Genomic DNA, 144,179 nt, shown 5'->3' with positions numbered 1-144,179 from the left:
CTGCAGCTTCATCACTAGCATCTACAACTAATGAAAATGTTTTTTCAAAGTCAGGGGATCTGAGCACAGGTTGACTACATAGTATAGTTTTCAATTTATCAAAGGCCTCTTGACAAGGCTCTCTCCAAACAAACTTTTCATTTTTCTTCAAGAGGTTAGTTAATGGAAGAGCAATGTTCGCAAAATTCTTACAAAATTTCCGGTAATATCCTAACATACCCAAGAATCTTCTGAGAGTTTTCTTATCAGTTGGAGTGAGTACTTCTAAAATTGCCTGAACTTTTGCCTAAACAGGAGCTAATTTTCCTTGACCCACAACATAACCAAGGTAGGTCACCATAGCATGATCAATTTCACTTCTAGCTAAGTTAATAGTTAAGTTAGCTTTTGAAAGTCTTTCAAATAGTTTCTCCACCACAGTAATATGTCTTTTCCAAGTATTATTTTCTGTAACTAAATCATCAATATAGGCATCTGTATGTTTTAACCCATGAATCACACTATTAATCATCCACTGGAAAGTACCTGGTGCATTCTTCATCCCAAATGGAAGAACATTATATTCATATAACCCTGATGAGGTTACAAATGCAGAAATTTCTCTACCTCTATCTGTCAATGGAACACACCAATAACCTTTTAACAAATCAATCTTTGTTAGGAACTTTGCTTGTCCAACTTTATCCACACTATCATCTACCCTAGGGGTTGGATATGCATCAGTTTTTGTCACAGCATTCACCTTCTTGTAATCTGTACAAAACCGAATACTATTGTCTGGCTTAGGCACCATAACACACCGTGAACTCCAATTTGAATTAGAAGGTCTAATCATATTGTTCTCTAACTTATACTTAATTTCTTGTTCAGAAAGTTCACATGTTTCCTTGTTCATCCGATATGGATGTTGTTTTGTTGGCTTTGTATTTCCAACATCTACATCATGCAAAACTACGGTGGTTCTCCTAGGAACGTCTGGAAATAAATCCCTATATTTAAAAATTAACTGTTTCATCTGCTCTCTCTGCTCTGGCTGTAAATGAGCTAATTTCTCATCAATATTTTCCAGAATTGTGGAGTTTGGCAATCTGGCAGAAATAATGTTGGGTTTAAAATTAGTTTCAAATGAATCATCCATTAAGTTTCCAGTGGGATCAAGCGCATTATTATTGACCACAACAGTCATAGTAGCAGTCTGTATCTCATAATATGGTTTTATCATATTTATATGACACAGCTGTGTTGCCTTTCTTCGATTCGGGGTTTTTATCACGTAATCCACATCACTTTAGATTTAATCTCATAAGGACAATGAAATTTAGCTTGTAATGGGTTCATTTTCACCAGGAAAAGAACCAACACCTTACCTCCAGGCTTAAATGACCTCATTCTAGCTTCCCTATCATACCAAATCTTCATTTTCTCCTGAGCCGATTTTAAATTTTCCTTGGCTAAGCTACAAGCTTTATGTAATCTTTCCTTGAATTTTAAAACATAATCTAGCAAATTAGTGTGTACCTCTTTATTAGTCCACTGTTCTTTCAACAAGGCCAAAGGTCCTCGAACTCTATGCCCAGATACAAGTTCAAAAGGACTAAAACCTAATGATTCCTGCACTGGCTCCCGTACTGCAAAAAGTAATAAATGTACACCTTCATCCCAGTCCTTTTCATTTTCCACACAATACGTCTTAATCATAGCTTTAAGGGTAGAATGGATTCTCTCCAAGGCTCCTTCGATTCTGAATGATATGCAGATGAGGTAATCTTTTTTGCTCCCAGTTTATAAATTATCTGCTGAAACAATCCAGACATAAAATTATTACCTTGATCAGATTGTATTTCCTTAGGCAACCCAAAAGAAGTAAAGAATTTCATAAGAGCCTTCATCACAGTTTTGGCTGTTAAATTCCTAAGAAGTATTGCCTCTGGAAACCTAGATACTGTGCACACAATGGTCAGCAAATATTGATGTCCAGTTTTAGTTTTGGCAATGGGCCTACACAATCTACAATAATTTTGGAAAATGGCTACCAAATGCTGGAATCGGTTGCAGTGGTGCCACTGGAGTAACTTGATTAGGTTTACCCAGAAATTTGACAAGTATGACACGTCCTGCAAAATGTCGCCACATCTTTTCTTAAACTAGGCCAGTAAAAATGTTTAAAAAACCTTGTTCATAGTTTTCATTCTACCTTGATGGCCACCCAGAGGCATACTATGAGCCATAGTTAATATCTCATTTCGATAAACTTTAGGAACAACTACCTGGTGAGTAACTTCCCATTCATCACTTGCAGGATTTGTAGGTGACCTCAACGTCTTCATTAATACTCCCTTTTCAAAATAATATCCTACTGGCACCTCCTCAACTTCACTATCTGGAAGAGATTGTTCCTTTAATTTGACTATCTCAGGATCTCTACCCTGCTCTGCTGTTATCTCCTTCCGAGATAAAGACAATCTTCATGGTCAGATTTACTACAATAATCTTGAGCAAGTAATGAAAGTAAGAAGTTTCTGACACATCCTCAAAATTCAAATCCCAAGTTGAACAGTCATGGGTAACAGACCCATCCTGCACATCAGTCTTTTTAGCCATAGCTCAGGTTACAACACAGGAAGAATCTGTGTTAGAATCCCTCTGTGGTTCCTCAGAAATACGCTTTATTGTCAAATGCACTTCATGAAAAACTTGTCCATCTGCTAAGTCATTCCCTAACAATAGAGAAACATCATTCATGGGTAAACTGGGTTGTAGTCCTATTTTAACAGGCCCTGTAACTAACCCTGACCTTAAATTTACTCTATGCAATTTTACCGGCATAAGAGCACTCCCAACTCCTCTTATATAATTTACCTCACAAATGTCGGATTCATCACTAAACATTAGAACACTGTATAATATATGTGATTGAGAAGCTCCGGTATCTCTAAGGATTCTTATTGGCACTGGAGTGGATCCCTCTTTCAAGGATACAAATCTATGGGTTATAAAATGTTCATATCCCCTCTAAACTTGGTCAGACTCTGACAAAACTTCATTCACATTTATCAAACTCTGTGGATTTACAGGTGTTTGAAAATGCTGCACACAAGCATCTGGGACTGCTTCCTTCTCTTTCTTTTTCAATTGAAAACAGTTAGCTATTACATGTCCAGGTTTCTTACAATAATTACAAATAGGACCAAAATGTCTTTCCTTCACATGTTTCCCTTCATCCTTGCCTTTCTCACTAACTTCATATTTAATTTCTGGTTTACCTTGACTCTCTGTGCTATTTTTCTTTTTAAAAGTTCTACCTGAAGAAAATTTACTCTTATGAATTAAAGCTTACTCATCAGCTAATTTAGCAGACTCCTGCAATGTAGCAGTGTTCCTTTCGTTTAAGTATGTCCTTACTTCAACAGGAATGCTCCTTTTAAATTCCTCCAGTAAAATCAACTCTTTTAATTTATTATACTCCCCACTCTCATTTTTAGAGGAAACCCATCTCTCAAAACACACAGATTTCTCGTAGGCAAATTCCCATAAGTTTTTTCCACAGATTTCTTCAAATTTCTGAATCGTTCTCTATAAGCTTCTGGAACCAGTTTATACGCTTTCAATATATGCTGCTTCACAATATCATAATCAAGTGCTTGCTCAGCAGTTAAAGCTGTATAAACTTGTTGTGCCTCGCCTCTAATTACACTTTGTAACATCACTGGCTATCTATCTTTTGGTCACCCTAAACTCAGAGCAACAATTTCAAAATGTTGGAAATATTTGTCCACTTCTGTTTCATTAAATGGAGAAGCCAAAATAACCTCTCGACTAGCTACAAACTGTTTCCTAGAACCAGAGGATTTATTCTCAGACTTTAATTTCTCCATCTCTAGATCAAATTTCCGCTGTTTCTCTGCTTCTCTTTCTTCAAATTCCCTTTTCCTATGGGCTTCTCTAGCCTCAAGTTCTTTATGTTTATTTTCAGCTTCTAACCGACTTTTTTTCCAAATCAGCTTCTAATTACTTTAACTTTATTTGTTCAATATGTAGCTGCATCTCTAGATTACTCAATGGAAACGTATCTAACACTTCTTCATCAAAAACACCCAATTCTTTATAGTGTGCCATGATTTTACTCTGAGTTACCAGCTTTGTTGTAACCTTTGTAATTCCTTTAAGGTCCAAACTTCTAGCAATCTGGGATACAACACCCTTTCTCGCCTTCGCCAAAAACTCTGGGTCTGGCGATTCCATAAATTCGTCAATATTCATTGCTGCCTAATACCATGCACAGACCAATCAAACAAAAGAATTAGGTATTTCCCTTTTCCAAATCAGGTTGATAATTAAACAAGCACTTAAGCTCAAAATTGGAACAATCCCAGACGAGCCCCCAAATTATGTCACGTGACCGGCAACAATTAATATCAATTGAGTCAGGTTTTATAAAAACAAACAAACATTTATTAAACTCTACTCAACAATAGCGAAAAAATATTCAAACGAGTAGTTTAACTGGAAGTTAACTGCTATACAGCAACTCTGGAACAGTTCTTAAAAGGGTAAGTGTGAAAACAGTTCTTAAAATGGTAAATTCGAACGCAGTTCTAATTTTGGTAAATTTGAATGTCCAAAAGATTTATACAGTCAATTAGGAGAGACTTTCTTGAAGTAAAGAATTCCAGGAAGACTGACATTACTGTTGATCCCAGCCGGAACCTGCCTTGTCCGTAGGATTCACGACGACGGAAATAAAACGGTTTAAAGAAACTGACCTTTTCCTCTGGAGAATAGACACTGCGCAATCCTTCCTGCTTTAGCAGAGGATATCTCAACATGCAGGTCACTATTTCTTGAACGAAGATTCAATAAAGATCAATCCTTTCCAAAACCGCCGAACGATATCAGCGTTACTCGACTCGGCCAATTCCTGTACTTTGGTAAGGTCTTCACTCTCCAATACTACTTACAATAGAAAGTAGAACTCCACTTTAAAATGAAACTGCGTCATAAGACGAACACGCAGCATAACGGAGTATCTGATGAATTAAGTAATGAACTAAACTTAAATCTCAACTGGAAAAACTAACTGCATCACACCAGGGGTCTCCCTTTATATACCTGGTGAGAACATGTCATCATGTGACCTCACATCGGCTGGAAAATTACATCATGTGACCTCCACAAGACCATTCCTTCATGGTAATAAGACAGTCACAAGATACCCATGAGGTATGTAACACAGGGAAATCATGCTTGCATTCTCTGAGGTTGGACCTCGTAGAATAGATGAGGGGGAGCCAGTAGGTATAGCACATTTCAATTAGCAGAAGGCTTCAGAAAACAAACATTGGAAATAAGCAAGTCTTTCCCTGGTTGAGAGATTAACTCCTATAGGATACTGAAGGGATTGGTGCTTGTGCTCCAACTTGTCAAAATCTAAATCAATGATCTAGGTGAGAGGATCAAATGTAGTGTTTTAATTTTGTTAACATCCTCAGAAAAGGAAAAGGATATGTTCAAGTTCAAGGAACACACACAAAAACTCAGCAGGTCAGGCAGCATATATGGAAAGGAGTATACAGTCAATGTTTTGGGCCAAGAACCTTCATCGGGACTGGAGAAAGAAGATGAGGAGTCAGAGTAAGAAGGTTGGTGGATGGGAGGAAGAATTACAAGGTAGTCAGTGATAGGTGAAACCAGGAGAGAGGAAGGGAGGAAGTAAAGAGCTGGGAAGTCAAATGGTGAAAGAGAAAAAAGGCTGGAGTTGGGGGAGTCTGACAGGAAAGGACAGAAGGCCTTGGAGGAAGAGAAATGGGGGCAGAGCACCAGAGGGAGCTGAAGGGCAGGTAAGGAGATGGGTGAGAGAGGGAAATGGGAATGATGAAGGTGGGGGGGTGTCATTACGAGAAGTTCAAGAAATTGATGTTCATGTCATCAGGTTGGAGGTTACTCAGACGGAATATAAGGTGTTGCTCCTCCAGCCTGAGTGTGTCCTTATCATGGTAGTAGAGCAGGCCATGGCCTGTTGAGTTACTCCGGCATTTTGTATGTGTTGCTCGGACTTCCAGCATCTGCAGATTTTCTCTTATTTACGTTCAAGTTCAGTTTATGCTCATTCAACCATACACATGTATACTGTCAAATATTGTTAACTCTAAAGTTCAATCAAGTGATGTGGAAGACCAATTGAAAATCTTACTGATAACCATGTGGTGACCAGGGTGGACCTAAATGAACACGATTTGCACGGTATATATGGGTCATACACACAACACATAAAGTAATTTTGTCAGGACCACTGACAAAATGTCATTGATCTGAAACACAAATTTGTTTTTTCTCTCCGCAAAAGCTGTTAGATCTGTTGAGTATTCTCATTTCATATTTCCAGGAAATGTAGGGTTTTTTTTACTCTTTCCTGCAAAGTTTATCCATTTTGAATAAACAATTATCTGCTCAAAGCTCTTCTGAATTGATTACTACCTTCTATTAATGGAGTTTGGTTTCACATTTTTCCAGAAATGGAAACATTTTGCCCATTCATAACTTTAAGAGTTCTTAACAGAAAACACTAAAGAAAAATAGCCCCAGCTTGTTAAATGGTAAATATTTCATGACAGCTATAATCTCTCAGATTTGAGATTATCCTTGAAAATCCTTATTGCAATTTCATCTGTGCTCCTTTGTCATTTTAACAGTATGGAGGCTATAACTGTGCGTAATATTTTTGTTACATTGCCCAGATGAGAATCCCATTCAAATTTAAGATTACTTTACTTGATTTGAATTTAATTGCCCTGGAAATAAATTGCATTGCTTTGCTAGGATTTTTTTTATTTTCGGACTTGTTATATTGCTTTATTCACACATATTTTCCTTTCAATTTCTCATTTTCTATAGCACAAGTGATGTTACTATTTTCACATTGATATGATCTCCTTAGGATAAATAAGTTGTTTCTGAAATTCGTTCTGCTTAGTGATATACTGTAATTGATAGCTGCCACAACACCTTCAGTTGCCAAGGGCAGGCCAATTACATATTTCCTTGTTAATTGATAAAACAGGTGGAATGGGATTTAAAGAGGAGGATGGGATGTTTTGTTAGCAAGAATTAAAGTTGAACAAGAAGCCAGTTACAAAAAGTTAACAAGTCATTTAAATTGCATAATTATTAAAAGTTAACTAAGTAGGCTTTATGATGTGCAAATTATTTCAGGTATGGTTTAGTGCTTACATAGGAAAATAATACTGAGTGACCTAGAGGAGTTTATGAATTTTTAATCTTAAAATTTAATTATGTTTTTAACATGGGAAGCCAAAAATTAAGTATGGAATGGAGGTAGTAATATGACAATTTATCACAATGTGACCTCAGCATCAGCAACTTGAAAGCTTAATCAGGTGATGTGGAAGACCTATTGAAAAATGATAACTATGTGGTAACCATGCAGGACCTAAATGGACATGGACAAAAATTATACGAATTATAAAGAATCTACTGAAGTAGGGAAATGTCAGCAAGATCATTCACTTCAAGTGAAATGAAGCAAGATTATGAAAATTGTATTCCATTTTGTATGATAATAATGAAACTGTAATGCACAAAAGCATTTCCACAGCAATGTATTATCCAGATGGATTAGTGTTACTTCCAGAAGCTCTTCATAAACCAAGGAGAATCCAGTGGTCTGCAAAACCTATCTGAAGAGTTCTGCTGTCATCACCTATAATTGTGCCCCTCTAAAGTCTATGATGTCGTCTGATCCACAGAAAAAATAGATTTTAGTGTGGTTGATGGGGAAATATATCAAGTGGCAAGAATGAAGTGTAGATAAAAAGACAGTCAGTGGGAGTTACGAGTGGGTGCAGAGAAGAGGTTGAGCAAATAAAGTATCATTCCTAAATTATTTAGTGCCAGCCTTCCAATGGTAGTTGTTAGAATTCTTCATACTCAAGTAGGTAATCAGTTATCTCCATAAAACTGATGTGAGAAATGATAAAACAGATATTGGTCAATAATGGTCAGAAATGTAGTCATTACATTTGTGCAATCAAACAGGTCATTTATCTGAATTATTAAACATGTCCAGGCATCAATCCGAATTGTACACTACTTGTTAATCAAGTAGTGAGACCATGGAAACTGTACAGATTGAAAAGGAGGAGGTTCTTGCTGTCTTGAGGAAAATTAAAGTGGATAAATCCCCGGGACCTGACAGAGTGTTCCCTCGGACCTTGAAGGAGACTAGTGTTGAAATTGCGAGGGCCCTGGCAGAAATATTTAAAATGTCGCTGTCTACGGGTGAAGTGCCGGAGGATTGGAGAGTGGCTCATGTTGTTCCGTTGTTTAGAAAAGGATCGAAAAGTAATCCAGGAAATTATAGGCCGGTGAATTTAACGTCAGTAGTAGGTAAGTTATTGGAGGGAGTACTAAGAGACAGAATCTACAAGCATTTGGATAGACAGGGGCTTATTAGGGAGAGTCAACATGGCTTTGTGCGTGGTAGGTCATGTTTGACCAATCTGTTGGAGTTTTTCGAGGAGGTTACCAGGAAAGTGGATGAAGGGAAGGCAGTGGATATTGTCTACATGGACTTCAGTAAGGCCTTTGACAAGGTCCCGCATGGGAGGTTAGTTAGGAAAATTCAGTCGCTAGGTATACATGGAGAGGTGGTAAATTGGATTAGACATTGGCTCGATGGAAGAAGCCAGAGAGTGGTGGTAGAGAATTGCTTCTCTGAGTGGAGGCCTGTGACTAGTGGTGTGCCACAGGGATCAGTGCTGGGTCCATTGTTATTTGTCATCTATATCAATGATCTGGATGATAATGTGGTAAATTGGATCAGCAAGTTTGCTGATGATACAAAGATTGGAGGTGTAGTAGACAGTGAGGAAGGTTTTCAGAGCCTGCAGAGGGACTTGGACCAGCTGGAAAAATGGGCTGAAAAATGGCAGATGGAGTTTAATACTGACAAGTGTGAGGTATTGCACGTTGGAAGGACAAACCAAGGTAGAACATACAGGGTTAATGGTAAGGCACTGAGGAGTGCAGTGGAACAGAGGGATCTGGGAATACAGATACAAAATTCCCTAAAAGTGTCGTCACAGGTAGATAGGGTCGTAAAGAGAGCTTTTGGTACATTGGCCTTTATTAATCAAATTATTGAGTATAAGAGCTGGAATGTTATGATGAGGTTGTATAAGGCATTGGTGAGGTCGAATCTGGAGTATTGTGTTCAGTTTTGGTCACCAAATTACAGGAAGGATATAAATAAGGTTGAAAGAGTGCAGAGAAGGTTTACAAGGATGTTGCCAGGACTTGAGAAACTCAGTTACAGAGAAAGGTTGAATAGGTTAGGACTTTATTCCCTGGAGCGTAGAAGAATGAGGGGAGATTTGATAGAGGTATATAAAATTATGATGGGTATAGATAAAGTGAATGCAAGCAGGCTTTTTCAAATGAGGCAAGGGGAGAAAAAAACCAGAGGACATGGGTTAAGGGTGAGGGGGGAAAAGTTTAAAGGGAACATTAGTGGGGGCTTCTTTACACAGAGAGTGGTGGGAGTATGGAATGAGCTGCCAGACGAGGTGGTAAATGTGGGTTCTTTTTTTAACATTTAGGAATAAATTGGACAGATACATGGATGGGAGGTGTATGGAGGGATATGGTCCATGTGCAGGTCAGTGGGACTAGGCAGAAAATGGTTCGGCACAGCCAAGAAGGGCCAAAGGGCCTGTTTCTGTGCTGTAGTTTCTATGGTTCTATGGTTATATCTTACCAACCATAAGTCCCAATTATGCTAACTCTGTAGTTTGTAAGCCAACCATTCTTTTATCCACATCAATATGTATCCTTTCACCATGTTTTATTTTCCATGGTGATCTTTGATTCCTTTATTAATTTAACACCATTCTTTTATGATTTTATATTGTAAATTAACCAAGTAACTCAGAAATAGTTATTTCTTCTTTAACATGTGGTTTAATACCAATTTGCCAAACACAACTTTTATCATCATTTTTTATTATGTATCTGTAATGTAATGTCTGTTGTGACAAGAACTTATGTTCAAAATGCATTAATAAACAAGGCCATTGTGGATCCCATAAATCACTCCTCCAAATGCCCAACTCCTCCTGATGACAGAAAAGATAGTTGTGTAAGCTGTGAAAAGGATGAAAGAGATTACAAGTAAATAGGTTAAGGGACTGGGCAAAGATCTGGCAAAGGGTATAACATTGAAAAATTAAGACAAGCATATTATTTAAATGCTGAGAGATCAACAAGTATTGAAATACAAATGAGAACTTGATAGAAATGTAGAAAATGATTAAACGCATTGATAGAGTGGACATATAGCACCTTTTCCCAAGAGTGGACATGTGTAATATGAGAGGGCAGAACTGTAAGGTGATTGGAGGAAAGTTTATGAGGGATGTCAGAGGTTGTGTGGAACGTGCTGCCAGAGGTGATAGTAGTGGTGGATACATTAAGAATATTTAAGAACCTCTTAGGCATGCAAATGAAAGAAGAATGGAGAGGGAAGTGTAAAATTAATCTTGGAGTAGGTTAAAAGGTCAGCACAAAATCATGGGCAGAAGGACCTGTACTGTGCTGTACTGTGTTATGTTTTATGTTGTAAATGGTGATAGGAGTTGAAAATCTCAGCACAGGGAACTGTGAAGGAGGGGTATACTGAAAGATGCAGTTGCAATAAGCCTATTAAATAACTCCCTAGTATGATAAAATGGACTCTCATCTAAGAAAAAAAGCGACAAATTGCCTTTCAGCTCACGAAAGAGCATAGGCCATCAACTTTTTGCTGTTGATGTTTCTGTAGCAGGCAATTTCTTTTTCATGAGGTCCAGTTGCTAGCTCGATGCTCAACCTAGCACAGATGGAAAGCGTGCACGGGAGCCGCTGGATTCGAACTCAGGACCTTCTGCCCCAAAGTCCAGCGCTGATGCCACTACGCCATCAACGCCACTCCGCAGCCTTCTCACCATAACCGTTGATGCCCTGTACAATCAAGGACCTATCAAGCTCTGCCTTAAATGCACACAACAACCTGGCTTCCACAGCTGCCTGTGGTAATAAATTCCACAAACTTACCACCCTCTGGCTGAAGAAATTTCTCCACTTCTCTGTTTTAAATGGACGCCACTCTATCCTGAGGCTGTGCCCACTTGCCCTAGACTCCCCCAACATGGGAAACATTCCACATCTCCTCCACCTAGGCCGATCAACATTTGAAAGGTTTCAAAAGATCTCCCCCCCCCCACCATCCTTCTAAATACCGGCGAGAACAGAAACAGAACCATAGCTATCAAACATTCTATGTATGATAACCCTTTTATTCCCGGAATCATCTTTGTGAACCTCCAATAAACCCTCTCCAATGCCAGCACATCTTTTTTCAGATGAGGAGCCCAAAACTGTTCATAATACTCAAGGTGAGTCCTCATCAGTGTCATCAGCATCACATCCCTGCTCTTGTATTCTAGATATCTTAAAATGAATTCTAAAATTACATTTGCCTTCCTCACCACTGACTTAACCTGCAAGTTATCCTTTCAGGTGTTCTGCACAAGGGCTCCCAAATCCCTACGCAATTCAGATTTTTGGATTTTCTCCCCATTTAGAAAATAGTTTGTACATTTATATCTACTACCAAAGTACATGACCATGCATTTTCCAACATTTTATTTTATTTGCCACTCTTGCACATTCTCCTAACCCAAGTCCTTCTGCTGCCTACCTGTTCCCTCAACACTACCTGCCCCTGCACTAATCCTCGTATCATCTGCTATCTTGGCAATAACAAATCATTGTTATACAGCATAAAAAAGAAGTGGTTCCAGCACAGAACCCTGTGGAACACCATTATCCACTGGCAGCCAACTAGAAAAGGATCCTTTTATTCCCACTCACTGCTTCCTACCAGTCAGCCAATGCTCTAACCATGCCAGTAACTTTCCTGTAATACCGCAGGCTCTTAAATTGGTAAGCAGCCTCATGTGTGGCACCTTGTCAAAGGTCTTCTGAAATATTCAACATACACTGCATCCCTTTTATCTATCCTACGTGTAACCACCTCAAAGAATTCCAGCAGGTTCGACAGGCAAGATTTTCCCTTCCGGAAACCATGCTGACTTTGTCCTATCTTGTCTTCTGTCACCATGTACTCCATAACCTCATCCTTAACAATTGACTCAAACATCTTCCCAACCACAGAGGTCAGGCTAACTGGTCAATAATTTCCTTTCTGCTGCCTTCCTCCTTTCTTAAAGAGTGGAGTGACATTTGCAATTTTCCAGTCCTCTGGCACCATGCCAGAGTCACTGATTTTTGAAAGATCATTTCTAACGCCACCACAATCTCTAACGCTACCTCTTTCAGAACATAGGGTGCAGTTCCTCTGGTCAGGGTGATTTATGTACCCTTAGAACTTTCAGCTTTTTGAGCATCTTCTCCCTTGTAAAAGTAACTACACTCACTTCTCTTCCCTCACATCCTTTAGCATCTGACACAGTGCTAGTGTCTTCTACTGTGAAAACTGATGCAAAATACTCATTTATCTCATCTGCTATCTCCTTGGGCCCCTTTATTATTTCTCCAGCCTCATTTTCTAGTGGTCCTATATCCTTCCTCATCTCTGTTCTATTTTTTACATACTTGATAAAGCTTTTACTATCCACTTTGATATTGTTTGCTAGCTTGTCTTCATATTTTGTATTTTCCCTCCTAATGATTCTTTTCATTACTCTGTAGGATTTTAAAAACTTCCCAATTATCTGTCTTCCCACTAATTTTTGCTTTGCTGTATGCCCTCTCTTTTGCTTTTACATTACTTTGACTTCTCTTGTCAGGCATGGTTGTACTATTTTGACATTTGAGTATTTCTTCATTTTTGGAATACATCTATCCTATACCATCCTTATTTTTCCCAGAACTCACACCATTGCTGCTCTGCTGATATCCCTGCCAGCATCTCCTTCCTATTTACTTTGGCCAACTCCTCTCTCATACCACTGTTATTTCCTTTACTTCACTGAAATATTGCTATGTGAGACACTACTTTCTCCCTATCAAATTTCAAGTTGAACTCAATCATATTGTGATCACTAGTTCCCAAATGTGTTGGCACGTGGCCAAGTGGTTAAGGTGTTGGTCTAGTGATCTGAAGGTCACTAGTTCGAGCCTCAGCTGAGGCAGCGTGCTGTTCCTTGAGTGAGGCACTTAACCACACATTGCTCTGCGATGACAACAGTGCCAAGCTGTATGGGTCCTAGTGCCCTTCCCTTGGACAACATCAGTGTCTTGGAGAGGGGAGACTTGCAGTATGGGCAACTGCCAGTCTTCCATACAACCTTGCCCAGGCCTCAGTCAACATCGAAATCGATGGACAGCCAAAGAGAGGAAGAAGTTTCTAAATGTTCTTCTACCTTTAGCTCCATAATCACCTCCGGTTCATTACATAATACCCAATCCAGTATAGCTGATACCCTGGTAGGCTCAATGACAAACTGCTCTAAAAAGCCATATCATAGGTGTTCAATGAACTCACTCTCTTAAAATCCATTCCCAACCTGATTTTCCCAATCAATCTGCATATTCAAATCTCTCATGACTATGATAACATTGCCTTTTGACACTCCTTTTCTATTTCCTATGGTCCATATCCCAGCTACTGTTGGGAAACCTATAACTGCCAACACTGTCCTTTTACCCTTTGAGTTTCTTAACTCAACCCACAAAAATTCAACATCTTCCAATCCTATGTCACATCTTTCTACTAATTTGACGCCATTCTTTACCAGCAGGGCCACACCACCCCCTCTGCCTACCATCCTATCCCTCCTATACAACGTGTAACCTTGGACATTTCGCTCCCAACTACAACCATCCTTCTGCCATGATTCAGTGATGGTTACAACATCATATCTGACAATTGGTAATAGTGCACCTTGCTTCTAATACTCTGTGCATTGAAATATAACACTTTGAGTACTATATTTGTTACCTTTTTTGATTTTGCATCCTTAATGCACTGATACGCACTCTGCTAGCTGCAATTATATCCTATCATCTGCCTGCCCTTCCTGACGGTCTGGCTGCACGCTATCTTTGCTTTTTTACTATCTTTCCTATCCTGATTCCCTTCACTCTGGTTCCCATCCCCTTCCAAATTAGTTTAACCCATCTCCAACAGCTCTAACAAGCCTGCCTGAAAGAGTATTCATTTACCTCTAGTTCAGGTGGAACCTGTTCCTTTTGTACAGGTCATAAGTTCTCTCCCCAGAAGATATACCAATGATCCAAGAACCTGAAGTGCTGCCCCCGCACCAGCTTCTCAGCCATGCGTTAATCTGCCAAATCATCCTGTTTCTATGCTCACTGGCGCATGGCACAGGCAACAATCTAGAAATTACTACCCTGGAGGTTCTGCTTCTCATCTTTCTACCTTGCTCTCTAAATTCTCTTTTCAGGACCTCCTCGCCTTTCCTTCCTATGTCATTGATATCAATATGTACTAAGACATCTGGCATCTGGCTACTCTCCCTCTCTCTCCAAAATGTTGTGGATGCGATCCACAACAGCCCTGACCCTGGCACCTGGGAGGCAACATACCATTCAGGTGTCCCCATTCACGTCCATAGAATCTCCTATCTGTTCCCCTGTCTATTGAGTCCCCTATCAACTTCCAGTTCATCCACGGAACAGCTTATTTCTTTTCTCTTACGTCTTTTTTTTTCTTTTCAACGTGTCTGTGGTTCTGTCCGACTTTGTCTACAGTTCAAGCTACTGTTCTTCGCAAGTGGTGGCTTTTCAGACCAATTGTATGGCCTAGTGCTTCGCTGTCTCCAGGAGCAGCCTGGAAGAGGTGTACCTTTGGAGCTGGGTGGTTGGAGGTCAGAAGCCAGCAGTACAATGTAATACATGATAAAACAGAAAAAATAGAAAAAAATAAGAAAATCAATTAAAGTATATATACGTATATGTATATTAAATATTCAAATAAAAATTAGTGCAAAAACAGGAATAATTCAAAAAGTGAGGCAGAGTTCATGGGTTCAATGATCACTTAGGAATCAGATAGCAGAGGGGACGAAGCTGTTCCTGAATCACTGAGTGTGTGCCTTCAGGCTTCTGTACCTCCTACCTGACAGTAACAATGAGAAGAGAGCATGTCCTGGGAGATGGGGGCCCTTAATAATGGACTCCGCCTTTCTGATGCACCGCTCGTTGAAGAAGTTTTCGATACTACATAGGGTACCACCCAAGATGGAGCTGACTAATTTTACAACTTTCTGCAGCTTCTTTCGATCCTGTGCAGTAACCCCACCCACTCCCCATACCAGACAATGATGCAGCCCGTCAGAATGCTCTCCACAGTACGTCTGTAGAGGTTTTTTGAGTGTTTTAGGTGGCAAAACAAAACTCCTCAAACTCCTAAAGATAGCTGCTGTCTTGCCTTCTTTGCAACTACATCGATATGTTGTGACCAGGTTAGACCCTCAGAGATCATATAGAACATAAGAACATAAGAAATAAGAGCAAGAGTAGGCTATCCGGCCCACTGAGCCTGCCCTGCTATTCAATAAGATCATGGCTGATTTGTCCGCAAACTCAGCTCCATCTACCTGCCTTTTCTCCATAACCCTTAATTCCCCATACAATGTAAAAATCTATCTAACTGTATCTTAAATATATTTAGTGAAGAAGCCTCAACTGCTTCCCTGGGCAGAGAATTCTACAGATTCGCCGCTCTCTGGGAAAAACAGTTTCTCCTCATCTTCGTGTTAAATCTTCTCCCCTGAATCTTGAGGTAATGTCCCCTAGTTCTAGTCTCATCTACCAAGGGAAACAACTTTCCTTCTTCTATTTTATCTACCCCTTTCAAAATTTTGTATATTTCTATAAGATCTCCTCTCATTCTTCTGAATTCCAGAGAGTATAGTCCCAGGCGACTCAATCTCTCCTCATAGGTTAACCCCTTCATCCCTGGAATCAACCTGGTGAACCTCCTCTGCACTGCCTCCAAAGCCAGTATATCCTTCCTCAAGATTGGAGATCAGAACTACACACAGGTGTGGCCTCACCGGTACCCTGTATAGTTGCAGCATGACCTCCCTGCTCTTGAATTCAGTCCCTCTAGCAATGAAGGCCAACATTCCGTTTGTCTCCTTAATAACCTGTTGTACCTGCAAGCCAACTTTTTGCGATTCATGCACAAACACTCCCAAGTCCCTCTGCACAACAGCATGCTGCAATCTTTCACCATTTAAATAATAATCTGCTCTTCTATTATTCCTTCCAAAGTGGATAATCTTGCATTTACCAGCATCATACTCCATCTGCCAGACATTGGCCCACTCACTTAACCCATCTATATCCCTCTGCAGACACTCCACATCCTCTGTGCAATTTGCTTTTCCACTCAGTTTAGTGTCATCAGCAGTCAGTCCCCTCTTCCAAATCATCAATGTAAATGGTAAACAACTCCAGGCCCAGCACCGACCCCTGTGACACCCCACTCACCACTGACTGCCAACCAGAGAAACACCCATTTATACCAACTCTCTGCCTTCTAATGGTTAACCAATCCACTATCCATGCCAATACACTTCCTCCAACTCCATGCATCCATATCTTATTTATAAGTCTCTTGTGCGGCACCTTATCGAATGCCTTCTGGAAATCCGAGTATACGACGTCCACCTGTTCCCCTTTATCCACTGCACTCATTATGTCCTCAAAGAACTCCAGTAAGTTTGTCAAACAGGATCTGCCCTTTCTGAATCCATGCTGTGTCTGTCTAATGGAACCACTCCTTTCTAAATGTTTCGCTATTTCTTCCTTAATGACAGCTTCAAGCATCTTGACACCCAAGAATTTGAAATTGCTCACTTTCTCCACTTCTGATTTCTCTATGAGGATTGGTTCATGTTTCTCCATCTTACCCTTCCTGAAGTCCACAAACAGCTCTTTGGTCTTACTGACTTTTACTGCAAGGTTGTTGCTGCAACTCCATTCAACTAGCTGGTATATGCCCATTCTCTGCCATCTGAGATTCTGCCAACATTGGTTATTATCTATTATCAAAGTATGTATATGTCATGACATATAACCCCGAGATTCTCCTGTGAGCATACTCTGCAAGTCAATAGAATAGTAATTATTACAGAATCAATGAAAGATTGGCTAAAAGTGCAGAAGACAACAAACTGCGCAAGTGCAAATATAAATAAATAGTAATAAATAACAAGAATGTGAAATAACAAGATAAAGAGTCCTTAAAGTGAGATCACTGGTTGTGGGAACATTTCAATGGATGGGCAAGTGAGTGTAGTTAATCCTTTTGTTCATGAGCCTGACAGTTGAGTGGTAGCAACTTTTATTGAACCTGGTGATGCAAGTCCTGAGGCAATTATACCTTCTAGCTGATAGCAGCAGTGAGAAAGGAGCATGGCCTGGGTGGTGGAGATCTCTGATGATGGGTGCTGCTTTCCTACAACAGTGTTTCATGCAGATGTGCTCAAACTTTGGAAGAACCTTATCCATAATGTACTGAGCCAAATCCATTACCTTTTGTAAGAATTTCCATTCAAAAGCATTGGTATTTCATACCAGGCTATGGTGCAGCCAGTCAATATACTCTCCACTACACATCTATAGAAGCTTGTCAGAATTTTAGGAGTCATGCCGAGTATTCGCAGACTGCTGAGGAAGTAGTTTGACAGACTGTGGATCAATGGACTCTTTGGTGCCTCTGCTGCTGCTTGCATGGTGGGGAGTGTGGTGGAGGGACCAGTGTGGGTGGGGAAGGGGCTGGAGGGATCAGTGTGGGTGGGGAGTGTGGTGGAGGGATCAGTGTGGGTGGGGAAGGGGGTGGAGGGATCATTGTGGGCGGGGTGGCGGGATCAGTGTGGGTGGGGAGCGGGTGGAGGGATCAGTGTGGGTGGGGAAGGGGGTGGAGGGATCATTGTGGGCAGGGTGGCGGGATCAGTGTGGGTGGGGAGGGGGTGGAGGGATCAGTGTGGGTGGGGAGGGGGGTGGAGGGATCAGTGTTGGTGAAGAGTGTGGTGGAGGGATCAGTGTGGGTGGGGAGGGGGTGGAGGGATCAGTGTGGGTGGGGAGGGGGTGGCGGGATCAGTGTGGGTGGAAGGATCAGTGTTGGTGAAGAGTGTGGTGGAGGGATCAGTGTGGGTGGGGAGGGGGATGGAGGGATCAGTGTTGGTGAGGAGTGTGGTGGAGGGATCAGTGTGGGTGGGGAGTGTGGTGGAGGGATCAGTGTGGGTGGGGAGGGGGTGGAGGAATCAGTGTTGGTGAAGAGTGTCGTGGAGGGATCAGTGTGGGTGAGGAGGGGGTTGGAGGGATCAGTGTGGGTGGGGAAGGGGGTGGAGGGATCATTGTGGGCAGGGTGGCGGCATCAGTATGGGTGGGGAGTGTAGTGGAGGGATCAGTGTGGGTGGGGAGGGGTGTGGAGGGATCAGTGTGAGTAGGGAGGGGGGTGGAGTGATCAGTGTTGGTGAGGAGTGTGGTGGAGGGATCAGTGTGGGTGGGGAGGGGGTGGAGGGATCAGTGTGGGTGGGGAGGGGGTGGAGGGATCAGTGTGGGTGGGGAGGGGGTGGCGGGATCAGTGTGGGTGGGGAGGGGGGTGGAGGGATCAGTGTGGGTGGGGATGGGGGTGGAGGGATCATTGTGGGTGGGGTGGCGGGATCAGTGTGGGTGGGGAGGGGGTGGAGGGATCAGTGTGAGTGGGGAATGTGGTGGAGGGATCATTGTGGGTGGGGTGGTGGGATCAGTGTGGGTGGGGAGGGGGGTGGAGGGATCAGTGTGGGTGGGGAGTGTGGTAAGGGATCAGTGTGGGTGGGGAAGGGGGTGGAGTGATCAGTGTGGGTGGGGAGTGTGGTGCACGGAGCAGTGTGTGTGGGGAGGGGGGTGGAGGGATCATTGTGGGTGGGGAGGGGGGGAGTGATCAGTGTGGGTGGGGATGGGGATGGAGGGATCAGTGTGGGTGGGGAGGGGGATGGAATGGAAGGATCAGTGTGGGTGGGGAGTGGAGGGCTCAGTGTGGGTAGGGAGTGTGGTGGAGGGATCAGTGTTGGTGAGGAGTGTGGTGGAGGGATCAGTGTGGGTGGGGAAGGGGGTGGTTGGAACATTGCGGGCGGGGTGGCGGGATCAGTGTGGGTAGGGAGGGGGTGGAGGGATCAGTGTGGGTGGGGAGTGTGGTGGAGGGATCAGTGGGTGGGGAGGGGGTGGAGGGATCAGTGTGGGTGGGGATGGGGGTGGAAGAATCAGTGTTGGTGAGGAGTGTGGTGGAGGGATCAGTGTGGGTGGGGAAGGGGGTGGAGGGTTAATTGTGGGCGGGGTTGCGGGTTCAGTGTGGGTGGGGAGGGGGGGTGGAGGGATCAGTGTGGGTGGGGAGGGGGGTGGAGGGATCAGTGTGGGTGGGGAGTGTGGTGGAGGGATCAGTGTGGGTGGGGAGGGGGTTGGAGGGATCAATGTGATGGGGATGGGGGTGGAAGAATCAGTGTTGGTGAGGAGTGTGGTGGAGGGATCAGTGTGGGTGGGGAGGGGGCAGGAGGATTCAGTGTGGGTGGGGAGTGTGGTGGAGGGATCAGTGTGGGTGGGGAGTGTGGTCGAGGGATCAGTGCGGGTGGGGAGTGTGGTGGAGGGATCAGTGTGGGTAGGGTGGAGGGATGTGTGGGTGGGGAGGGGATGGAGTGATCAGTGTGGGTGTGGAGTGTGGTGGAGGGATCAGTGTGGGTGGGGAAGGGGTGGAGGGATCAGTGTGGGTGGGGAGGGGGTGGAGTGATCAGTGTGGGTGGGGATGGGGGTGGAAGAATCAGTGTTGGTGAGGAGTGTGGTGGAGGGATCAGTGTGGGTGGGGAAGGGGGTGGAGGGTTAATTGTGGGCGGGGTTGCGGGTTCAGTGTGGGTGGGGAGGGGGGGTGGAGGGTTCAGTGTGGGTGTGGAGTGTGGTGGAGAGATCAGTGTGGGTGGGGAAGGGCGTGGAGGGATCAGTGTGTTGGCGAGGAGGGGGGGTGGAGGGATCAGTGTGGGTGGGGAGGGGGGTGGAGGGAGTAGTGTTGGTGAGCAGTGTGGTGGAGGGATCAGTGTGAGTGGGGAAGGCGGTGGAGGGATCATTGTGGGTGGGGTGGAGGGATCAGTGTGGGTGGGGAGGGGGTGGAGGGATCAGTGTGGGTGGGGAGGGGGTGGAGGGATCAGTGTGGGTGGGGAGTGTGGTGGAGGGATCAGTGTGGGTGGGGAGGGGGCTGGAGGGATCAATGTGATGGGGATGGGGGTGGAAGAATCAGTGTTGGTGAGGAGTGTGGTGGAGGGATCAGTGTGGGTGGGGAGGGGGCAGGAGGATTCAGTGTGGGTGCGGAGTGTGGTGGAGGGATCAGTGTGGGTGGGGAGTGTGGTCGAGGGATCAGTGCGGGTGGGGAGTGTGGTGGAGGGATCAGTGTGGGTAGGGTGGAGGGATGTGTGGGTGGGGAGGGGATGGAGTGATCAGTGTGGGTGTGGAGTGTGGTGGAGGGATCAGTGTGGGTGGGGAAGGGGTGGAGGGATCAGTGTGGGTGGGGAGGGGGTGGAGTGATCAGTGTGGGTGGGGAGTGTGGTGGAGGGATCAGTGTGGGTGGGGAGTGTGGTCGAGGGATCAGTGCGGGTGGGGAGTGTGGTGGAGGGATCAGTGTGGGTAGGGTGGAGGGATGTGTGGGTGGGGAGGGGATGGAGTGATCAGTGTGGGTGTGGAGTGTGGTGGAGGGATCAGTGTGGGTGGGGAAGGGGTGGAGGGATCAATGTGGGTGGGGAGGGGGTGGAGTGATCAGTGTGGGTGGGGAGGGGGTGGAGGGATCAGTGTGGGTGGGGAAGGGTGTGGAGGGATCATTGTGGGCGGGGTGGCGGGATCAGTGTGGGTGAAGAGGGGATGGAGAGATCATTGTGGGTGGGGATGGGGGTGGAGTGATCAGTGTGGGTGGGGATGGGGGTGGATGGATCAGTGTGGGTGGGGAGGGAGTGGTGGGATCCGTGTGGGTGGGGAGTGTGGTGGAGGGATCAGTGTGGGTGGGGAAGGGGTGGAGTGATCAGTGTGGGTGGAGGGATCATTGTGGGCGGGGTGGCGGGATCAGTGTGGGTGGGGAGGGGGTGGAATGATCGGCGTGGGTGGAGAGTGTGGTGGAGGGATCAGTGTGGGTGGGGAGGGAGATGGAGGGATCAATGTGGGTGGGGATGAGGGTGGAGGGGTCAGTGTTGGTGAGGAGTGTGGTGGCGGGATCAGTGTGGGTGGGGAGGGGGGTGGAGAGATCAATGTGGGTGGGGAGTGTGGTGGAGGGATCAGTGTGGGTGGGGAGAGGGGTGGAGGGATCAGTGTGGGCGGGATGGTGGGATCAGTGTGGGTGGGGAGGGGGGTGGAGGGATCAGTGTGGGTGGGGAGTGTGGTGGAGGGATCAGTGTGGGTGGGGAGGGGGGTGGAGGGATCAGTGTGGGCGGGATGGCGGGATCAGTGTGGGTGGGGATGGGGTTGGAGTGATCAGTGTGGGTGGGGATGGGGGTGGAGGGATCAGTGTGGGTGGGGAGAGGGTGGAGGGATCATTGTGGGTAGGGTGGCGGGATCAGTGTGGGTGGGGAGGGGGGTGGAGGGATCAGTGTGGGTGGGGATGGGGGTGGAGTGATCAGTGTGGGTGGGGATGGGGGTGGAAAGATCAGTGTGGGTGGGGAGGGGGTGGAGTGATCAGTGTGGGTGTGGAGTGATCAGTGTGGGTGGGGAGTGTGGTCGAGGGATCAGTGCGGGTGGGGAGTGTGGTGGAGGGATCAGTGTGGGTAGGGTGGAGGGATGTGTGGGTGGGGAGGGGGTGGAGGGATCAGTGTGGGTAGGTAGTGTGGAGGAGGGATCAGGTGGGGAGTGTGGTGGCGGGGTCACTGTGGGTAGAGAGTGTGGTGGAGGGATCAGTGTGGGTGGGGAGGGGTGTGGCGGGATCAGTGTGGGTGGGGTGGGGGTGGAAGGATCAGTCTGGGTGGGGAGTGTGGTGATCAGTGTGGGTGGGGAGGGGAGTGGAGTGATCAGTGTGGGTGGGGAGTGTGGTGGAGGGATCAGTGTGGATGGGGATAGGGGTGGAGGAATCCGTGTTGGTGAGGAGTGTGGTGGAGGGATCAGTGTGGGTGGGGAAGGGGGTGGAGGGATCATTGTGGGTAGGGTGGCGGATCAGTGTGGGTGGGGAGGGGGGTGGAGGGATCAGTGTGGGTGGGGACTGTGGTGGAGGGATCTGTGTGGGTGGGGAGGGGGGTGGAGGGATCAGTGTGGGCGGGATGGTGGGATCAGTGTGGGTGGGGAGGGGGGTGGAGGGATCAGTGTAGGTGAGGAGTGTGGTGGAGGGATCATTGTGGGTGTGGATGGGGGTGGAGTGATCAGTGTGGGTGGGGAGTGTGGTCGAGGGATCAGTGCGGGTGGGGAGTGTGGTGGAGGGATCAGTGTGGGTGGGCAGGTTGATGTTTTTGCTGCTGCTTGTGCAAAGGGAGGAAGAACTTTGAGGCTTCAATGTTTCTGTCGTTCTATGGGGTTTCTTTGTTTTGTAGATGTCTGTGAAGAGGACGAATTTCAAGTTATATACTGTATACATGAAGAAGAAGAAGAAAGCCTTAACTCCGAGTGTGGTCATCAGGAGGCTGTCATGACGGTGTTTGTTTTTTAGCAGGCTTTCTTATTTTTACAAGGCTTGATGCTCAACCCAGCACGGATCGAAAGCGTGCAAGGGAGCCGACTGGATTCGAACTTGAAAGCCTTCGCTCTGACGTCCGGCGCTGATGCCAGTATGCCACCAGCCGGCTAATACTGTATACATACTCTGTTATCAAATGTACTTTGAACTTTGAAGTATTAGCGGATTCCATGCATTGGCATCTTTTTCTTTTGAGAATTGAGTTTAAAAGTAAGTCACCGTTGAACTTGAATGACAAAAGAAGGAAGCAGGCAGACATGAGTGGGATCTGAAAAAAATAACTTTCAGTAAGTCCAAGTTCTGAAATGATAAAAATCTGCTTTCAACACAGTTGCAAATGGTTGCAGACAACCATGTGAAAGGAGTTCTTCATTGGGTGCCTGACAGATCAATTGTTTATGTAAAGATAGGCTGCCCAGAAGTGGTGTGCGTAGGTTAGCTCAAGAAAATTGATTGATACCCACATCAGCGGCTGTTTTTTGGCACTATGCTGAGATTCTTTCTGAAACCAAACGGCATTGACCTATGCTTCTGGATACATTCAAAGGAGCCTCAAATCCAGTTAAAGGAACCTCATATTATACACGCTATCATCATCAATACCTTGTGATTGAAAATATCTGAAAAATGAGAATTTCCTGCATTGCCTGGGTTCCTTCCCTTCCTCTACTTATGGAACTTTGGGATACCCAATTCTGAATTTTTCAAGCTGTTTACAATCAAGAAACTTTTTTTTCCTGTGTTTTCATAAATGTGAAGGCATTTCAGAGGAGAGATATCCTCAAAAACATTGCAGTCTTCTAATATGTTCTCAATATTGTACTCATTTTCATACTTAGATTTACTTCATAACAACTTTTTTGAAACTAAAATATACACTGGAAATGTGCAGGACAAAGTGAACACTAAATTAAACATTAGAAGTATTAATTATTGACATTGACAAAATTAAAGGTAGGGACCTAAAAGCAATGTTGAGTCTTTACTACCATTTGTTTAACATTGTTTTGTTTTCCTTTAACAGCAATAAATTCCATCGTATTTATTGCAAAGGTAAATTTAGTCACAAGCACTTCAAATTGGAAGTTACTGCAATGCTTGCAAAATTGATATGAAAGACAGCACTCTTTTGCAGCACTCAATAAAACATTATGTCTTCCTCGTGCCCCTGAATGCATCCCCTCTAAAAGCAATGGTCTGAGACTAATGCAGTTTGTTGTTACTACAAAGCCTGAACTGTCCCAATCACCATATTCCAGAAAGACCTTGAAACTGGATAAGGGCAAGCAGGGGTTTGATCTGCCAAAGAAAGAATTCTGGTTAGATCCAAAAAAATATATAATAACTACCTTTTCAATTGCATTTTCAGGGCTGTACAAGAATGATCTAATTTAGATTTCAACTGAAAAATCTTACAACTCTGAATAAACCCAATCTCACAACAAACAGTACATTACTCATATTGAAATCTGAATTTTGATCATCAGCTGAACAAATCCCATACCATTTTGGCTACCAAGTTCTGCCACATTACATATGATACCGTTTTATACAATCAGGCCCATTCCTTTTCCCTTTTGTCTATTGACCATTTCTTCTTCACTTCCTCCCTTTCTCCGCATCTTCCCCCAGTTGTTCCCCTCCCCCATTTTCTTTCCTTGCTTTTTTTTCCTCAACTCTGACCCTGTCTTTCCAATTCGTCAAAATTTTGATTCTATAGAAAGGCTAAAAGTTGCTGCTGTGGGCTTTCATTGATCAATTTTCAATAATCCAGTTTATATTGGATGACACTATTTAGGTCAGATAAGAATCAATTCTTTTCTTGCAGTAAGAGAAGATAGCAAGTAAAATTCAGTCACTTTCATTCACCGTCTCATTCTCAGTTCAGATTCAGATTCATTAATTTATCACATGTGCATCAAAACGTACAGTGAAATGCATTGAATGCGTTTACTACCAACGCAGCATAAGTTTGTGCTGGGGGGCAGCTTACAAATGCTGCTACACATTTGTTAAACGTGTGTTAAACTACAAAAATGGTATGAAAGAGACAGTAAAAAGTCTAAAGAGCAAATTTCTACATTAACTGAATGAATGAAAAAAACAACATGGGTGTAATTGAAGCAAAATGCATTCTACAAAGCTCAGAAGCAAACAAAAGCAGTATGAGAAACTCCATAGGGACTTCAAGGGTGTTGTCCTGCCTGTGATGCTTTTTCTTGGGAAACACCCCTACGTTGGACAGACCTCCAACAGCACCGCCATCCAAACTCTAAGGTATTACAGCATGGAGATAACCTGAACTCTACAATGGCCTCTCGCAACTCAAGCCAGGATGACAGTGATGGAACAATAGGACTGAGAGTTATGTCACAGTTGTTCCAATAAAGACCAAGAGAGTAAAGACTCACAGGACTGAAGATGGAACCTGTGAAAGGAGACTGTGGATTACTGGAATGTTAATCAATGTACAGACAAGCCAGTCCATCAACTATTTTCAATGCCCTGAAGCTTTCACACAAGTGGTTTACAGTTATTGATATGTCCAGTGGATTGTGGTCTGTACCACTGGTGTCTGAATGTTAATCATGGTTGGCTTTCACAGTTGATGGTCACCAATACCAGTGGACAAGGCTACCATAAGGGCTTTCTAACAATCTCACTGTCTATCACATGAACTTGAGGCAAATCTAGGGGACAGCAACCATCGATTCAACTATCAAACAATCAACAAGATTAGGCAAAAGCCATTAAGTCAGCAAATCCATGTAACACAGTCCAGCAACTCAGGTCAGTTCTGGATCTGTGTAACTATAACAAAGCATGGGTCGATGCATATGTTTTAATTGCCCAATCACTCAACAATCTGCCGAGGGACAGTAAGCACTCAAACGACCCTGTAACTCTTAATGAAGAACAACTAAATGTGTTTCAAACGCTGATATAGGTAGACCATTTACCCTGTATGTCAATGGGAAATGCATGATAGCAGTCTTAAATCAAGAATATGGAGTCTGACTGTATCCTGTTGGTTATTACTCTGCCAAAGATCCAATTCTGTACACCAATGGCTCCTCAAAGACTGAGGAAGGAATTAGAATGGCACAATGGACCATTGTTTCTATAAGTGAAGTACTGGCATCAGGAAGTATGGCTCCTGGAACTTCTGATTGATGCCTGTAAAGTGACAAAAGGAAGATCAGCTAATAACTAAACTGATTCTTGATATGCTTTTGGAATTGTTCATGATTTTGGAAACTTACGGACACAAAGGTGATTTCTTACAGTTGTAGGAATCCCAATCAAGCACAGCCAACTAGTATGATAACTCATGAACGTCATAAAATTGCCTTCAGAAGTTGCTTTATTAAAATATAAAAACCACTCCAAAGGTATTAAATGGAAAGCCATGGAAACACATACTTGTATGAAATTTGCTTAAAAGGCGGAACCAAAAGGGTAAAAGAAATTAAAAAAAAGATGTTAAAAAGGTCAAAGAATCAAAAGTGGCTTTGCAGTGAACCCGACAACTGAGGTTATGGAATTGAAGTTGGACTCTGTATCACAGAGGAACATACAAGAAATTTGATAGAAGCAAGCTCAATGCTTTAACCAAGCTTAGTGGTTCTGAATGGAGAACGGTGGGAGGTTAAACAGGAATGAAGCATGGAGACATGGCCCTAGTCACAGACTAACAGCTCTAACTACATTGCTTCCTTGTCTGGCACAGCAGATGCACTCCCTAAGGTACATTGGACTGAAAAAGATGATCAACATTTTCTCCTAATGGTGGTGAAATCCAAAGCTCAGGGTACAAGCTTGGCAAATATTTGAAAGATGCATGACATGCCAGGAAACAAATCCTGAAACAGCAGAAAAGCTACCACAGTTATGTGCTCCTGCCCCACCTGGTCAATTTTTACTCTTATAAATGGACTACATTACTATGCCAAAGTGTCAAGGATACTCAGATGTACTGGGAACAGTGAATAAGTTTTCAAGATGGATGGAAGCTATTCCAGCAAGGAAAGCCACTGTCACACATGCAGCAAAGACTCTGGTTAAGAAGCATATTCCTAGATGGATACTGACATGCCACATTGACTCTGACCAACATATTTCACTGGGAGTGTTTGTCAGGAATTATATTGACTGATGAACACTGAATGGTATTTTCATTGTTCACGTCAGCTAGAGTCAAAGGAATGAATAGAATCATTAACTACTGAGGAAGGTGTACCATGGCGTACAGCTCTTCCTTTGTCTTTACATAGCATCAGAGCAACCCCCAACAAGAAAAAATAATCTAAGTCCATTTGAGGTAGGAACAGAGTGTCCTATGTCACTTCTAGGGGCTCTTGATCTCAGAGTGGCTGATGAACATATAGTGGCAGACAGTTCAGTTAACAATTGTGTGAAATTTACCCGAGCTGCACTGTCTGTTTCTCTGCAGGTTTCTGCTGCTTGGAGTGATCCAACGGAAGGAGGACACACTCTGTTTCCTGGTGAGTTCGTCCTGATTAAGAAACCACAGAAGGAATCATTGGGAGCTTGATGGGAAGGTCCTGATCAAATGTTGTTAATTACCAAATTGGAGATGAAAGTAGAAGGTAAAAGTAAATGGATACAGACTAGCAACTCCAAGTAAGCTAAAGTAGTACCGGACGAGAAGCACTGTGGTTAATGTGCTTGTAACCTCTAACTCATTGCTCTGACTCTTCTTTTTCCAGTGCTGGTGAATGGTCTTGGCCCGAAACGTCGACTGTTTACTCGTTTCCATAGATGCTTCCTGGCCTGCTGAGTTCCTCCAGCATTTTGTGTGTGTTACCGTGCACAAAGCCATGTTGACTCTGCCTAATCAGTCCCTGACTATCCAAATACAGTAGCATGCAAACGTTTGGGCAACCTGGTCAAAATTTCTGTTCCTGTGAATAGCTAAGCGAGTAAAAGATGACCTGATTTCCAAAAGGCATAAAGTTAAAGATGACACATTTCTTTAATACCTTAAGCAAGAAAACTTTTATTTCCATCTTTTACAGTTTCAGAACAACCAAAAAGGAAAAGAGCCCGAAGCAAAAGTTTGGGCACCCTGCATGGTCAGTACTTAGTAACACTTCCTTTGGCAAGTATCACAGCTTGTAAACACTTTCTGTAGCCAGCTAAGAGTCTTTCAATTCTTGTTTGGGGGATTTTCACCCATTCTTCCTTGCAAAAGCCTTCTAGTTCTGTGAGATTCTTGGGCCATCTTGCATGCACTGCTCTTTTGAGGTCTATCCACAGATTTTTGATGATGTTTAGATCAGGGGACTGTGAGGGCCATGGCAAAACCTTCAGCTTGCATATCTTGAGGTAGTCCATTGTGGATTTTGAGGTGTGTTTAAGATCATTATCCCATTGTAGAAGCCATCCTCTTTTCATCTTCAGCTTTTTAAAAAATTGTGTGATGTTTGCTTCCAGAATTTGCTGGTATTTGATTGCATTCATTCTTCCCTCTACCAGTGAAATGTTCCCCGTGCCACTGGCTGCAACACAAGCCCAAAGCATGATCGATCCACCCCTGTGCTTAACAGTTGGAGAGGTGTTCTTTTCATGAAATCCTGCACCCTTTTTTCTCCAAACATACCTTTGCTCATTACGGCCAAAAAGTTCTATTTTAACTTCATCAGTCCACAGGACTTGTTTCCAAAATGCATCAGGCTTGTTTAAATGTTCCTTTGCAAACGTCTGATGCTGAATCTTGTGGTGAGGATGCAGGTAAGGTTTTCTTCTGATGACTCTTCCATGGAGGTCATATTTGTGCAGGTGTCACTGCACAGTAGAACAGTGCACCACCACTCCAGAGTCTGCTAAATCTTCCTGAAGGTCTTTTGCAGTCAAACGGGAGTTTGATTTGCCTTTCTAGCAACCCTACGAGCAGTTCTCTTGGAAAGTTTTCTTGGTCTTCCAGACTTCAACTTGACCTCCAGCATTTCTGTTAACTGCCATTTCTTAATTACATTACCAAGTGGGGAAACGGCTACCTGAAAACGCTTTGCTATCTTCTTATAGCCTTCTCCTGCTTTGTGGGCATCATTTATTTTAATTTGCAGAGTGCTAGGCAGCTACTTAGAGCAGATATTGGCTGCTGATTGTTGGGACAAGGTTTGAGGAGTCAGGGTATTTATAAAGCTTTGAAATTTGCATCACCTGTCCTTTCCTAACGATGACTGTGAACAAGCCATAGTCCTAACAAGCTAATTAACGTCTGAGACCTTGGTAAAAATTATCTGAGAGCTCAAATCTCTTGGGGTGCCCAAACTTTTGCACAGTGCTCGTTTCCTTTTTTTCATTCTAAAATTGTACATAACAAAAATAATACACTAATCTTGCTTAAAATGTTGAAAAGAATGTTTCGTCTTTAACTTTATGACTTTTGGAGATCAGTTCATCTTCTACTCACTTAACTATTCACAGTAACAGAAATTTTGACCAGGGTGCCCAAACTTTTGCATGCCACTGTATCCAGTCCCTTAGAATACATTTCAATAACTTTCCCAATACTGATGTCACACTTACTGGCCTATAATTTCTGGACTTATTCTTAGAGCCCTTCTTAAACAATGAAACAACATTAGCTATCCTTCAATCCTCCAAAACTCCATCTGTGGCTAAGGATGTTTTAAGTATCTCAACTCAGGCCCTTGCAATTTCTGCACTAGCCTCCCACAGGTTCTGAGGGAATGCATTGCCAGGGCCTGGGGATTTATCCACCCTAATTTGTGCCAAGACAGCAAGCAACTCTTCCTCTGTAATCTGTAAAGGGTCCATGATGTTGTTGCTGCTTTGCCTCACATCTATAGATTTTGTGTCCATCTCTGAATTAAATGCAGATGCAAAAAATCCATTTAAGATCTCCACCATCTCTTTCAGCTCCACGCATAGATTACCATTCTGATCTTCCAGAGGACCAACTTCGTCCTTTGCTTTCCATTTGCTCTTAATATATCTGTAGAGATCTTGGGATTTTCCTTTAGCCCTCCTGATTTCTTTGTTAAGTGTTCTCCTGCATTTTTTATACACCTGAAGTACCTCATTTGTTGCTACCTGCCTATAACCTGCTACCTGCTATGCACTTCCTTTTCCTTAACCAGGGCTTCAATATCTCTCAAAAACCAAGGTTCTCTGAATCTGTTATCCCTGCTTGCTGACAGGAACATACAAACTTTGTACTCTGAAAGTTTTACTTTTGAAGGCCTCCTGCTTACCAAGTACACTGTACACCTTTGACAGAAAACAACCTGTCCCAATCCAGATTTTTTCTTCTGCTATCAAAACTGACCTTTCTCCAATTTACAATATCAGCCCAATGACTAGATCTATAATTTTCCATAATTACCTTGAAAATTATGGCATTATGATTACTAGATGCAATGTGTTCCCTGACACAGACTTCCATCATCTGTCCTGTCTCATTCCCTGATAGAGGATCACACTCTATTTGGCCATTTAGAACAGAGATACGGAAAAATTACTTTAGTCAGAGGGTGGTAAATCTGTGGAATTTGTTGCCACGATTGGCTGTGGACGCCAAGTCATTGGGTGCATTTAAGGCAGAGATAGACAGGTTCTTGATTAGCCAGAGCATCACTGGGCATGGGGAGAAGGCAGGGGAGTGGGGATGACTGGAAGAATTGGATCAGCCCATGATTTAATGGTGAAGCAGACTGGATGGGCTGAATGGCCTACTTCTGCTCCTATATCTTATGGACTATGGGACTTCTATGTACTGATTCAGGAAAATTTCTTGAACATGTCAGATAGACTCTTTCCCATCTTTCCAGTATGGGAATCCCAGTCAATATATGGAAAACTGAAATTATCTACTCTCACAACTTTATGGTTCTTGCAACAGTCTGTGCTCGCTCTCCAAATTTGCTTCCCTAAATCCCACAGACTGTTGGGTAGTCTATAATATAATCCCATTAACATGGTCATACCTTTCTTATTCCTCAGTTCTACCCATAAATCCTCATTAGAATTTCCAGTCTACCCTGACTGAGCACTGTGTTACATACCCTGTAACTGGGTTGCCAAACCAGCAGAAATGGATCACTCAGTTGGACTCTGGATTACTAGAACTAAGAAAGTTTTATTAAAGAAACAAGCAACACAGTACTCTAATCAAAAGGATAATAAATGCCACTGATGCTAGCCCAGGCCAGCAAACATCTTAATTTATGTGTATTCTTGTCACAACTGCCATGACATTTTCACTGACTAGAAATGCCACCACTCCCCCTTTAGTACCTCCTGCTCAATCACATCAAAAACAATGGAACCGCAGAATACTGAGCTGCCCGTTTGTTCTGCTTGCAACCAGTCTCACTAATGGCTGCAAAGTCATAATTCCACATGCTGATCCATGCCCGAAACTCATCCAGCTTTTCTTCAATACTTGCACTGTAATTTATGCAGCTCAGAACATCAGTCCCATCATGCTCAACCTTTTGATTCATTCGATTGCTGACTTTATATGTAGGCTTAACAACATCTTTCTCCACAATCACTTTATTATCTCTTCTGACACTCTGGTTTCTGTCCCTCTGTGACTCTGGTTCAAACCCCCCTGCCCCTCCACTGTGCAGTACTAATAAACCTGCCTGCAAGGGTACTAGTCCCCTCCAGTTCATGTGAAAACCATCTCTTCTGTACAAGTTTCACCTTCCCTGGCAGAGAGCCCAATGATCCAAAAAGCTGAAGCCCTCCCTCCTACATCAACTCCTGAGGCACAATATGGTCTTCCTGTTTCTGGCCTCACGAGCATATGGCACAGGTAGCAGTTCTGAATTCACAACCCTGGAGATCCTGTCCTTTAACTTAGCACCTAACATCTGATCTCACTCATCACCTCCTCCTTCCCATATCATTGGTACCAATGTGGACTACAACATCTAATTGCTCACCCTCTCACTTAAGAATCCTGTGGATTCAATCCAAGATGTCCCTGACCTGACACCCAGGAGGCAACAAACCACTGGGAATCTCGTTCTCGTCCACATAACTTCCTTTCCATTCCCTTAAGCAAAGAATCCTTTATGCTTTTATGTCTATAGCCTTATCTCTTCTCCCCCTTCCCTTCTGAGCCACAAAACCTGAATCAGTGCCCGAGACCTGACTGTGTGGCTTTCCTCTGCTAGGTCATTCCCCCAACAGTATCCAAACCTGTTGTTGAGGAGAACATCCGTAGGAGTTGTCTGCACTGGCTTTATACCACCATTCCCCCTCCTGACTGTCTATCGACCCCTCAGCCTCCTGAATGATCCGAAGTTCATCCATTTCCAGCTCCAACTCCTTAACATTTTCTGTTAGAAACTGCAGCTGGATGCATTTCTTGCAGGTGTAGTCATCAATGATTCTGGAGTTCTCCCTACCTTCCCACATCCCGCAATAGAAGCATTCCAGTATCATGTCTGGCATCCCCATTGCTCTAAGTGTGCAAGAAGAAATAAAAAAAAGAAATCTCCCTATGGCCTGGCCTCTCCTCACTAAAGCCTCAAGCGAAGGAATGGGAAGAGGAGTGGGCCAAACCATCACTTAATGTGAAGTGTTTCCTGCAGGATTGCAGCACCTCCCCACTGCACTAAAGGACAAGGAAAGCAGATACATGGAGAGGCATCACCAATTTCTATTCAAGTCACATACAATCTTTGCTCCTTCTTTCTAGAAAATGATCTGACATTTTTTAATTAGCAGCATTCTGAGAGGTACTTCAAGATTAGGATTAGGGTATATCAGATTAAAACTCATTAAGTACCACCTTCCCAAATTCATATTGGGTTAGGCTATGAATTAAAGTATTTTTCCATTTAAGGTGTCAGTTTCTTCACTTTAAAATACTGTATTTTATTTAAATAAAGAATGAATTGCAGTTTCACTAGCTCCAAATTCATAAACAATACACTGTATGATAATGGTGATAATCAATTACAATTTCATAGTACTCAAAAGTCACTGTCAGCGTAGCTGTTATCTCTTGACCTTGGAAAAACATACTGGTAATATAAAAACTCTTCAACTGTGCTTCCATAAAATGCTTGGCTGTTTTGAAATAAAATGTCTCCAGTGAATAAAGCACTTAAACAGAACTTCTTCAGCCAAAGTGTTCTTAAAAGAATTTTTTTTTGAAGTTCAAGACAAAAGGCTCAAACACAGATCTCAATGGAACTATAGGAAGTGAGCTTTCTAAGTACCTCATCCCAAAATGCCCCTGATATTCAGACTAATTGGCCTTAATTGCTAAGAAAAATTGGGATTAGTAGCAAAGGCTAAATGGCAGCTATAATATTAATTTATGGCTTTTTTTTCAAAGGGAATGCATTGTCAGCTTGACATTTTCTATGGCAGCAGTTTTATTGGTTTTGAGACATGTTGTACTTTGATCAAAAATACAACTATCTTTGCTATTTATGATCTATTATGAAATTAAATTCATAAGTCATGTAGCACAGTAAAGCAATAAGTTTTTAATTAGCTATATGACAGATGAGATGAATTTCACTATTAGTGCTTGTGGTTAGGGCTCAGAGTTCTAATAAATTTATCTTGTTTCTTTCTATGGAGAAGAGGATTTCTATGAATTTCATGAAGAACTGCACCTGTGGTTAGTTTATTTGTGATATAAAGCTATTCAACAAGACCATAGATACAGAAAATATCTATATCTATGGAAGAGAAGCCAAATAAGGACTGTCAATGACTGTGATACTTTATTGTAGTTCCTTATTTCTTTTAATGTGATATCCTGACTGTGAACTCTACGCAGGGATAAAATTAAGGAAAATTGGACTACACTGGAAAACGTACACAGTGCTTGTTGAATCCATAATGCAAACCATGTGTAAATGCTGTGCTTCCAACACATCACTGTGATCACAAGGTTGGTCACCGATAGCTACACAGTTGAAAAGGTTAACACATTGGAGATACTGGAAATCTAAATTAATAACTAAAGTACAGGGGATATTCTGGCAGTAGCTGTGAAGAGAGATAAAGAGTCAATGTTTCGGATCAATGACCCTTCATCTGCCAGAAAACAAACACATTTTATGTTATCTGAGAGAAAAAGGCAGAAGAACGATGTGAGCCCATGTGTAGGGTTGCTTTTGGTACTGGTTTTAGCAAGTGAAATAAATATTTGTTAATCATAGCTGATGGTCTGGAGAATTATAAAAAGAGGAAAATAAATGAAAGAATTAGAGAGGGAGAGAGTAAACAACATTTTGACCTGTGAGGTGCAGAGCACAAGTTCATGATCAAGCCCACTTTATATTGAATAAATCAAGTAGGGATTATTTGGATCTTTTGTCGAACACCTCTGTTCAGACCACAAGCTTCCTAACACCAATTACTGTAATACTCCTTCCCACTCCTACTCTGACCTCTCTGTCTGGGCTTCCCATAATAAAGCTCAACTTAAGCATTGAGAAACAGGATCGCATTTTCCACCTCAGTAAATTTTAGCCTTCGGGACTCAGTGCTGAATTCAACTGTGTCAGATAAGTAGTCTTTTTTGTCTGTGTCAGACATGACCGGTTCCAGAGTAAGACCATCTTCATGCAATATGAAATTTTTACTGAGCATTTCCAGCAAATCTATTTCTTGTCAGATTTCCAGCAACTGCTATGTTCTGTATCTCAGTTACAGCATTTCCAACAGCCTTCTTCACTCCACACAAATCTGCTATGGTTAATAAGCTTTCATCTTACTACTTCAGGCAGCATCAACATGGTGCTGCTTCAGACAGACCTTTGTTTTCAGCTGATCATACACATTCTATTCTTCTCACCATCCCTCTCTCTGTAACTTAAAACATACTCTTTATGCTGTTGTAAGGAAGTGCCATCACTCTTTTTCATATTCCACAAAGCTACCTGACCTAATCACACAGTTTATTGTTGTGCCATATATCAAAGACCACTAGTTCCATGGGTGGCTAGCACTGTTTTAACCCAGCATGCATGGACAGATGCCTGAATCTTTCAAGGGAGAGGTGTTCTGTGTTTTGTAGAAGCCATCATGCCAATAAGTACACAGATTTTTCAAGCTGAATCTTGTCACCCTGGAACTGAAGGGGATGATTAAGATGTCAACCTATAAGGACACAGGGTGTGATCAAAGTCAACAAGAGGAAGTTGCACTCTGCTTGAATGGCAGAAGTAAGACACCCAGATTATAAATGCAGTGGCATAAAATCATACAATGTCTTCACATACATGGACCAATGAAAGCACTACATTTTTCAACATTGCATTATGCCCTGCACACTGTATTCATACAAAATATCTTCATCATTCAACTATTAAAAATCTTTTTGTCGCACTGCATCCTCACACATTTACCATTGCTTGGTGAGGCATTGGCAGGCCAGTTGTTGATTATCATATTAGACAATCCACAATACGACCCTTAATTAATCAAAGCTTGCAGTTTATTGTCTCTGCACAACTCTCACATAACCATGTTGACCCCAAGCCAAGAACTTATCTTGTGAATTCCATTGTTTCCTCTGTAGCAGTACTCACTCAGACCACTTCTCCAATTGGTGACACTGAAATAGGGGATCTCCCATAACAATTAGTCCTTCTTCTCCCAGCCACTAACATGGGGGTCTTCCTTGCATTAACTAATTAGTTTGTCTATTTCCACTGTCCTTGACTCATTTGAATTCAATGTCTTCTTCCATATGATGCAGGAAGCAAGGATTTACATTCTTGGATCACTGGGGTATGTTTCAGGGTGAGGATGAATTGTACAAAAGGGACGGGTTGCACCTTAATAAGCGGGGCACCAGCATTCTGGCAGGCAGGTTTGTCTCTGCAACACGGGTGTGTTTAAACTAAGTAGTGGGAGGGAGGGGACGAACTGGAAACATAAGGATGGAGATAAAGGGAAAGTGAGAATTAAGAAAAGTTAAGAAAGACAGCAGAATCAACAGAGCAGAAAGCTGAAGAGAGGATCGTACAGTATGGCGAAGTGAAATAGGAATTGATATGGGAGGTGAGGGGAGAAATGAACTAAAAGTATTGTATATGAATGCACGGAGTGTAAGAAATAAAGTGGATGAGCTTGAGGCACAGTTGGAAATTGGTAAGTATGATGTTGTGGGAATAACAGAGACATGGCTTCAAGTGGACAGGGCCTGGGAAATGAATATACAAGGGTATACGTCCTATCAAAAGGACAGACTGATGGGCAGAGGGGGTGGGGTGGCTCTGTTGGTGAGGAATGATATTCAGTCCCTTGTGAGGGGGGTCATAGAATCACGAGACGTAGAGTCAGTATGGATAGAACTGAGAAATTCTGAGGGTAGAAAGAACATAATGGGAGTTATCTACAGGCCCCCAAACAGTAGTCTGGATGTAGGGTGTAAGTTCAATCAAGAGTTAAAATTGGCATGTCGCAAAGGTAATGCTATAGTTGTTATGGGGGATTTCAACATGCAGGTAGACTGGAGGAATCAGGTTGGTACTGGACCCCAAGAAAGGGAGTTTGTGGAGTCCCTCCGAGATGGATTCTTAGAACAGCTTGTACTGGAGCCTACCAGAGAGAACGCAATTCTAGATTTAGTGTAGTGCAATGAACCGAATTTGATCAGGGACCTCGAGGTAAAGGAGCCATTAGGAGTTAGTGACCATAATATGATAAGTTTTAATCTACAATTTGAGAGGGAGAAGGGAAACTTGGAAGTGTCAGTATTACAGTTGAACAAAGGGAACTATGGTGCTATGAGGGAGGAGCTGGCCAAAGTTCAATGGAACAATACCCTAGCAGGGATGACAGTGGAACAGCAATGGCAAGTGTTTCTGGGAATAATACGGAAGGTGCAGGATCAGTTCATTCCAAAGAGGAAGAAAGATCCTAATGGGAGTAAGAGGAGGCCGTGTCTGACAAGGGAAGCAATGGACAGTATAAAAATAAAAGAGAAGAAGTATAACATAGCAAAGACGAGTGGGAAGCCGGAGGACTGGGAAACTTTTAAAGAGCAACAGAAGGTAACTAAAAAGGCAATACGCAGAGAGAAAATGAGGTACGAAGGTAAACTAGCCAAGAATATAAAGGAGGATAGTAAAAGCTTCTTTAGGTATGTGAAAAGGAAAAAAAAATAGTTAAGACCAAAATTGGGCCCTTGAAGATAGAAATGGGTGAATCTATTATGGGGAACAAGGAAATGGCAGACGAGTTGAACAGGTACTTTGGATCTGTCTTCACTAGGGAAGACACAAACAATCTCCCAGATATAATAGTGGCCAAAGGACCTAGGGTAATGGATGAACTGAAGGAAATTTATATTAGGCAGGAAATGGTGTTGGATAGACTGTTGGGTCTGAAGGCTGATAAGTCCCCAGGACCTGATGGTCTGTATCCCAGGGTACTTAAGGAGGTGGCTTTAGAAATTGTGGATGCATTGGTAATCAGTTTCCAATGTTCTATAGATACAGGATCAGTTCCTGTGGATTGGAGGGTGGCTAATGTTGTCCCTCTCTTCAAGAAGGAAGGAAGAGAGAAAACAGGGAATTATAGACCAGTTAGCCTGACATCGGTGGTGGAAAAGATGCTGGAGTCAATTATAAAAGACGAAATTACGACACATCTGGATAGCAGTAACAGGATCGGTCCGAGTCAGCATGGATTTACGAAGGGAAAATCGTGCTTGACTAATCTTCTGGAATTTTTTGAGGATGTAACTATGAAAATGGACAAGGGAGAGCCAGTGGATGTAGTGTACCTGGACTTTTAGAAAGCCTTTGATAAGGTTCCACATAGGAGATTAGTGGGCAAAATTAGGGCAAATGGTATTGAGGGAAGAGTACTGACATGGATTGAAAATTGGCTGGCTGACAGAAAACAAAGAGCAGCGATTAATGGGTCCATTTCGGAATGGCAGGCGGTGACCAGTGGGGTACCGTAGGGTTCAGTGCTGGGATCACAGCTGTTTACAATATATATTAGTGATTTAGATGAGGGAATTAAAAGTAACATTAGCAAATTTGCTGCTGGCACAAAGCTGGGTGGCAGTGTGAAATGTGAGGAGGATGTTATGAGAATGCAGGGTGACTTGGACAGGCTGGGTGAGTGGGCAGATGCATGGCAGATGCAGTTTAATGTGGATAGATGTGAGATTATCCACTTTGGTGGTAAGAACAGGAAGACAGATTATTATCTAAATGGAGTCAAGTTAGGAAAAGGGGAAGTACAATGAGATCTAGATGTTCCTGTATATTAGTCACTGAAATCAAGCTTGCAACTACAGCGGGCTGTGAAGAAAGCTAATGGCATGCTGGCCTTCATAACAAGGGGAATTGAGTATAAGAGCAAAGAGGTCCTTCTGCAGCTGTACAGGGCCCTGGTGAGACCACACCTAGAGTACTGTGTGCAGTTTTGTTCTCCAAATTTGAGGAAGGATATTCTTGCTATTGAGGGAGTGCAGCGTAGGTTCACAAGGTTAATTCCCGGGATGGCAGGACTGTCATATGTCGAAAGATTGGAGCGACTGCGATTGTATACTTGGGAATTTAGAAGGCTGAGAGGGGATCTTATTGAAACATATAAGATTATTAAGGGATTGGACACGCTGGAGGCAGGAAGCATGTTCCTGCTGATGGGTGAGTCCAGAACCAGAGGCCACAGTTTAAGAATAAGGGGTAGGCAATTTAGAACGGAGTTGAGGAAAAACTTTTTCACCCAGAGAGTGGTGGATATGTGGAATGCTCTGCCCCAGAAGGCTGTGGAGGCCAAGTCTCTGGATGCTTTTAAGAAAGAGATGGATAGAGCTCTTAAAGATAGCAGAATCAAAGGTTATGGGGATAAGGCAGGAACTAGATACTGATTGTGGATGATCAGCCATGATCACAGTGAATGGCGGTGTTGGCTCAAGGGGCGGAATGGCATACTCCTGTACCTATTGTCTATTGTCTATATTGTAATTCCTTAATGGCCAATACCTCCCTCCCCTTCTGATCCACAAAATTTCTGGGATCACACTACTGTTTTTACATCTGAGTGAATAGATTACAAAAGGAACACCAGCATTCATGACTATATCAAATACCTGTAATACTGATAAAGATACTAACAAAATATCATTGACTGTAAAACATAGACATCAAAACACCAGCATGTTTAAAAATAACCTCAATACAAAAGTATATACAAGAAACATGATAAAATATGCCTAAATTCATGCTATATAGAATCATAGAGTCACAGACAGCATAGAAGCAGGCCCTTCATCCCATCTAGTCTGTGCTGAGCCATTTAAGCTGCTTATGCCCATCGGCCTGCACCTGGATCATAGCCCTTCATACCCCTACCATCCATATACCTATGCAAATTTCTCCTGGATGCTGAAATCAAGCTCGCATGCACCACTTGATCTGGCAGCTTGTCCTACATTCTCACCACTATTTGAGTGAAGAAGTTTCCCCTCATGTTGCCCTTAAACTTTCTACCTTTTACCCTTAACCCATGACCTTTGGTTGTAGTTCCACACAACCTCTGTGGAAAAAAACCTGCTTGCATTTGCCCTATATATATTTCTCATAATTTTGAATACCTCAATCCTATCCTATTCTATCTTTCCATATAACTCAGGTTCTCCAGAACCAGCAACATCCTTGTAAATTTTTCTATACACTTTCAAACTTATTTATATCTTCCTACAGGTAGGTAAACAAAACTGCACACAGTACTCCAAATTATGCCTCACCAATACCTTTAACATAACATCCCATCTACTGTACACAGTACTAAGATGAAGGAAGGCTAATGTGCCAAAAGCTTTCTTTACGACCCTATCAATCTGTGATGCCCCTTTCAATGAATTATGGACCAGTATTCCAGATCCCTATGTTCTATCATATTCCTCAGTGCCTTACCATTCACTGTGTAAGACTTATCCTCCCAAAGTGCAACACCTCGTACTTGACTGCATTAAATTACATCTACCATTTTTCAGCCCATTTTTCAATATGGTCCAGATCCCACTGCAAGCCATTATAGTCTTCCTCTCTGTCCACTACATCCCCAAACTTGATGCTATTCAAAAATTTGCTGATCCAGTTAACCACATTATCTAGATAACTCCAGATAATTGATATAGATGACAAACAACAAAGGAACCAGCACTGATCCCTGCGGCAATATACTAGTCAGAGGCCTCCAGTCAGAGATTAGTTATTCTGACCTACCATGTATGGAGCCATGCTGACTATTCTTAATCAGTCCATGTCTATCCAAATACTCATATATACAGTGCATTAGAATACTTTACAATAACTTTCCCACAACTGATGTCAGACCCACAGGTCTTTAATTTCCTGGTTTTTTTAGAACCTTTCATAATGAGCAGAACTACATTGGTTTTCCTCCAGTCCTCCAGCACCTCACCTATCCTTAAAGTTGTTTTAAATATCTCTGCCAGGGCCCCAGTAGTTTCCATTCTTGCCTCCCGCAGGGCCCAAGGGAACACTTTGTAATGCGCTGGGGATTTATCCATTCTGATTTGCCTCAATACAGAAAACTCCCCCTCCTCTGTAAATTGTATAGTGCCCCTGAAGTTGATGCTGTTTTGCTTTACTTCTGTCAACTCTGTGTCTGCCTCCTGAGTAAATATAGATGCAAAAAAATGCATTTAAGTCCCCCCCCATCATTTTTCGCTCCAAATAGGCTACCATTCTGTTTGTCCAGGGGACAAATTCTGTCCCTTGAAATCCTTTTACTCTTAACATATCTGTAGAATCCTTTAGGATTCTACTTCACTTTGTCTGCTAAGGCAACCTTATACCTTCCTTTAGTCCTCCTGATTTCTTTATTAAGTCATGTCTGGCATTTCTTATACTCCACAAGCACCTCATTTGTTCCTACCTGCCTATACCTGCAATGCACCTCCTTTTTTTCCTTAACTAGGACCTCAATATCTCTTGAAAACGAAGGTTCACTAACAAGCAACACACATAAAAATTGCTGGTGAGTGCAGCAGGCCAGGCAGCATCTATAGGAAGAGGTACAGTCGATGTTTCGGAACGAGACCCTTCGTCAGGACTAACTGAAGGAAGAGATAGTAAGAGATTTGAAAGTGGGAGGGGGAGGGGGAGATCCAAAATGATAGGAGAAGGCAGGAGGGAGAGGGATGGAGCCAAGAGCTGGAAAGTTGATTGGCAAAAGGGATATGAGAGGATCATGGGATGGGAGGCCTAGGGAGAAAGAAAGGGGGAGGGCGGAAGCCCAGAGGATGGGCAAGGGGTATAGTAGGAGGGACAGACGGAGAAAAAGGAGAGAGAAAAAAAATATATATAATAATAATAACAAATAATGGATTATGTTTACCTTTTATTCTGATAGGCATGTAGAAGCGTTATACTCTCAAAATTTCACTTTTGAAGGCCTCCCACTTACCAAGTATACCTTTGCTGGTAACCAGTCTGTCCCATTCCACAATGGCCAGATTTTTTTCTGATACCATCAAAATTGGTCTTTATTCAATTTAGAATCTCAACCTGTGGACCAACCTATTTATTTGCATATTTTCTCTGAAACTAATGGCATTGTGATCACTAGATATAAAGTGTTCATAGTCATAGTTTTAGTCATAGTCACAGTCATACTTTATTAATCCCGGGGGAAATTAGTTTTCGTTACAGTTGCTCCATAAATAATAAATAGTAATAGAACTATAAACAGCTAAATAGTAATATGTAAATTATGCCAGTAAATTATGAAATAAGTCCAGGACCAGCCTATTGGCTCAGGGTGTCTGACCCTCCAAGAGAGGAGTTGTAAAGTTTGATGGCCACAGGCAGGAATGACTTCCTATGACGCTCAGTGCTGCATCTCGGTGGAATGAGTCTCTGGCTGAATGTACTCCTGTGCCCACCCAATACATTATGTAGTGGATGGGAGACACTGACCAAGATGGCATGCAACTTAGACAGCATCCTCTTTTCAGACACCACCGTGAGAGAGTCCAATTCCATCCCCACAACATCACTGGCCTTACGAATGAGTTTGTTGGTTCTGTTGGTGTCTGCCACCCTCAGCCTGCTGCCCCAGCACACAACAGCAAACATGATAGCACTGGCCACCACAGACTCATAGAACATCCTCAGCATCATCCGGCAGATGTTAAAGGACCTCAGTCTCCTCAGGAAATAGAGACGGTTCTGGCCCTTCTTGTAGATAGCCTCAGTGTTCTTTGACCAGTCCAGTTTATTGTCAATTCGTACCCCCAGGTATTTGTAATCCTCCACCATGTCCACATTGACCCCCTGGATGGAAACAGGGGTCACCGGTACCTTAGCTCTCCTCAGGTCTACCACCAGCTCCTTAGCCTTTTTCACTTTAAGCTGCAGATAATTCTGCTCACACCATGTGACAAAGTTTCCTACTGTAGCCCTGTACTCAACCTCATCTCCCTTGCTGATGCATCCAACTATGGCAGAGTCAGAGTTCACCTGAACAAATTCTATTACCTGCCATGTCTCAGTCCTTAATAGCAGATCAGGTATTGCACACTCTCTCCTTCTAAATTCTACATACTAATTAAGGAAACTTTCCTGAACACATTTATCAAACTCTGTCCCATCTAGTCCTTCTTACAGTATGGGTGACCTAGTCAATATGTGAAAAGTAAAAATCACCTACGACAACAATCTTATGTTTCTTGCAACAGTGTGCAATCTCTCTCCAAATTTGTTCCTCCAAGTCCCACAGACTGTTTGATAGTCTGTAATATAGCCCCATTAGTGTGGTCATAACTTTCTTATTACTCAGTTCCACCTGTAATGCCTCACCAGACAAGTTCTCCCATCTGTCCTGGTTGAGCACTGTCATGACATTTTCCTTGAGGAGTAACGCCAAACCTCCTCCTTTAATGCCTTCCATCTGTCGTGTCTCAAGCAACAGAACCTCAGAATACAGAGTTGCCAGTCCTGCTCCTTCTGCAGCTAAGTCTCAGTAATGGCTACAACATCATAATTCCATGTGTTGATCCATGTCCTGTGCTCATCCGCATTTCCTGTGATACTTCTTGCATTGAAATATATTGCAGCTCAGGGTATTAGTCACACCTTGCTCATCCTTTTGATTCCTGACTTCATCTGAGTTCTTAGCAACTTCTCTCTCCACAATGTCTCCACTATCTGTTCTGGAACTCTGGTTGTCCTCCCCCTGAAACTTTAGATTAACCCCCCACCCCCCCCGACCCCCACCGTCGTGCACTAGCAACCACTGGGATATTAATCCCCTTCCAATTTCAGATGCAAACCTTCTCTTCTGTGCAGGTCCCTCCTTCCCTGGAAGAGAGCCCAATGATCCAAAAATCTTATGCCCTCCTCCTACACCAACTCCTTAGCTATTTTGTTAACTGTATAATCTTCCTTTTTCTGGCCACATGGGTAGCAATCCTGAGATCACAACCCTGGAGGTTTTACCCTTTAACCCTCGTACCTAACTCCATGAACTCACTTTGCAGATCTTTGTCACTCTTCCTACCTATGTCAATGGTACCAACATGGACCACGGCCTCCGGCTGTTCACCCTCTCACTTAAGAATATAGAGGAATTGATCTGAGATGTCCCGGTCCCTAGCACCCAGAGGCAAAATACCATCTGGGATTCTCGTTCTCATCCACAGAATCTCCTTTCTATTCCCCATACTAATGAATTCCCTATCACCACAGCTTGCTTCTTCTCTCCCTTCCCTTCTGAATCATAGAGCCAGAGACCTGACCACTGTGACTTTCCTCTGCTAGGTCATCACCCCCATAATAGTATCCAAACCTGCTGTTGAGGGGGTGGCCACAAGGGTACTCTGCACTGGCTGTTTAATCCCTTTCCCCTTTCTGACTGTCATCTGCATTAACTCCAATTACTAAAAGTAACCATGAGGTGTGCATTGTACATACAGCATCCTTAGCATGTGGAGTAGTTTCATATTAACTCTGTCAATAATTTGGTTAATCACATCTCCTAAGGATTGTAAAATAGGGAGCATACAATTATTGGTTAACTAAAGTGCAACAACTTTACAACTTCTTCCATTTTTTGCCTTGGAGAATTTAATTGAGAGTTTACCTCTGCAATATTTAGTGTATTTACCATGGAAACCATTTGAGTTCAATAAGCCCCCTTCTCCATCTCTCTCGTGTTTTCAATTCTGAATGGGTAATCTGTTCAATTCATAAATGCTGGAAGAACACCTGGAGGCTTATTCCACACCGATTAGGAATTTGGAGTGATGTCAAGTCAAACAACACTTGAACATGACCATATCCTGCTACAAGAATAATTTGTCCTTCTGTTTCTTCTAATACAAGTCCTACTTCCTTTGTATCTGTCTGAACCTCAACACATAATAAAGGACCAGTTATATGTGGCACTACAATAATGTGGTATCAGTTGTCATCAACTCTATCATGGGATAAGTTGTATACGGCAGATCTTGAGGCTCCAGTGCAACTGGGATTGAGTTGTTCGGGGCACATACTAACCGTTGATCTAATTTCTGACTTGTGTCCACACCAGCAGTACTTTAACATTTACAATGAAGATGTACTTGAGTTATGTCCTTTTTTGCCTGAAGCAGGATCCCAAAAAAATGATTTCTCTATTTTCCAAGTACTCCTGTCATTTATCCACACCATTGCTACATGACCAGATATCACACATCACCAGATATGGGTCTAATTTCGTTTGTAAAATCTCATTTCAGTTCTTCATTAATTCATACTACCATTCCACCTTCCTCACCCTCACAGTCTACTTTTGCCATGGCATCTGATGGAATGCAGATAGACTTTTCCATGAATTGTGAATAGTCCATCTGCAGCCAACTTAATCTTCATGTCTTGCAACTGTGCAGATGAATATATTGAATATATAATTAGCTAATAATACACTTCGCAGTGGAACATGCAACTTCAGTAAAGCCTTCGACCACTATGAGGCCACTCATCATTAGCATTCCAACACCAATCATTTCCAAATACTTGGAAAAAAAACCAAGAGCAGTTTCTGTACTTACCTAATCATTCAATACATCCTCGGGATTCAAAAATTCCATTCCTTGCTTTATTTCCAGAAGATCTGGTGATGAACACCGTCTCCCATCAGATTCTCTCCTCCATTGTCTCTGCTTTGGTTGAGGAATTTGCAATGAATGTCTTGTCTTAACCTTCCCTTCTTGATGCTGAGTATGAGGTGAACTATCAAGTGCAAACTGGAAGAGGTTGCCCATCTCACTGAGGGGCCAACAGCTTCTTCATCCTCATCACTGTCGATTACCTGAAAAATAAATCTAAGAGCATCTTCTCCTTTCAGAGCATCCCATTAACATTGTGACTTATGAACCTCAACTACAAGAGAACATTGACTTTATCCAAGTGGCTTAAGTTAGTTAATATGATACTAACTTAATTTATACCTCATTGATTGGCCTAATCTCAAATAACGAAGCAACCTACAGAGAAGAAATCATTACCCTGACACAGTGGTGTCAAGAAAACAAACTTGCCCTCAATGTCACAAAAACAAAGGAGTTGGTTGTGATCTACAGGAGGAATGGAGACAGGCTAACCCCTATTGACATCAATGGATCTGGGGTTGAGAGGGTGAACAGCTTTAAGTTCCTCGGCATACACATGGTCGAGTACCCCATATGGTCTGTACACACCAGCTGTGTGGTGAAAAATGCACAACAGCACCTCTTTCACCTTGGACGGTTGAAGAAGTTTGGTATTAGATTAGATTAGATCCAACTTTACTGTCATTGTGCTGAGTACAGATACAAAGCCAATGAAATGCAGTTAGCAGTTAGCCCCCAGACCTTAAGAACTTTCTACAGGGGCACAATTGAAAGTATGCTGACTGGCTGCATCACTGCCCGGTATGGGAACTGTACTTTCCTCAATCACAGGACTCTGCAGAGAGTGGTGCGGACAGCCCAGTGCATCTGCAGATGTGAACTTCCCACTATTTAGGTCATTTACAAAGACAGATGTGTAAAAAGGGCCCAAAAGATCATTGGAGACCCGAGTCACCCCAAGCACAAACTGTTCCGGCTGCTACTATCTGGGAAACGGTACCGCAGTATAAAAGCCAGGACCAATAGGCTCCGGGACAGCTTCTTCTACCAAGCCAGACTGATTAACTCATGCTGATACAATTGTATTTCTATGTTATATTGACTGTCCTGTTGTACATACTACATGTTATAAATTCCTATAAATTGCACATTGCACATTGCACATTTAGATGGAGACGTAATGTAAAGATTTTTACTTCTCATGTATATGAAGGATGTAAGTAATAAAGTCAATTCAATTCAATTGTTACAAGTTTGGATTCAATAGACTGATGGACTGGCTCTGTCAACAGCATCATTTGGCCCTACAAATCTTGGAGCAGTAAAATGGCCTGGCTGATGTGCAGAGATCATAACCTTCTGTCCTATTTCCAATTCCTTAGGTTTTGTTTGCACATCAAAATAAGCTTTACTCTGCTGTTTCTTCCATCCCACACTATGGGCTGTGACATAATGGGCTTCCTTAATAGGGTCAATTAATTGCTGTATCCACTTGTCTTTTACAATACCATCATACTCAGGCACTATCCGAACGAAGGAATTCTAACCCTTTCAAATCTCTCCTCTGGTTATCAACTTAAAAGAAGTAAATACAGCAGAAGCTCCAGTGGTATGGATTATCATAAGGTTATAGGGTAAGACTGTGACCCATGTGATCCTATGCTGTTTAGCCATTTTAACTAGCATCACCTTTAAATTTCTGTTCATCTGTTCAACAACTCCACTATTCCACTAGATTGGGGTCAATAAGGAATGAAGAACCTCATTTTTTGCCCAAACAACTTCATTAGATTTTGCATCACCTGTGCAGTGAAATGATCTGATTCTAGGCTCCTTGGCAATCCCCACTGGGTAAAAGCTCTCTCAAAATCCTGGCTGTAACCTTAGCAGTGTTATTTCAAGTTGGAAAAGCCTCCATCTACTTCGTGAAACTTCCACTATTACCAGAATATATTTCAGTCCTCCAGGAGATGGAGGAAAGCAAAATTCCCTGGAGGACTAAAAAATCCCCTGGAGGACTTTTTTGGCCTCACAAAATCAATCTGCAAGTTTACCTATGGTCCTTCCAAGGGGCATGTATGTATTAAAACTGCTTTTCTAGCCAATTTATCTGGGTTATACCGGGCACAGATCAAGCAATTCTTACAATAATATTCTACATCTCTGCATTATTGGCCACAGACACAGATTCAACTGTTCCATAGTTCCATCTGCTCCTTGGTGCCCAAAAGTATCATGGTACCAATACATCTTCTGGTATCTTTTATATGAAAAAGACTAAGGAGCTGGTGGTAGACCTGAGGAGAGCTAAGGTACCGGTGACCCCTGTTTCCATCCAGGGGGTCAATGTGGACATGGTGGAGGATTACAAATACCTGGGGGTACGAATTGACAATAAACTGGACTGGTCAAAGAACACTGAGGCTGTCTACAAGAAGGGTCAGAGCCATCTCTATTTCCTGAGGAGACTGAGGTCCTTTAACATCTGCCGGACGATGCTGAAGATGTTCTACGAGTCTGTGGTGGCCAGTGCTATCATGTTTGCTGCTGTGTGCTGGGGCAGCAGGCTGAGGGTAGAACAGAATCAACAAACTCATTCGCAAGGCCAGTGATGTTGTGGGGATGGAACTGGGCTCTCTGATGGTGGTGTCTGAAAAGAGGATGCTGTCTAAGTTGCATGCCATCTTGGTCAATGTCTCCCATCCACTACATAATGTACTGGGTAGGCACAGGAGTACATTCAGCCAGAGACTCATTCCACCGAGATGCAGCACTGAGCGTCATAGGAAGTCATTCCTGCCTGTGGCCATCAAACTTTACAACTCCTCCCTTGGAGGGTCAGACGCCCTGAGCCAATAGGCTGGTCCTGGACTTATTTCCTGGCATAATTTACATATTACTATTTAACTATTTATGGTTCTATTACTATTTATTATTTATGGAGCAACTGTAACGAAAACCAATTTCCCCTGGGATTAATAAAATATAACTATGACTATTTCTTACACCAAATATTTACCATTATTAAGTACAAACCCATTCTGTACCTGCATTCCTGAATATTTCCCATAGTCTTCAAAATTCTCTCCTCTCTGTACCTTTGCTAACTGCTGGTCCTGTTGATGTACCTTGACTAAGTCTAAGTATAGTCCTTATAGTTTCTGTGTCATCACTCCCTCTATATCTGGGTTACATTTCACCCCACACCTTGCTCCTGGTTTGACCAAAGTCATCTGCTTTCCTGTTCCCTTCTGGGGATGTTTTTAAGTGATCCTTCAGCTTTCTTTTTTATTTCATAAGTATTTCCTTTCACCTTCTCAAATATACAGTATACTTCAACAAGGGTGCCGATAATAAAGGTTTACCATCTGCTGAAATGTAACCTCCAGCTTCCCATAATGTGAAATATTCCGTCATCCTCAAGATGGGTCACGAAGCAACTCCTTTCACTTCTTTCGCATCTTTTTATTTCAGATATGGTTCTGCTATGGTTAGAGCCTATAATCTACATTCTGGCAGTGTAATTTTGGGCTGATTAGGCAATCTGGCAATTTACTCTCTCTGAGAATGTTCCACGAGGCTGCAACCAAAGAATATGCATTGGAAGCCAGCAAGCCCATGATCAACTCCATCTCTTGCTGATTAAAATGCTGAGGAAGAATGAAATTATTGAGGCAGGTGCGGAGGGCGAGCGAGTGTTCAGTGCCGCCTACCAGCCTCTAGCTTGCTGCTGCTGGAAATGGTCTGTGTGTGGCCGTCTCTCACTCTCTCTCACTCACTATTCCTGAGGGAAGGTCCTTGCGTTCAAGTGATCTCCCTCACCCTCCCCCCCGATGCTGTTGGAGGATGGTGACGGAACAGGGTTTAATCAACACAGATTGCAGATTTGGACTCTAATTCATGTTTATAATGTGTTCTAGTTCTGGTCGCTCTTTTTTGGGCAATTTTTGAATCGAGGTGGTCTGCAGATAATGAACACTGAGCGGAACAGTACTGAAATATGCCTTTTGATTTTGTGTTTTATAGCCTGCATTTTTGCTCATTAGTTGGTTTACCGTTTGCATGATTTTTCTTGTGTAGTCGGCGGGGGGGGGGGGGTGGTGTTTGACATTTTTCTTTGAATGGGTTGGTTCCATGGTTCTTCTTTGTTTCATAACTGGCTGTAAGGAAGACAAATTTCAGTGTTTGCTGCATATATACTTCGATAATAAATGTACTTTGAATCTTTGAAGACCCACAACATGTGAAATGTTTAACTGTCCAAAACACTGCTAACAGATCATATTCACATGTTGTATATGCATGTTCTGCTAGAGTAAGCATTTGAGATGCATAGCAGTTGGCCATGCATCTGCTGGATTAACACAGCCGGTACTGTATGATTGGTGGCAGCGACCTCCCAAGGAATGGCTCAGAAAGGTTTGCAGTCTTAAGAGCAGGTGCCATAGCAAAGCTAGTTTTAAGATCTGATACTACTTTAGTGTGTTCTCTTTTCCATTCCCATGGAACATCTTTCTTCAGGAGTTCCATAAGTGGCTAACCTTCGGTGGCAAAGCTATCCATATGGTCTGTACAATACCCCAACAAACCAAGAAACAACCTCAATTCCTTCACACCAGTGGGAAGAGGTATTTTTGCCATAACATTTACATGCTGTTTATCAGTCTCTCATCTCCCATCTCCCAGGAGCTATGAACACTCCCAAGTAACTAACTCACTGCCTCATGATTTGAGCCTTTTTAGGGTTTACCTTCAACCTCATCTTCTATAACAGTTGAAGTAATTCTTTAGTTGACGCATAATGTTCCTCTCAGGTCTCTGTTTGTAACATCAGAGATCTACATATTGAATTAAACACTGGGGAACTGAAAAGGCTTTCATCCTTTGATATTGCAGTGTTCACTGAGCTTGGCAATTAGCTTGCAGACTTTTCATCACCAATCAAGGTGACATTCTCAGTGCACAGTTGTTGGAGTTTCAGCCTATTTGCCAACCGTTGATGAAAATGGAGGGTGAATTATGACACCATGCAACAAAACTGTCTGTATATATTGTTCTCCCTTCCAAGTAAAAGCAAATTTATATTGACACTCTCTTTTCAACGCAACAGAGCAAAATCCATTACTTACTTTGAACCACTTTGCCGCAGTATTCTGCTTAATCAGAGTCTCAGGACCTTGTGGCTACTGCAGATGCAGTTAAAGGGGTAACTTTATTCAGTTCCCTGTAACCTATGGTGAGTATCCAACATCTATCACATTATTGAACTGGCCATAAGGGTGAGTTATTCGTAGATGCTATTTCTCCCAAAACTCTGTGTTAACAAACTCTGAATAACTTTCTCTACATCTGTCTCCGCTTGTTTCAGAAATCTGTATTACTTCTGGGGTTTCGGAGCAGGGCCTTGTATATACATCTCTCCTTGCAGCCTGCCACAGCCGTGTTTATGTTCAGCCAATACTGCCTGACAATCTTAAATAATTCATCTGACCCGTGAGTCCTCCATCATATCTTCTGTCTTCATTTACATCTCCCCAACTGCACATGTCCTGTGCTCATGTCATCCTACTGGAATATCAATAGAGACTTGCTCGCTATCACTGCTGCATTCAGTGTTGCTGTGTTTAGGGTGACTCAAGAGCCAGCCGTGACACCAAGAAAGTTTATAGGGCAGCCTCCTACCCTAGCTTCTACAAGGGGTCTACCTGCACCGCCAAACCTTGTAGTGCACACCCACATTACCGAGACCCGACACCGTCATTGTGTACTGGAAGTCCCATGGGTATCTCTGGATATGGTGATGGCTTCTCCTCTGCACCCTGGACATGACGTTGTGGGTAACGTGGTGGACCTTTCAGGGGCAATGGTGACTTTGTTACATCCTGACCATTCTCAACCTGTCTGAGTTGTGGGCGACCCCTCGCAAAATTACCTTTGTGTCTGCAACTGAAATGTTTCCATGGAGATCTGGTATTCACAACAGGAGAAATATAGGCATTCTGACCGCATCCTTGATGATCTCTCCTAATAGGTGGTGCTGTTGGTCGTGATGGCAGCATACCCTGATAAGCACCCTGTCTCCTTTCATTCTATCACTGTACACCTTGTTCTCTTTTCAGGGCTATTTTAGAAACCTTTTCTCCTATCTTCCTTAGTACCTTTCTCTCTTACTTCTTTTTCCCATACTTGTGTAATCTTTCTGAGAACCCATGCTTTAGTGTGTGTGGGATCCATGGGATCAAACATGTCACGCACTCTTCTGCTCTCCTCAATACTATTTGATACCAGGTTTCTAAGCCAGTTCCACCTGTCCAAAATGGGATCAGAAACACTCAAAATAACCAGCCATAACCTCATTGCAAATGCAGTGGGACGCTTCCCTTTCTACTGTCTACATTTATGAAGAGCCTCCACTGGGTCACCTCAATTAGTCCCTGCAGCTTCTAATATAGCCTCCTAAATCATAGTAAATCATCCAATGTCTCATGGCTTATGCCTGTTCCTCCAGCAAGGTTAGGCGTAACACTGAAGTTAAACCCTGTTAAGTTCCGCTCCTTTGCCTCATCTAAACTGTGAACAATCCTGAGCTGCTGAGTGCTGTGAATACTTCTCGGGGATCACCTCCCAGCCCACACCTTGGCATATTCACTGCTGTAGCTCACAACTGGTCCCACTGGCTCTGGTGTCTCCTGAACTTTCTTCATTACAGCAGGTGCCACTGGAGCAAGGGGTGCTGAAGGTTCAACCTCCTCTTGAAAAAATTCAGAGAGAGGCAGGCCACTTCTCCATTCAACCTCACGATTTTAGTGTGTCACCTTATACACTAAATCACCCCAGTCTAAATCACCATCAATGTCAATAATCATCCCAAATGCACACGTCACTTCTTTCTGAGCTGAGGGTTGACTTCACACTTCTCTGTTTTAGACATTTGGTGTGATTGACGCTGCCCTTCTTCACAGCTGCTGATTTCTAAGTGACATTCATAGCAGTCCATAAATCCTAATGTTGATATTTCCTTTTTTCTATTTCTGTACTCTCCTTTTCACATTCCTCTTCGCTTCTCTCCTGTTCTCTCATCACACATTCACAGTGAGCCTGTCAAATTCACCTACCCTGCTCCCTGAGCATTTCATTTTCTTTCCCCTCTCTTTCTAGTTCATCTTCTTCTTCTCTGTCTAATATTCTCTATACAGTACTTATACAATTCAAAATCACAAAAACAGAATTAGGTTTAATATCACTGGCATATGTTTTCAAATTCATTAACTTAACGGCAGCAGTACAGTGTAGTACATGATAATATAGAAAATTAAAATAAATAAGTAAATCAATTAAACTAAATATATGTATCTATTAAATAGTTAAATTAAAAATAGTGCAAAAACAGAAATAATTCAAAAAAGTGAGGTGGTGTTCATGTCTTCAATGTCCATTTAGGAATCAGATGGCAGAGGGGAAGAAGCTGTTCCTGAATCGCTGAGTGTGTGCTTTCAGGCTTCTATACCTCCTTCCTGATGGTAACAAGAGAAGAGGGAATGTATTGGGTGAAGGGTATCCTTAATAATGGACACCGCCTTTCTGAGGCACCGCTCCTTGAAGATGTCTTAGGTACGATAGAGACTAGTACTCATGATGGAGCTAATTTTGCTACTTCCCTGTCAGCTTGTTTTCTCTCACTTCACTTCAGTTATATTTTCCAGCAAACATCCCATTATAGCAGCTTTATTAATCCTGTGTAATTTTTTTCATTTCTTTGCACTATCTTCTTTCCACAATGCACTCTGAGGCTTCCTGATTCTCCACTCTCAACCTTCCTAGCCACTTCTCATAATCAGGCTATTTACTTTGTATATAACTATGAACATAATCTCACCAATCCTCAGAGCGCCTTGGGTTCTTCTTGTCCTTCTTTCCTTTTTCCAAGTTAATATCCTAACCTAGTGGATGATTCAACTCTAAACTAGAGTCCCAGACCTTTTACTCTAGATGAGACTGGGCTTGTCAGCACAAGATTATCTGCCCAATTGCTTCCATAACTTCACTCAGAACAGATTCCATTGCCTGTAGTTTGTATCCTACCTGACCAATGAATCTCAGGGCCAAGACCTGCTGCTCACTCTCTGCTGGGTCCACCTTTGTGTGGTCGAGTCTTGCTGCCACTATGTTTGGATAGTGTGGAGTGAGAGACACTGAAGCGGGTCGATAGTTCACAGACTTTAATGCGAACAGAGTTAGAGGGAAAAGAAAACAATAAACACTAGAGCAAACAGGGCCATTAATGAAACTCCCAAACAGAAAACAAAGCCAACACTGCAGCTGAAAGGAATAACTAAATATAAGATGAATACCTCTCATCTTCAGAGTCAATTGACTCGACAGTCCAATTTCTCAGGTAAGACTGAATGCAAGCAGGCTGCGAAACGTTGCTGTGCTTTGCTCAAGTCTTGACAAATACTACAACAAAAAGAGTGGAGTTAAATATCATCACAATGAAATTATAATTAGCTGACACATGCATGTTCACAGGCACAATTGTCGTATCTGCTGCGTTTCCAAATCTGTGGTTGTGACAGCTGGACAGTGTGGCTCAAAGGGCCAGAATGATGTATTCTGTGCTGTATTGGAATGAATAAATAAACTGATCTGGGTTAAGCAATCCACTACTCAATTACTCAAAGCTTGCACTTTATGCCTCTACACAAATATCACGTAGTTGTGTTGATCCCTGGCTAACAACTGATCTCATGAATTCTATCATCTATACCAATACTCATTCAGACCATTTCTCCAATTTATAACTCTGAAATGGGGGATCTCCCATTGGTCAAATGATTGATCCATCTTCTCCCAGCCCCTGGCATAGGGATCTTCCATATGATAATTTATCTCCAGAGTTCTTCAGGCGCAACCCTTCTTCTTATACCCTTTTCCTTATCAGTTCAAATGTGCTTCAATCTCATTGGCTCCATCAGAAGCGTCAAGTGTACTCACATTAAAGCATTTTGACACAGTTATTCTTGGGCAAAACCAATTCACATGATAGCTCACAAAATGGCACCCTCCATTCCTTCAATGACATGGCAAGAACAAAAACAATAAGCTTGTCTACTTATTTGAGTTCAATGTTTTCAAGTTCAAACACAAATTTATTGTCATCTGATTGTTCATATACAAACAAATGAAACAACATTCCTCCAGACTATGGTGCACCTACAAAATTATAACACATAGAGCACTTACTGTTTTCCTTTGTGGGGGGGGGGGGTGGCCTTTTCTGTTTGTTGAAAGCTACTTCAGTCATGATTGGTTGGTTTAGAAACTGCAGCTGTTTTTCCTATTGGTTGGCCGCCTGGTCTTTAGTTTTAAATACACTTACAAGAGGTTTGTTCTCTCTTCCTTTGTCTTGGGCAAGCAGTGCACATAACCATTGGAAAGGCGTGTTCTGTGTGCTTTTAACTAAGTGTGCTTGTTGAATATTCAGCTTTGCAGTTTCTGTAACTTGGAGAACATGAATGTTAGGTCAAATTTTTACTGCTTGTAAATAAATGATTGATATACTTATTTGCAATTAGTGTTTTCTGCTCACTTGCCAGACCTGCGGACCTGATACACCATCACATTTTGGTGCTGCTTTGAGCAGGATCTGGATATTTGGGCAGGAATGCATTTCTTTAAAAGGTTATTTAATGGAGAGGATGCCCCCCCCCCCCCCCACCCCGTTTGAGAGATGCCAAGTCCCAGGCTGGACAAATAGTAGTGAGGGCTTTGGAAGTCTCGCTAACATGCTGATGGTTTATGGAAAGCTGGTAGATTGGTCAGACCAGTGAGAATGCACTGAAGATGAAGTGGGACATCACATTGTTTCCATACTTAAATCATCCAGTTCTCCCAGGAGAAAGGATAGCCAGTGAGATGATTTCTGGCTTTTTGTAGAGATTGTAAAACACCAGCATAAAATGATTTCTGCCTTAAGGATGAGGTTCAGGACGAGGTACTATTCTGAGAGAATCATTGCTGATGGCCCAGACTTGAGCTGCAAAGTTAGAAGATAAGAATATAGAGATAGCTCGTCAGCTAATGAAACTACAGTACCGTAACACTGCTCGCCAAGATGGTTGGCAGCCTGACCCTGTAAAGTTTCGAGCTTTAATGAGGTAGGGTGACGGTCCTACTCTGGGGCTGGGGGATGGGGATGTCTTGCTAGAAGGTAAAGATGGGGAAGAGGGGATAGAGTGGAGTTCTGGATCGCCCTCTCCCCTGTGTACCCGAAACAGTGCAGACCAGACCAGTGATCATGCATTCCTACACCCACTATGGGGGGCATCAGCCCATGGCTTCATCCTCTCAGGTGAAGGAATTGTTGGGGTTGGTACAATGGGCCCCTTCAAGACAACAGAGATCAAGGAATTCCCCGCAAAGGAATTAGTGAGTTTAGGGAATAGGTATAGGCAAAAATCTGGGGAGTCTCTGGCCACATGGTTATTGAGGAACTGGGATGAGGGGGTTACTGGAGTGAGTCTACCCATCAGAAAGGTGTAAACACGAGGAATTCTGCAGTTGCTGGAAATTCAAGCAACACACATCAAAGTCGCTGGTGAGCGCAGCAGGCCAGGCAGCAACTCTAGAAAGAGGTACGGTCGACGTTTCGGGTTGAGACCCTCTAGTCCTGACGAAGGATCTCGGCCCGAAACGTCGACTGTACCTCTTCCTAGAGATGCTGCCTGGCCTGCTGCGTTCACCAGCAACTTTGATGTGTGTCATCACAAAGATGTGTGCTTTAGAGAGTGACTAAGGGATTGCGTAATAGCAGCAGTTAAAATTTAGGTATTCCACTCGTTCTGAATGGAATTTAAAACACCAAACAGAATGGAACACAGTAAAGGAGGGCACTAATGTTCTATGCCAGTAGGTTCTTATCACAGAAATAATAGTAATAACTATTATCCCTGAAGATGTTGAATTAACTTCAGGAAAGGTGGGACATGTAATAATGGAAGAGGTTTCTCTAATCAAAGGAATAGTGCTGTCTTTAATAGCACCAGCTGTTAATTGTCCTATAAATACAAAGATACAATTATTACGAGGTTTGGAATATGTAGAAGAGAGTGTGCATAGCCAGGTATGGAAGTTCAATAAGCAGATGGGGAGTGGAGGCTCCGCATGACCCATAAAGAAATATTTTTAACGTTGCTCAAAGCTGGGGTCCTGGAGGAGCAGGTAAATGGAATTCCCAACCCCACCCTGCAATATCGATGGAGGAAGTATTGTCTGAGGAAGCAAGAAAGCAAGGTTATTGCGGGGGAATGGCCATTCTTCAAGCTTTCTCCAGATAAAGGCTCCTTCTGTCCTCTGCCCGGTTCCTCACATTCCATTCGGGATTCTCTGCAAAGGACCTTGGCTATTGTTCAGCAACAGTGTGAATTATGGCATCTGCAGTGCACCTGTGGAGATGGTAGGCAAATTGGAGTGGATCCAAGTCACTTTTCAGGCAGGAATTGATATATTTCATCACCAACCTTTCACAACCTTTCACACCTTTGTGCCTCATCCTCATGGGGGCATGGGAGTCATTTGACCTGCATCCATCTTCTCTGTAAATAGAGTGTGAATGATATGAATGAATCATTACTGATGTTTAAACCTACACTCAATGATTTGCAAATTTATAAATGATTGAAGAGAAGATCAAGGCATGTGACAGAACTGTGTTTAGCATGACATTAGAAAAAATGTAGTATCTGTAAACTGCACATTTCCAGTAATCTATTTCTCTGCCACTTAGGAACTTTGATGAACATCCCTTTGTACCTCCAGGATAACAAAAAAACTTGGAGTTAGCTATGTGTCCAGAAAAGGCAGCCAGAAGAGTGGGAGCTTCATTTGAGCCAAGGGTGCAATCACACTTAACATAGAACATAAATACAGGGCCTTCCTGAAGCCTGCTTGAAGCAGGAGGTACCCATTGCTTCAAGCAGGCTTCAGATATACTCATGCCTAAGAAGAATGTGGTAACCTGCCTCAATGACTCTCATCCAGTAGCACTTACATCCACTGTAATGAACTGTTGTGAAAGGTTGGTGATGAAATATATCAATTCCTGCCTGAAAAGTGACTTGGATCCACTCCAATTTGCCTACCATCTCCACAGGTGCACTGCAGATGCCATTTCATACGCTCAACCCAGGAACATTTGGACAGCACGAGTCAACCATATTTCAATAGTAGTAGTAGTAGTAGTTATACTTTATTGATCCCGAGGGAAATTGGTTTTCGCTACAGTTGCAGCATAAATAATAAATAGTAATAGAACCATAAATAGTTAAATAGTAATATGTAAATTATGCCAGTAAATTATGAAATAAATCCAGGACCAGCCTATCGGCTCAGGGTGTCTGACCCTCCAAGGGAGGAGTTGTAAAGTTTGATGGCCACAGGCAGGAATGACTTCCTATGACGCTCTGTGCTGCATCTCGGTGGAATGAGTCTCTGGCTGAATGTACTCCTGTGCCCACCCAGTACATTATGTAGTGGATGGGAGACATTGACCAAGATGGCATGCAACTTAGACAGCATCCTCTTTTCAGACACCACCGTGAGAGAGTCCAGTTCCATCCCTACAACATGACTGGGCTTACGAATGAGTTTGTTGATTCTATTGCTGTCTGCTACCCTCAGCCTGCTGCCCCAGCACACAACAGCAAACATGATAGCACTGACCACCACAGACTCGTAGAACATCCTCAGCATCGTCCGGCAGATGTTAAAGGACCTCAGTTTCCTCAGGAAATAGAGACGGCTCTGACCCTTCTTGTAGACAGCCTCAGTGTTCTTTGACCAATCCAGCTTATTGTCAACTCATATCCCCAGGTATGTGTAATCCTCCCCCATGTCCACACTGACCCCCTGGATGGAAACAGGGGTCACCAGTACGTTAGCTCTCCTCAGGTCTACCACCAGCTCCTTAGCCTTTTTCACATTAAGCTGCAGGTAATTCTATTCACACCATGTGACAAAGTTTCCTACCGTAGCCCTGTACTCAACCTCATCTCCCTTGCTGATGCATCCAACTATGGCAGAGTCATCCGAAAACTTCTGAAGATGACAAGACTCTGTGCAGTAGTTGAAGTCTGAGGTGTAAATGGTGAAGAGAAAGGGAGACAAGACAGTCCCCTGTGGAGCCCCAGTGCTGCTGATCACTCTGTCGGACACACAGTGCTGCAAGCACACGTACTGTGGTCTGCCAGTCAGGTAATCAAGAATCCATGATACCAGGGAAGCATCCACCTGCATTGCTGTCAGCTTCTCCCCCAGCAGAGCAGGGCGGATGGTGTTGAGCGCACTGGAGAAGTCAAAAAACATGACCCTTACAGTGCTCGCTGGCTTGTCCAGGTGGGCGTAGACACGGTTCAGCAGGTAGACGATGGCATCCTCAACTCCTAGTCAGGGCTGGTAGGCGAACTGGAGGGGATCTAAGTGTGGCCTGACCATAGGCTGGAGCAGCTCCAGAACAAGTCTGTCTAGGGTCTTCATAATGTGGGAGGTCAATACCACCGGTCTGTAGTCATTGAGGCCACTGGGGCGCGGCATCTTTGGCACAGGGACGAGGCAGGACGTCTTCCACAGTACAGGAACCCTCCGGAGCCTCAGGCTCATGTTGGATACATGGTGAAGTACTCCACAATATTCTTCCTATATGCTGATTCATCACCTGCCTTGAACCCTTCAAGAAGGCCCTGTACTTATGCTCTATGTTAAGTGTAATTGGACCAAAGCTTGCTAAACTATAGGCTCTTGGCTGAAATCCAGCTCCCTCTCTTCCAGCTGCCTTTTGTGGCAGCATAATCAGAAAAGCCTTCTCCTTATCCTAGAGGTACAAAGGGATGGTCATCAAAGTTGCTAAATGGCAAAGAAATAGATTATTGGGGATGTGTAGTTAACATATATTACAATTTTTCTAACCATGCAAAACAGTCTGTCATATGACTTGATCTTCTCTTCAATCATTAATAAACTTGCAAGTCATCAAATATAGGTTTAAACATCAGTAATGATGCAGTACAGGGCTAATTTTCTTCCTTCACCTAAAGGCTAGAGTTCCTGTATATGTTAATGAGATGGCAGCAGACTACCAGCACCTAATTTGCCTGGCCTGCTGCAAATCAATATTGCTCCAGGCTTACTGTCACGTTTAAAGATCAAAGCAAATTTATTATTATATATGTGAGAGAGAGAGAGAGAGAGAGAGAGAGCGCTCCATATACAAACCTGAGAGTTAGTTACTTGTGAACATACTCAATAAATCTATAGAATAATAACTGTAACAGAATCAAGACTTTCAGGTAGGGTGCAGAAGACAACAAACTGTGCAAATACAAAAAGAAATTAAATAAATAAATAAATAAATAAGCAGGCAAGCAATATTAAGAACATGAGGAGTCCTTGAAAGTGAGCCCATAGGTTATGGGAGCAATTCAGAGATGGGGCAAATGAAGTTGAATGGTGTCATCCCCACTAGTTCAAAAGCCTGATGGTTGAGATAATACATGTTCTTGAACCTGACAGTGTGAGTCCTGAGGCTCCTGTATCTTCTTTCTTCTGGTGATAGGAGTCCCTGATGACGGATGCTGCTTTCCTGCAACAGCGTTTTAAGCAGATGTGCTTAATGGTTGGGAGGGCCTTATCCATGTTGGACTGGGCCATGTGTAATACTTTTTGTAGGGTTTTCCATTCAAAGGCATTGGTGTTTGCACCCAGTCAATATACTCTCCACTACACATCTATAGAAGTGCGTCAAAGTGTTAGGTATCATTCTGAATCTCAGCAGACTCTAAGGAGGGAGAGGTGCCACCATGCTTTCTTCGTAATTGCAATGATGTACCGTTCCCAAGAGAGGTTCTCTGAAATTGTAACACCAAGGACTTTAAAATTCCTGACCCTCTCCCCCTCGGATCCTCCAATGAGGAGTGGCATACGGACCTCTGGTTTCCTTCTCCTGAAGTCAATAATTCCCTAGCACACACGTGTAATTCAACTGTATCTTATTAAATTAGTTTTTGAGAAATGCACTAAAATGTTACTCAAAATTTAGGAATAAAACTCAGAACAAATTCTTACTCAAACTGCCAAAAACAAAGCAATGTAACCAATGAATTAATATCTTTCTATCTTGCATATCACCAGAGTTACTTTTGGACATTTCACTTATTTCAGCATATGTTGTGGAATTGACAGTACCATGGGAAGATGGTGTCGAAGAAGCTTATGAGAGGAAAAAGACCAAGTACTCTGAACTGGCAACTGAGGCTGCCCAGAATGGCTGGAAGACCAAGATTTTCCCTGTAGAAGTGGGATGCAGGGGATTCGTTGCTACATCTACGGCAATCAAGTCAAATGCAGCAGAAGAAAGTAGCAATTGGATTTGGATTAAAAGGAAAGACAACAACTGGGCTGGAAGATGAAGACAGGAGGATATGGAACTGAGGGGGGTGTATCTGGGACGCCAGGTAGCACCGTTGAGCCCTCTGGAGACGTCACGGGCTTATCAACGAAACGTCAAAGAAGGAGGGTGCCCACCTGATGACCCCGATGATGTACCTACCCTCCCTCCTTGTCACCACTCCAAACCCACTGCCAACATCGAGAGTGCCAACTTACCATAGGGATTGAAACATCAAGTCCTAGTAGCTCTACTACTCTACTACTTACCTCCATATACTGTATATGAACCAATATTGAATAATGGTGTTTTCAATATAGTTTCATATACTGTGTTCAACATTATTTCATATATTTAGAGATAACAGCTCTTTAGAATGGCTCCAATGATGATTCTTAATTGTAAAGCCTAATTATTATGACTTACATTAATGCCATTTTTCCCAACATAATTATATGCATAACCAGTATATTATGAATTATTATAATTTAATGATTATACAGACATCAGATAAATCTAAATTTGCTTGCTTTGTAATAACTTTTGAAAAAAAATTGGGCTGATTCAATAAAAGTTAATCAAATCAGTAAATTCTAGAAAAATATTTGATATAATTGCTCCTAAAACTTATACATATTCTAATATTCCAGTTAATTGCAATCCTTTTTCAGTATACCTTATCTGATATTTTTATGTTTGAGTTGTATGTTCTTCCACACATAAACAATACTGGGCCCAAAATAAATACATGTATTCCTTTCCACACCCTTGTCCCAACATCACAGCAATATGATTTTGTCACCCTTTCTCAAGGGGGCTGAGGAGTATTATATTCAGTATGGGAGCCAGCTAAAAAGTGGAGGCGGAGAGCTGGTTGCGTTCCCAGGAACTCAATGGAAATGCAAGGAGAAGAGTATTGATGCCGCCTAGTATCATACAATAAACTGGAAGTGCAGTTGCTGCTCACCAAGATTGTTTGCTTTCACAATACACTTTTGACCGCTTCCTCAAACAGGCACTTGACATAATTTCACAGGAATTCAGATGGGACACAGAAGATCAACATCCCATGATTATCAATATCCTCAGTATGATTCCAGAGATGCATGCTTGGCAAGTCCGGGTGGATCCACAGAATGGAATTACAAAATGTCAATTGTTTATTCATTTCCATAGATGCTGCCTGACTTGCTGAATTCCTCCAGCATTTTGTGTTTTACGTTAGAATGGAATTAAGTACCAAGAAGAGCAAAATGATGACAACCTTCAAGATCAGAGATATCAATTTTGATGCGAAAGTCACCAATGAAAACTAGAAATAATAAGTGTCTGAAAGCCCCCATTACAAGGCTTAATATCTGTAAAAACCAGAATAGTCAGTATTATCAGCCAATTAATAAAGCCAAATAAAAAACTACAAGCTTGCCATTATATTTCTCTGAAGGTAAAATTACACCTGCTGAAAGCTGTGGTGTTTTATGGCCTTGAGATATGGATGCTTAACAAAAGGTCAGAGAACATCAAGGCATTTGAAATTGGCTCTTGTAGTAGACTGCTATGTGTCGTGTACACTGAGAAATGACTCTGTCAAGCAGCAAATCATTCCATAAATTAAATGATCTGAACTATTGTTAGAGGTTGTAATACAATGGAAGCAGCAATGGATTGGACACGTCAAGGTAAGTCTGGATGCTCTTGCCAATAACATAATGCAAGGACCTGTGAAGGGGAAGAAATCTATCCAAATAGTGTTTTGGACAGACCACTAACAAACAGCTCAAAACTCCCCACATTCAGGATGGAATGGAAGAAAGCTGCTCATAATCGAGAGGCTCGCTGTTTACAGAGTTGGACGACTTCTTAATGTCCTGACTTGACCACACTACCTATTAACTGCTAGTACATTTGCCGTTTACTTCGGTTTTACCATACCTGTTTTTCTGAGCCAATTAAATTCAGTTATTTGAACTGATTAAAGAGGTATGAATGATTCACATCTGAAATATGAAGTTATTTAATCTATAGATATTGTAGAAAGTTCAAAGTAAATTGATAATCAAAGTACATATACATTACCATATATAACCCTGATTCTTTTTCTTGTGGGCATGCACAGCATGAAATACAATACAATCAATCAAAGACTGCACCCAGTGGAGCATACAAATATCCAATGAGCAAAATACAACTGCAAACACAAAGGAGAAAAATAAATTATAATAAAAAATAAATAAGTAATAAATATTAAGAACATGAGATGAAGTGACCTTGAAAGTGAGCCTATAGGTTGTGGGAACAGTTCAGTGATGGGACGAGTAAAAATACCTCGACTGGTTCAAGAGCCTGATGGCTGAGGGGTAATAACTGTTCCTGAACCTGGTGGTGTGAGCCCTGAGGCTCCTGTACCTTCTTCCTGATGGTGGCAGCAAGAATACAACATGACCAGGTTCATGGGGCTCATTGATGATGGATGCAGCTTTTATGCAACAATGCTCCTTGTAGGCATGTTCAATAGTGGAGAGAGCTTTACCCATGATGGACTGAGCCAGACCCTATCATTACCTTTTGTAGGATTTTCCAATTCAAGGACATTAGTATTTCCATACCAGCCTGTGATGCAGCCAGTCAATATACTCTTCACCATATATCTATAGAAGTTTGTCAAAGTTTTAAATGTCATACCAAACCTTCACAAGCTTCTAAGGAAGAGTGCTTTCTTCATAATTCCACTAATGTAGTGGCTTCAGGACAGATGATCTGAAATGATAATACCAAGGAATTTAAAGCTGCTGTCTATTTCCACCTCTGATCCATTGATGATGACTGGCTGATGGACCTCCAGTTTCTTCCTCCTGGTCAATAATCAGTTTGTGGAGGAGGTGTTGTTGCCAATCTGAACTGATTGAAGTCTGCAAGTGAGGAAATGAAGGAACCAATTACACAAGGAGGTATTGAGGCCCAGGTCTTGAAGGTTATTGATTAATTTTGAGGTGATAATGGTATTGAATGCCAAGTTGTAACCAATAAAGAACATCTTGATGTATGCACCTTTGCTGTCCGGATGTTCCAGGAACGAGTGAGGAGCCAATGAAATTGCATCTGTTGTGCTGGTAAACTGGAGAATATCCAAGTCGCTTCTCAGGCAGGAGTTGATCTGTTTCATCACCAATCTCTCAAAACTTCTTGGGTACTGTTATAATTGAAGCCTGCTTGAAGCAGGTGGATATATCAGACTGCCGAAGTGAGAGGTTAAAGATATCAGTGAACACTCTGGTCAGTTGACTGGCACAAGTCTTTAGTACTCGGTGAAGTACCCAATCTGGGCCGGATGCTTTCTGTGAATTCACCCTCCTGACAGATGCTCTCAAGTCAGCCTCAGAGACTGAAATCACAGGCTCATCAATCTCTCCGGGAGTTCGTGAAGGTTCCTCTGTGTTTTGATGGTCAGAGTGAGCATAGAAGGCATTGACCTCATTCGGGAGCGAAGCCTTGTTGTCATTTATGCGGCTCGATTTCACTTTCTGAAACCAAGTGACAAGGTGACCAATTGACCTAGCTGCTATAAATATATATATATATATATATATATATTTTTTTTTTTATTTTAGCTTTTCCTTTTCAAATTCCCATATGTCTAATGCCCATTCCAATGTCTCTTTATCATGAGGACAAATTTCATTGCAATTTGGCATAAGAACTTTGCTGGAATCTAAATCTATCACAACAGCAGAATTTCTGCTATACAAGGTCTGTTGTTTCAAATAGGGTGCCAGTAAATTTTTAGGCAAGACACCTTCCTTCAATCTGATTGTTTTGTTATCCATGTTGAAGATTGCATTCAAATACATTGCTCACTATAAATGATATCTTGTGTCATCCTTTTGCTAAGGTTAAACACAGGATTCATAAAAGCAGAAAGAGCTAGTAGGCTATTCACATCTGTTGTATGATGTCCTGTAAAAACAGATAAACAGATATTCCTAATAACTAGGGAAGAAATCGACACATGCTTGTTACAGTTAAGTTTTTAAATTTACTTTTGGGTATCTGGATGTCACTGGCATGAGTGGCACTTATTGTCTCTCCACAAATGGCCTTGAAAAGGTTTCAGTGAGCAGTATTCAAGGGCAAGTAGAGATGGGTAATATACATTGGATTCTGGTTAACTGAGACATATTGGGACCAGTCCATTTTGGCCCAATTAAGTGGCTGCCCTAATTGGCAGAAGTTTCATGAAAATAGTTTAAATGTATAAAAAGGCAACTACTGCTTAACTGAGTACTAATGATGTACTTAAATAAAATACTGAACAAATTAAAGTACTACAGTGCTATAAAGCTGTGATTCTTAATAGTTATTGACAGAGGGATTTATCCAGTGTACACTGTCACATTCTTCTGATTGACTGTAAATGGATAAAATTACTCGTACCAGTGGATCCAGACCCAAGGTCGAGAGAGTGGAACTGCCCAGTGCAATGGTTTTTCCTCTTTAAGATCTCTCCCACACAGATATCTAGTGATTATTGGATATGATGGGTAACCAGCAAACAAATAAAATCAGCAAATACACCTAGTGCCAATAAGGGACTGTCTTCTTACCATGCTTTAGACAATTGTATCCATCACATCTTCATTTTCATTGTTAACATTCAAGATCGTTGTCGATACCTTCAAATTCTTTGTTGAAGTAGTGAAAACATTTCATTTTCATTCCTGGTTGTTTATGTCATCTCCAAGCCTGAATATTTGAAACCATAGTGAGCAAAGCAGCTCCAAATTGTCTTCTCGCCAACTATCAGTGACAAAAATCACAGCTTTTTAAACACAAACACACACAACTGGCATTACTTAAAAACTTCAGCAACAGTTTCTTCTGATTCAATGCAGTGTCCCAAATAAATGAAGGGAATGGTGATTTTGTCCTCAGTTAGTTTTTGTTCTTTAAGTGTTGTCCCAAATAAACAGCTGTCCTGAATAACCGATGGCCCAATTAACTGGAACACATTATATATTTCTAAATCAAGATTGTGTTTGACTTGGATGGGATGAGTTACGGCAGTGCCCACTGCAGATGGTACACATTGCAATCGCTGTGTACTGGCAGTGGAGGGCACAAATGTTTAGGACACTGAATGGGGCACCTATCAAGTAGGCTGCTTTGTCCTAGATGGTGTTAAGCTCCTTGAAAATCCTTGGAGCTGCATTTGTTCAGCCAAATGGAAAATATTTCATCACACTTTTGATTTGCCCTTGTAGATGATGGAAAATATTTCAGGACGTCAAGTGATGAGTCACTTGCAGATAAATATATTCAGCATCTATATCTGTTTAGAAATACACTAGCTGCCTTTTTCTCAATGACAAAAAGTAATCGTGCATCATCCACATGAAACAGATGTTATTTTGTCTGTATTTATGAAAAGAGAGAACAACAATTGTTTTGGGATCATTGCTATGATTCAGATTCAACTGCAGATTCATTTATCACATGTACATCAAAACATACAGTGAAATGAATCATATTGTGCTAACAGCCAACACACCCAAGCGAGTGCTGGGGAAGCCTGTAAGTTTTGCCACACATTCAGACGGTGTCAGGTCACTGGAGCAGGGATCCAATTACAAGCCCAGTACTATGCACACAGTGATATTAATTGAGTAACAAATCCCAAGGTACAAACAAAGTCAGTGTCAAAGTTCAGGCAGAGATCAAAACATCCAGAGAAATCCAAAATCAGGAAACAGGCAGTGTCGACAGACAGACAGATTCAGGAAAATTCACCAGCACAATCTGGCAACAAACAGGTGAAAACACAGGATTGAAACACACTGAGCAATAAACAGAGAGGCAGATGATAGGTGGAGCACAATGAGACACAGGTGGCAGTAATACAGGTAATAATGAGAAACAGAAAGAGACAGAGTACGCAGTAATACAGGGACTGGCTGGTGGAGCTCTCTGGAAAATGGTGGAGAGAGAGTACACCAAGGAAAGACCCAAGCTGTTGAAGGAAGTTTTTGGCAAGAGTGGAAGTGAACTAGATATGGAAGTCAGTGGGAAAGAGGAACGGAATGGAAAGAGGAAGAAAAGAAGGCAGAAGTACGAGATATCAAACTCTGAGGAGTCCGTGGATGATCAAAACAGGACAGCAAAACAATGGAAAGATGTTGAGATTAAAGCAATTATAAAACTAAGCGAAGATGGGTGTCTTCTGGTGATTGGAACCCGATTCATTTGATGAAGATGCTCAACAAAATTATAGGTGAGATTAAAAGAGCAAAAATTTCATGAAAAGGATGCTATTAGTAATTTGTTGAGACAGTAACACATAAAAGTTGCTGGTGAACTCAGCAGGTCAGGCAACATCTCTAGGAAGAGGTACAGTTGACGTTTTGGGCTAAGACCCTTCGTCAGGACTAACTGAAAGAAGGGCTAGTAAGAGATTTGAAAGTGAGAGGGGTAGAGGGAGATCAGAAATGATAGGAGAAGACAGGAGGGGGAGGGATGGAGCCAAGAGCTGGACAGTTGATTGGCAAAAGGGATATGAGAGGATCATGGGACAGGAGGCCTAGGGAGAAAGTAAAGGGGCAGGGGGGAAAGCCCAGAGGATGGGCAAGGGGTATAGTGAGAGGGACAGAGGGAGAAAAAGGAGAGAGAGAAAAAGAATGTGTGTATATAAATAAATAACGGATGGGGTACGAGGGGGAGGTGGGGCATTAGCAGAAGTTTGAGAAGTCAGTGTTCATGCCATCAGGTTGGAGGCTACCCAGACGCAATATAAGGTGTTGTTCCTCCAACCTGAGTGTGGCTTCATCTTTACAGTAGAGGAGGCCATGGATAGACATATCAGAATGGGAATAGGACTTGGAATTAAAATGTGTGGCCACGGGGAGATCCTGCTTTCTCTGGTGAACAGAGCGTAGGTGTTCAGCGAAACGATGTCCCAGTCTGCGTCGGGTCTCGCCAATATATAGAAGGCCACATCGGGAGCATCAGACGCAGTATATTACCCCAGCCAACTCACAGGTGAAGTGTCACCTCACCTGGAAGGACTGTCTGGGGCCCTGAATGGTGGTGAGGGAGGAAGTGAAAGGGCATGTGTAGCACTTGTTCTGCTTACAAGGATAAGTGCCAGGAGGGAGATCAGTGGGGAGGGATGGACAAGGGAGTTGTGTAGGGAGCAATCCCTGCGGAAAGCAGAGAGAGGGGGTGAGGGAAAGATGTGCTTAGTGGTGGGATTCTGTCGGAGGTGGCGGAAGTTACGGAGAATTATATGTTGGACCCAGAGGCTGGTGGGGTGGTAGGTGAGGGCCAGGGGAACCCTATTCCTAGTGGGGTGGCGGGAGGATGGGGTGAGAGCAGATGTGCGTGAAATGGGGGAGATTTAGTTTGGAGGAAGTGAGAGGAACCAAAGGAGAAATTATTAAGAGTAAGGACTAATTCCACTAGACGGAGCAGAGTGGTGGTAGAGGGGAACTGGTTAAGCTGGAATCCAAAAAGAAGCGGAGAGCTTTGACACCTTCCTGATGGGGGATGGAAGTATATAAGGACTGGACATCCATGGTGAAAATAAAGCAGTGGGGGCCAGGGAACTTAAAATCATCGAAAAGTTTCAGAGCGTGAGAAGTGTCACGAACATAGGTCGGAAGGGATTGAACAAGGGGTGATAAAACAGTGTCGAGGTATGCAGTAATGAGTTCAGTGGGGCAGGAGCAAGCTGAGACAATAGGTCTACCAGGACAGGCAGGTTTGTGGATCTTGGGTAGGAGGTAGAAATGGAAAGTGCAGGCTGTGGGAACTATAAGGTTGGTAGCAGTGGATGGGAGATCCCCTGAGCGGATAAAGTCGGTGGTGGTGTGGGAGACAATGGCCTGGTGCTCTTTAGTGGGGTCATGATCGAGGGGTAAATAAGAGGAGGTATCCGCGAGTTGTCGCTAGGCCTCGGCAAGGTAGAGGTCAGTACACCAGACTACAACAGCACCCCCCTTATCGGCGGGTTTCATAGTAAAGATAGGATTAGTGCAGAGGGAGTCGAGAGCAGAGCATTCGGAACAAGTGAGGTTGGAATTGGAACAAGGTGTGGTGAAGTCGAGATGGTTGATGTCCCATCAGTAGTTAGCCATAAAGAGATCCAGAGCCAGCAGAAGACCGCCATCCACTCTGCACTCAAACGCATCTCCCCCATTTCACGCACATCTGCTCTCACTCCAACCTCCCACCATCCCACTAGGAATAGGGTTCCCCTTGTCCTCACCTACCACCCCACCGGCCTTCAGGTCCAACATATAATTCTCCGTAACTTCCGCCACCTCCAACGGGATCCCACCACTAAGAACATCTTTCTCTCCCCCCCCTCTCTGCTTTCCGCAGGGATCGCTCTCTACGCGACTCCCTTATCCATTCGTTCCCCCCATCCGTCCCCACTGATCTCCCTCCTGGCACTTATCCTTGTAAGCGGAACAAGTTCCTCACTATTCAAGGCCCCAGACAGTCCTTCCAGGTGAGACGACACTTCACCTGTGAGTCGGCTGGGGTGATATACTGCGTCTGGTTCTCCCGATGTGGCCTTCCATATATTGGCGAGACCCGACGCAGACCGGGAGATCATTTCACTGAACACCTATACTCTGTCCGCCAGAGAAATTAGGATCTCCAGTGGCCACACATTTTGATTCCACGTCCCATTCCCATTCTGATGTGTCTATCCATGGCCTCCTCTACTGTAAAGATGAAGCCACACTCAGGTTGGAGGAACAACAACCTTATATTCCATCTGGGTAGCCTCCAACCTGATGGCATGAACATTGACTTCTCAAACTTCCGCTTATGCCCTACCTCCCCCTTGTACCCCATCCGTTATTTATTTATATACACACATTCTTTTTCTCTCTCTCCTTTTTCTCCCTCTGTCCCTCTCACTATACCCCTTGCCCATCCTCTGCTCCCCCCCCCACTTTTCTCTCTCCCTAGTCCTCCTCTTCCTCTCATATCTCTTTTGCCAATCAACTGTCCAGCTCTTGGCTCCACCCCTCCCCCTCCTTCTATCATTTTGGATCTCCTCCTTCCCCTCCCACTCTCAAATCTCTTACCAGCTCTTCTTTCAGTTAGTCCTGACGAAGGGTCTCGGCCCAAAATGTCGACTGTACCTCTTCCTAGAGATGCTGCCTGGCCTGCTGCATTCACCAGCAACTTTTATGTGGGTTGCTTGAAATTCCAGCATCTGCAGATTTCCTCGCGTTGTCGAGATAGTGCTCAGCAAGGCAAAGTTATAATAAGATTAAGTAAACTAGATGGCAAAGAAGTGCAATGCTCAATACCCAACAGTAGAAAGTGGACTAGAGAAGTTATTTCGGGAATACCAACAAAAGTTACTATGGATGAGATTAAACAGAACATAAAAGGAGCAAAAATTATTGAGGCCAAACATTTGAAAGTTACAAGAAACGGGAAAAAGTGTGATAGTTTATCGGTAATGATTAACTTTGATGAAGAGAGATTGCCGACTAACGTTTACTTCGGCTATATGTATTATGCGGTTAGAATACATATACTACCGCCTTTAAGATTTTATAAATGTCAGAAATTCGGGCACATTGCGGCAGTCTGCAGAGGGAAAGAAAGATGTGAGAGATGCACTGGAGAAAATGAATATGGGAAATGTGAAGCGGGTGCTAGGCTGAAATGCTGCAATTGTGGCGAGGAACACAGCGCAGCTTATCGACGGTGCACTTATAGCAAGAAGGCAGCTGAGATACAATATGTAAAAGTAACTCAAGGAATCAGTTATGCAGAGGCAGTGAAAGAATTTGCTGAAAAAAAGGCTGTCAAGAAAATAAATACAGGGAATAATAAACTGGTGAATTGTGAGGGCTATAATATGAAAAATAAGGATACACTATTAATGAGTAGAAAGGATTTCGTACTTATGGTGGATGCAATTAATTGTTCAGTGCAAACAAGCAAAAGAACTGAAAAAATTAAAATTATCGTCAAGTCTGCAGAAACGTATCTTGGTATTAAAGCGATTAGGTGGGAAGAAGTCAAAGAAACCTGAATGGAGGATCCAACAGTTCACAGGCAGGGGAGATGGAATCTTAATGGCAGTATACTTATCGCAAATGGACAAGAATTAAAGAAATATGTTTCAGCACTTAAGGAAAATCCTCAGATTTTATGGTTGAAGGCCAGGGTAAATGTGCAGAACTACAACAACAAATAGAAGTACCCGACAAGAACAATGGTGAGTTGGAAAGAGATTGGAAAATGGAGGAAATTACTACTAGGATACAAAAGGAAAAGGAATTTGTTGTAAAGTGAATTATCTACATTCAGATTATAAAATGAAAACATGGAAGCAAATGAAGAACTCTGAGGTCTCAGTAAACAACTGCAGGCTACGATCCAAGAAAAGGAAAACCTGAGAAAGCAGATAGACTTGGAAAAACAAGAAGTTAAAAAGTATAACGTGCGATAATTACTATTCTTTAACAAGACCATTTTAGTCTTACAAGTGATGTAGATGAAATCAATGTAATTGAAGTAATGCAACGACACAAAAATGTGACATAATCAGGGAAGAATAGCAGTTTGCGGCATTATCTAATGAGCTCATTAAGCATTCACGAGGAATTGCAACTACACAGTTAAGCTAATAGAGAACTGCAGGCTGAACTAGATTGTCTAAAGTGGGGAACTCCAGGACATATTTGGTTGGAACACCACAAGTCTAGCAGGTGGTGGTAATGCACTGAAAAACTGGTTGCCAACCGCCATAAAACAAAAAAGAAGAAGAATACAGGGGCTGGAGTAGAGCAGGAGTGGAGTCAGGAGCACATGGCAGTACAAAACCACAGACTGACAGCTAGGGGGAAATACACAAAAAGACAGAGTTCAACTGAAGGTACTGATAGATAGCCACATAGTATGCCCATATTGTTCAGCAGACCAACACAAGTAGCAATAACAGCAACTACAAAACAAACAACAGGAAAACAAACCTCCTTTCCATCCTCCCTCCTATTCATGAACAGACTGCCCTGAGCCTCCAGTACTTGGCCCCGGAGTCTCAGACCTACAGGAATCAGGTCTTCAACCTCCCATCCCTGGTTTGGACTCACATATTTGTAGACATCAAGTCTCCGACCTCTGGGCTTATCAACTTTGGACTTCTACCTCCAGATTTGCCAACATTGGCTTTGCCTTCTGCTGATTCGTTGGTATTGACCTCCAGACTCTGCAATCATGGGTTTGATCTTCTGGCTTTGACCCCAGGACTCACCAATTATGATTAGGGGCCACAATTAGAATTCACTGTCAGTCTTGACTTTATTTCTGGACATGAATACCTCTTTAGTCATCAACTATACTATATAGTTAATATTGTACTTTTTTCTTTAAAGGGCCCTAGCTATAGAGCAAGGGAATCAATGCTGGGCAATGTACTTCGATATCACTAGGAATTGCCCATACACGCAAATATACAGGCACGGCCATGCACGAGAAAGCAGAACCTATCATTGCAATAGCTTGGTTATAATATTACAGAAGAAGCAGTTCAACACTCTGCTTGAATGTTCAAGAAGCTTAAGTTTAAATTCTATCAAGGCAACCAAGTTAAATTCAATTAATGATATAAACAGGATCTTTTATTAATAAAGTTCCATACTACTACTACTACTAGACTTCATAAAAACACCCATTTTTCTAAAGTCCTTTTTGAGGAATATTATCCATCCTTACCTAGTCAAGCCTCAGTGTGAGTCCAGACCTATTACAATATACTCTTTATTACGCTCTGAAAAGTTCTAGCAAACCATTCACTCGAAGGGTGATTGGGCTGAGCAACAATTATCCTTAACCAGGCATGAAGAATATAAAACAAAAGGAAGCAGTTCTCCTTGCTCAAGCCATTGGATGCATTGCAGTAGTTTTTATTTTAGATGGCTCTGGTCACCTGTGCCATGTACAGAGTTGTTATTCAAGTGGGGTGGGGGGAGGTGGGTTTTCCTTGAACACTCTGATCCCATAATTTACAAACCTGTCATGAACCCCGCGGCCTCAGCAGCTTGCCTTAGAGCGTTGAGCTTCCAGGGCACTTGAGCACATGTATTTGCTAATTGTTATCCTAACTTGAATCGTTAAGCCCTTGTGCTTAATCTTGTCAATTTAACTCTGATTGACACATTTCCTGCTTTCTATGATTATTTAAAGAGGACTCTCATTCAGTGCCTCAGGGGTGTCGTTGTGTTGGAGACAAAATTGTCTCGTAATGTGACTCAGTCACTCCCTCACAGCTCTGTTGGTATTCCTGTGTGTATACCCCTTGTTTCCATCTCTCTTGAGGATTCTGCAGTTTTTTTTTTCTTGCTTCTGGGTCAAGTCGTGAGCCTACCTTCCGAAGCTCCTGGGTTGAGTCAGTGCCAATGACTTCCGTGACAGAGAAAGCTGCTGGGTCCAGTCCTGTGAGAGCACACCGCGACAAAATCAGTGGCCATCTCCCACGTCCAATAAGGTCATCTTCATAGCAGTTCACCCAAGTCATCTCACAACTTTTAACAGAGGTTCCATTTGAACATTGACCCTCTATGGGCTACAGCTTTGATGCACTCTCCAGGTTTGTTCATAATATGTTTGCAATCTCAAAAATACATGCAATTATTGTGCACAACTATGTACTGTAAGAGATTACAAATCACAATACTTACACTCATGCCTATACATGCAAGGAAATTCATTCCTTAGCACGTCCCACATGCAATGCTATCTCAGCATATTTCAAGTAAATGGGAATTTCTTTGTCTATACAGTAGAGTGCTAAAGAAGCAAAATAGGAATTGCAGAGGATAGTGATGCTACAGGAGCAATGCAACTAAGTGAAGTAATACTGGTGGTATTGAGTGTGATTCTTCATACCCAAGGTTGCTAAAATAACAGTGATCAAGGATGGTAAAATTCATGAAAAAGGCAATATGATACAGTATACAGTCAAGTAAGATTTTCAGGGGGATTTAAGCAATGATGATTAGCAGTCTCCACAGTGGTGATGACTTGGTAAATCCAAAAGCAAAGTATTGTAAATATTAAGAATGCAAAAGAAAGTAGGAAGCACTAGAAATATACAAGTTGTGGAGAAATGGCATTACATTTCGGGGTAATGACTTCACATCAGAATTGGTGAATGCAGTCATTTCTTCTTGGACACTCACAGAAAGAATGCCAAATCATCCTTCAAGAGTACATAACGATAGCAGAAATGCAGCAGAGTTACCTCTGATCTTTCTTACTTTGTATAGACTACCATCTATCTATTCTCCTATGACACAGTAATTTTACTTCCATCCATTATTATTTATAGATTGTAACCATCAATCACTGATGTGGCCTTGGAGGTGACTTCCTAACTGTTTAAATTTCCCAAGATGACAAACACAGTCCATCAAAAGCTGATCACTGATAAAAACAGATACAAATAATTGAATTGTCAAATTACCTCTGTCACATGATTGCCTCAAGTATTCTTGGAAGCTGATGAGCCTTGTCTTTCAGGTACTTCATAGCCCAAACATTATAAGTGAAACAGACAGGCATTTTCAGGGACATTTCTGTGGCCTCAAATGATTTACACAGGGTGACATCTATATTACAGGCTGTAACATGCTTGGCTACATTAGGTAGTCTATGAAGGGGATGACACTCTAAATGGTGAAGGCTATAGCCAGGACTATTCTGGAGTTAATTATTTTTTAAATTGTTTCAAACACTAATGTTGTAACATTATTGGTACAGTGACAGCTATATGGCAGCAGTTACCACAAAGTGCCGGTTTGATACCCTAAGTTCCCTAACAGTTACCTCCTTAGCAACAAAATATTTTCTGAGGTGATGTCCTTCAGCCCACTAATTCTATCCAAGCTATTGTCTAATTAAGCCTTAGGTATCCTGCTCATTAAACCTGCTGAAGCTGTCAGGTTTACTCATGAGCTGGATGCAGTTTCTGAGTTTGCTGTCTACATCTTCCAACGCCAATACTTTGGAAAAACAAAAAAAAAAAACTTGGCCTGCAATTTCAAAGAAGCAGGAATAGTCAGTCAAAGGCAGATATATTAAAAGAGGGCCCTGTTTTAATGGTGCATATCCAGCAGGCACAGGGTGCATTTATCCTGAACCTGACTTGAGTAATCTGCCATGTCAATTCAACACCAGTCAGCTGCCTCCTCGCTGTTTGCCTTTAGATGGACGCCCACCAGTTTCAGGTATGAATATTGTAATTTTGAAAGAAGTGGAGTGTAAAGAGACTGCCAGGGTTTGCTTAAGAAAAAGCATAACAGCATGTTAACTTCGTACTTTCCTGGGTCTGAGAAAATTGCCCTGCTCAAGTTTTGGACTGTGTTTAGTTCATTCTGTCCAAAATCATCGGTGAGTGTGCTTTTATTTCATGGTAAACAATATGGACTGATATTTTACCAAAAATTCAATATCAGTATGCCATGGTGAACCAAGGGCTATGCGGGTGTTCTGAAACAAGCTGTAAGCTGAGTAGGAATCCTGAAGTACCTCCTGATTCATACACAAACAAGTTTCTTTGACCTTTGTAGTGTGGCTTTCACCAATAATTTATAAATCAACACATAAGCAACAAGAAGGCCAGAATGGTGTTTTTCCTTCCCCACCACAAATCTTTGAAAATGGTAAATATTAGAATTGTCACTAAAATAGAACCTATTTACTAATCTTATGGACAAGCTCAAACATGTTTCCAAATATTTGAGCTGACTGTGTTAATAGTTGAAACGCAGATTGTGGCATTCAAAATGATCACAGGCATGATGTTATATCAAGATTTATGATTCGAGAGTGTTTCATGACCAAAGGACTGATTGTGGATTTCAAAAAGAGTAAGACAGGGGAACATTCACCATTCCTCAGAGGGATCAGAAGTGGAAAGAGTGAGCAATTTCAAGTCCTGGGTGTCAATATCTATGAGGATCTAACTGGTCCCAACATATCGATGCAGATACAAAGAAGGTATGACAGTGGCTATATTTCATTGGGGGTTGAGAAGATTTGGTATACCTCCAAAAAAACACTCTGAAATTTCTACAGATGTACCATGGAGAGCACGCTAACTGGCTGCATCACCATCTGGTATGGGGGAAGGGGGTGAGTTGGGGGCTTCTGCACAGGATCGAAGTAAGCTGCAGAGAGTTGTAAACTTAGTCAGCTCCATTATGGGTACTGGCCTCCATAGTATACAGGATATCTTCAAGGAGTGATGCTTCAAAAAGGCAGCATCCATCATTACGGACCCCCATCACACAGGTCATTCCTTGTTCACATTGCTATCAATGGAAAGGAGATACAGACAGAAGCCTGAAGACACACACTCAGCAATTCAGGAACAGCTTTTCCCCTCTGCCAATCGATTTCTGAATGGACATTGAACCCATGAGCACTACCTCGCTACCTGTTTACTCCTATTTTTGTACTATTTATTTAACATATATATATATATATATATATATATATATATATATATACACACACATACAGTACACACACACATATATATGTACTGTAATTCAGTATTTTTCTCTATTATCCACTGCCAAGAAGGCCCACCAGCACCTTCACTTCCAGAGAAAGCTAAAGAAATTTGGCCTGTCCCCTAAACCCTCACTAATTTTTATAGATGCACTGTAGAAAGCATTCTTCTAGGGTGCATCACAAACTGGTACGGAAGTTGTCCTGCCCAAGACCGGAAGAAGCTGCAGAAGATCGTGAACACGGTGCAGCACATCACACAAACTAATCTTCCGTCCTTGGACTCACTTTACACTGCACGCTGTCGGAGCAGTGCTGCCAGGATAATCAAGGACATGACTCACCCAGCCAACACTCTTTTCGTCCTTCTTCCCTCCGGGAGAAGCCTCAGGAGCTTGAAGACTCATACAGCCAGATTTGGGAACAGCTTCTTTCCGACTGTGATAAGACTACTGAACGGATCCTGACCCAGATCTGGGCCGTACCCTCCAAATATCCGGACCTGCCTCTTGGTTTTTTTGCACTACCTTACTTTCCCTTTTCTATTTTCTATTTATGGTTTATAATTTAAATTTTTACTATTTACTATTGATTTGTACTCCAGGGAATGTGAAGTACAGAATCAAATATCACTGTAATGATTGTACACTCTAGTATCAATTGTTTGGTGACAGTAAAGTAAATTAAAGTATTATGTATTGCATTGTACTGCTGCTGCAACAAATTTCACGAAAATTGTCGATGACATTAAACCTGATTCTGATTCTGATGTCATTTCCTGTACACAAGAGCAAAGGAGAATTAACTAATTGTTACTCCAGATCCAATGCAGCATAAAAAATTACAATAAAATAAAGAGTGCAATATTACATATGATAGCTTATATAGATAGATGATTGTATGTCCATAAAGTGATGCTAGGCATAGGAGTCTCTGTACATAAGGTGACTGACAGGAAACGATAAAGCAGTGGTGGTGTGGGGTATAGAGGGATGAGTTAGTGGGTGAAGGTGTTGATCTTGGAGAAAGTAACTCTCTCTGAATCTGGTGGTCCTGACACGGATGCTTTGTAACCTCCTCCCAGATGGGAGCGGGACAAACAGTTCATGAACAGGGTGGGTGGGATTTTTCATGATGTTGCAGGCACTTTTCCGTATATATGTCCATGAAGGCAGGTAGGCTGGTGCCAGTGATATATTGGGCAGATTTGACTACCTGTTGCAAAGCCTTCCCGTCCATACCATGCAGTAATGCAGCATGTTAGGATGCTCTGTACAACACATCTGTAGAATGATGTGAGTATAGATGTGCAAAGTCTAACTTCCTTCAGCCTTCTTAGAAATTAGAAGTGTTGGTAAGCTGACCTCATTGTGTAGAATGTATTCTTGAACCTTGACAGATTGTGCAAAAAGTGCAGTCCCAGGAGTTCGAAACTGCTTGCAGTTTCCACTGCTGTGCCGTCGATGTAAAGAGGGGTGGTGAGTGGTGTGAGTTCTCCTGAAGTCGATAGCCATCTCCGTTGTCTTGTTGATTGTCTACTCCCACAATATTAAATAGGTTTAGCTCCAAATCAGCCATCTCCTTTCTTTAGAAATAATGGGTGAAAAGTTGTTTTTAGATTTTGCTAATATTTTACCATCAATAATGAAGAAATTACTTTTTTCTTAAGTGAAAATTTACTCAGTTTTAATGAATGATTATATTGTATTTTATTTTCCTTAAGGCTTAAATTATAAAACAAATTTCTTTGTCTTTGAGTGGTCTGCAAAGTGTTTCATTACTTATTGTATACAGAAAATAGGGCATTTAGATCTCAAATAACTTTGGCATTGAATGCCAGTCATCAAACAACTGATTAACAGAAAGTAAATTCTGAAAAATCAAAACTTGTTAAGATCTGTAGTGCTTCTTTTACTATAAAAAGGGAATTTCAGTGAAAGAACAAACAAAACAACAGAAGAATTACTGATATGCGCCAATTCCAATTTGAAAATGAAGGCAATGTCATTACTTCAATTGTACACTGAGCTGAAAAGAAATGAAAATCCTGTGTGGAAAAGACTGCACACTGGGAGTCACTCCCAATTTCCCTCTGTCACCCAAGAAAAATGCCTGCTATTTTAACAATATCTCGGAGCAGCTAGTTTGTATAGAAACCTTAAAACCAGGATGTAGCCCTTCAGCATCCGATACATAACACCCAGTGAATTTCAGCTTGCAGAGTTATTGCAAACGCCTGAAGTAATTATTTCCTTTTCAATAGCATTGATGATGGTCAGAGAAGGATCTGCTTTGTTCCTGAATCCTGTAGTGAACTTGAATAATATGCATTAGCTAAAATGAAAAGCAGAAGACTGCAGATGCTGGAAATCTGGAATAAAGATAGAAAATGCTGGATACACTCATTTCTGGAAAGAGAAATAAAGAGACTGTGAAAAAAAAATCAAATTAATTTTAAGCTACAAAGAGAAAGGGAATATCTCTGATAGGGTAAGAGCAAGGTGGTCATTATGATAAGTTGGTGGTAAAGCTGAGGGTCGGCACAACATTGTGGGTCGAAGGGCCTGTACTGTGCTTACTATTCTATGTTCTATGTTCTATGTTCTATGAGTTTATCTGGTTGATACTACCTTGTTGAGAGCTCAGGATCAGATCAATATGACATGGCATAATCTAATTAACTCAGTGCACTTCCTGTAGAAACCATAGAGAAACTACAGCACAGAAACAGGCCTTTTGGCCCTTCTTGGCTGTGCCAAACCATTTTCTGCCTAGTCCCACTGACCTGCACACGGACCATATCCCTCCATACACCTCCCATCCATGTATCTGTCCAATTTATTCTTAAATGTTAAAAATGAACCCGCATTTACCACCTCGTCTGGCACCTCATTCCATACTCCCACCACTCTCTGTGTGAAGAAGCCCCCCCCCCAATGTTCCCTTTAAACTTTTCCCCCCTCACCCTTAACCCATGTCCTCTGGTTTTTTTCTCCCCTTACCTCAGTGGAAAAAGCCTGCTTGCATTCACTCTATTTATACCCATCATAATTTTATACACCTCGATCAAAAATTATGAACTTTGTAACCTCCAAAAATGCAAGGTCTCTGCTTAATATTTGTTTTTTGGAAGCCAAATGTTGCATAGCCTATTCACGGAAGTAACCAGTGGACTTTCATAATGGCTGAAAGGAATGATTTCTTGTCTTGCTCTAGAAAAGATAAACTACATCACAAAAAACAAACTTGGCAAATTTCGGGAAATTTGGGACATTTTCTACAAGTTTCTGGAGAACAATATTTGGGATAATGGAAGTAACGAATTAAATTGAATTGACTACTTTTTTTAATGGCAGGGTGTTTGCCTTTTTTCTGAGTGTTTTTTTCCCTTTTATTTCTTATGTATTTTAGTTTTCCCTTTTTCTTTAACTTTGTTGCACTTTCAAACCTATGGATGATCAAATGTGTTTTCTTTTCATTCTGTAAAAGCAATAAAGAGATGTTTGAAGAAAAATAAGTGAACTTTTGAATCTTTAGATGTTAATACTTCAGTCAATGCTTTCCCAATAAGGCAGCAGGTGTATGTCTCTTCCTACATGTGTGCATTTGTATCATATCTGGAGGCAATTTTGCAATCGTAGCAGCAAAATCAGGTGCCATCCAGTCAAATATTGTATACAGAACATAGAAATAGAATAGTACAGCAGAGGACAGGCCCTTTGGTCCAAAATGTTGTGCAAAACAATGATTCCAAAATAATCTAATCCCTCTTCCTTGCCCTTTGACCATAATCCTCCCTTCTCTGCATATTGGCGTGCTTATCTACGAGTTTCTTAAATGCTCCTTGTGCTAACTGTCTCTACAACCATTCCTGGCAGTACTTTTTAGGCACCCATCATTACTTGTGTAAAAGTCTTGCCACACACTTCCCCCTCTCATATTAAAGATATACCCACCAGACTGTCTACTCTATCTATAGCTTGCAAAACTTATAAATTACATCTACTCTCCACTCAGCCTCTGCCACTCTGGAGAAAACAGATTGAGTTATCCAACCTCTCCTCAGAGTGCATATCCTCCAAAGTAGACAGCATCCCGGTACACCTCCTCTGCACCTCCACCAAAACCTCCATATTCGTCCTGTAATGAGGTGCCAGAGTTGATTGCAATGCCTTAAATATGGCCTAACCAAAACTTTATAAGCTGTGGCATAATATTCATTGAATTTTTGAACTCAGTGTCTTGACTAATGCAGGCAAGCAGACATCTGAAGGCAATTGAAAAGTTCCAACAACGCTGTCTTTGAAACATCTTAAATATTAGCTGGGAAGATAGAAGAACCAACGTCAGTGTGCTAAATGTAGCAAAAACAAGCATTGAAGCCTATGTCATCAGGAACCAACTAAGATGGAGTGGTCATGTTCAGATGAAAGACGAACATCTGCCGAAACAAATCTTCTACTCCCAGCTTAAAGAAGGCAAACGTAAAAGAGGCGGACAACAAAAGAGATTCAAAGATGTCTTAAAAGCCAACATGAAGAAATGTAACATCGACATCAACAATTGGGAAACCAATGCCAAGGACAGGAAACTCTGGCAAGCCATCATCCAAGAAGGAACAGTAACTTTCAAAGCCAACAGATGTGCAGAATTAGAAGAAAAGAGAAGAAAATGGAAAGAGAGGTAGCAACAACCAAAGCCCGATCTGCTATCTGCAACTACCTGTCCTGAATGCGGAAGAACTTTCAAAGCCAAGATTGGACTCATAAGCCACTTGAGAGCCCATAAGTAGATCAACAGAATGAAGACCATCATCCTCGACCTCAAGGAATAGCCTGTCACAATGGTGGGGCATTGGGAGCATGGGTGGACCCAAATGCAAGACACATCTTGTGAGGTTAGTTGAATTTAGTTTATTGTTCGATACCAGGAGAGCAAGGCAGGAGCAGGAACAGTGAACTGGACAAGGACTCAGGACTACGACTAGGCTGGGACCAAGGGCCTGGGCTTCGACTCGGAATCGGATCCCAGAACTAGAGGAGACATGAAGAGGCTAGGGTATGGTCTCCAAGCCAGAGACTGGGCAAGGACCCAGTACCTGGGTCTTGCCTCGGGCTCGGACCCCAGAACCAGGCAAGGACATGACATGGGCTAGGGAGAGGAGGAACAAGGAAAAACAGAGCCTCGGTCTCGGGAGAGCAGGTACATGGAACCATGGATACGTACACAAAACACAGAGTCGGGACCCCTCCTTGGGTACAGAACATAGGGCCGGGACTCACAGACAGAACAGAGAGCCGGGACCCCTCCTTGGGTACAGGATATAGGGCTGGGACTCATGACCCCCCGCGGGGCAACAGCAAGACGGCCTGACTTACCCCACGGAGGCGAGGACCAGACAAGACAAGACCCCCCAAGGGGCAATGGCAAGACGGCCTGACTTACCCCATAGAGGCGAGGACAAGACAAGACCAACACGAAAGAACACCAGACAGTACCTAACCAGCTCCGGTGATAGAACTAGACCGAAGTGCAGGCAAGGGCTGCAGATGAGGGCTAGAGGGGAGAGGAGCAGAGAAGGGATTCAGACGGTGGGGGGGGGGGGGGGGGTAGGACAGGAATCACAGACCGCCAGGGCCAGGACTCGACTCAGAACTTGGAAGCTGCCAGGGTCAGGACTCGACTCGGAACTTGGAAGCCGCCAGGGACAGGACTCGACTCGGAACATGGATGCCACCAGGGCCAGGATTTGACTTGGTACTTGAATGCCGCTAGGGCCAGGACTTGACTTGGTACTTGAATGCCCCTGGAGCCCGGACGTGAGTTTGAGCCTCCGGGTAGTGGCGAGCTCTTGACTCGGCCCGGGAACAGTAGACAGCAGTTCTTGATTCCCTCCGGTAGGTTAACTGACGGACCCACCTCGGTGAGCAAACTTTGCAGGCTCGCTTTAGCGAGGTAACTTGACAAGGTTGCTCTGGTGAGGAAAGGCGAATTATCGGCACTCGCTTCGGGCGGAAACTAGGCTTGCTCTGGCCAGATGACATTGGCACACTGTACCTTGATGACTTTGCAAACGCTCCCGCGCCGAACAGCTGAAAGCTGGAGACTATAAACTACCGGTTCAATCAAGAGTAAATTGCCTCCAATCACCAGGGCCAAGGGACACGGGAAAACAGGGAATCAACGGTCCGGATCATAAAATAAACAAAGTAAATTTAAAGGGACCCTGATCCAGACCATGGCATAGCCATGATGACGATGAATGTGCCTTACTTATGAACTTTTCAAATTGTGTGGCCACTTACAGAGAGTTATATACATGGACCTCAAGGTCCCATTGTTAATCATTGCTGTTAAGGATGCCACCAGTAGCCGTACTCTCCCTTTATGTTGGATCTCCCAAAGGGCAGCATCTCACACTTGCCTAGATTAAACTCCATTTGCCACTCCTCAGCCCATATTTACAATAAATCTATGATCCATTATATTCATAGGTAACCTTCTACGCAATCCACAATGTCACCTACCTTAGTGTTGTCTGCAAACTTGGTCACGCTCTCTATTATATTTTCATCTAGATCATTACAAAAGTCCCAATACACACCACTGGGGACATACCCTGCCTTGAAAAGGTATTCAGCCCCCAACCCTTTGTTGACATTAACAGAGATCAATCTAAATGTGAATCCTTACTTGTGAATCATATGCTCCTTTTTTCACAGTAGAGCCGAGAAAACAAGGAAAATTGTAAATTATGAAAAAACAAAATTTCAAACACTGAAATGTCATCGGTTTAAAAGTATTCATTCCCTTTTGTTTAGTACTGAGTTAATCTACCTCTTGCAGCTATTTCAGCTAATAGACCCTTTAGATAAGTCTGTATTAGTTTTGCACAACATGATGGAGCAAGATTTACCCATTCCTCCTTGCAAAATCACTCAAGCTGTGCCAGATTGATTGGTGAGCAGCAGTGGACAGTAATTTTGAGGCTTTGCCAGAGATGTTCGATCAAGATAAGGTCAGGACTCTGATTGGGCCACTCAAGTTCATTAATTATCTTCACTGAAAGCCACTTCATGGTTTATTTGGCAGAGTACTTTGTCATTGTCCTGATGAAAGGCAAACTTCCTCTCCAGTTTAAGCTTTCTGGCAGAGGCTAGCAGGTTTTTATCCAGGATATCTCTGCATTTAGCAGAATTCATCTTCCCATCAACCCTGACTAGATTTCCATTCCCTGCTGCTGAAAAGCATCCTCATAGCATGATGCTGCCTCCACCATACTTTACAGTAGGGATGGTGTTACTTGGCGGATGCGCAGTATTAGATTTACATCACTTAGTGTTGAGGTCAAAATGTTCCACTTTAGTCTCATCCAACCACAAGACGTTCTTCCAAATTTTTACAGTATCTTCTAACACTTTGCAAAGTCTTTCTGGCAAGGATATGCTTTTTTTAATCTAGGGTTTCTTCCTTACCGCTCTTCCATAACTACCCTTTTTATGTAAGGCCTTAGAGATTGTGGAGCCATGAACTTCAACTGCTATTGTAGCCTTGACTTATGCAGTTCACTCAGAGTGACTGTTGGTGTCACAGTAGCCTCTCTTAGAAATGCCGTTCTTCTTCAGTGACTAAGTTTAGAGGGGCAGTCTGTGGTTTCAAATTTTTTCCACTTTTCCAAGATGGACTGCACTGAGCTCCAAGATATGTTCAGTTCCTTTGAGATGATCATATATCCTTCCCCAGATTTGTGCTTCTCTGTTATCATTCCCCAGACTTGTTTTGAATGCTCCTTTGTCTTCATTTTGGTTTGGTCCGCTGAACTTCCACCATTCTGTTGGACCTTACAGAGAGAGAGTACTTACAGTATTCTTATGAATTCAAAGAAAACAGATGATCCTCCAATTTTCTATATTATCAAGTTGAGTGAGTTGGTGAGGTAATATATTACTACTGAGGAAAGTTAGCATGGTAATTTCAAAGGGCATAAACACTTTATCAGCTTCAGAAGTTTGTTTTTTTTTAAATTGGTAGTGTATTTATTTATTGAGATATTGTACGGAATAGGCCCTTCTAACCTTTCAAGCCGTGCTGCCCAGAAATCCCCTGATTTAATCCTAGCCTAATCATGGGACAATTTACATCACCCAATTCACATACCAACCAGTACATCTTTCAACTTTTGGAGGAAACCGGAGCACCCAGAGGAAACCTACGTGGTCACCTGGAGAACGTACAACCTGGCAGTGCTGAGAATTAAATCCAGGTTTTTGACAAAGTATTGGAATTTTTCTTTTGATTTAAAATATGTACAATGTTTTGCCGATTAGTTCAAAAAATCTTATATCAATATATTTTAAATTTAGAAAATTAGATGGTAAAATGTGAAAATAGTTGTGGGGGCTGAATACCTTTTCAAGGCACCGTAAGTGTTTAAGAAAATTCAGAATGGCTGTGACAGCCAATAAGGTTCTGACGTCAGGCTCATGTGCTGTTAAAGCCATAACCAAAATTGAATGCTTGACAGTCGCATTCAGAAACAAACTCTCTGAAAACTATGAAATACATTTAGACTAGCTAAATTCATTCAATTAAAATACTCTATTTAACTTCCTCCCAACAGTTGTTTCTTCCTCAAACACGAGGAGTTCTGCAGATGCTGGAAATTCAAGCAACACACATCAAAGTTGCTGGCGAACGCAGCAGGCCAGGCAGCATCTCTAGGAAGAGGTACAGTCGACGTTTCGGGCCAAGACCCTTCGTCAGGACTACTTCGTCCTGACGAAGGGTCTCAGCCCAAAACGTCGACTGTACCTCTTTCTAGAGATGCTGCCTGGCCTGCTGTGTTCACCAGCATCTTTGATGTGTGTTAGTTGTTTCTTCCTATCACTTTCAATTGTGTTGCTCTTCCCGCGATGAGTTAAATCAGGTGGAGATTCATTTGCAAATTTTCCAGCAACGTCTGGAAGCTTGTGTTGCTGCAGTGGAATCCATGAGGAATTTCCATATAATATGGATAGTTTACTTGCATCATGGAATATAAGACCATTAGTTTAAATTGCATAATTTGAGATTGCACTATAGGCTTAAACCTGCAACAAAGCTGGGCTTCAGCAATTCTATAAAGACAAGCTAGTGAGTTCAACCAATAACTGCTTGTTGTATCAATTTCAGTTTGAGTTAGAAAAAACCAGCAATGCCACTTCTTAAAAACGAATAAAAAATAGTTATGTGCAACTGTTGTTATTGATATTCAGGAAGGAAAAAAATAGTGGCAAGCATTCAGAGAAAAGACAACTGATTTTATAATCTGATACTGACTAAAGAAGGTCAGAGTTAGCGGGACATGTAGTTTATTAACAATCTGTATCACTCAAGTTTAGGAAGCTTATGAAGAAAACAATAAACAAATACTTTTAGTAACAACATGCCTCGAGCAACTACATGTGTTAGATAATAAAACATTCTCAGTACTTTAATATTAAGATATGAATTATTTATGTTTTACCTATTTTGTCTATTTCCCAAAGCATATTTAAAATTTATATGATAACGTACTTGTGGAATTAGAGACATCAAATTGGCATCGTTACAAATAGCCCATTGACAGGAAAGGCTACGAATAATCATGCTGGCAAATGAATCCAAATCTTGTTACAGTGACTGGTATAGCTGTTGGTTTGGTTTACTATGTGGTTTACTAGATCTATTTAGTTATGTTTTTCAGGAGACTTATAGTTAGTGGAGATATTGTTGGAATTCAAAGTTCAGAGTAAATTTATCGTCAAAGTACATATCTGTTACTTTACAGTAAATGAGATGCCTTTTCTTGTGGGCATTCATAGCAAATACAAAGAAACAACAGAATCAATGAAAAACTACACATCGGGGATGGACAAACAATGAAAGTGCAAAAGACAACAAAACTGTGCAAATACAAAACTCAATAAATAAATAAACAATAAATATTGAGAACACCAGTTGTTGAGTCCTTAAAAGCGAATCTATAGGTTGTGGAATCAGTTCAGTGTTGGGGTGAGTCAAGTTATCCCCTCTGGTTGAAGAGCCTGATAGTTGAGGGGTAATGAATATTCCTGAAACTAGTGGTGTGGAACTTGAGGCTCCTGGATTTAGCAAGTATAGATTTTCAGTGCAGATATGCAAGTATAGAAAACGTCAGCTTCTTTCTATCCCTCTCACGTACGTAAAGGTGCATGCTTGCACATGTGCAGATCTCCTTTCAGTGAGCAAACACATGGAAAACAATGAGCACAGCTCCCTAAGCTTTAAGGTAGCTATGAATAAGAATAAGATTGGCCTTGCAGGAAAGTATTAAATTAAGGGAGGGGGAATTGTGCAGGCATTAGGCATTAGCTCTAATTGGAGGGAACTGGAAAGAGTTATTTTTGGGCAAGTCCACATCTATCATGTGGATGTTGTTGTTTAAAGAGCAGAGGTACAGAGTTCAAGACAGGTTTGTTCCACCCAGAGGGGAGGAAAGATACAGAAACCATTGATGAAAGAGATAGTTAATTTAGTCAAGCAATAGAAAGAAACTTATGTAAGACTTGGAAAGCTGGAATTGTCCAATACACACGAGGGCTATAAAGAAGCCAGAAGGGAACTCAAGAAAGGACTTAGATGAAGCAGAAGGCATCACTAAATATCCTTGGTAAATAGGATTAAAGAGAATTCCAAAGCATTTTGCACATATCTCAAGAGGATAACTAGGGAGATGTTAGGGATACTCAAAGATAAACAAAGGAACATGTGTGAAGAGGTGGAGGATGTGTGCAAGGTTCTAAATGAGTACTTGCATCAGTATTCATCAAGGAGACAGTTGGAGAGAAAAGGGAGCTCAGAGTGGAGCATGCTAAGATGCTTGGACATTTCGAGATTATTACTGTTAAATCTCTTGAAGATTAAATGGTGGGTAAGTCCTCGGAGCTACATGGGAAATACCCCACATCATTGAGAGAGGCAATAAATGAGATTGATAGGGTCTTAACCAAGATCTTTGTCTCTTCACTAGCAACAAGTTTGATGCCATAGTACTAGCAGCTAGCTAATATTACTCCTTTGTTCAAAAAGGAAATAAGGATAATCCTAGAAATTGTAGATCAGGGAAACTAATGGAGATGATTCTTACGTTAGGATTTATGAACATTCGGAGAAGCATTAGGGACAGTCAGCATGGCTTTGCATGGGGCAGGACATATCTGACAAATCTGATTGAGTTTTTGAGGAGATGATAGAGGTGATTGATGAAGGTAGAGAGTGGATGTTGTATGCACTGATTTTAGTAAGGAAATCAACAAGGTCTTGCATGGTAGAATCATAGGAAGCATGAGATCTATGGTGACTTGGCTGATTGGATCCAAATTTGGCTCTCCCATAGAAGACAGAGGGTAGTGGTGTATGGATTTTATTCTGAATGGCAATGCATTGCTTTGAAAAGGTATTCAGCCCCCACAACTATTTTCACATTTTACTACACAAACATGAGGGAATCTACAGATGCTGGAATTTCAAGCAACACACATAAAAATTGCTGGTGAATGCAGCAGGCCAGGCAGCATCAATAGGAAGAGGTACAATCAATGTTTTGGGCCAAGACCCTTCGTCAGGACTAACTGAAAGAAGAGATTTGAAAGTGGGAGGGGGAGGGGCAGATGTTCACCAGCAATTTTTATGTGGTTGCTTCACATTTTGCTGTTGATTTCATAAACTGAAAATATATTAAATAGGCGTCCGTTAGTCTCGTGAGACCATGGATTTGCGCCTTGGAAGGTTTCCAGGGTGCAGGGCTGGGCAAGGTTGTATGGAAGACCAGCAGTTGCCCATGCTGCAAGTCTCCCCTCTGAACACCACCGATTTTGTCCAAGGGAAGGGCACTAGGGCCGATACAGCTTGGCACTGGTGTCTTTGCAGAGCAATGTGTGGTTAAGTGCCTTGCTCAGGGACACAACATGCCGCCTCAGCTGAGGCTCGAACTAGCGACCTTCAAATCACTAGACCGATGCCTTAACCACTTGGCCACGCGAGTTAACCTACATGTAATGCCCTGATTCATATTTTCTACTGATATGCTGTATGTATTTCATTTTGTGCTGTTCTGTGCAAGCTGCTTGTTTTCAGCTTACGTTTGGGTTATTGTTGAAGTTAAGAGAGAGGAGAAATGTGCGGCATCCAGTTAGGATGGTCAGATTAAGGGGAGGTTTCTCTGGTGAGGAACACCAAGGTTGGGCTTGGGTTTTATTTTCAAGAGGAGATGAAGAGAGAAGATGCCGGGGAGAACCGGTCGTAGCATACGATCCGGTGGGAGACCTGTTTGTTCGAGATGGATTGTGAGCGACGTATGGTAGGTGGTGTGAGGGCCCAGCGCGCAAGTGAAAGAGAAGTTCAAGATGAACTCCAACTTGTGCACATTTGATTGTTCAATTAGAACGGGTCCTTTTCATTTTGTTATTCTTTACTAACCCTTTAGTTAAGATTCATATATATAATCCCGTTAATCGTCTGTTATTTCGTGGCATTAGATTGTAAGCAGGGTTTGGGGTGGGATCGAGCACACCTCAATCTCACGACTTTGGCAGGGCTAGAGGGTGTCTTCCCTAGACAAGGAAACCAGGGTGTTTCATACAAAGCACCATGCTTCATGACAAATCGAAAGAAAAATTCCAAATTATGTCAGCAATATACTAAAATGTAAAAAACTAAAATTGCAAGGATGAAAATGTATTCATCCCCTTTATAATTACCACACTAACTTTCCTTTGTTGAAATATATTACCTTACCACTCACCTAATTTATAGATGCAGAAAATTGGAGGATCATTTGTCTTCAATGGATTCATCAGAATACTATAAATGCCCCCTTTCTCTGTAAGGTCCAACATGTGGTGGGTTTTCAACAGACCAAACCAAAGACAAAGGAGCATTCAAGACAAGTCAGGAATATTATGTTTGTTCTTGATAAAAAGACAAACCTTGCATGGTTTTCATTTGCGAGCATGTTTATTCATGGAACACACATCAAAGTTGCTGGTGAACGCAGCAGGCCAGGCAGCATCTCTAGGAAGAGGTGCAGTCGATGTTTCAGGCCGAGACCCTTCAGTTAGTCCTGACGAAGGGTCTCGGCTTGAAACGTTGACTGCACCTCTTCCTTGGGATGCTGCCTGGCCTGCTGTGTTCACCAGCAACTTTGATGTGTGTTGCTTGAATTTCCAGCATCTGCAGAATTCCTGTTGTTTACATTTATTCATGGCTTCTAATTCACCACTTTTGCGTGTACTCCCAGTTCACCAACATCCCTGCAGTTCTGTGGGAGCCACTCACCTTGCACACTGGGAACTGAAGATCTTTATTATGTCAAACCCGTGGAAGGATACAAGGCCATCTTAAAGACACTGAACATACCTCAGACCTCAGTGCGGTCCATCGTGAAAAAGTGGAAAAATTATTAACCAAAGACATGATGCCTAGATCAGGCTGGCCCTCTAAATTTAGTCATGGGAGAAGAATGGCACTTGTAAGAGAGGTTACTGTGACACCAACAATCACTCTGAATAAGCTACACAAGTCAATAGCTGCAACTGGAGATGAAGTTCATAGCTCCATAATCTCCAAGGCCTCTGCACAAAAAGGGTACTTATGAAAGAGTGGCAAGGAAGAAGCCCTTGCTAAAAATCCTTGCCCATCAGGACTTTGCAAATCGTCACTTAGAAGATACTGTAAAGATGTGGCAGAAGGTTTGTGGTCGAATTAGACTAAAGTGGAACTTTTTGGACTCAACACGAAGCAGTACATGTGGCGTAAGTTTAATACTGTGCATCAGCCAGGTAACACCATCACAACAGTAACTTATGGTGGAGGTAGCATCATGCAATGGGGATGCTTTTCAGCAGCAGGGACTGGAAATCTGGTTATGATTGATGGAGCATGAATGCTGTGAAATACAGAGAGATTCTAGATAAAAATCTGCTATCCTCTGCCAGAAGGCTTAAACTGGAGACAAAGTTCATCTTTCAGCAGGACAACGGCCCAAAGCTTCCAATGAAGACAATTGATGTTCTTGCTTGGTTCAGTCAGAGTCCTGACCTTAACCTGATCGAACATCTGTGGGAAGACCTCAAGATTATTGTCCAATGCCGTTCCCCAAATAACCTGGCACAGTTTGAGCAATTTTTTCAGGAGGAATGGGCAAATCTTGCTCTGTCATGGTGTGTAAAGCTAATAGAAACTTATCCAAAAAGACTACTGGCTGTAAGAGCTGCGAGAGGTCTTCAACTATGTACTGAGCAAAGGGGAAGGAATACTTCTGAACCACTGACCATTTCAGTGTTGGAATTTTTAGTTTTACATAATTTATAATTTTCCCTGTTTTTTGGGATCTGTATGAAAAAAGGAGCATGTGATTCATAAATAAAAATTCTCAATAAAAATGATCCAATTACCTGGTTGTAATACTAATTTATGTGAGCAAAGGGTTGTGGTGCTGAATACTTTTTCAATGCACTGTATTCTGGTCGAAGGCTTACATGTCAATGTAGTTAACTACGCTGATGCTCCAATACCAGCAGAAACAACATAATCTAAATGGTAGTGACTGATATTGCAGGTTCAATGAGGATCTGCGTAATTTGGAGTCGCAAGACACTGCAGCTGCCAGAATTTGAGGCAACAAACAATATACTGGAGGAAATCAATGGGTCAGGTAGCAGAGGAAAGAAATGGCAGTCAACAATTCAGGTTGTGACCAACGTTCCCTCTAATTTGTAATGATCAGTGAGTGCAAAAATCTTGTGCTGTGCAATTTTTTTGCCCAGTGACAATAACATATGTGCACTGAATAGTGTCTTCTATAACAACAGTATAAATAAGCCAGTTCTAAAATCTGCAGACAAATCATTGCAAACGCCATGTTGTCAATACCATCTGCGTCAGAAACTGGGAAAGGAAATGTGATTGTGTATAATCTTGAACTATACTTAACATGCCAACGAGGTAGAGGGCGACAACAATTTGAGCGCAGTGCGAAAGATTTGTGTGTGCGCACACCCTTGAGGGAACATTGGTTGAGATCCTTCTTCTGGATCCGAAATGGCAGCTGCAACACAGATGGTGCCTGGCTGACTGAATCCCTTCAGCATCTTGTTTGTTGATCTGCACAACATGTTTTCTATAAAGTAGATATATACAATAGAATTCTGGAAACATATTGAAATGTAGTTAAATACTGTGATCTGACAATTCATATTTACGCATGATTCATTTTCTGTAAGCTGATGTACTAAATGCATGCATATAATTTCAGAACTAACTGATTGGCCAGAATATTTAAGTTAGGGAATGTCAGTACGGACATAAGTTAGAATATTAGAGGATCTATGTAAGTAAGCAGATCCAAATGAATGAATTGAAAAAGACGCTTGGGTGGGTTGAAATATATCCAGTATGCTGCAGATGCAACATATGGGAGCATTGTGATTCATGGCCATCACATCTACAGCAGGTGTTAACTACACAAGTAACACTGGCTCATGGTTAATGAGCTGATTTATCAGCATCTGATGCAGTGACACATCAGGGAGTGGCAGATTTACCGGAAAACTATGTTCCAGGAGGCTGACACAATCTTTGAGTTACTCATCTTGTATTTAATAAGGGTGCAGGTGCAAAAGAAACAGCTAGAGAGACCTAGAGAATAGTATAGGGCAATGTGATGGGTGACAGATGATGCATATTGTTCATAATAGAAATTGTTCTACGTAATTCACAAACAGCACCATTGAGTTGTTGTGTTCACTTCAACAGACTCTCACTTGTTGTATTCACAAAGGCCTGTAATAGTTCTGGAGGACCCTCAGCTTTTAATCATATCTAACAGGTACACGATTCTTGTTCCTGTTGGGATGAATATGAGACAGTAGCGTGGTCATGCAAACTGTCCATAGCACCAGAACACAGGGAGAAAATCAAGTATGGGGATGAACCAGTCATCAGGAAATAAATCTAATATGCAATATACAAGATCATTTGAGACTCCAAGAGTACAGGCAAAAAAAGAAATGAGATGGAGGAGTAATCTTATTAAGAAAAGTAGAAATGCAATGGTGGGTAGTGAGGGAGGTGTAGTGGAATTGACTTAGATAGAGAATAAGAAAGAGAAATGTAATAGTCATTGGGATAATCATAATTAGGGAAGTAGAAAATACTTCCTATCAGAGACATATTGTCCCTAAGGCTGTGTTTCCTCTTGATGCAAGAATTAAGGAATGTTATGGAATCCTGATGCAAAGTCTCAACCCAAAACATTGACACTTACAGGAATGTTGCTTAACCACTGGGATCTTCCATCATTTATTTTTTGCTCTATATTCCTTCATCTGTTGTCTTTTGAGTCTCCATAGGGTCATCTCTTCTGGGTTGGAGAGAAACTCGATATGAGAACGGAAAGATCTAGTTTATATATGCACTAAAGTATAGGTGAGGAGATTTTGCAGAAGAATTATGAGTAGTAATTATATTTAATTAATACAAATTGTGTAATTATGGTTATAGAAAGGGCTTTAAACTAATTAGAGAAGGGTTCAAGTGATGCAGGTTCAATAAATCAAAAAGAAATGAGGGAGCAGTGACATGGGGTAGTGAAGGGGGTTAACAAATATCAAAGAGCGACAGAAAGGGACAGAAAATTGAGCAAAAATGTTCAACAGAAATTGAAACTGGAGTAATTAACAGATGTAGAAAGTCATAGCTTAAGGCCTTTTTTCTGAATCTATGCAGCATTTATAACATAGTAGATGAGTTGATGGCATATATAGAAATAAACGAGTTTAATTTAAACTCTGTTATAGAGACATGGTTTTAAAGTAACTAGGGCTGGGAAATCAATATTACAAGTTATCCAACATTGCTAAGGAAAAGACAAAAAGAAAAAATAAGATGAAATAGCATTGTTATTCAAGGAGGGTGTAGTGGGTAGAGATATAGGTGTCATGGAATTGATGGGTGCTGAATAAGAAATAGCTGGGGAAAAAGCACACGAGTGGGAATAGTCCATAGATAGGTCTCCAAAGTATTGCCTGTTAGTATAGTAGGACAAACAAGAAGCTGGGAAATTTAAAAGGAATAATAAGGGAATTAATATTATCATGAGCATTTTTAATCTGCCTATTGATTGCAAAAATCAAACTGGCTGAGTACTGGTTTTATGTAGAGGAAACAGGATGTTGCTTGGAATAGAACTTTTTAGTAAGGAGGGATGATTGGACAGGCTGGGTTTATTTTTGGACCATAGGAGACTGAGGTGGAGATGGAACTGATTAAGAAGTACAAAATTATGAGTGGAATTGATAGATTGAATAGTGTGAAACTTTTCCCATAAGAGCAATAACTGGATTCAAAGGGCATAGGTTTGAGTTTCAGAGTAAGATTAGAGTGGAATTGCAAATTCCATCTGCAATTCCTCTGCCCAACTCACCAGCTTACTAATAAAGACTGCTCTCCAACTTTTGTGTCATTTGAAAACTTACTAATCATACATCCTTTTGGCACATCTATGTCATTAGTATCTATAACAAAAAAGCAGATTTCCAGTCTCAGTCCCTGCTATATACCACTGGTCACAGGTGTCCATTCACAAAAGCAACCCTCTACCATCAACACTTCCTCATATTATCAAGATAATTTTTCATTCTAATTTGACAAATTACTATGAATCCCATTGACTCTAACTTTTGAGAGCAGTTTTCTGTGAGGCACCATGTTGATGTCCAAGCAGACTACTTAATTTACAAAGCCTTCATCAATGCATTTTGTTATGTCTTCAAACAATTCAATCAATTTTTTCAAACATGAGAAAATCTGCAGACGCTGGAAATTCAAGCAACACACACAAAATGCTGGTGGAATGCAACAGTCCAGGCAGCATCTATAGAAAGAAGTACAGTTGGCATTTCGGGTCGAGACCCTTCATCAGGACTAACGGAAAAAAGAGCTAGTAAGAGATTTGAAAGTGGGAGGGAGATGGGGAGACCCTAAATGATAAGAGAAGACAGGAGGGGGAGGGATGAAGCCAAGAACTGGGAAGTTGATCGGCAAATTTTTCAAACAGGGTCTTTCTCTATATCAAAAAAAAACATGCCAGGTTTGAGTAATCCTTTCCTTTCTGAGTATAGATTATTTCTGCCCTTTAGAATGACTTCCTAAAAGTCTCCTAACACACATATCAGACTTACTGGACTGTAATTCCTTGATTTATCCCTGTTGCCCTCCTTGAATAGATTTGTTGTCCTCCAATCATCAGGATCTCACCACAGTCAGTACAGATTGTCCTTGTCAGGGCCAAAATAATCTCCTGCCTTGCCTCTCATAAAGTAGATACAAAAGCTTGAGAATGTGTACCAGCGGGATCAAAGACAACTTCTATCTCACAGTTATACAACTCCCGAATGGGTCTCTCATTCGATGAAGACGTACTTTTGATCTCTCAGTCTACGTCGCTATAGCCATTGCAATTTTTCTACCTGCACTGCACTTTCTTTGTAACTGTAACTCTATACTCTACATTTTTTATTCTTTTGTACTACCTCAATATGTATAAACTGATTTGTTTGGGTGGCAAGGCAAAAGGCTTTCCAGTGTAAAGTTATTTCATTCATGTAACACTAATAAACAAGTCAACAATTACTGGGAATTTTATTTTATTTAGAGATTTACAGAGGAACAGATCCTCTCAGCCCAACGAGCCACAGCAGCCAGCAACTCATCGATTTGAGCGCCATGGCAGCATAGCAGTTACTGCTCAGCTCAGGGTTCAGAGTTCAGAGTTCAACTCCAGTGCCATTCTGTAATGAGCCTCTGTAAGTCCTCCCTGTGGAGTGTGTTGGTTTTCTTTGGGTTCTCCGATTTCCTCACACAGTCCAAGGATGTACCAGGTAGATTAATTGGTTATTGTAAATTGTCCCATGATTAGGTTAGGTTTAATCGGGTTTGTCAGGGGTTGCTGGGGCGGCCGGCTAGAAGGGCCAGAAGGGGCTACTCCATGCTGTATCACTAAATAAATTAACCCTAGTCTAAGCACAGGACAACTTAGTGATCAACTAACCCACTAACTGGTATGTCTTTGGACTGTGGGAGGAAACTAGAGCACCCAGAGGAAATCTACATGGTCATGGGGAGAACTAACAAACTCCTTACAGGTGTAACCCTCAGGCTTGGCCAACACGTGTTCATCCAGGGGAAGACAACTTCTGGCCCCGCCAAACTGAGAAATCTCGTTTGTGTGGATGCTGCGTGATGTGTTGCCCGGTTACAAATCCACACTGCAAAATATCAGACAGTACACTGTATGCAATTAAATGATTGAACTTTATAAATCTTAATCTGGATAGAGGGTTAGTAAAGAAAATAAAAAGTAAAAGGGCCCATTTTAAGGAAAAAGTCTATTTTGCATCTTTGGAGCTCACTGATATGGCTATTCATCAACCATCAACCTTCTCCGAGTGTCATCGACCTCCAAGCGTAGCCACCCCTCGGACCCTCGCTCCTCAGTCCACTCCGTCCAGTGGTCTTCCAACCCCCTCCATTCGCGTCTTCTTTCTCCATTGCTCCCTGACGAAAGGCCGTGAAAAACCTGGCTTCCAGACACACAAGAAAGAACAACATTTCCTCATTGGCTACCACCTGCATTCCAAAGTCCCATTATCTCTAGCCATAACCCAAACATGCTACAGAGAAACCATTACCTTAACAGTGGAACATTACATAGAAGCCATTACATTAGCCTTAGCAGTGAAACCTTACAGTGTGTTACACTGGCAACACTGGAATGATACGCCAGAATCTGAGCCCTGAACTGTAATAGCATTGCACTAACCTCTGCGCGACCGTGGAATATGGGAATATCCAGCAGGTCAGTGATCATCTATGGGAGCTAAAACAGTGTTAATACTTGAGGTAAATAACTCCTCAAAGGCTCTCTGGGCAGATTGAGGCAGACAACAACATCATTGCCTTTGGCCTATTTCACATTTAGAGACAACTCCACTTCACCTGCCAGGAATGCAGTCTCAGTTTGCTCAGTGGCCTGATCCAAAGTGGAATTGGGTGAGAATGATGGATCATGGCACGGGCGGTAGGTCAGGTTCAGACGAATTCAGCCCAGGTCACGTTAAACATAACTGTTTTGAAAGAAAGGAATATACTGAAATTCTTAAGTTAACATCTTGTAGATTTATATTGCAATGGGATTGCTTGGACAATTATCATTTTTAATTGGCAGAGTTGCCTTTAGTGAGTAATACTACTTTCCTACGGCCAAAATACAACTTACCAAGAAATGTGAAAGATGTCATTGTTTTATTTCTCAATAACTCACTGACTCTTTGCCTATTACTACAGTTACCCTTTTTTCCTATATTTTGAGAACTAATTATTTTTAGAACAGCTCCTTTCCTGATGGAAAATATCAGCACACAGTACCAATTTTAGCCAATAATCGGTGGTCACCAACAATTGGGATTGATCGTAAACTAGCATCAGAGCGTGAGACAGGGAGCAGAACAGAGAAAAAGGAGTTGGATGGCTGACGACACATCGCAGTCAGGAAGTGGAATTGAATATTGACTTTACTCAGGAATTGAAATGCTGCAAAAATAAATTACAAGCAATGGTCCTCAAAGCTCATGCACTGAATTTGGATTTTCTTTTTGCATTCTAGAGGTGAGAACAGTTGACAGTAAGACATTTACAACAGAGAGAGCTAAAACTCAGTTCAAATGCCTCAGATGTTATAGTACAAGTAGAATTTGCTCAGCAAAAGCAACACAGAAGCAGAGTTGCATAAAATCAAACGATAATTACATCCAAATTACTGTCCCGTGCTACTACTACATCTTATTGAATTTCATTGATTCCAAGGTTTTCAACTCCGCTGCTCTGGATATCAACATTCTGTATAATGATCTCACTGTGGGAACAGCTGAGAGAATCATAGGGGTCTCCCTACCATCCATCGAGACATTTATCAGGAGCGCTGCATACGTAGGGCCCTTAGTATTATCAAGCATCCCGCCCATTCATCCAGCATCCTCTTTGACATTCTAACACCAGGCGGGAGATTCCAATGCATGAAGACAAGTACAGTCAGGATGGGAAGCAGCTTCATATCCATTCGGCTTCTACACTCCCCGCTGCATTACATTCAAGGTGTCACCAGATAATTTGTACTGTACCCTACAATATTTAATTTTTGCACGTTACTTTGTTTATCTATTTATAACTCATTTGTAACTTTAATTCTTACTTTCCTAAGTTATTATGTGTTATATGTGTGTTATGTGTACTACTGTGCTTTACTCCATGGTCCAGAGAAATGTTGGATTTGGCGTTATACATGTATATAGTCAACTGACAATAAACTTGACTTGACTTTATGTCAAGAATTTGCCAGTATCAAATTAAATGCGTTTTTTCTTATTTGAGTCAATGTTCCCCCTTGCCCTACCTCATACATAAGTATTTTTAAGTGCTTTGTTTATTTTTACCAGATCGTTTCTCAAACTGCATTTTCAACACAGTCATTGTGGAATAGGGATGTCTGTATTGATAAGATGGTCTTCCAATATTTACACAGCCATGTGAGAAATGCCTGTTGGTCTAATCTCATTTTAACTAGTACTTCCAGGTATAACAGAGATATATATTTTTTAATGCATGCATTTCTAAATGACAATAAACGAGGACTGAGTGTCCTCATAATCTAATATATAAAGTTCTCAAACTAGGAAAATGACAACAAAATAAGTATCCTTGCCTTCGCCTTCTATTGCATAAAGACATTTCTGCCTTAAGAGAAGATGAATTACTTTTCAGGACTTCACTAATCTTCATGTCCCAGAGTGCAGCTCTTTCGATGATACTGCTCATTAACAGTTGGAGAACTCAGAATAAAAGTGACGAGGCAATTTGTAACATTGTTATCAGCAAGCTGTTTTGTTTTGTTAGTCTCCCCTCTCGCTGTGGAAAAGGGGCAAAACCTCTCTGCCCCTTGTTAGGGAGAGAGAGAGAGCTGTGGCATGTTGAATTGTCAGGTGAATAATTAGTTTTTGTTGGACGGCAGATCATGGTCTCTCTTTGGGAGCTTTACCGTTACTTGCTTGGTGGGTATTGGGTGCTGATGCTTTCTGCTGAAAGAAGTGGAGAAGGAGAAGGGGAGGGTTGATGCTTTGCTGCTGCTTGTGCATGGGAGGGGGAGAAAGGGGCTTTGGGTTTCTAATATTTTCATGTCATTCATTTTTTTTGGGTTCTCTTCTGTTTTTGTAGATGTCTGCAAAGGGCAAAAATTTCAGGTTGTATATTGTATACATTCTCTGATATTAAATGGAACCATTGAAAATATCCTTTATTTATTGAAGTCAGGCACCACAAACTAATAGCAGTAACTGATGCATTAATAGATCAGATGTTACATGAGATGTTCTACTTTGATCTTAAAGATTATTTCACTCATGCATGCATTACGTAGAGACCGAGGATTTTTGGAAGGCCTCAAAAGGATTTGTGACAGCTTTTAACCAGCATAATTTCTGCAGCATTTGTATAACCATACATATAACAATTACAGCACAGAAACAGGCCATCTCAGCCCTTCTAGTCCGTGCAAAGCTCAAAGAAAGAAACCTCCCAGGAATGACTAGGATCACAAACAGACATAGTTCATTGAGGCAGATGAATAAATTGATAAATAAATAGATCACAGATTTCCCACAGAAATAAAAAAAATCCCCAAGAAATACTTAGCAAATACAGTAAAGCTCAATAAATCTACTCTCAGCATAATATACTGTAGGGAAATGTATTCACTTCTTTAGACCAGGAATGGAAGTGCTTAAATGTCACCAAGCTTTCCTTTGTACAGACTTACTTTATAACTTTGTTGCTGATGGATGCACTGCCTTATGGGCCTTTCTTTCTTTCTCTCTCTCCCTCTCTCTCATTCTCTCCTCCTTTCCCCCTCTCCCCCCCAAAAAAAAAACGACACAGAACGACACAGAACTAGGGTGGCATAATTGCACAGCAGGCAGTAAGGCTGTCTTACAGTTCCAGTGACCTTAGTTTGATACTGATCTCTGGGACCTTCTCTGCGGATATTACACATCCTACCTGCGAACACATGGTTTTCCCTTCGTGGTCCAGTTTCCCTTGCCATCTCAAACACATGTCGGACATTAAGTTAATTGGCTGTTATAAGTTACTACTTAGGCAAGTAGTTTTTTAAAAAATTATTATCAAAGTATGTATATGTTACCAAATCTCCAACTGAGATTCATTTTCTTGCAGACATTTACAGGAAAATAAAGAAATTCAATAGAATTTATGAAAAGCTATGTACAAACAAAGACTGACAAATGTGCAGTAGGTAAATTATGCAAATAAAATATAATATTGAGAACATGAGTTGTAAAGAGGCATTGAAAGTGAATCTTTAGGTTGTAGAATCAGTTCTGAGTTATCGCAAGTGAAACCCAATGTTTGCAGCATTTCAACAGTTCCTGAACCTGGTGGTGTGGCACCTCGTGTTGGTCATACAAGAGAGAATAAGTTATAAAGACGGTATTGGGAGAAAGGTTTAATAGTTTTGCTCTGAGCACAGAGAAAATAAAATGGGCTGAATATCCTCTTGCTTTGTCAACAGGAAATATCAAAGTTACTTCACATACAAGATAAAATCTGCAGATGCTGGAAATCCAAACAACACACAGGCACAACGCTGGAGGAACTTATCAGCCCAGGCAGCACCTATGGAGGAGCACAGTCGACATTTCAGGTCGAGACCCTTCATCAGGTTCAAGTACATCTGCTGAAAGATCTCAGCCCGAAATGTCGACTGTACTCTTTACCCTAGATGCTGCCTGGCCAGCTGAGTTCTTGCAGCACAGAAGTTCCTTAATAATTTGATTGTGATCTCTGTTACTTACAATCAACTATTTTGTCCATTTCAATCAATATTTTTTAGGCCATTTTAATTGCAGTTCTGCATTAGATGTAAATATATATTTAACATGGAATCTGGTCGCTTTCATGTTCTGCTCTAATTACACTAACATTATTTAACATATTACTAATCATGCTGTTAAAATGCTGTTTATTTTACATTTAATATAAAATACAAATGTCAAAATCAATTTCAAATAATAATGAACTGTATTGATATTTTCCATCTCCACTTGTAGTTTCTAAGCTGCCTCTGATTCCAATTCCCTTATAGTTTGAAACGTAGGGCCGATTTGCATTATGTTTCTGTGTGTTGGATATTTCCAACAAGAAATAATAGTGGCTTCATTACTGAGCTCTGATAAGCTTCATTTTATAGATGCAAAATCAGGTTCTATTTACTATCCCTCAGCAATTTCTTTTCCATTCCCATAGTCGGAAGTTCAATTTAACTTGTACCCAGAAGGTAATACTTTTATTGAGTCAGAACTCCTATTATGAAAATACCAAATTATATCTCTCTTATTAACTTCAACAAAAATATTTAACAGTACATACTGGACATAATTTAGATTTTGCACTGGGCATTTATTGTTCACAAAACAGGTTGTTATAGAAAATTGAATTAGCCTTGTAAGACACAAATGGCAAGCTTAGAAATGGCAGACTCACGACCAAAGTTATGACATTTTCATTTCAGTTTCAAGTGAAACTATATTGTATTTATGTTACTCTATTGTACCCTATTATAGTCTCTATTGAGACTATAATGTTTTTATTATTAAAAATATTTATTGCCCTTACTGCGTTAAAGAAAACTGAACTGTCACCTACAAAATCTGATAATATTTTGCACATAAAAAACAAAAGTAGACCTGACTTTAGATTGGCTATCTTGGACCAGCACTAGTGTGTCTACAAGGTGAATAGATCCGCTGAAAGCACCATTTCTATCGTGCTTCATCCTGACTTGGAACGCCTGGGGCACAAAGACACCTACGTCAAGTTCCTTTTCATTGATTGCAGCTTGGCTTTTAACACCGTATACTGAACAAGCTGATTGTCAAGATTCACAGTCTAGGTCTCAGCACATGAATCTGTAATTGGATCTAGGACTGCCTCACTAATTGTACCCAGACTGTGAAACTCGGCAAGTGTACGTCAATCTGCCTAACCCTGAACACTGGTGCCCCGCAGGGGTGTGTACTGAGCCAATTTCTCGATTCTCTCCTCATCTATGATGGCACTCCTGCTCATGCTACAAACTCAGTGACCAAATCTGCAGATGACACAACTGCCATTGCCATAATCACAAACAATAACCAATCTGCATATAGAGAGGAGGTGCTGAAACTCTCCAATTGGTGTAAGAACTCAACATCAAGATGACGAAAGAAATGATAATTGACTTCCGGAGGGCAAGATGTCATGAACAAGCCCCACTATTCATTAATGGTGAGGTTGTGGAAATTGTCTCCAATTTCAAATTTTTGGGAGTGAACATCACTGAGGAGCTCTCTTATTCCATCAACACATCCTCATTCGTAGGGAACGCACAACTGCAACTATACTACCTGAGACGCTTAAGGAGAGCTAATCTGCCCCCAAAATTGCTAACCAATTTTAATCAAGGTGCAATAGAAAGCACACTGACATACAGAGTAACAGTGTGCAGCAAGACAGATCACAAAGCACTCCAACCGGTGATTAAGACAGTTCACCACATCACTGAGACTCAACTACTGGACATGGAGACAATCTACCACTCTCCATGCCTATGGCACACTCGTAACATCATTAACATCCTATCCCGGACGCTGTCTGTTCAATCTCCTGCCAGCTGGCGGGAGATACAGAAACATCTTAGCCAAGACAGTAAGACTGAAAAATGGCTTTGTCCTGAGGGCTGCTGTGCAGCTGAATAATGCTACACCCCGGCTTGCTAATGGCCTTTGAGTGTTATGGACTATCGAAGTCACTTATTGCATGCAAGTATGGGAATTTTTTTTGTAATTTATTTGTATCTGTTTTGCACAGACAGGAGTACCACCGCAATCTCGTCTTTATGAATGACAATGAAGTTCTATTCTATTTTATTCTATTATCTATCTGTTAGGCAGAAAACAGAGCAAAGTTAGCTTATCATGGGTGGATACAGAGACAGAAAAACTTAGCAAGCAAACTTCTGTCAATATTACACATCACCATAGTGGTAAAAACCATATAAGTAATTGACTGATGGGCACAAAAACCTTCAGTTCTGTTTAAAATGACTGTTTGTCTAATATTAGGGTACTATTTCTACACTGCAATAATGGCACTCTTGGCAGCTATTACCACAGTAATATCTCTTTGCAAAATAACATTAATGCACTGCACTAAGCATCATTTATGTAGCATACGGTCTAAGGGTAATTCAAGTTTTAATATTTTATTCATTGGGCCAGCTTTATTATTGTATTTGGTAACCAAAAAATGTAAAGTTGAATAATGTTATGTCATTTTAATATCATTACATGAATGTTAAATGAGATAAAAAAAACACACACACACAAAGGCAAACATACATTTACTCTCTATAAATACAAAGAAATGAAGAATAATGTGCAGGTGAAAATAGCAGGATTGTTAAAAACGTTGAAGGTAAACCTTGCCTTCAGCAGTAATGTAAATCAGATGAAAGCTAACTGGCAGCCTGTTTCATTTCAAGTACGTTGACCATCATCAGCAAGTTCTCTTCAAACTCACGCATACATGACATGAACATGATACAAGTCCCAGCATGTAATCATTGCTTGGTTAAGATTATGCAGTTCACTATCTAAATTGATTCTGCTATCCAAAAGTATGATGTCTATCCAGCTGATTCTTTTTATATCCACTTTTTGGAGAAATTGATGTTGGTTCCTTTACCTTAACAGGTTTTGAGTTCACATTATGGAATCCTGTTTTGGGAATTTCTCCAATGCCTCTACACTGAAGGAAGAACTAACAGACACTGAGAGATGCTGCAGGGATGCTGCTATAGCAGGAGTGGGAGGCTTTGGTTTGGTTTCATCATTTCTGAAGATCTAGGGTGATGGACGGTGCCAGAGATTGTCTGATAATTAGTTTTCTCAGGTCTCTGAGGCAAAAATTACATCACAAGCACTGTGTGATAGTAATGTTTAATGATTGTATCATGAATGACTTAGTTAATTGTATATGGCATTAGCATGATCATACAACTGGCATTCAATCCCTTTGACATTAGTCCTTGCATGTCTGGGCATTCTTCAATTTGTATTGCTAAGAGTAATTTTGTAAAGTTAAACTGCAAAGTATATTCAGGGGGGAGAAGGGGCAATGGTACTTTTCTCCAGCTTTTAGATGAACATAAATACTTCTTTAAAAATCTCATCCATTGATTGACAACAAACATAGCAATTATGTTTTGCCATTCATTTCAATCTCTCTATCAGTTTAACATGCCCACGTTTAATTCCATAATAACCCTAACCCTAATCATAATAACCCATTTGTCTAGAAAACAAAAATATATTGGCATCAGTCCTTTATCTTCTAAGTATTCTGGCACGTACAGTTTTCAGGTGCAGAGCTCCAAATTATTATGTATTTTGTGTTTCACTCCTAAATGACTGCCCGTAATTTAAGCTCATGCCATTTGGTTTCTGATTTCCTAAATAGTGAAAATCAATATTCACTATTTCAAATCCTTTTAAAATACTTAGTACCTCAGTTTATCTTTGTTCAATGAATGTTTAAGGCAGTTTTAAGCAAGGTCCCCTTGTGAAAATCCTTCTAACCCTCTGTTACTCCTGCACAGTAAATCTGCACAGAATTTACCTTTTTTTGGTTAATACATTCTGCCTAAGATGCAGAACCCTGAATAGGGCCTACTCAAGGCTTTATACAAATGAAACATAACTTCATTGACTCTATTTTATCTCTGCAGTGGACCAATATTCTATAGGTCCTATTATAGATTAGTTTACACGTGTGACTCAGTAGGAAAACTGTAATAACATCAAATTCTATGTTTTACTTTAGCACTTTAGGCAACTTGTGCACAATCATCTAGGAAGATCTAATATGTTGACATGTTAACAGTTCAGTCATCGTTACCTTATTTTGCATATTCCATATTAACTTTATTCATTCGGTTCTCTGCACCTCCAAGGATTTATTGGTGGAAAAAAAAATAAAAAAGAATAGCTGCAGTGATGCAACCTAGATCTTTGGCAAGATAACACTAAGTACTCACCGCAAATCCACCAAGGTGAAAATATAAGTTCATAGCGTTTTTACTGAGAAGGTACATTATGCTCTCAGGTAGACTGATTCCCACACTGAACAACTTCTTCTGCTCCACTCACTTTCTCCAGATTAGGGGTGTTACCATGGGAACACACATGGGTCATGCTATGTTTGTCTTTTTTTGTGGGATTCATGGCACTGTAAAGTATGGATCTATTTCTTATTGAGCAATGAATGCACTGTTGTCTAGAAACGTGCATTGTTCTCTCTCATTCTCTCTCTCTCGCTGCAATGTGAATAGTCCTGTTAAGGCCATCACCCACGTGCGTGCTTTTATCAATATGTGGTTGTGCACAGACACAACAAATTGGCGATGAGTACAAACCCAAATGTCAGAAAATATCACAAGCTGTACCGATAGTTACAGGCCGAAGCAGCAAGAGTTAAACTGCACAAGAAAGCTGAAGGACCCATGAGTGACGGTGATAGACGTGTTGAATTTAAATTGAAAATAACGTGGTGATGGCTTCAGTCGGGAAAGTTGTTGAATTTGGTAGTGCTAATGAGGGCTGGGAATCGTGCATCAAGAAGGTTGAACTGTATTGAACTGCGTTAAGGGGCAGACTTGTATGTGACATGCATAGTCAAAGCACTCCAAAGAGGCTACTGTCGAAAAGAGACCTAACCTTAGAACGGGCATTGACCATTGTAATATCATTAGAGACTGCAGCAAAGGATGCAGCAGAACTACAAAAAAAGAAGTTAGAATGTGAAATGCACAAAATGCAAAATGTGCAAAAATGGTGTAAAAGGCCAAAAATGTTATTGATGGGGCATATCCTCTCACGATGCAAATGATCGTTGTTTCAGAGAAAAAGTTTGCAGGAAGTGTCACAGACGAGGTCACTTAGAGAGAGTGTGTAAGGTAGACAAAAAGCACAACCGAATGAAAAGTCTCAAAGACAAAACTAAGCAAGAGCATAAAGTTACCAAACAGAATCAGACAACGTAGTGTCTGACAGAAGTGAACCGTCACGCCTAGAACTGCATAGTATAAGTGAAGCAGGTCACAAAGTCATCACAATAGATGTGTCTGGTGTAAAACTGAAAATGGAGCTGGATACAGAGTCAGTTGTGTCTATAATTCCCGAAGCTGACTACAACAGACTGTTTTCTAAGATACCAATAGAGAAAACCTCAGTGATGTTAAAGACTTACACAGCTGAAAAAGTGTCTCCCAAAGGCAAACTGAAAGTAAATGTGATGTATGGAGGCCAAGCACAGCAGTTAGACCTTTATGTATTGAAAAGTGGATGGCCAGATCTTTTCGGACGTGAATAATTGAGAAAAATCCAACTAGACTGGCACTCAGTCAAAGCTCTCAGTGTGGCAGCAACAGGCAACAGCAGCCCAAATGGTAGCACTAACCAGAGAATGGCACAGCTGCTTAATGCTAAGAGAAGATGTTTGAAAAAGGGATTGGTAAACTCAAAGGCATGAAGGCCAGAATTGAATTGAAGCAGCAACGTCAAGGTTCCATAAAGCGCATCCAATGTGTTACGCATTATGTCCTAAAGTGGAACTGCAGAACTTGGAGGCTCTAGAATTCTTTTCGGGGTTGAGTGGAGTGATTGGATCACGACTATTGTCCCGGTGACCAAGAAAGGAGAAACTGGAGCCGTTCACAAATGTGGGGAGTTCAAAGTGAGCATTAATGCTGTGCTGTGTACTGTGCAGTATCCACTGCCACAAATAGAAGCATTTTGGCATCTTTGGCAGACAGGGAGAGGTTTTCAAAGATTGACTTGTCACAAGCCTATCTGAAAATGGAGATTGAGGAGTCAAGCAGGAAGTTCCTCACAACACTCACAAGGGATTGTTGCAGTCTAATTGTCTCGTCTTTGGCGTTGCATCAGTTTCAGCAAATTGACAAATAACATTGGAACTTGTGCTCTAAGATATCCCAAGAACACAATGTTACCTTCAGAATATCATTGTGACTGGCAAGAATGATGAAGGGCACCTCCAGAACCTTGGTAAAGTGCTTACCAGGCAGAGTGAGTATGGTCTGCGTGCAAAGAGAGAGAAATGTGAATTTTTCAAGAATGAAATTTCATATTGTGAACATGTCATTGACAAGCATGGCTTACATAAGTCACAAGAGAAAACTGAAGTAGTGCTACGGGCATCCTAACCGGAAAATGTGTCACAACACAGGTCATACTTCCGTCTTGTAAACTACTACCACCAGTTTCTCCCAAGCATTGTTACAGTGCTGCATCCATTGAATGCACTGTTACAGACAGGAGTGAAGTGGGAATGGTCAGAAAGATGTGAAAAAGTATTCAAGGAAACAAAGAGACTAATAACATCCGATGAACTGCTCACCCATTATGACCTATCCCTGCCCATCAGACTAGAATGCATCACACATTATGAAAGATGGATCAGAATGCCTGATTGCATTTGCTTCAAGATCACTAACAAGCACAGAACACAACCATACACAGGTCCAGAGGCACAACAAGAACGTGATCATTGACAAGGCACTTGCCAAACCTGATGCCATTCCACAGAGGCGCTATTCTGAAAGAAACAAATCGCCACCCAAAAAACTGAACTTTTAGAACTGTGAAATTAATTATGGACTGTTATTGTGAAAGCAAGTTCACTTGGAATATGGGTTTATGAAATGGAAATTGAATGTTTTGTTCATATACAGTTTTATGTTGCATTAATCTAAATGGGGAGGAAGTGTAATGTATGGATCTATTTGTTTTAGAGCAATGAACCCCTCCCCCTGCTTAGCGCTGCATATTGATCTGTTGTCTGCACATGTGCTGTTGTCTATGTATGCTCATTGTTCACTTCCTTGTTCTCTCTGTCTCTTGCTGCAATATAAATACTACCGTTAAAGCCATCTCCCGTGTGCGTGCTTTTATTTAATCAATATGTAGCTGTGCACAGACACAACAAGAACAGTTTTAGTTTCAGTCTTCTCAACACTTCTTACAGTGTACTGCAAATTCTTTGTGTTACTTTTTGTAGTTAAATGGAATTTAAAATTTCATTACTTTTTGCTTCTAATTTCTACCCTGCTCTCACGTTTACTGTACATGATTCATCTCTGACTTTTTCCTTCCTTTTCTTGATCACTTTGACACTACGTCAAGGTATAGGCTTGTCACAAACATCCATTACAAGCTCGCAGATTCCCACAATTATCTAGATTTTACTTCCTTCCATTCTGTGTCCTATGTGATCTCCACTTTTTCTTCCCCAAGTTCCTCCATTTCTGCCATGTTTGCTGCAGTAATGAAACTTTGTGCACAGATATCTCTGAAATGATTTTCTTCTCCCTCGCTTCCAATGTACCTTGGATAATAGAGCCCTGGACTGCAATACATCTATTTTCTGAACCTTTGCTGTCATCCACACTTGCACCAGACAGAGCAAAGTTAGAGTTGCTCTGGTCCTCAGTTTTCATCCAGTAGCTTCACACTCAATGGCCCATTCTTCTCAGTATCCTCGAGCTTCAACAAGGTTCTATCACCAGGCTCTGTCTTTCCCTCTCTGCCCATTCTAGCAGTTTGAAGGGGTTCTTCCCATTGTAACTTCCTAGTCAGATTTTCTATCTCCATGACAACTCCCCTGCCATTTCTGCATCATGAACAGAACTTGTTTGCTCTATTTCCCAGTTCTGATGGAAGGTCTTAGACTAAAGCATTTATTATTTTTCTCTTTACAAGGACACTGTCTGACCTGCTGAATGTTCCTATCATTTCCTTTTTTTATGATTGCGAGGCAGTTTGTACAGCTTGGAGTTATTGCCCAGGGAGATCTGATCCATACTTTGGAGCTCTAATTAATACATTCAATTTGAGTGCAGCTACAATGTGTTACATCGGATCATGGATGAGGGCTAAGTTGACCACCAGCACACAAATAGAGGAGGAATGGAAGGCACAGCAGCAGAACGAGGCAGCAGGACAAGTAAATCAAATCAAGTTTAATTGTCATACATGGGTATAGCTGAATGAGACAGTGTTCCTCTGGGGACAAGCTGCAAAACTATACACACGCATTCAAAATAACGAGAAAGGGAAAAAAGAGAACATTGTCACATAAGAAAGTGATTTTTTTAGTCCATGTTCCTGAGCAACAAGTCCCACAAATTGATGGTTCCCAGCCTGAAGCCTGTAATTCCACCGATCCGACACTGGAGGGCAGCACCAATGGCAGAGGCCACCCTCCAACCGAGCCTGGACACCACACTACAAAGCAAGTTCAAGGACTGAGGCATAGTCCTAGTTACAATGGAGGAGACACTGCTGCCTCGCTGCCTGTCCCGCCACCAAACTAGGGAAGCAGGTCTGCGACAATCAATGTCCACCAGGGTCCTGCGATCACAAAAGTAGCATCCAAGACAGTCATTCACAGTTTCACTGCACATCACTTTTGCACCAAATCCGGTGCCCCCCAAATAGCACGCAGCAGCACGGTCTCCACACAGGTCAGCTCTTCCGAACCCAATCTGGCTTCTTCTGCGGCCCGACGCCCCAATTCGAATCTCCCAGTCTCATGGCTCGGCTCAAATCCTAGACCCAATGGCCCGTCTCGTCATCCTCAGCCTGATGGCCTATCTCATTATTGTTGGCCCGACGATCCATCTCAACCTCCCTGGCCTGACAGTCCATCTTGTCCTCCCCAGCCCGATGGATCGATTTGACCTCCTGGACCCAACAGCCTGATTCAATCTCCCCGTCCAATGGGCCAACTCGCCTTCTCCGAATCACTGGCCGGCTCTTACGATACCCTGGCCAGCTACTCCAAGCAATGAGCAGCTCACTGATGTGGTGGACCTGTTGAGCAGGTAGTTATTGAAGTCAAGAATAGTCTTGCTATGTATAAAAACACATTTAACATGGGAAAAGGCACCTTTGATTGGCCCCCGAGAGGCCATTGCATGTGCACACTGGTACTTCTACTCTTACCGGAAATTCCTTCGACTTCCGTTTTTAGTACCATTAAACCAGCAGCCGTAAAACTCAAACCTGTATCAGCAAGATTCACAGTGCAGAAGCAAGAAAGGCATTTGCAGAAGCTTTGACACCCCAGTGTACACTCCAGTTCTGTCTTTCTTATAACTATGTGCCCTTGTTCAGTTATGACATGCAAGGCGATAGGTCAAAAGGTGAGTACCAGCCTACCCATCTCATAAATCTCACTGCAGTGTATATATCTGAGTTGATGGATCATATTCCAACAGAGAGCTTTCTAAGTCAGTGACTGTCTCTGAGGACTAATTGTCATTGTCTATTGCTTGGACCATTTCCTATGGGGAGTAATTGAATTGACCTTATTTCTTACATCCTTCACAAAGAGTAAAAATCTTTACGTTACGTCACCGTCTAAATGTGCAATGTACAATCATAGTAACGTATAATAATTTATAATAAATAGAATATTCAATATAACATAGAAATGCACCCAAATCAGCATGAGTTAATCAGTCTGATGGCCTGGTGGAAGAAGCTGTCCTGGAGCCTGTTGGTCCCGGCTTTTATGCTGTGGTACCATTTCCTAGATGGTAGCACCTGGAATAGATTGCGGATGGGGTGACTCTGGTCCCCAAAGATCCTTCGGGCCCTTTTATTCCACCTGTCTTTGTAAATGTCCTGAATCATGGGAAGTTCACAACTACAGCTGCACTGGACTGTCTGGACCACTCTCTGCAGAGTCCTGCAATTAGGGGAGGCACAGTTCCCATACCAGGCAGTAATGCAGCCAGTCAGGATGCTCTCTCTCATGGATCTCAAGGACATGGATGAGTTCTCTCAAGTTAAAACATTTGTATTATCATTTTGAACATAGCTATACTTCATTTTCTGTAGACCTACTGTCAACGTAATTTAATACTGAATATACTATCTTCCTTTCACCAGTGGCCAAGCGTCATTTACATCCTACATCTGGTCTTTGTAACCAAAGACCAGAGATTACCCCTGCTCTATCTCCTGCTGGCTTCTTAAACCGGCACCAACTATGTCATCTTGGAGCCTTTCTGGTATTTCTACTCTGCTGTTTTGAGATAACGCTAAGGAACAAAGTTCTTACAGCCCCTAGTGACAGATGTAAGAAAACACATCTGAAACGAAACTGGAGCTTCTGGAATCCACCTTGCTGCTGACTTACCCTTGGTAGCCAAACCCAAATTCCACACAATCTCATGTTTTAATAATCTCAAATATTATAATGGTGGCTTGTAGGTTGTCATCATTTCCTTTAATCCCCGTTGTCAGAAAATTGAAAATCATATTATGCATAATTGAATGCCCTTCTCCCCAATCTCTTTTTTCAGCAGACTAATTCCATTGATTTGCCTCTTCTACCTATCCCCTGACGTACAAAATGCTATCATTGGAAATAAGTATAAGGAAGGACTGAAAATCAGGTGTTAGCTGTTAGGTTTTACAATAAAAATAAAATCATGGATTTAACTTAATTTCATATGCTTGTAAGCAGGAAAGTGGCTATTGCAAACGATCACTTTGCACATACTCCAATATTCTCCTCTGGTATTTTAACAGTGGCATCAATCTGCTTTTCTGGGGCTTCCATTAAAATAATGAACAGAGGAAAGAGAATCAAACATACTAAATGCTCACCTGTGTTTCTAGTGCTTTGCATTTGTCAATCCATGGCAAGCATTTGTATCTGAAGCTACAACAGGAAAGAAACCACTGAAATCAGTTTTCTTGTAAGAGAATAGAAGTTGCACTGAAGTAATCAGCAATATTAAGAAGTCCACAAACAGTCCATATCCTCGCAATAAACAGAAGTAGGCAATGTTTTGCTGTTGCAGGAAATCAATTTGTTCTGAGTCATGGAGATAATGCTATAACACAGAAGATTCATAAGTGCTGTTCTTCAATCAATCATTTCAAGACAGCTGGTTGAAATGCACAAAGGATATTGATTTTTGACAAATATTACTCATTGAGAACAGATTTAACCACATCTTCAATGTGTATTTTCCTCTGTTTTATTTATTGTTTATTCATTTCTTAGAGGTATTTTTATTGGTCTTTCAACACGTTACTTTTTTCCTCCGTATAGCAAACTAATGTTAACTTTTCTAAACAATGAAATACTTCAAGTCAAAAACTAGCTTTGGGGATAATTGTTACTTAGTGTCAAAGTGATGGCATTTCACAAAAAGCAACAATAAAAATGAAGATTTTGTTAATCTAATATAGAAACAGAAAAGCAGGCAGACCATGTCTTCAATCAGCATACACAGTTCAATTGATGCCATAACTGACCTTTCAGTCAACATATGCTGTTAACCTTGCCAAAGGGTATACAGTGTATTCAACAACAACAGGAACTTCTCACCAATACCGTTTAAGGAAGTCATCATCTACTTACTGCTTAGCTGTTGATAGATTTTATGCGGGTTACTATTACAATTCACCACACTGTTTCATGTTTGCTGTTACAAAACTCTAAGAAACGGTATCCTAAATATTTAATTTCTTGCCTGACTTCAAGACCTAGGTTCAGATTAATTGCTTCAAGTTGTGATGCTTTTGTCGCATTGTCCTTGCAATAAAGCATGGCTGGCAGAATGAGCAGTGACTATGTGTGGTGAGACTAACCAAAAAACAAAAACAGCAGCAGCCGTACAATAGCCCCAACTGGAAGCCATATCCACATTCCTTTTTCAGGAGCATTTCTCTTGTGTGAAATTCACAAAAGAAATATGAATATTTCAGTAAAGACATTGTTAATGACTTGGTCCAGTCACAAATCCAAACTCATGGCAAGGGCCACATTGTCAGATTATTAAACTGCCAACTGATTTCTATACTGCTTCCCTCAGGTTGGAGATGGAAATATTTACATACCGCAGTTGGCATGGATCCTGGTTTCCATGCTCAATGGAAACTCACCTAGATCTGTTTCCTACACTGGCCAGGACCTTGTTTCCCACACTCCTTTTAAACTTACTGGGTTTACTGGAAAGTAACATCTGAAAGAGTGGATTTTAAGTAGTTGTTCTAGTGGTCCAGGAAATCTACAATTCTGACACATATTCCAAATTACTAAATTAACAATTTAATTGTAGCTGCTGCAGGTTGGTGAGACTTTCAGTGCTGGAGACTGCAAAGACCTTGCAGGACCATCTCAAACACATTTGGTTCACAAGGCTCCAGCTACAAGTCACAGCATATTGGCAAAACCAGCAGCCATGCAGGTTGGTTTGCCAATGTAACGCGCTGTAAGGTTTCACTGCTAATGTAATGGTTTTTTTTGCAATGTTCACTGCTGAAGTAACAGTTTCTCTGTAGCAGCAATGTTTGGCTTATGGCTGGAGATAACAGGACTCTGGATGCACGTTAGCCAATCAGGATTTTGTTGCTCTGTCTTGTGAATCTGGAAGCAGTTGATTTTGCGTGCTTTTTCCACAGAGAGAGAGAGAGAGAGAGAGAGAGAGAGAGAGAGAGAGAGAGAGAGAGAGAGAGAGAGAGAGAGATGAAGAGAGAAGACGCGAGTGGAGAGATTTGGTAGACTGCCAGACTGGGTGGACGCGGAGCAAGGGTCCGAAGGGCAGCGACGATCGGCCTATGAGTGAGCTCCAACTTTGTGCACAGACTGTTTAATAAGATTTGACCATTTTTTAAATATTTCAATTCTCTACTAACCGTATAGTCAAAGTAAGAGTTATAAAGCTTAATTGTTTAATCGTAGCATATTGTGTACTGTTTGTTATTTAGGGGTGCTGATTTGTAACAGGGGACACATCGCGCAGCATCCACCCAAACAAGATTTCTTAAGTTTGGCCAGGCAGGGGGTTATCACCCCCTATATTAAGCCGCTAGGCGAAGCAAGTGTTAGAATTGTGGGGGCTACATTCGGATTGATTCTGTTGGATGCTGTGTGATTACCCTGAGCAATGACCCAGTGGGGCAGATATTTGTACTCCAGATGAATCGTTATTTCCGCTGTTAAGTACTGTTAAAGTTGCGAATGTGAGTGGAAGTTTGATAAAATGGAGGGCGCAGCTCTCGTTTTAATGCAGACCAGCGCTGAGGGACTACGCTCCAGTGTGTCGCTACGGATCAAGGGTATTTACGCTAAAGCCATACTCAACACTGGGTCACAGGTCATGTTGCTGTACCATTCGTTTTACAACCAGTATCTGAAGCATTTACCCTTGACACCATTCAATGCACTGTAGATTTCGGTTCTCAGTGCTGGTGATTATCCATACGATGGTTATTTGTCAGTAAAACTGGAGTTCTCGGAGACCAATATGGAGTGTTTGAGGTTCTTGATACATTGGTGCTGGTTTGTCTGAACCCTGTTGAGAAGGGCAACGTTTCAATTATGGTGGGGACCAACACCTCTCTTATAAAGAGTCTCAAGGGGGCCTGCAAGGAGAAGGCGGGTGAAAGCTTTTTGGGGACCTTGTCTGTGCACCCAGTGTCTCGAGCTGATTTGAGGAAGTGCGTGGCAGCATTGGAACGGATACCGAATTTAAACGAGGGACTGTGTGGTTCACCCAGTCGAAGCCAATGGTGGTACGGCCCGGGGAAGTAGCAAGAGTGATGGGGACCCCCAAATTTCCCGGAGTGCCTGAGGGTGAAGCCCTCTTAGTGGATGCTTTGGAAAACCACAAGGGGAGTCAGGATTTCCTGCTGGTCTATTGGTGAGGCCCGAATTGTAGAAGCCCTCAGCTGTACAGGTGAACAGGATGGCAGTGATCGTCAGGAACACTACAAAGAGGGAGGTCACCTTCAAGCAGGGGATGCCCCTGGTACATTTGTTCCCGGTGCCGGTAACATCTAGTGTTCCCTTGTGGCATGCCAGGGAGAAACTATTGGAAAAGGGGGGAAAAAGGGGGAGGATGGCGGCGCGACGCAGCTTGCGCGGCCACTCAGGTGAATGATATCTGTAATTTGTCAAGTAGGGTGCCGTGCACAATCCTGATTTGATGGAGACAGATGTGAGAGCACGGAGGAACATCTGGAGAAACTTCTGAAATGCCTTTTTTGCTGCCGCTGCTACTGTGTGATCCAGAATCTCCGGAGGGGAAGGCCCCGAGTCCTCAGCTTTGCTTGTTGCTCGGCAGCCAGGATGGAGTCAAAGCACTCGGCAGAGATGGTGCTCGGTGCTCGGTGTCGAAGGGCTGGTCAGACGCTCGAAGTTTTCGGACGGACTCAGTGTCAGCTGTGGTCGGGTGCTTCCAATGCATCGATAGTTGTCGGTCCCTGGAGGTTTATGGCAGAGAGAGTTTCTCCCTTCTGCTGCCTGTTGTCGGGGACTATCGGGAGTCAGTCAGAACTTTGAGACTTTTTTTTGCCGTTCCCATGGTCTGCTCTTTATCAAATTATGGTATTGTTTTGCACTGCTGTAACTATATCTTAGAATTATGTAGTCTTGTCAGTGTTAGACTTTGGTTTGTCCTGTTTTTTTTGTGATATCACTCTGGAGGAACGTTGTATCATTTCTTAATGCATGCATTTCTAAATGACAATAAATGAGGACTGAGTGTTCTCATAATCTAATCTAATCTAAAAGTTGACAGCTGAGTCATTCAACTTCAGAGAGTCCCCAGTGCCATCTGACCCGGCTAAGATAGAAGCGACGACCACTTGGCCAAGGCCCCAGACTGTAAGCGCTCTGCCCTCGTTCTTTGGGTTCTGTGGTTATTATCGGAGATTCGTGAAGGGCTACACCAAAGTGAGTCTCCCCTTGAATCAGCTTCTGTGTGGTTACCCTCCCTTGGGGAAGAAAGAGAGGGGGAGAAAAGGACAGGAGGGTGAAGGAGACCGTGGGACAGAGGTGGGATGTATAATGTGAGGAGACCTTTCAGTCGTTGAAGGAGTTGCTGACCCAGGCACCGGTGCTGGCTTTTGCGGACCCCAGATTGCTGTATGTACTGCACACAGATGCCAGCCAGGAAGGTTTAGGGGGCATCCTGTATCAGGATCAGGACACCGGGTTGAGGCCGGGTTGTGGCGTTTGTCAGCCGGAGTTTATCACCCTCTGAGAGAAACTATCCCACGCACAAGTTCGAATTCCTGGCGTTGAAATGGGCGGTGGTGGATAAGCTGAGTGACTATCTCTATGGGGCCAAGTTTGAGGTGAGGGCAGACAACAACCCCCTAACTTATATCCTGACCTCGGTGAAACTGGATGCCACAGGCCGTCAGTGGTTGGCAGCGTTGTCTGCTGATGATTTCAGCCTGAAGTACCGGCCGGGGAGCAGGAACATTGATGCGGATGCTTTGTCCCGACGGGTGCATGAGGGACTGGACAGGGACAAGGAGTGGGAGAGCGTCCCTGCCCCTGAGGTGAAGGCCATGTGTCAGTTTGCCATCACCATGAAGGCAGAGGAAAAGGAGAGGCAGGATCGAGCAGTGGATCAACTGGGGACTTCTGCTGACGCCATACCCAAGTTTACTGTAACCTGACTGCTCTGAAGACAAATCAGCTGCCAGAATTGAGTTCTGGGGAAGTGGCAGCTGCTCAGCGAGATGATCCAGGCATGGTACCATTTGGTCCACGGCTGAAAAGGGAGACATGGCTTAAGTGGAGAAGACGAAACATGCGTCGGTGCCTCCATTACTGCGAGAATGGCCTCGGTTGGGGTTGAAGAACCAGATCTTATACCAGGTCACGTCACCCCCAGACCTACCTCAGCGTTGCCAGCTGGTTCTGCCTGAAAAGTATCGGAGGATTGCGTTGAAGTCACTTCATGATGATTCTGGACATTTGGGGGTGGGATAGACCTATGGATTGCTCAGAGACTGGTTTTACTGGTCCGGATGAAGTCGGAGGTTGAAGAATACTGTAAGTCGTGCATTTGTTGCATACAGCAGAAGACACTGCCTACGCGAGCAGCTCCTTTGTCCCACTTGCAGAGTGCAGGGCCCCTGGACCTGGTGTGTATTGATTTCCTGTCCATAGAACCCGATGCCAGCAACACGGCGAATGTCTTAGTCATCACGGACCACTACACCAGATATGCGCAGGCTTTTCCTACCAAGGACTAGAGGGTACTACGGTGGCAAAAGCCTTATGGGAGAAGTATTTCATTTATTATGGCCTTCCCAGGCAGATACATAGTGACCAGGGACAGGACTTCGAGAGCAGACTCACCTATGAGTTACTGGGCATGTTTGGAGTCGAGAAGTCGAAGACCACGCCCTATCACCCATAGGGTGATTCCCAGCCTGAGAGGTTTAATTGGACCTTGCTAGACATGCTCGGGATCCTGGAGATCAGCAAGAAGAGCAGGTGGAGTCAAAATATTGGGCATCTGGTTCACAGTTACAACTGTACACAAAATGAAGCTACTGGATACTCGCCATATTATCTGATGTTTGGGTGCAAGGCGAGGTTGCCCATTGACATTTGTTTTGGGACTGAAAAGGGTGTCTTACCACAGAAGACATCTGAAGTATGTGTCTGATATGAGAAGAGAGCTGAAAAGGGCTTATGAATTGGCTGGGTCACGGCTGCCAAGCAGAATCAAGGAAATAAGAGGAGGTATGATCAAAAGTCATACCTCAAAAGCTGGAAATTACAGGATTGTGGTTATGCATGTTAGCCAATCAGGATTTTGTTGCCCTGTCTTGTGAATTTGGAAGCAGTTGATTTTGCGGGCTTTTGCCAGCAAGAGGGAGAAAGAGAGAGACAAAGAGAGAAGACGCAAATGGGGAGATTTGGTAGACCACCTGACGGGGTGGTCTTGGAGTGAGGGTCCGTAGGGCAGTGACGATTGGCCTGTGAGTGAGCTCCAACTTTGTGCACAGACTGTTTAATAAGATTTGGGCCCTTTTTTAATATTTCATTTCTCTACTAACCATATAGTCAAAGTAATAGTTATAAAGCTTAATCATTTAATCACATAATGTGTACTGTTTGTTATTTCAGGGTACTGATTTGTAACAGGGGGCACGTCGTGCAGCATCCACCCAAATGAGATTTCTTAAGTTTGGCCGAGCTGGGGCTTATCACCCGCTATATTAAACTGCTAGGTGAAGCGAGTGTTACACTAACATTCATTAGGCAAATCTCTGCCAGAGTGCAGGCATAGAAGAATGCATGTTGTCTTCCTTAGAGATGATAAAGGGCTCATGCTCCATGCAACCACTGCGACATCCCAATGAAAACACCCAAAAAAATCTGGTAGATTGTTATATTTTGGTAGCACTCCACAAATCAGATTATAATCCACAGCCATAAAGCCAATGCTCTGAATTTACAGGGTAGCAATCCAAGTAGAATTAAAGGAAATGTTGTTTTGGCATTTCCAACATTTTCATTTCAGTTTTCTATCATTCAGTTTTTCTTCTGATGACTTTAGACAACTACTCTGACATCCCATTCACACCTCCTCTAAATCACCCTTTTGTTCCCTTTAGTACTCTCTTCCATCTCTGGTCTTTTATCCTTTCTTGTCTTCCACCTCAACATCAACCTTCACCATAACACTTTTCTGTCCCTTCTGTTTTTTATCAATAACCATTCCCAGCTTGGTTGAAAGGCCATTGACCTGAAACACTTTTCTCTCCATAGATTCTGCCTAAACTGCTGAGTTTTCTATGTTTTACTCCTGCCCCTCTGCTGTTCTGCATTATTGGGGTGGTTTGGTGTCCTTAGACTTTTCGTAAGGTTTGGGTCAGGAGAGGAGGGAATTAACAAGTCACATGTTTACATCATCTACAGTTTGTAAATCAGAACAGATTATTGGTTAAGAGTGAAGTGGAATGCAAGCAAGATAATACAGCACACAAAATTTGCTTTTCTTTTGTGCTACCTTGTCTGGTAGGACAAAGAGAAGTGCGTCAATGTGCAATTTGTTTGTGACTGCCATGATTGAATATGTGATACAGTGTGAAAGTTGTGAGATGAGGGTATGTTACTTGCAGCTGTACTAAATGTCTATCTTGACTGTTGATTTTATTGGAGGCTAATAGGGAGACGATATGTTGAACAGTGGTTAAACAAATGGTGCTGTTGGAAGAAAATGACTTCTACCAAACTTTACGTGCATTCAGCACTGCACTAAATCCTCAGGGACTTGCTACTGGACGTTATTGCTCATACCAGTTTCATTGATATGTTTTCCCACTGACTTCCGGCTACGTGTCTGGAGAGTTTCCTAGTCAGAACATCTCTATATTTTTTCTTCATCCACCTACATTTGCAAGGCAGCTTCTAAAATCAAAGAGCTCAGTTATGCCTCGTTTATAACATTCTGTAATATTTTCTGGACCAGCTTCATTTCCTATGCCTGCTCCACTCACCTTCTCTTTAGATATTTCTGGCTGTCCTTAAGCAGTACAAACTAATTTAAAATGAGCTAAGTCACTTGCAATATTAGCCTTCTGTTGATGGGTCCAGCACCGAATGGATACAGAAATCAATTAAGTGAATAAGCAGAATGAAGTGGGTATGCCATTTGTATTCCAATCACTGGGCAGAGGTTAATCGGTCCTGACATTCCTCATTTCTATTTTCAGAAGCTGTCAATGTTACTACCCAATTTCCCTTTACATTGCAGGCATTTTCAAGATATTATGCACTATTAGGAGTTTCTCTTCATATTTTTCAAGATATTATGTGACTTAATTACAAGAGTTATTATTTACTATTGGAAGATGCAGAGATGTCATGTTTTGCATTTTCCGGGGGTGTATATTCTGTCTTACATATGACTTGCTCACCTACTCTACCCGTGGGAGGAAGATGCTTTGAGGTGATAACTATAAAAGACAAGGTGATAAATGAAAAAGAGAAATGCAAATAGTGAAATCAAATTACTGGAAACATTTGGAAAATGTTCAAGTGGATGTTGATTTACTGTTTACTTGGTTTAGCTTTCTGTCTCTGTAGCAATGTTATCCAAACCATTATCTTGGGTATATTGTGCTAATTATTGAGTCCTGATTTTTCCTACATACTTTCAGACTTCTTGACATTTTAGTTGGTTTTGCGTCATTCAAAACAAGTGATTGCTGTATATATTCTCTGCTGTTTGACAGATAGAAACACTGACCCTATTAAATTTGATTTAGTGGTATTAATATAGTTTCATTGCTTCAAACTTACTTACCAGACATGTACAATTATCACTCAAGCAGCATTCCATTCAAACTGCAGATAAGTTAATTGTAAACTGATCTTTTAATGCAGAATATACAGTCAAGAGAACAATCTACTTAGAAATAACACTTTAATACACAAATGCAAGAATATAGGCTTGACTTTTGCCAGAGCACCTAATTACAACTGATCCCACAAAGGACAGGTTGCTGCAGGACCTAAAGGTCTTGAGTGTCTCAAGGGCACAGAAAAGCAAACCAAATCATAAAGTTCAGAGTGACAGGAGTCTGTTACTGGAAGGACAGCTTCACTCACAGCAATCTAAAGGTCTGCCAATAGATTTTATGGAAGAGTTGAGATAATCTGTTTCAGATACAAAGCAGTAAGTCTAGCACAGTGGATAGCATGGGATGGTGGTCGTAATATCCCAATGACCCAAATGAATACGTGCGCAATAAACACATTAATGCTTCATGAGACATTGCATGGCAAAACCAATTTAGTCAAAGCACAACAATATGTATTCCACACTGGATATTTGCCTTTGCTATGTTCCATTCTTTCAAGTGTGATGGACAGGTACCTGAAGCTGGGTGGAGTCCTATTTAAATAGTAATTAGGTGTGTGAAAATATCATGCACATTATAAACTAAAGATCTAGAATTCAAGACTTTGAATTTTAATTATTGTTAAAAACTAAGCATCCAAGACCATTGGGCAACAGTTTGTTTTTGGCTGCTCCCTTTAAGCACATAAAAGGTCAATGCAAGTGTTTATCAAGTATTGTTAACATTTTCAGGCATTAACCATGACAAAGATGGTGAGTTATACAATCAGCTGCTCACATAATTGCAATGTACAGTGGTTTCAATTTTCTTTCACATAATTTCTTCCTGTAAATTGTTATACCCTTAACAGTCATCCTTCAGAAAGACTCAGAAGGAATCTGAACTGATAAAAGGCTGATAATCAGTTCAGTCTCTTTACAAGTCTTTCCAAAAGCTTTGAAGATCTTGCCACTCCTCTTTAATTATCCTCTTTTATTTAAGTGACAGACAAATTTCTGCACCCACACTGTGCTCTTTGTGGATTGAATTCTAAATGATTCTAATAAAAATAGGATTTTTGAGGATTGTAACAAAGAATGCTGTGGAAGTATTTATAAGAAAGGAAACGGCATCTTTTCCTCAGAAATATGTAACTGTAACAAGATAAATATATTCCCATCAACATCTTATAAACCTTAATCCACATTCCTGAAATAACTACTCAATTCCAAAGAGTAGACTCCCAATATTTTGAGCTTAAGTATGGTTATATACTGTATGTACAGTATCTTCAATTCCAATCCCAATAGATGGATATTTGCTCTTTTGCTATTTATTGTTTAACAGCCATTGTCTTTTTGAATATCCATTCTTAATATTTGCCTTCTCAAACATTCTTTAAAACATTTTGCTCACTATTTCTGCGGTATTTATTATTTCATTCCTGCTTTTATTTACATTAGGGCTGCTTTCCATCAACTTTGCACTTCCTCAAACAGATGGTGTTCATTATTATAAGTGTCACAGTGGGAACCAGCATTCCGATTTATTTCCATGGCAAAGTTTGTCTCACTTAGATAGAAGAAACTAGTGAGTAATTAGTAGATTGAAATGAAAGAAATTATGTAGTTCTAAACATTTATTAAATGAGATCCAGCATGTCAGTGAATCTAATTACCGGTGTTTCACTGCCATGCAGTGTAACCTCCATGACACACACTCCATGATCAAGAGAATCCAGGACTGCAATAAATTTCTACCACTCTGAATGTGATATTGAAGTAGATGAAATCTGAAGCATGGTTAGGGACATGTCTGTGACTTACCATTTGCATCTCATGGTTGCTCATTAGCTGATGTTGCAGCAGATCCCATTTGTCACATTGGATAGATCCAGTTCCAAGAAACATGTAATGCACTGGCCACCTTTATTGCAACATATAGAGACAGCACAGAACTCAGTGAGCAAATATATGAGAAAATTCATATCATTTTCCCTTGAATGCCATGCAGCTTAATTGCCATATTCTTTCAAAAATTGCTTCATTTCCATAAAGATTAAGGTTTACTCATTTATTAAATTGGTCATTGATCTTTTGGCATTAGTCCACAGTATTCAACAAATTCAATTCTTCAAGCTGTGATCTATCATTATTTAAATTTTGATTATAACGATCACAGACTATGTTTGCTCAGAGGTTTCTTGAAATAATGTACCTTTATTATAATCAGATAATAAAGTTACAAATAATCATTTGAAATGGCAATAGAAATGTGGATCACTGGTATTTTAAAATCTTTTTGGTCCTTATCCTAATTATTAGATTTTTTGTAGAAAAAAGCAGAGGAAGTGCTTGTATCATTATTATGAATATTTTCATGGTTTAGATTCTAGGTTATAAAATAATATGCTATGGAAACATGGACCATTAATATTCAGAGATTATCTGAGCTTTACATAGTTGAGAAGCTGACTGGAGTTCCTGCTAGATATCCCTTGGCATGTGATAGTTAGCAATTAATTATTGTGGCATGCCATAGATTTTCTACAGTGGAGATTGATAAGTGAGACAAGGGAAACTAAAGATGAGGAAAGAGTCAATTATGAAGATGTAGAATAAGTCAGTAAAAAAAGGACCAGCATCAAGATCCACAATATTACACAGAAAACCATATACGATAGAAAACAATTGGTAAATATGCTGATTGGTCTTTCAGTGACCCATTTCAAATGATAGTATAAAATTATTCTGATTCTTACGACCCCTCTTGAGTTCAAATGAGGAGAACACCCAAACTAGAAGCTGGAAACATTTTTTTTGCTGAATATTTGCAAATCCCTGGAGTAAGTTTGGACCATTAAGGGACTATTTTTAAGCTTGTGCAACAAGTGGTGACAAAAGAGGTAATGCACTTTCGGTCCTTTAAGTTATAAAATAATCCTAAGTACTTTATGGGGGTAGTGTAGTATATCCAAGGTTTATGGAGCAGTCAGATGAAGAGATTTATGGGAAAAATCAAGTGAAGAGAAAATAAATGAAGGAGCAGGTTAAAACTGTGGATCCTGGATGTGAAAGGAAACAAATGAAAAGCTGTTTAGGCTAAGATCATTTTATACCAGTCGGACAAGAGCTTTGTTAGAGGGGAAAATGTAGGATTTTAGCTTCAAAAAGAAGAGGTAGGCTTTAAGATCTTCCTGATGGGGGATGGAGATGCACTGTAAAGATGAGGTGATGGAAACCAGGGAATTAGAAGTAGTCAAAATGCTGGTAAGCATGCTAAGAGGTCTGGGCGTAGGAGGGATGCATCTGCAGTTTCTTGTGTGTTCATGTTAAATCTGTGCCTGCACCATAAGTGCTCTTATTGAATGAGAAACCAAAAGAAGAATGGTGAGAATGTGCAGCAGATCAGACATGATCACTCTGCAGAATTCGTCCATTCAGTGCTCGAGGCAATTCTGAGATTTCAATTGCTAACCCGTTGTCCTGGACAATCCTAGTAAGGCCCAATGTAAGCCTATGGAACTGCACCTCACCTTACATGTGAGCAAGTTGTAACTTTCAAGTCTCAAAATCAGATTCAATGACTTAATGGCAAACTACGTATTTAATATATATCAGAATTGGTCACTTACACTGGAAAGCCATTCATATGCAATATTAACTGCATTTTTCTCTACGTAAACATTATGATTTGCTAAGAATTCCCAGAATACTTCATTTGGATGCATATTCAACATCTCTGACTTACATTTTGTTGCTTTAACACATCCCTTTATTTATTTTCTTTTTTTTGTAATTTATTTGTTATTGACTTTCATCATCAAACAAATATTCCCATAAGATGTATTTCAGATACCTTACATATATATCATATAATCATATTTGTCACAAATCTCCACGTAATATTATACACTTATAGAAAGGAGAGGAAAGAAAGAACAATCAAAAGAAGAAAACTATGTACAGAGTAGGGAGTGATTTTTCTTTTACAACATATTCATTGACTTGTGAGAATAAAATCAGGCTTATGAGGTGTTATGTAGTTAAACCATTTTTTCCAGTATGAATAAAACTGTTCCAACTCATGATTAACAGATGCCATTATCTTCTCCATTTTGTAAATGTCCATTGTAATTTCCATCCCTACATTTAAAGTTGGGCTCTCCTGAGATAACCATTTCTTGGTAAGGGTCTTTTTACCAGCCACCAGTAGTACATTCATTAAATATTTATCTCTTTTCAACCATTCTTGAGGTATATACCCAAAATATATGGTCTTATTTTCTAAGGGTATTTCACATTTAAAGATTTTAGGGCATTAGGTATCCCACTCCAATAGTCTTTGATAACGGGGCATTCTCAGAAAATATGATAATGGTTTGCATTTTGATTTCCACAATTTCTCCAGCAAGCCGGGGAGTTACTATTATAATGGGATTTCTGAGAGGGTGTAATAAAATATCTTATTAAGATTTTCCACCCGAACTCCCTCCATTTCTGTGAACTGGTACACTTCCATTGATACCTCCATATTATTGTCCATTCTTCCTCAGATATTATTATCCCTCCTTCCTTCTCCCATTTTGTTTTAATGTATGAAGTCGAATGTGTTTTAGGATTTGACAAACCCTTAAATGCTTGAGATTTTTCCACTACCGTTGTCTGAATTATATGCTTTTCTAAATAGCTCTATCCGACATGCACTTGCCTTGGTTACATTTTTAACCATCTTATTAACATACTGTCGCATCCGTAAATACAGGTAAAGGTCTTGTTTTTCTAATAAATGTTTCTCTTTGAGCATTTCAAAACTGAACAGTGTTCCTTCTTTCATTATATTGCAAATAGCTGTTATTCCTTTAGCCGTCCAGTCCTTAAATCTAGCATCCAGTTTATTCGGCGTAAAATCCGAGTCATATGTACACCATTTAAGAATTGCAATGTCTCTCTCTAGTTAATATTCTGTTACAATAGTTTTCCATATTTTAAGACTCCATTTCACCCATGGGTTGTCAATATCATTCAAGTAATTTTGTAGGTTGTTATCAGTCAAAACTGCCTGTATGGGGATGGAAAGTATCCTCTCCTCAATGTTTTTCCATTGAGTGTCATATGATGGATTGCACCAGCATATCACGGTTCTCAACTGTGCTGAAAAATAATAATCTCTAAGAGAAGGTAGGCCCCATCCCCCCCTTTCCTTGGCTAATTGCAAAGTTTTGAGTCGAACCCTAGACCTTTTACCTTGCCATATATATCTTGATAGCATCTTGTTCCATTCATTAAACTGATTTTGGTTAATCTCTATTGGTAGGGTCTGAAAGAAATATAGTAGTCTGCGCAGTATATTCATTTTAATAGATTCAATCCTTGAACTGAGACTGAGAAAAGGAATTAGGTTCCATCTTGTTATATCTTCCTTAATTTTTTATATATAGGCTGATAATCACATTCTGATAATTTTGCCAAATCTTTTGGCATAATAATGCCCAAATATTTGACGGACTCTGTTTGCCATGCCCAAGGATATCTACTTTCAATTTTTCTTGGTGGGCTATAGTTATATGAAAGTAGTTGGGTTTTATCTATGTTGATCTTGTATCCTGATAATTGGCCATATTGTTCAAAGGATTGCATCGATTTAGGTAAAGAGTCTGTTGGTTGCCCTAGATAGATCAAAATGTCATCCGTGTAACAGGCCAATTTATGTTCTGTCCCTTTAATAGTAATTCCCCTGATATCTTCATTTTGACTGATGTATTGAGCTAATGGTTCCAGATGTAATGCAGAGTAGCAGTGACCATGCACAACCCTGTCTCCTGCCCCTTTCTAGGGTAAAACTATTAGATAAATATCCATTGATTTTAATCCTGGCAGTAGGATTGTCGTATAGTGCCTGTATAGTTTTAATAATTGTGTCATGTAGACAAAATCTATGTAAAACTCTGTTGAGAAAATTCCAATTAACCGAATCAAATGCCTTTTCAGCGTCCACGCTTATCACTATTGCTTCAATTTCATTTTTTTAATATGATCCATAATGTGAAATGTCCTTTGTATATTGTCTTGTGTTTGGCGTTGTTGTATAAAACCTGTCTGATCATTATGTATCAGCGTGGGTGGAAACTCTTCTAACCGTTTGGCCATGATGGAAGTAAATATTCTATAATCCACATTAAGAACAGATATTAGTCTAAATGACCTACATTCCATTTTATCCTTGCCTTCTTTCGGTATAGCTGAGATTATTGCCTCCTTCCAGCTGGGTGGCATTCGTGTCTTTCTTAGGGTCCAGTTCAGTGTGGGGAGTAAAGTAGGAATTTACTCACTTCTAAACTCTTTATACTACTCTGCCGTATATCCATCTGATCCTGGTGACTTGCTTAATTTAAACCTACTAATTGCAGTTTTAGTTCAGCTTCAGTTATGTCAACAGTCATAGTTCTATTTTGTTCTTTGCTTAAAGTGGGTAACTCTAAAGAATTCAGGAAGGTGTCAATTTGGGTTATGCTTCCCCCTGGAACTTTGGAATATAGAGTTTTGTAAAACATTTCAAAAGCTTCTGGAATTTCACTTAGCTTATTTTTTATCACTTTTGTTCTTGGATCCCTCATTCTATGAATTGTATTTTCTGCTATCTTTTCTTCAGTTTCCGCACCAGTATTTTCATAGATTTAGATCCACTTTCATAGAGTCTCTGTTTCAGAAACATTAAATATTTTCTAATTCCTTGTGTAGCCAAATTACTAATTTCATTCCTAATTTTTAAAATTTCCTCTAGTGTATCCTGTGCCAAACTCAATTTGTGATTTTTTTCTAGCTCCTTCAGCTTATTTTGTAATTCCTCTAATGTTCTATTCCTTATTTTTTTCTTATATGAAGATATCGCAATAATTTTCCCTCTTAAGACAGCCTTCAGAGTATCCCATAGAATAGGAGGTGAAACCTCTCCATTATCATTGAATTCTAAGTAAAGACCAATTTCTTTTTTAATTTGTTCCTTAAAATAGGGATCATTGAGTAGACTTCAATTTAGTTTCCAAATAGTATTCTTTGGTTGTAGGTCAAAATCAACAGATAAATATATAGGTGCATGGTCACTTACATCTATTGTCCCAATTCCACAGGTGATTATTTTGTCTCTATCTTTTCCAAATGTTATGAAATAGTCTATTCTTGTATATACAGAATGGGGGGCAGAATAATGAGTGTAATCCCTTCCATTGGGGAAAAGGTCCCTCCATATATCAATTAGACCAACATGCTCAAAAAGAGTGTTAACTTTCTTATGTAAGGACTTTATTTCATAAGTTTTTCTATTGGAAGAGTATAAGTTTGGTTGTAATTGTAAATTTAAGTCTCCCCCACATATCAAGAGACCTTCAGTTTCTGTTACCATAATATTAGTAATTTTCTGGAAGAAACTCATATCACCTCCTGGGGATGCATATATATTCAATAAAGTAACTGGATTTCCATCTATATTCCCCCTTCCCAGAATATATCTGCCTTCCTTATCTCCCATTTCGAATACTTTTTCAAAATTTACCTTACTTGAGATGAGAATCGCAACTCCTCTTCTATGTCCTGATTTATATGAGGAGAAAAACAAATTAGTGAACCCCATTCTCTTTAATTTTCCATGCTCATTATCACTAAAGTGAGTTTCCTGTAAATATACTACATGGGTTTGTTCTTTTTTCATTTTTGATAGAATTTTACTGTGCTTGACTGGATTCAACAGCCCATTGACATTAAAAGAAATGAATTTTACTTTGTCCTTAGCCATGTGTATTTATCTGATAGTATATCATTGAAATTTGCAGAATATAACTTTATCGATCTACTCCCTGAACAAACAAGAACCAAGAAACGCGAATAATAAAAAAAAAGGTAACGGAAGTGTGATTCCAAGGCTGGGGTCTCTAGATGACCCTGGGTTGGGCTAGAAGAAAAGTCTAGCCGTGGGGGATAGCCCCTCCTACCTGTGGGTTGAGGGCCCCTGTTGCAGTACCTATAAAAGTAAGTAAAAAAAAAACTATGTCCATTGCACAGAAATGATTTCCCTGCGTATTCCTCCCATGTATATATTCTCATTTAGGTGGGGAAAAAGGAATGAATAAATAAATTTTAAAAAATTGAGTAATATAAAGTCCACATTATAACACGTATTTCTCGAGGTAGGTGTATCACCATCTATTTTTGTTTCCGTTTAGTTTATCAGCAATTTTAAAGTTAGCCAAACCTCATGGCTCTTCTGGAGGAGGTGAGTGCTGCCCTCAGAGAACTGACAGTCACTTCCTAATATCCTTCTCCCGTCCTGCTCCCGTCCCCTGCTTTCTAGGTTCTCTTACTATTTTCTAAGCAGCTCGGGGCAACTGCTCAGCCAGACTTTCTCTTGGTTTGACCACGCTAATGGACAGTCCTCTGTTCTTCATGTCTGTAGTCGCCTCCTCCACCGTCTGGTACAGTCGCATCCCTTCTTGGTAAAATACCCTCAGTTTAGCAGGGTACGGGGTGTGGAATTTAATCTTTTCTTGCTTTAATATTCTTTTCGCTTCAGAATATTCCTTCCGTTTCTGTAGGACTGCCAGGGGGTAATCATGATCAAAGTATATTAACCTCCCGTTCCAAAAAACCCTCTTCTTACCCTAGGCCCTTCATAGAATCTCTGCCTTGCCCCTGAATTGAAGGAATTTAAGTACTATTGAGCGCGGTTTACTTTGTCTGTATCCAGGAAGTCGCTGGACGAGTGAACAATGTGCCCTTTCAATTTCAATCTCCACAGTCTGGGGAATCTCCAGCGCTTCCCGCCACAGCTTGTCTACAAAGTCCATCATCAATAGTCCCTCCACTCCTTCGGGAACATTATAAATCCTGATATATTTCCATCATGATCTTCCCTCCTGGTCAAGCAATTTACTTTCCTGTTGATTTAATATTTTTACCGCCTTACTTAGTATCCGTTCCGCGTTTTGCACGCGATCTTCCACCTTCTGAATTCGAGTCTCTGCCACCGCTATTTTCTGATTGACGTTGGCGAGCTCTGACTTTATGTCATTGAGTTGCTGCTTTATTTCTTTTTGGACTTCCCTTATCTCTTCCAGAATCCTTATCATATTTGCCGCTTCGTCTGCACGAGGCCCAGCATCAGCTTCGCCGCCACGCACACGTGTAGGAGAGCTGCGCGCTGGACCTCTCTCTTCCATAGGCTCCACAATGGTGCTTTTTTTTCTCCATTCTTTTTCCCATTCTTGCTCCCCTTATCAATTCAAATAGTTTCGAAAGATCTTATACTTGATGGATTAACGGGGCAAAATATGCGTTTTTCCGGAGGAGCTGTTGATTTAAGCTGCCATTCTGAACGATGATGTCACCGGAACCCCCTTTATTTATTTTCTATCCTTCTACCTTCCCACATTGATCCATTTGCTAACTCAATAAACATGGGAATCAACAGAGCAATCCAGGCTTCATCCTATCAAAGGTACTCCCTTTCTTCTATCCTCCCCTCCCTCTCTATACCTCTCTGCAATATATGATTAACGTGATCTGATGAGTAGTCTCTATTTCTCTTTGCACAGGTGCTGCCTGACCCAGCTAAGGAGTTCCACAAGTTAGGTCTTTATTTCAGATTTCCTGCATCTACAGTTTGTTTTAGCTCGTTGATTGTAAATCCCTGTTTGAAAGGTGGACATTTGCTATGATCTTCCCTAATCTAGGGAAGAAAAAAATCTAAGATGGTAGATGCTGGCATTATGAGGCAAAATAATCATAAAGTGGTTTTAGGTGCTGTTCAATACTTATCCTCAAAAATAGCTAACAAATGAATAATAAGCTTTTAAAGGGAAGTTTCCCGGTTCAGGAAAAATGCATAAAACTAAATTCTGCATTTTATACCATACTTAGCAAATAAAGTAGTATGGTTTGCTAATAATTAAATTCCCTTTGGTTAGATTATAGGTTAAATTCTATGGACTTTTTTAGAATTTGATCCCAAATTAATAAAAAAGTCTGAAGTACTTTAGTGAAACCTAATCTTTATTTATAACAGGTCTCAGAGCTGATTTAAAGAGTAAAATCTATAAATTTCAACAGAAATCTAATGCAATTCAATAACACAGAAATGAGCTGGTAAGACAATTTTAACATTCTATCTTGTTCAAATAAATTAGCCTTAAATTAATTTCAGATTTTAAACTGCCTTTTAAATCAGGGTTAGGGAATTCTGTGTTAAGTACTCAGCACCAGATTTCCCTGAGAAATGCTGTCAGCTCCATTTTGAACTGCCAACATTTCTATTCATAACTGCCATGAAAGTACGACCTCCATGCAAAATGATGGAAAAGTGGACATTGCAAACGTGCTGTTATCATCCTGAGTGTGGATTCCTTATGGAATCCAGTGGTGGAGTATCAATTTCTTGTAATTGCCTGCAGTTACCTTGGTAAACCAGCCCCTTGCTCAAACACCATATTAGACCAAGTGCAGATTCAATGAACTTGTTCATTTCAATGGCAAGAAACTGCTGTGGTGAGCAGATGTAAGTTAATTTACACTTTGAAAAATAATTATGTTAACTTGATTTTATTTAATTACTTCTCATCTTTTTATGTGTATGAAAATTTATGACTAATTTTGAATATTTGTGAATATTACCTTCCCAATTCTTGCAGAATAACTAGGCATTTTATGGGATCAAGCCCATTTCTAAATTTCACTATTCTAAATGCTGGCCATAAATGGTGAGGCTTCTGCAAAGTTGATTTTACTAAAACATCCAGAGTTAATAAATTAGAGAAAAAAGTTTAACAGTCTCTATCTGAAAGCATGTAGCATCTCTAATAAGATGGATGTGTTGACAGCACAGAGAACAACGTACAAAATTTAACTAATTGCTGTTACTGAGACGTGGCGCTGCAGGGCATCCAAAACTGGATACTCACTATTCCAGATAATATAATAAGACCATAAGACATAGAATCAGAATTAGGCCCTTTGAGTCTGCTCTGCCATTCCATCATGGCTGGTTCATTATCCCTCTCAACCCCATTCTCCCGCCTTCTTCCCATAACCTTTGACACCCTGATTAATCACGAACCTGTCAACCTCTGCCTTAAATGTACACATTGACATGGCCTGTACAGCCATCTGTGGCAATGAATTCCACAGATACACCAGCCTCAGGCTAAAGAAATTTTTCCTCATCCCCATTGTTCTCATCCTCTCCACATCCACTCTACCTGAGCCTTTCAATATACGATAGGATTCAATGAAATACCCCCTCATTCCTCTAAACTCCAGCGGGTACAGGCACAGAGCTATCAAATGCTGCTCATACATTAACCCTTTCATTCCTAGGATCATTCTTGTGAACCTCCTCTGGACCCTTTCCAATACCAGCATATATTTTCTTAGATAAGGGCTCCTAACTTCTCATGATACTCCAAGTGCGGTCTGACCAATACCTAATAAAGCCTCAGCATTACATCCTTGGTTTTGTATTCTAGCCCACTTGAAATGATTGTTAACGTTGTATTTGCCTTCAGCACAACTGACTCAACCTGCAAGTTAGCCCTTAGGAAATCCTCCACACGGAGTCCTGAGTCTCTTTTTGCATCTCTGGTTTTTGAATTGTCTCCCCATTTAGAAAAAAATCCATGCCTTTTTCTTTCTACCAAAGTACATGATCATACACTTCCCTACACTATATTACATATGCCACTTCTTTTCCCATTCTTCCAACTTGTCTGTCCTTCTTCAGATACCCTGCTTCCTCAACACTACCTGCTCCTCTTTGTAACAGTCACAAACTTGGACATCAATTCCATCATCCAATTTATAGATATATTATCTGAAAAGAAGTGGCCCATCTCTGACTCCTCTGGCACACCACTAGTCACTGGTAACCAAGCAGAAGAGGGTCCCTCTATTCCCACTCTTGGCCTCCTGCCAGTCAGTGAATCTCCTATTCATGCTAACATCTTTCCTGCAATATCATGGATACTTATCTTGTTGAGCAACTCATATGCGGCACCTTGTTAAAGGCATTCTGAAATTCCAAATAAACAACATCTACTGACTCTACTTTGTCTATCCTGCATATTGTTTTCGCAAATAATTTCAACAGATTTCCCCCTCTAGAAACCAATGCCCACTTTGACCTATTTCATCGCGTGCCTCCAAGTGCCCTGAGACCTCATTCATAATAATGGACTCCAACATCTTTCCAACCACTGAAGTCAGGCTAACTGGCTTATAATTTCCTTTCTTCAGCATCCCTTCCTTCTTAAAGAGTGGAGTGACTCTTACAATTTTCCAGTTCTCTGGAACCATTCCAGATTCTTGAAAGATCATTGCTAATGCCTCCACAATCTCTTTAGATAGCTTTTTCTGAACCCTGGGGTGTAGTCCAGCTGGTCCATATGACTTATCTACGTTCAGACTTTTCAGCTTCGGTGACTCTTTCGTCTTGGTAATAGTAATGACTCTTACTACTGTCCCTGACACTCCAGCATTTCTGGAATTCTGATAGTGTCTTCCACAGTGAAGACTGACACAAAATACATATTAAATTTGTCTGCCATTTCTTTATTCCCTGTAACTACCGTTCCAGCATAATTTTCCAGTGGTTGGATAATCATTCTCATCTCTCTTTTGCTCTTTATATATCTGAAAAAACATTTGGTATCCTCTTCTATATTATTGGCGAGTTTACCTTTGTACTTCATCTTTTTTCTCTTTATGATTTTTAGTTGCCTTCTGTTGGCTTTTAAAAGTTTCCTAATTCTCTACCTTCTCAGTAATTTTTGCTATATTATATGCCCTCTCTTTTGCCTTTGTGCTGTCTTTGGCTTCCCTTCTCAGCTATGTTACCTCATCCAGTCTTAAGAATACTTCATCTTTGTGAAGTATCTTTCCTGTGCCTTTCGAATTGCTCCCAAATGCTGCAGCCATTACTGTTCTGCTATCATCTCTTTTAGTATCCCCTGTCATTCAGCTTTGGCTATATCCTCTCTCATGCCTCTGCAATTCCCTTTACACCACTGTAATACTGATACATCCGATCTTAGCTTCTCTATCTCACATTGCAGGGTGATTTCTACCATATTATGATCACTGCCTCCTCAGGATTCCTATACCTTTAAGCTCCCTAATTAAATCTGGATCATTACATAACACCCAATCCAGAATTGCCATTTCCCTAGTGGGCTCAACCACAAGCCGCTCTAAAAAGCCATCTTATGGGCATTCTCTTGAGGTCCAGCACCAACCTGATTTTCCCAACCTAGCTGCATACTGAAATCTCCCATGATTAACACAATATTGCCCTTCTAACATGCTTTTTCAATTTCTCATAGTAATTTGTAGCACACATCGTGGCTACTGTTTGGAAGCCTGTATGTAATTCCCATCAGGGTCACTTTACCCTTTTAGTTTCTTAACTCTACTCACAAGAATTCTACATCTTCCAATCGGATGTCACCTCTTTCTAAGATTTTGACTAACTGAGCCACCCCACCCCGTCTGCTATCTGCGTATCCTTTCAATACAATGTGTATCATTGGGTGTTAAGCTCCCAACTATAATCTTCTTTCACATATGTTTCAGCGATGCCTGCATCATAGCTGCCAATCTCTAATTGTGCTACATGATCATCTGCCTTATTCTATATACTGCATGTATTCAAATATTACATTCTCAGTCTTCTATTCATCATTCTTTACAATCTTGGCCCCCTGTTGCACTTCAACTCATTCCACTGACTGCAATTTTTCTCTATCATCTGCCTGTCCTTCTTCATTGTCTCACTGCACATTTCATCCAGTTGCATTCCAACAGCTCCATCCATAGGCCTATCACCCTGATTCCCATCCACCTGCCAAATTAGTTTAAACCCTCCCCAACAACTTTAGCAAACCAAAAATTTCCAAAAGAACAGGACAGAAGAGAAAGGGGGCAGAATAGTCTTGTGAAGCAAAAAAAAATCAAAGTTGGCCCAGTCTTGAGATATAGGCACTGGATTTTAATCTCAAATCAGTTTGGGTTGAAATCATAATTAGCAGAGAAAAGACGACATGGGGGCAATCATCTGAAGCTTTACAAAATGCAACATTTCGACAGAAAAGAGAATGAATAGGAAAATATCTAGGGCATGATTGATTGGAACTGCAATATCATAGGATGTTATCACGTACATACGTATTGGAAGAACCAAGTTGGCAGAGGTATCATTGAAGAATTTATGAAGTCCATTTGGGATTGCTACTTAGACCAGAATGACAAAAGGCTTGTTTAGGTTTGGTAATGTGTATTTGGTAATTTGGTATGGCGCATTGCCAGGTGGTTAGGGCGTTGGACTAACGATCTGAAGGTTGTGGGTTCGAGCCTCGGCCAGGGCAGCAAGTCTGTCCTTGAGCAAAGTACTTAACCACACAATGCTCCAGTCTACCCAGCTGAGAATGGGTACCGGCAAAAAATGCTGGGGGTTAACCTCGCAATAGACTGGTGTCCTATCCGGGGGGCGGGGGGGGGGTGGAGTCTCATACTCTCAGTCACTTCACGCCACGGAAACCGGCATAAGCACCAGCCTGATGGGCCACAAGGCTCGTGACAGATTTTAATCTTAAAATGTGTAATGAGGAAGGATTAGTAAGAAATCTTGTGGAATAAGGTCTTCTGCCAGTAACTTCAATTTGATAGTTTAAGGGTGTGTGCAAAGTATTAAAAAAAAACATTGTCTTGAATTTCTTCAGCGGTTTGAACGGGGCATGACTACGCAAGTATGTGGTGTTCAGCCAGTGAGAACAGTGGGAAGAGTTTAAAAAGAAGACAGCTTTACAGAGTGGGTGACAGAGTAGAGAGAGACAGAGGAAGAAGGCTTTGTCTCAACGGGGCTTCGGCAATAAGGGGTCGAGGCGAGGTAGGTTATCTGTTTAGAATGCAAACAGGAAGTATGTGTATGAGGCAAACAACAGGAATTCTGCAGATGCTGGAAATTCAAGCAACACACATCAAAGTTGCTGGTGAACGCAACAGGCCAGGCAGCATCTCTAGAAAGAGGTACAGTCGACGTTTCAGGCCGAGACCCTTCGTCAGGACTCCTGACAAAGGGTCTCGGCCTGAAACGTCGACTGTACCTCTTCTTAGAGATGTTGCCTGGCCTGCTGCGTTCACCAGCAACTTTGATGTGTGTTGTTGGTATGTGTATGAGGCCGGTTTTCTGCGCTCGGTGTCAGATGTGAGAAGTCCAGGAGTCTCCCAGCCGCCCGGACGGCCACATCTGTACCAGATGCGTTGAGCTGCAGCTCCTTGGGGACCGTGTTAGGGAACTGGAGATGCAGCTCGATGACCTTTGTCTGGTCAGGGAGAGTGAGGAGGTGATAGAGAGGAGCTATAGGCAGGTAATCACTCTGGGGCCTCAGGAGACAGATAAGTGAGTAACAGTCAGGAGAGGGAAAGGCAAGAAGCAAATGCTAAAGATTACCCCTGTAGCTGTCCCCCTTAACAATAAGTACTCCTGTTTGAGTACTGTTGGGGGAGACAGCCTACCTGGGGGAAGCAACAATGGTGGAGCCTCCGGCACAGAGTCTGGCCCTGTGGCTCAGAAGGATAGGGAAAGGAAGAGGATGGCAGCAGTGATAAGGGACTCTATAGTTAGGGGGTCAGACAGGCGATTCTGTGGACATAGGAAAGAAATGTGGATAGTAGTATGCCTCTCAGGTGCCAGGGTCCGGGATGTTTCTGATCATGTCCAAGATATCTCGAAGTGGGAAGGAGAACAGCCAGAGGTCGTGGTACATATTGGTACCAACAACATAGGTAGGAAAAGGGAGGAGGTCCAGAAAACAGATTACAGGGAGTTAGGAAGGAAGTTGAGAAGGAGGATCTCAAAGGTAGTAACCTCGGGATTACTGCCTGTGCTACGTGACAGCGAGTATAGGAATAGAATGAGGTGGAGGATAAATGCATGGTTGAGGGATTGGAGCAGGGGGCAGGGACTGAGATTTCTGAATCATTGGGACCTCCTTTGGGGCAGGTGTGACCTGTACAAAAAGGACACGTTGCACTTGAATCCCAGGGGTACCAATATCCTGGCAGGGAGGTTTGCAAAGGCTACTGGAGAGAGTTTAAACTAGAATTGCTGGGGGGTGGGAACTGAACTGAAGTGACAGAGGAATAGGAGATTGGTTCACAAGTAGAGAAAACTTGGAGAGAGTGCAAAAGAGAGGATAGGCAGGTGACAGAGAAGGGACGTACTAAGACCAATGGTTTGAGATGTGTCTATTTTAATGCGAGGAGTATTATGAATAAAGCGGATGAGCTTAGAGCATGGATCAGCACTTGGAGCTGTGATATTGTGGCCATACAGAGACTTGGATGGTGCAGGGGCAGAAATGGCTGCTTCAAGTGCCAGGCTTTAGATGTATCAGAAAGGACAGGGAGGGAGGCAAAAGAGGTGGGGGCATGGCACTGTTGATCAGAGATAATGTCACACCTGCAGAAAAGGAGGAAGTCATGGTGGGGTTGACTGTGGGTAAAGAGTCTCTGTGGGTGGAAGTTAGGAACAGGAAGGGGTCAATAACTCCACTGGATGTTTTTTATAGACCACCCAATAGTAACAGGGACATCGAGGAGCAGGTAGGGAGACAGGTTCTGCAAAGGTGTAATAATAACAGGGTTGTTGTGGTGGGAGATTTTAATTTCCCAAATACTCATTGGCACCTCCCTAGAGTGAGGGGTTTAGATGGGGTGGAGTTTGTTAGGTGTGTTCAGGAAGGTTTCTTGACACAATATGTAGATAAGCCTACAAGAGGAGAGGCTGTACTTGAACTGGTATTGGGAAATGAACCTGGTCAGGTGTCAGGTCTCTCAGTGGGAGAGCATTTTGGAAATACTGATCACAATTCTATCTCCTTTATCAGAGCATTGGAGAGGTGAAGCACCTTCAATAACTCCAAAAGACTGAGTTTTGGTAAAATACTGAAAGGCTTTTATTTGCTGTACAATACAACCTCCACGACCTCCATGGTGAGTGTCTGCCCCCGGACTGAGGGGGAGGGGCAAGGTGAAACACCTTTATACAGGGGTCTGTGGGAGGAGCCACAGAGGCAGTCAGCAGAGGGGCGCGTCCAGACAGTTAACCCAGTTACAACATATATATATATGGTTTACCACAAGAGGGATAGGAACAGACATGTTTGGGAAACAATTAATTGGCATAAGGGGTAATATGGAGGCTATCAGGCAGGAACTTGGAAGCACAAATTGGAAACAGATGTTCTCAGGGAATCCTACGGAAGAAATGTGGCAAATGTTCAGGGGATATTTGCGTGGGGTTCTGCATAGGTACGTTCCAATGAGACAGGGAAAGGATGCTAGGGTACAGGAACCGTGGTGTACAAAGGCTGTTGTAAATCTATTCAAGAAGAAAAGAAGAGCTTATGAAAGGTTCAAAAAACTAGGTAATGATAGAGATCTAGAAGATTATAAGGCTAGCAGGAAGGAGTTTAAGAATGAAATTAGAAGAGCCAGAAGGGGCCATGAGAAGGTCTTGGCGGACAGGATTAAGAAAAACCTCAAGTCATTCTACGAGTATGTGAGGAGCAAGAGGATAAGACATGAGAGAATAGGACCAATCAAGCGTGACAGTGGAAAAGTGCGTATGGAACCGGAGGAGATGGCAGAGGTAATTAATAAATACTTTGCTTCAGTATTCATTACGGAAAAGGAACTTGGCGATTGTAGGGATGACTTGCAGCAGACTGAAAAGCGTGAGCATGTAGTTATTAAGGAAGAGGATGTGCTGGAGCTTTTGGAAAGCATCAAGTTGGATAAGTCACCGAGACCAGATGGGATGTACCCCAGGCTACTGTAGGAAGTAAGGGAGGTGATTGCTGAGCCTCTGGCAATGATCTTTGCATCATCAGTGAGGATGGGAGAGATTTCAGAGGATTGCAGGGTTGCGGATGTTGTTCTCTTATTCAAGAAAGGGAGTTGGGATAGCCCAGGAAATTACAGACCAGTGAGTCTTACTTCTGTGGTTGGTAAGTTGATGGAGAAGATCCTGAGAGGCAGGAGTTATGAACATTTGGAGAGGCATAATATGGTTAGGAATAGTCAGCATAGCTTAGTCAAAGGCAGGTTGTGCCTTACAAGCCTGACTGAATTTTTTGAGGATGTGACTAAATACATTGATGAAGGTAGAGCCATAGATGTAGTGTAAATGGATTTTAGCAAGACATTTGATAAGGTACCCCATGCAAGGCTTATTGAGAAAATAAGGAGGCATGGGATCCAAGGGAACATTGCTTTGGAGGTCCAAGGGGACATTGCTTTGTGGATCCAGAACTGGCTTGCCCACAGAAGGCAAAGAGTGGTTGTAGACAGGTCATATTCTGCATGGAGGTCGGTGACCAGTGGTGTGCCTCATGGATCTGTTCTGGGACCCTTATTCTCCGTGATTTTTATAAATGACCTGGATGAGGAAGTGGAGGAATGGGTTAGTAAATTTGCTGATGACACAAAGGTTGGGGGTGTTGTGGATAGTGTGGAGGGTTGTCAGAGGTTACAGCAGGACATTGATAGGATGCAAAACTGGGCTGAGAGGTGGCAGATGGAGTTCAACCCAGATAAGTGTGAGGTGGTTCATTTTGGTAGGTCAAATATAATGGCAGAATATAGCATGAATGCAAGATTCTTGGCAGTGTGGAGGATCAGAGGGATCTTGGGGTCCGAGTCCACAGGACACTCAAAGCTGCTACGCAGGTTGACACTGTGGTTAAGAAAGCATACGGTGCATTGGCCTTCATCAATCATGGGATTGAGTTTAAGAGCCGAGAGGTAATGTTGCAGCTATATAGGATCCTGGTCAGACCCCACTTGGAGTACTGTGCTCAGTTTTGGTCACCTCACTACAGGAAGGACGAATAGATGTACAAGGATATTGCCTGGAATGGGGAGCATGTCTTATGAGAATAGGTTGAGTGAACTAGGCCTTTTCTCCTTGGAGCAATGGAGGATGAGAGGCGACCTGATAGTGGTGTATAAGATAATGAGAGGTATTGATCGTGTGGATAGTCAAAGGCTTTTTCCCAGGGCTGAAATGGCTAGCATGAGGGGGCATAGTTTTAAGGTGCTTGGAAGTAGGTACAGAGGAGATGTCAGGGGTAAGTTTTTTTACGCAGAGAGTGGTGAGTGCGTGGGATAAGCTGCCAGTGGCAGTGGTGGAGGCGGAAATGATAGGGTCTTTTAAGAGGCTCTTAGATGGGTACATGGAGCTTAGAAAAATAAAAGGATATGGGTAAGTCTAGGTCATTCTAAGGTAAGGACATGTTCGGCACAGCTTTGTGGGCCAAAGGCCCTGTATTGTGCTGTATGCTGTAGGTTTTCTCTGTTTCTATGTTTCTAATTTAAGTAAGGGCTGTTATAATGGTATGAAGGTGAAGTTGTCTAAGATGGACTGGGAAATAAGCCAAGACAAGGGCACTGGATGACTAGAGGCAGATATTCAAAAAGCTGGTCTATAATATTCATAAGGTAATTTACCCAACTAGAAATAGAGATTCAGTGAGAAAGAGACACTGCCCAAGGTTAACAAAGGAGGACAAGGATTTTGCCAGGTTAAAAAGTAACCTAAAGACCAAGTTAAAATTGTATCAGAGTTATGTTATTTCTACCCTTTCCTATGGATCAGAATGCTGGAGAATGACATGAAGCAACCTCTCTAAGTTGTCAGTCTTCCACACAAAGAACCTGAGAAGATTCTTAGAATATTCTGGCAAAACACCATCTCAAATGACGAACTACTTGTTCAATGCCATCAAGTGAGCATTGAAACCATCCTCATAAGAAGGCGATGGAGCTGGATCGGGCGTGTGCTCAGAAGGGAACCTGACAACATCACACATATAGCCCTCCATTGGACACCAGAAGGAAAGAGGAAAAGAACCAAGAAGACCCAAGAATACCTGGCGTCAAACTGTAGAGGGAGAGCTGAAGACCCTGAACTACATCTGGGGTAACATCCAGAAGTTAGCCCAGAACAAACAGAAGTGGAGGACCTTCGTTGCTGCCCTACATGCCAGTTAGGCCTAATGGGCACCAAAGAAAGAAAAAGTAGGGCCTACAGAGGGAAGCGGGAAGAGGACTGGGAAGTTGTTATGATCAGTGGGGAAAAACTGAAAATCTCATCAGAAGGAAGAAAATTGATATTGAGAGAAAGCTTGTATGTAATATAAAAAAAATAAGAACTACAAGACAGAGGCTGGTCATTAAAAATGAGGTGCAAAAAATGTCTTCTTTTTCGGACAAATGAATCTTTGGAATTCTATGAGGTTGAAAATGAGGCCAGATCATTCGAGATACTTTAAAAGAAAGAGATAAATTATTAATTGAAAGATTGAGGACTTGACAAATGTACATAAATGATACAGAGGGGATGTGAGACCAACAATAGCAGTCATGATTAAATTGAATTGTGACAGAGGGTTTTTAGGGCTGGTGGCCTACTTCCGCTCCCGTTTTCTTTATTTTTGAAACTCTTGCTCCCAACAAAATTTTATGGATACTGAAAATCTTTTCCCACAACTTCCCCTAACTTATAAGTAGCAAATAATTTAAGCATGGCCACCTAAACTTTCTCTCTTCAGTATAAATGTACCATTGTGCCTTTCTTCTTTCAGAGAGCCAAGTGCTCCCACATACCTAAATGTTATTGGAATAGTAAGAGAGCAAGAATCAAGATGCTGTCTAGCTTACAGAGCTGCAGATGACAGTTGAGATATTGGCATTGTGAGTACCATGAAGGAAAGTTTAGATTTTTGATGAATCATTGGATGCAAATAACCAGTACCCAATCCAAAGAAAAGGGAAGCCAAACAAAAGCTCAAAGCAAAAACTGAGATAGTTGCTCTGTAAAGACGATTCAGATGGAGTTTCAAAGATTCAGCCAACAAATGAAACCGTCTGTTCAAGCACAGAGAAAAGCTTGTGCATCTGTTGTCCTGCCATGATGCATTCCTAAAGAGATCAGGTCCAACCTAAGTGCAAAGCAAAGAGTGCATCTTTTTCATAAAATAGTCAGTTTCATTTCAACAGTTGTAAACTTAATCGCGCTATAGTATCTGTTGCCTTACAAGTGCATTGGAATGCTTTCCAAGCTTTCACTGCTCTCACTACAGGTTTAGGCAGGTTAGCACTGATTACATATCAACACCTTAACACTCTGAAGCAACACACACACAAAATGGTGGAGGAGCTCATCTAGTCAGACGGCATCCAAGGCAATGAACAAACAGTCAATGTTTTGAGCCAAGACCCTTGTTGGGGACTGGAAAGGAAGGGGAACACGCCAGCTGAGGGGAGGGGAAGGAGGATGGCTAGAAGGTGAAAGGTGTAGCCAGGTGGGTAGGAAAGGTAAAGGGCTAGAGAGTAAGGAATCTGATGGGAGAGGAGAGCAGTCCATAGGAAAGAGGGAAGGAGGAAGGATACTGGAGGAGGTGATAGGCAAGTGAGAAGAGCAGGGAGACCACAATGGAGATTAGAAGAAGAGGGGTGGGGGAAGGGCATTTTTTTACTAGAAAGAGAAATTAATATTCATGTTCTCAGGTTGCAGGCTACTCAGACAAAATATAGGGTGTTGCTCCTCCACCCTAAGGGTGGATTCATCAAGGCACAAGAGTAGCCCGTGGACTGACATGTTGGAACAGAACAGGGAACTAGAATGAAAATGTCTGGCCACTGATGAGTTCGACTTTTCACAGATGGAGCAGAGGTGGTCAATGAAGAGGTCCTCCAATTTACGACGGGTATCAGCAACTGGCCATCGGGAGCACTGGACAAACTAAGCGACCCCAGCAGGTTCACAGGTGAAGTGTTGCCTCACCTGGAAGAACTGATTGGAGCCCTGAATGGAGTTGAGGGAGGAGGTGAATGGAGAGGTGTAGCACTTTGGCCACTTTTAGGGATAAGTGTCGGGAGGGAGATTAGTGGGGAGGGATGAATGGACAAGGATATCATGAAGGGAGTGATCTGTGTGGAAAGTGGAGAGAGGTGGGGAGGTAAAGATGTGTTTTGTGGTGGGATCTCTTTGGAGATAGCGGAAGTTGCAGAGAATGACATGAGGATCATGGGGTGGCAGGTAAGGGTGAGAGGAACTTTATCACTGTTAAGACGGCAGGAAGATGGTGTGAGCACAGATGTTTGAGAAATGGAGGAGATGTTTGTGAAGGCAGCATGAATGGTGGAGGCTGGAAGGGAAAAGCCAATCCTGGAAGCAGATGCAGTGGAGAAGATGGAACTGAGAAAAGGGAATAGCATTTTTACAGGAGGCGGGATGGGAAGTGATATAGTCAAGATAGCCATGGGAATCAATATATTCATAAAAGACATTTTGGCAAAAAAAAATCTTTCGGGATCCCTTTAAACAGCCATTGTGGGGAGGGTGGTGGGAGTGTGCAGGAAGGTGTTATACTGATGATAAACAATAGTTCTCCATACATGGTAATCATACAATGTCAGAAAATTCACTGGAGTCCACTTAACCAGCAGTGGTGCCAAACCAACAATACAAGGAAACTGACATAATAATCTGCCTGCTGTTGCTCATGCCAGCCAATTATCCCAGTTATCTGGATGCTTCTGAATTCTCTACTCACAATTCGCACACAAAATTGGAAATAAATCAGTGGCTATAATGGAGCTAGTTATTCAGCCATTCTGAGTTTATTTGCTTAAACGTTTTCAAGTTTAAAGTTCAAAGTGCAAATTATTATCAAAGTATGTATTTTTTTTAGATTAGATTATGAGGACATGCAGTCCTCTTTTATTGTCATTTAGTAATGCATGCATTAAGGAATGATACAATATTCCTCCGATGTGTTATCACAAAACACAGGACAAACCAAGACTGAAAAAACTAACAAAACCACATAATTATAACATATAGTTACAACAGTGCAACAATACCATAACTTGACGAAGAACAGACCATGGCACAGTAAAAAAGTTCAAAGTCTCTCGAAAGTCCCACGTGTCACACAGACCGGAGAAGGAAGAAAACTCTCCCTGCCATGCCCGACCACAGTCCGATTCTGAGTTGTCCGAAAACTTCAAGCCTCCGATCAGCCCTCCGACACTGAGTACCGAACACCATCTCTATCCGAACGATTCAATCTCTGTCTCGGTTGCCAGCAGCAGGCGAAGCCGGGGATTTTGGGGCCTTCCCTCCGGAAGATTCTCCATTGCCCAGAAACAGCGGTAGCGAACCGGGCATTTCAGAAATTTCCCCAGATGTTCCTCTGTGCTTTCACATCTGTCTCCATGAAATCAGAATTGTCCACGGCCCCTATTTAACAGATACAATATCATTTTCACCAGAGAGCTGTGCGTGCAAATTATTATCAAAGTATTTATTTTTAATGCAACGTTGAGATTTGTCTCCTTACAGACAGCCACAAAACAAAGAAACCCAACAGAACCCATTAAAAGCAAAAGAAGAATGGGTTTTTCTTAGATATTCTATTTTTCCATAAAAATAATGCTAAAGGTATAGATTAGATTAGTTTTATTTGTCACATGTACAGTACATCAATACACAGAATGAAATACATTGTTTGTGTCAATGATCATCACGATTTGTGAATGGGCTGGGGACAGACCACAAATGTTATCATGCTTCTGATGCTAATATAGCACGTTGACAATGCAATAACCCTAACCAATATGGATTTTGGAATGTGGAAGGAAGCTGGAGCACCTTTAGGAAAACCACGAGGCCACAGGAAGAATGTACAAACAGTGGCAGGAATTAAAACCCGATCTTACAGCTGGCACTGCAAAGCATTACCTTAACCGCTATGCTATTGTGTTGCTCTTGCTGCCTAATGAATTTCTTCCTTAACAATGGCTATCAAAATATGCAGATAGCAACAAATTTTCAACGTTGGAACTTCTAATATGGGAGTTGCTTTAATTATGAGCTTTCATAATTCTTTTTATTGCAACATATAATTTGAAAATAGAAGTATTCTGTTGGGTGAATGCAATATAATTTCAAGTGTATAATACAAATAGAGAAGAGCAAGGCTTGTAACATTTATGAATCTCATGGTAACAGAAATATGGGTTTGTCTATTTTACATGATTGATTTGAAATACTACCACTGAAGGCTGCAGTTGAAGAGTTAAAAACCAAGTTCAGAACGAATGGCCAGCTTATCATCGATATCTAGACTTAGGCAAATCATCTAATTTGGTCAGAAAGCTGTAAATATACTCTGTAGTCAGGCAAAGACCTTGATCCATGAATCTAGATAAATTATTCTGTTTCTTGATTGACAGCTGTATTTGGGGCTGAAGACGTGTTGAGTATACAGGTAGAATGGACAATTTTGGGGAATATAATTTAATGGGCTTATCTTGTCAATGGCCCCAGGAATGAGTACATACAGGACGCTCCAAGCTAGATCAATGATGCCATGTTTCAGTATAATTTGAAAGTTGTAACATCATCTTGCCTAACAGCAAGGAAGCAGGTCATATGGAGCACTGAGTCCATACTAGCCACCCAATATCCATATGCATTTATCTTTCATTAACCTAATTTTTATCTCCTTGGGTGCTCCAGTTTCCTTCCACCATCCAAAGGCATACCAGGTAGGTTAATTGGTCATCAGAAATTACATCATGATCAGATTAGGATTAATCGAGTTTGTTGGGGGTTGCTGTGGCGGCACGTCTCAAAGGGCCAGAAGCTATATTCCTAAATTTATAAAATTAATACCTACTAGATTCTACCTCACATCTACCTTCTGGGGCAATTTACAGTGGTCAGTTAACCTTCCAAGTTGCACACCTTTGGGATGTGGGAGGAAATTGAAGCATCCAATGGAAACCCGTGCTGTTACAAGCAGAATGGGCAAACTCCCCACAG

This window comes from Mobula birostris, chromosome 6 (genome assembly GCF_030028105.1).
Source record: "Mobula birostris isolate sMobBir1 chromosome 6, sMobBir1.hap1, whole genome shotgun sequence".
NCBI lineage: Eukaryota > Metazoa > Chordata > Chondrichthyes > Myliobatiformes > Myliobatidae > Mobula > Mobula birostris.
Note: the sequence above shows the minus strand (reverse complement) of the source record.